The following is a 144,179-nucleotide window of genomic DNA, read 5'->3' as shown; positions in this document are numbered from 1 at the left end:
ACCTAATATTAACTAACCCGGTAAAGCCCAGTTCGTAACCATAGCCCGTTGGATTAATTTGATGCGTCAGTCTCACACTTTAGGGCCTAACAGAATGCTATCCCGATGTGAGGACACTAACCTCGCCCTTAACTGGGAAAAATGCCATTTCATGGTAACAGAGGGAATAGTACTCGGGTATAAAATCTCAAGCGAAGGAATGGAAGTTGATCGAGCAAAAATAGAGACTATTTCTCGATTACCTCCTCCATCCTCCGTGCGAGCCATCAGAAGTTTCCTAGGGCATGCCGGATTCTATAGAAGGTTTATCAAGGACTTTTCAAAAATTTCAAGACCTCTAACAAAATTGCTTGAAAAAGATGCACCCTTCATCTTTGACAAGGAATGCAATCAAGCATTTCTAACCCTCAAGGAAATGCTAGTCAATGCACCTATCATGATAGCGCCAGATTGGAAATTTCCTTTCGAAATCATGTGCGATGCAAGCGACTTTGCTGTTGGAGCAGTCTTGGGACAAAGAAAAGAAAAACATTTCCACCCAATTTATTATGCTAGTAAAACTCTAAATGATGCACAAGAAAATTATACAACTACTGAGAAAGAGTTACTAGCGGTGGTATTTGCTTTTGATAAATTTCGTTCTTATCTTGTTCTTTCTAAAACAATAGTTTATACAGACCATGCAGCCATCAGGTACCTCTTCAAGAAGCAAGACGCAAAACCCCGTTTGATAAGGTGGATTCTACTCCTCCAAGAATTCGACATTGAAATCAAGGACAAAAGAGGAGCAGAAAACACTGCTGCGGATCATCTCTCACGCTTAGAAGACCCAGCTTTGGAGACAACCAAGGACGAGCAAATCAACGAAAAATTTCCCACGGAGTCCCTGGAAATGATGGAAAGCAGACAAGAACCATGGTATGCCGACTACGCTAATTTCTTAGCCAGCGGTATAGTCACCAAAGGATGGCCACATCATCAAAGAAAAAAATTCTTTGCTGATGTAAAGCATTACTTTTGGGAAGACCCCTATCTTTTCAAAATGTGTGCCGACCAACTCATCCGAAGGTGTGTCCATGGTAACGAAGCACGAAGAATACTCCGTCATTGTCATGAAGGTCCATACGGAGGACATCATGGTGCCGCAAGTACCGCAAGAAAGGTATTTGATTCGGGATTTTACTGGCCAACCATTTACAAGGATGCACAAAACCTTGTAAAGACATGTGATGCCTGCCAAAGATCAGGTAATATTTCTTCCAAAAATGAAATGCCTCAAAATGGCATTCTCATTTGTGAAATCTTTGATGTGTGGGGACTCGATTTCATGGGACCCTTCCCACCTTCAAAGGGAAACAAATATATACTTGTGGCAGTCGATTACTTGTCTAAATGGGCAGAGGCCGAGGCTCTTCCAACAAATGATGGAAGAGTAGTGGTAAAATTCCTGAAAAAGTTGTTCTCTCGTTTCGGGACACCAAAAGCATTAATAAGTGATAGAGGTACCCATTTTTGCAATCATCAACTCGAAAAAATATTAACAAGGTATGGGGTCTATCACCGGGTCTCAACAGCATATCATCCTCAAACAAATGGGCAAGCCGAAGTGACTAATCGAGGTTTAAAACGAATACTTGAGAAAACCGTAGGAATAAATAAAAAAGAATGGGCCGACAAACTAGACGACGCTTTATGGGCTTTTCGAACCGCTTATAAAACCACTATAGGCACAACCCCATATAAACTCGTCTATGGAAAAAGTTGTCACTTGCCAGTAGAAATCGCTCACAAAGCCTACTGGGCAATAAAAAACGTAAACTTAGACTTAGAAGTTGCCGGTAAAAATCGATTTTGTCAAATAAACGAATTAGAAGAACTTAGGAATTATGCATATTCTAACTCCGAAATTTATAAAGAAAGAATGAAAAATTTGCATGATAAATATATTAAATCTAATGAATTTCGGGTTGGAGACCAAGTTCTATTGTTTAATTCGCGACTTCGATTGTTTCCTGGTAAGTTAAAGTCTAGGTGGTCGGGACCTTTTTCAGTCACCCATGTTTTTCCACACGGTGCAGTAGAAATTAAAACTCGAAATGGGACACCATTTAAAGTCAATGGCCAACGGCTGAAACTCTACAGAGGATCCATTGAGGATGAGGAAGAGGAAATCGCACTTCAAACGGTCAACGAATAAACTCATACCCGACATGTTACAGGTAAGTATACGTTCAAAACCGGTAAAATCATCTAACCATTTTTCGGAAATAAGGGGCATGCACACGAACACGAAAAAAAAAAAAAAAATTTCAAAAACTTCAACCGGCACGGGGCCGTGTCCGCTGGACACGGGGCCGTGTCGAGGCGACTGTCGGGATAAAACCCTCTTTTTCTATCAGTTACACCATTCCACACGCCCCGTTTCGCCGAAAACTCTCTGGTTAGAGGCGATTTTCTGCAGATTTCGAACGTTACCACCAAACCTAACAACGTCAAGGTATGATTCTATCCTTCTTAGTAGTTAGATTAGTTACTTGCATGTAGTTAAAACATCAAAAATTAGGGGAAATCTAGGGTTCTTCATGTTCATCCGGATCGAACTCAAAATTTTTGATGAAAATTGTTAGTAGTAGTTTAGAGTAGGGTAGTAGGAAGTAAATAGACATGTATTGTTGATAGATTTGTCCGATTTCCAACTAAAAACACAAACCCTTGTTCTTGAACCGAAAAACACAAAATTGAAAGGGTAAATGGTTTGATTTTGGAAAAACGACACTTAGGGTTTCATTTTCGGGGAAAACCGCTGCTACTAGGCTAAAAATTTTCAGGTTTTCGAAACCAGGACGAAAAAATGAAAATTAGGTGTTACAGACGCCTGGACACGGGGCCGTGTCCGCTGAACACGGGGCCGTGTCCAGCCCACTGTTTGCAGTTTTCAACCTGAATTTCCATGTTTCGCACTAACTTTTGCTGTATTCTTTTCAGATGTCTAAATTCACACGGTTCAATGCCAGCGAACTTGACGCCAGGGCTCGCTACGAGGTCCTACAAACAAGGCCCGAAGAGTATCCAAGGCGGGCATGTACTGATCTGCTGACAATGGTAAACCAACTGGACCGCTTCAACAACATAGTGACGGGTCCACTGCACGTCGCATTGACTGCCCGACTTCGGTCGGTCCATCAATGCACAATGGAGTTCTATAGTACGTTCGTCTTCAACTCGAGATGCGAACCGTTTGATCACGAGGCGGTCGAATTTCGATGTGGAGGAACGACCTATAGAACCTCCATGGCGCAGTTCGGATCAATCATTGGGCTGTACAAAGATGAAGAAGCGGGGAATGAAGAGAATACCGGGGGATTGCGAGACTTGGACGCAACTGAACGCCAAGCCGCATGGGCTCAAATCGGTGAAGGGATCTACAACCCAAGCAGCACAAAGAGCACCAAACTAAGGGACCCGTTATACCGCTACATCCACAGGCTCCTATCGTACTCGCTGAACCAATGCCACAACAGTAGTGGCGTTGTTGGGTTAAAAGATTTGGTTGTCCTTCACTGCATCCACAACCGGAAGCCTCTCGATGTTCCTTACCTCCTACTGCGGAACATGCACTTGAACCGCCTTGCCTCTGCTCCTACACCAATCTTCTTCGGAGGATGGGTGTACCGTCTCTTCAAGCACTTCACGAATATCCCAAGGTCCTTCGAAAGGAGTCCATGGTCGGGACGGGTCGATTATCACATTTGCCGATCCATGAACTTGCTTTATGAAGCGGAGGACGGGACGGTGAGCTTTCAGAGAACACAGGGCTACGCATGGAACCCGCAAGAGGCTCTAGTTCTTCATGCACCACCTCCACATTATCAATACCCTCCCCAAGGCGATCCGGGCCAATCCTCCTCTCAAGGAGGCAGTTTTCCTAATTTCCAAAGTTTACATGATCTTTTGCAGGAAAACCTCATGTGCACCAGGAACACCTACAACCTCGCCAACAACACACACGTCCGGGTTGGAGCTATCGAACGCAGCGTCAACGATATACAAGATGATATCGGTAGCATCCGGGAGTACATGGCGAGGCAGGGAGGCGGAGGTGGAGATAGTGATGAAGATATGGAGTAGGAGGCTGGGAGGAACAAGGGGCTAGCTGGTGATGAGCCCACAGGTTTGATTACCCTTCTTATCCATCGAACAATTCATGGCCTGCGTGCCATTTGTCAAACAATTTACTTTCCTTAACTACTTTTTATCTTTATTTTGTTTTTACTTTATGTTTGGATAATATTTGACAATGGTAAGATTAGGAATGGTTTGTGCTTGGTTGGATGGTATTGAATGATTGAACAGGTGCAATGCAAGGGTTAGAGTGCTAAACATTAGCACTTGCAGCCCTAGGATGAAGAAACCGGGGGAAAAACCCATTTTTGTGGCTAACAGACTGTCCACACGGGGACGTGTCCAGCCGACACGCCCCCGTGCCCATCTCCCAGTTCTGCTGTTTGGCTACTGACCTGCAGATTTTTGCCGGACACGTGGCCGTGTTCACCCAACACGCCCCCGTGTCCACCCTCTGTAAGTTTTTCGTTACTGGCAGTTCACCACGGGGCCGTGTCCAATGGACACGGGGCCGTGTCCAGAGCGCCAGTAACACAAATCTTTGTTTTTAAACACACTTTTACATATTCTAATCAACCAAAAACTTTATTTTTGGACACATTGAGGACAATGTGTAATTTAAGTGTGGGGGGGAATGCTAAAACCTTGAAATTTTGCAAAATCCTAAAACAAGCCTTACACAAAACTCTATTGGAACCGCTAAACACCCCAAATTTTTTCAAAAACTTTTTCGTTTTTTTTTATTTACTTGTCTTAGTTTAAGTTGGGAGTAACAAGTTATAAAAGGGTTATATTTTTTATTTTACAACCGATAGCGTCGTGATAAAAAGAACTAACATAAGAAAATTATGAAACGGTATAACAAGTCTAGTTAAAAATTCGATTATATATGCTTGGTCACATTAAAAACCCATTCCCACAAAAGTGAGTTTTGAGCCTCTATTGAGCATAAAAATATACATATTTAGATTAAATGCTCATTTTTCGTTTCTTGTGTGAATAGCCGCTCGGTCTTTACAAATCTAGAACTTGCCACGACGATACATTCCCGGTCCTTACCAACTTAAACCTAAGTAAGTAAATGATGGAGGCATTAGGACTAACTATTTTTCTTTCAAAACCATTATTTTTCATTTTTTTTACCTACCCAAAATCCCCCTAGAAAAACCCCTTTGAGCCTAAACCTTTCATTTCATTACCCTCAAAACAATTTTTTTTTACCCACCAAAAACCTTTTTCATTTTTTTCACCCTTATTTTAGTAACAAGCTCGGTTTTTCATAAGCATACCCTTTACGTGACGAAAAAAAAAAAATGATGATGAAGTCAAAAACAAACAAAAGCTACAAAAGCTTGTTTGGAGAAATACTTCAAAAAAATAAATGTCACTAAAAATAAGGTATTTTATGAAAACCGACACTTGTTACGATTTTCGCCCTTTTTACTAACCACTAACCAACTACCCACCTTTAAACCCAAGCCTTCACCCCAAAAGTCCTCTTGATATTTACAAAGGTAAAAAGTTAAAAAGGAGGAGGATTGATCGCTTGGCAAGCCTATGGAAAACGTAAGTCCGTGCCGCTCTCGAGCGATTCACTTAAATATACACCTTCGGCCGAGTGATTGAGTGATCTCCCGTGAGGTATGTGAACTTGTATATAAATGGAATTTTAAAAAAGGCATGTTATGCCCAAATAAGTAATTTATCTTATGAAAAGTTCAAAATAAATCATGACGAATAGGATTGTAAATAAAATAAAAATAAAACCTATACAAACCTTGGATTCCCGACACTCTAGGACAAGCTAAAAAGCTTCTCTTCTACCTATTCCATTTGGGAGTGTAAGCCACATTAAAAGAGTTTTGCTTGAGGACAAGCAAAAGTTCAAGTGTGGGGGTATTTGATGTGTGTAAAATGCAACATATAAAACACATCAATTAAGGCATAAAACTAACCCTTTTTAAGTACTAATGTTGGGAAAAGAGTGTTTTTGTCTTCCTTTTGTATTTTCAGGATGAAATGAGCTCAAAATCACAAAAGAAGCAAAAAGACCACTAATTCTACCATAAATACAAGAAAAGGAACAAAAGTGGACTGCCCGGACCCTCAACGGCACCTCCCAAGACAAAGAGAAGAAAACAGAGTCTGAACACGCCCCGTGTCCAGCGAACACGGGGGCGTGCCCAGGAAGCAGCAGATAAGACAAACCAGTAGAAGCTTCCATTGCTGGACACGGGGCCGTGTCCAGCAAGCACGGGGGCGTGTTGAAAGTACAGCAGGCGCATTAATTGTAATTCGCAATTACAATTAATGAAGAGAGAGAGTGTCAGACGGGCACGGGGCCGTATCCAGCGGACACGGGGCCGTGTCCAGCGTTCTGTCCAGCCTATAAATAGAGGAGCTTGGTTTCATTCTCCCTCATCCCTTGGCACACCACCTCTCTCACACTTCATCCACCACCCACCACCACCATAACACCATCATCCACCACCATCATCCATTGTCCATCGTAGAGTGTGTGAGTCGTCTCGGGATCCAAGATTGATCGTAAGAGTTCTTGACAATCAAGGCCATGTTTGCCTAAGTCTCTTACATCACTTGGTGAAGACAAGTGTTTAGTATAATACTTTTTATTTTTAATCTTTTGCACTTTTTATTTGGTTTTGTATTAATGACTTTAATAACTAGTTACTTATGTTGAAGGTGATCTTTCCTTATCGTTTGTCAGTGGTGTCTTGGCATTATTTTACTGTCTATATAAAATAAAAGATTTTCACCATTCATATCTCCACGGTCTATATGGAGGTATGTTGGCTACCTGGTCGGGGGTTAAGGGAACGGTTTGGTAAGGGTCTTGCCCTTGTTCAGCGTTTAGAGGTCCTGCTTGGGACCTGGGTCAAATTTAGTAGGATCTCCTTCAATGCCCATAGGTATTGGATGGCGGGGATCCAAACTCTTTGACCCCCTCATAAGTTAACTACTATTAATACTATAACCCGGCTATTTAGGACTGTATCCCTGCTGACTCAGACTACTTAGCCGAGGGTAACGTCACCGCCAAAAGCGGGGCCTACCATAATTTGCATTAATAACTTAATTCATTATCTTTCAATAATCCGACCCTTTAGGATTGTATCCTTGCTGACTCAAACTACTGGGTTGAGGGTAACGTCGCCTTCAAAAGAGGGGCCTACTACAATAACTAAGATAATCTCTTAAACAAGTGCAAAAGTGCGAAAATAATCAAAGGTTATACTAATACACGTGTCGGATCCAAGTGATTCATCTTGTCTATCTGTTTTTATTTTTATTTTATTTTTCAGCATTTAGTTAGTTTTTATTTTTCTTAGTTTAAAACATTTTTCTAACTTTTTGATTTGGTTAGACGTTGAGGATAAACCGGTATTAAAAGCTCTTGTGTCCTTGGACGACCTCGGTATCTTACCAACACTATACTACGTCCACGATGGGTGCACTTGCCCATATGTGTGTTTAGTGTTAGTGAATATCGTGTTTTATAAATTTAAAACTTGGTTAAAAGTGTAAAAAGGGCTTAATTATATATTAAAAACATATACACACTGACACGCATCAACCTCTTCGATCAATTGCAAGGCGCAACCTGCTTTTCAAAGATCGATCTTCGTTCTGGGTATCATCAACTTCGAGTACTCGAAGAAGATGTGCCTAAAACCGCCTTTCGTACGCGTTATGGTCATTATGAGTTCGTGGTCATGCCCTTTGGTTTGACCAACGCACCTGCTGTCTTCATGGACTTAATGAACCGCGTGTGCAAAGCATACTTGGACCGTTTTGTGATCGTCTTCATCGACGATATCCTCATCTATTCCAAGACGCAAGCAGAGCATGAGCGACACTTGCGCCTTATTCTTGAACTCCTTCGTACTGAACACTTATATGCCAAATTCTCCAAGTGTGAATTTTGGTTACAAGAGGTTCAATTCCTTGGTCACACTGTCAACAAACTTGGTATTCACGTTGATCCCGCAAAAATCGAAGCTGTGAAAAATTGGGTCGCACCTAAATCTCCGTCCGAAATCCGTTCGTTTCTTGGTCTTGCTGGTTACTATCGTCGTTTCATCTCCAACTTTTCAAAAATCGCTGTTCCTTTGACCTCCTTGATTCAAAAAGAGAAACCTTTTGTTTGGGGTCCCGAACAAGAGGAGTCTTTTCAAACGCTCAAGGACATGCTTTGCAATGCTCCTATCCTAACGCTTCCTGATGGTAACGATGATTTTGTTGTGTATTGCGACGCTTCAAACCTTGGTCTTGGTTGTGTCCTTATGCAACGTGACAAAGTTATCGCTTACGCATCGAGGCAACTCAAAATTCATGAGAAAAACTATACTACTCACGACCTTGAACTTGGTGCGGTCGTTTTTGCATTGAAGATTTGGCGACACTACCTTTATGGTACTAAATGTGTAGTCTTCACCGACCATAAGAGCCTTCAACACATCTTCAATCAAAAGGAACTAAACATGCGTCAACGTCGTTGGGTGGAATTGTTAAACGACTATGATTGCGAAATCAAATACCACCCGGGTAAGGCGAATGTAGTAGCCGACGCCCTTAGTCGTAAAACTCACGTCCAAAGTATCCGTTGTTTCCAACTCGTCCACGACCTTCAAAATCGCATACGTAACGCTCAGTACACATCCGTTAATGAGGGTAACCTCTACAACGAGATGCAATGTGGTGCTGAAAATAGCCTCGTGTCCAAATCTGATGGTATTTTATACTATCTCAATCGTATCTGGATTCCCGACCGTGATGATCTTCGCAAATTTCTGATGGAGGAGGCCCATAACACGAAGTATTCTATTCACCCTGGTGCCGACAAGATGTACCATGATATGCGTACATCCTATTGGTGGCCTGGAATGAAGAAGGATATAGCCACCTTCGTCTCAAAATGTCTCACATGTTCCAAAGTGAAAGCTGAACATCAACGTCCCTCTGGCTTACTCAAACAACCAAAGATTCCTACCTGGAAATGGGAGAGCATTGCCATGGATTTTATCACTAAACTTCCTCGCACTACAACTGGGCATGACAGCATTTGGGTAATCGTTGATCGATTGACCAAGTCAGCTCACTTCCTCCCTATTCGTGAAGATTTCAAAGTCGAGAAATTGGCTAAGGTCTACATGAAGGAGATAATCTGTCGTCATGGTATCCCCATCGACATCATTTCTGATCGTGATGCTCGCTTTACGTCTCGTCTCTGGCAAACTTTTCAATCTGCTATGGGTACTAAACTCAACCTTAGCACTGCCTTCCATCCTCAGACTGACGGTCAAACCGAGCGTACTATCCAAACCTTAGAGGATATGCTTCGTTCATGCGTAATAGATTTTGGTGGCAACTGGGATTCACACTTGCCCTTGGTCGAATTCTCGTACAATAACAGTTATCACGCGAGTATTCAAATGGCACCTTTCGAAGCATTGTATGGTCGCAAGTGCCGTTCGCCTATTTGTTGGCACGAGATTGGTCAAGCCCAAATCACCGGTCCCGAGCTTATACAAGAGACGACGGACAAGATTTTACAGGTTCGAGACAACTTATTGAAAGCCAGGAGCCGACAAAAGAGTTACGCTGACAAAGGACGCAAACCTATGGAATTCGAGACAGGTGACTTCGTGCTTCTCAAGGTATCCCCTTGGAAGGGCGTGATTCGATTCGGCAAGAAAGGGAAACTCGCACCTCGCTACGTCGGTCCTTTCAAAATCCTCGAGAGGATTGGCGAGGTTGCGTATAGACTAGACCTGCCCGAAGAACTCCGCAACGTACACCCCGTCTTCCACGTTTCCAACTTAAAGAAATGTCTAGCTGACGAAGGACTTCATGTTCCTCTCGAAGACTTGCAAGTCAACGAAACGCTCCACTTTGTGGAAAAACCGGTCGAAATCATGGACCAAGGAACCAAGCAATTGAGGCGCAGTCGAATTCCTATTGTCAAGGTTCGATGGGAAGGAAAGCGTGGCGCTGAATTTACTTGCGAACTTGAAAATGAAATGAAGTCGAAGTATCCTCATCTTTTCCCCGAGTCTTCCTAAATTTCGGGACGAAATTTCCTAAAGGAGGGGAGACTGTAACGCCCGGCTCTTTTGTACTTTCCACTTATGGAAAGCTTTGTTCGTATTTCTATTTTTGGAAACCTTGTATTCTTGTATTTGTTCTTTCTTTGTAATCATTATCAAACCGAGACTTGGATCATTAATGAAACTCGTATTATGTTACGAACATGTTATACACACTATATAAATGCTCATACATTCACTTTTATGGAACGATTGATACTTATTCGTGATTCTTGGAAACTATGTACTAAACTTGTAAATACATGAAACTGGTGCATTAAACGTATTTTGAACGTAAACAATACTTGATTATGAAACTTATACGCTTAATTATACTTCGGTTAGGATTATCGTGCTTGATTACATCTTATACTATGCTTTTATGTCAAAACAAGTCCCTAAACTCTCAAGTTTGCACCTAAAAGCATCAAACTCAAAACTTCAGGGGCTAAATTGTAACAAAACGAAAGTCTGGAGATCAAGGGCGCCGCGTGACGCGAGGCTCCTTGGCGTCACGCGAGCCCCCTGTTTCGGCAGACTTGTGCTTCTTGAGCTGTTGTGCACGAAATCCAATCTTCTAATCTCACCCAATCACCTTTAATCCACCTCTAATCACCTCCAATCACCTTCTAACTCCCTAATTATAAATACCCACCTTCTCCAACCCATTTGACACTTTCACAACTCTCTAATCTTCACTAAAACACTCTCAAATCTGCAGAAAATCTGAGTTTGGACAGCTTCTTGTATCTTTACTAAAGTGAGTGTAACTCACTCATTTCTTAACCAAATCACTTGGTTCTTCTTCCTAATGCTTCATTATGTCCTTAGGTTTGAATCCTTGGTTTTTCCTTGGAAGAATCATGCTTGGATTTGCCTTAAAATGGACCAAAACTTTCCGTTTTATATTTTATTTTTCAACAACTTGTTATTCCTTATCAAACTTGAGTTTACTCATCTCATTCCTATGTCCTAATGCTTACAACACTTTTGTGGTTGGTTAGGCTTAAAAACAAGGTTGAGACACTTAAAAATCAGAGGATTAAACCTCATAAACTTGGTGTTTTATTTAGGGTTTTAACCCACAAATCATGTCAAACTTAAGCTTTGATACATGAGTGATTATGGAACAACTTGGGTTGTTCCAAACATAAAATCCTCACATGGTTTGATGATTTCTAATAGTTAGTTTACTTAATGTACTTATTATAACCTTAGTTCATGACCCTCCTTGGTTGTTTTTACATCAAGTGTAGTGGTGAACATCAAAGGGGTACCTAAATGGGAGCTTGTCTTCCTACCCCATACGTGACATCTATGACCCATCTTGAGGTACCTAAATGAAGAATAAATCTTCTACCTCTTACTTGAATACTTAAAATATATATATCCTACAAGTTAAATAATATATACACATCTTTGATAATCATCTAAGGACCTAAAACCTTGTCATGATTCTTATGAGTGTTCAACTCATGAAATCACTAAGACCCTTGTGGTTACCAAGTGTCATGCAAGTGTTGAAGGGAAGATGAATACTTTGATATTATATTCTATTACATTTTCATGTTACTTAAATTCCGAATCTTCCGAATCCCCCAAACTCATACACTTTGTTTCTTGGTGTAGAGGAACAAGGTGCTCCAACTAGCTAAACCACCAACTTGCTCTCGGATTCTCAAGTTTAAAGACTTGCAAAACCGTGAGTATACTCGTATTCCCCCTTTTTACTTTTACCACTTTTGGGGTGTAACATGTTTATCTATCAAACTTACACATGAACATTTTGTTAAACATATGAACATTCCTACAACATGCTTGTATACGTGATGACTTGATGCTTTAAACTTGGATTTATCTTATGTGTTGAATTTATCATTAACTTCGTACGAGCCAAACCGTGACATATGTAGCGCTATAGGATTAACGACCCGCCCCTTTATCTCGGTAATGTCATGAGCATATTGCGTTTCCTTGGTTTGATATGTTAGACACATACCATGTTTAGATGTTTATCTTGAATCACATGCTTGCTATGAGGAATTGTTCACACTTTTATCTTATGCTAAGTATGTACCAAACTTGTATACTCGCCTTTGCTTTTGCATTGAATTGTATTTTAAACATGTTACAGGTTGATGATGATGAAATGAAAACGGATAGCAAAGATGCCTAGATACTCACTTAGACGTTTAGGTTTAAAGTGTTGTATCAATTTTGTTTATGTTATGTTGAACAATGTTGTTATTTGCGTTTCTTGTAATGTTTTGACAATTTATTTTGGAAATGAAATTTGGATTATTAAATTATTGTCACAAATAGCGTTATGATGTCTCGAGCAATCTTCACACTTCGTCTCATCCCGATGTTTCCGCCATTGGTTGGGGTGTGACAATTAGGACCTACATGAAACCTGAAGAATGTTAAGGTGATTCCGGGTCTGAAGAGGAAACTATTTTCTGTTAGTCAACGGGATGAACAAGGACAGGAAGTAAGGTTTAGTGGTAGTAAATGGAAGGTGATCAATGGAAATCTGGTGATTGCTCGTGGAATAAAGATTATGTCATTATACATGGTTGAGCTACCCGCTACGGGAGTGATCGTCCCGATTAAGCATAACAAAATCGGGTTTGCTAAATATGGTGCTAAGAGAGTTAATTTTGCAAACGTGAAGTATGGAACAGGGATGTTAGCTAAAGAAGTTTGAAAGTCTAAATCATTTAGAGGACTCATTGACAGTGGGAGCACAGGGCGTGTTTCGGGTACAGTTACGAATAACCGTTAGGTTTTGAAGACTAAGACTGAAAAATTCTCTCTTGTAGATTGTTGGCTAAGTTTGGAGAGTGTTGGTGATCCATGGTGTTTCTCTAGATCCAGTGGAGTATCCAAACCGGTTGAGATAGAGAATGGGTCGTTAGCGGGTTTAGCTATAACTAAGTTAGAGCTCGGGGGAGCTACAACTAGTCCTTCTGGTACTTGATGATGAGGGGAGACTGCAACTAGAGGATTTGAAGATTACTTGATGATTGGGTTGCTTGGTGCTTTGAAGGCGGGCTTGAGATTATCGCAACCCTTCAAGTGGGAGATTGTTGGGTTTGTGAAGGCTTGGACACTTTGGGCTCGTTTTAGCCCATGTTAGGTTTCTTAGGGGCTAGGGCCTGTGATGAAAACCCTTGTTACATCTCTATATATACCTGCCAAGTTGTAACGCCCTGGCAGCGTACTTATTCTGTACATGTTTCTTATTATTTCTTTCTTATAACATGTATAAAATGCATTTAGGGACTTGTTACATGTCAATTGTACACCAAGCTTTATGTGGCACCTTAATTACATAAAATATTCAACCAACAACCAATTTATATTATTAGACCAAAATAATAATAAAAAGATGAAGGCAGCAGCTTGCGACCGGACTCTTGTGGCTTAATGGGTTGGCTGTTTTTAATTAATTGGCACACTCTAAATTCACACATATATCAATGGTTTGTTGTTTTAATTAATTAATATCTCCTAGAGTCACAACTAACCTACAACAACTTACTTTATTTAATAAAAAAAAAAGATAAAAAAAATTGTCAACAGTCCCTGTGATCGGACCAGCCTTAAGGCTGCTTTAATTGTTTTCTTTCAATGTATAAACTATCTACACATTTGATATTTTAATAGTTAGTGTATGTTGACATAATATAGTATGTCATGATCCACTAATATGCATCAAGTAATTGTCACACATTAAATTGAAGATGTTGTTGGCTGGTAACAGCCTTGCGGCCGCCCTTGTGGGTGTGTTGTTTTGTTTTGTTTTTTTTTTTATATACAAATTCCCATCAACTACTTGTATTAAATGCCAACTCAACTTAACCCTAATCCTTCCCCCTATAAATACAACTTAATCTCAGCCTCCCTACCACTTTTGCAACACTCTAATCTCTCCCAAATCACTCTCAAAACTCTTGCAAATTAGAAATTCGGTCAGATTCATACACCTTTACAAAAGTGAGCATAACTTGCTCATTTCTTAACGAAATCATTTGATTCTTTTTCCTACTTGCTTGGATAATCACGGGGTTCGATTCCTAGACTTCTCCTTGGAGAAATCAGACCTGGAAATGCCCCGAAATAGTCCATAAACTTTCTGTTTGTTTTTATGTTCATCAAAAGCTTGTTTAAACCTATGCAACTTGTGTCTAACACATCTCATGCCTATGTCCTAATGCTTACAACTTATCCCATGGTTGGTTAAGCTTAAAAACAAGGTTGAGACACTTAAAATCAGAGGATTAAACCTCATAAACTTGGTGTTTTGTCTAGGGTTTCAACCCACAAATCATGTCAAACTTAGTCTTTGATACATTAGTGATTATGGAACAACTTGGGTTGTCCAAACATACAATCCTCACATGATTTGATGATCTCTATTAGTTAGTTTACCTTACATGCTTGTATTGACCTTAGTTCATGACCCTCCTTGGTTGTTTTTACATCAAGTGTAGTGGTGAACATCAAAGGGGTGCCTAAATGGAAGCCTTGTCTTCCTACCCCATCCATGACTCCTATGACTCATCTTGAGGTACCTAAATAAAGATGTAATCTTCTACCTCTTACTTGAATACTTGAACATTTGGACTTAATAATACATATATATATTATACAACCTAAATACTATTTATGTACACTCGAATCTTTGATGTTGAAATCATATTCATTTGTCAAAGTAGTAGGTTATCATCTAAGGACCTAAACCTTGTTATGATTATTATGGGTGTTCAACTCATGAAATCATTATAACCCTTGTGGTTACCAAGTGTCATACAAGTGTTATGTGTGAAGATGAATATTTTGATATAATATTTTCATGTCACTTTTATTCCGAATTTCGACTCTAAGAACTTCAACCCTTACGCATTCAACCTTCTAACCTCGTCAACTTCGTCACATTGGATAATCGGAAAGCATATGCAATTTTGTGAGTATACTCGTATTCCCCCTTTTCACTTTTACCACTTTTGGGGTGTAACATGTTTATCTATCAACAAATTTACACATGAACATTTTGCTTAAACACATGAACATTCCTATAACATGCTTGTATACGTGATGGCTTGATACTTTAAACTTGGGTGATTCTTATGTGTTGAACTTATCATTAACTTCGTACGAGCCTAACCGTGACATATGTAGCGCTATAGGATTGACGACCCGCCTGTAGACTTGAGGTTATGTCATGAGCATGTTGCGTCTCTTTTGGTTTGATATGTTAGACACATGCCATATTTAAATGTTTATCTTGAATCACATGCTTGCTATGAGGAATTGTTTAAAACTTATCTTTTGTTATGTACGTACCAAACTTGTATACTCGCCTTTGCTTTTGCATTGAATTGTATTTTAAACATGTTACAGGTTGATGATGACGATGCTATGAAAAGAAGTAGCATTGATGCCTAGATACACATATAGACGTTTAGGTTTAATATGTCGTATCAATTTTGCTTATGTTATCATGTATTTCTTTTGAAGTTGTTGTTACTTGAGTTTATGTAATGTTGACAATTGAAAGTTATGAAATGAAATGGGAATTATTTAATTATCGTCACAAATAGTGTTATGATGTCTCGAGCAATCTTCACACTTCGTCTCATCCCGATGTTTCCGCCATTGGTTGGGGTGTGACAGATTGGTATCAGAGCCATAACTATAGGGAATTAGGAAAAGTAGGAATGCTTTAACCTAGTCTATAGTTTTAGAGCTTTATTCTTATGTTTTACTTGAAACTACTTGCATGCTACCTTATTTGCTCTTAGTTATTCTCTTTTGATCTTTTAAGCATATATGTCGCTTATGTGTTAACATTGGACATGCTATACTTGCCTTATTATGTGCTAATACATGTTTTATTTTCCCACTCATTATGTGCTATTCTCGATATGCTTCATTGTGCGTTTATATTTGTTTGTTTATTCCTTTAACATACTCTTTCCCTCATGCATTTTACTCGATATTTCTAAATCTGAAAACACTCATAATACATAAACGAGACGGCTTCACCAAAATAGGCGTGAAACCCACAATTTGGTGAACAACTCTCAATCCATCTAATTTTCTTTTTTTTTTACATGAAATTCGCGATCAAGATAGGAGTGAAATCCTCACCTTGATGGAGAAGTTCAAATTCTAGTGGACCCTCGTCAAAGGGTTGAAATTAAATTTTGACCCGACGAGTACCAACCACACTTAGGATACGAAATCGTCAAGTTAGGGGTGAAACCCGCACCTTGTCGACTAGTTCCACTCCTTCGTATTTTTTTTTCATAAATCCCGCGAAGTCTCGAAATTTCGATTGATTTAGGACATGTAGTAACCGGAAGGGTAAATACCGTTAACCGACTTGTCGGCGAGAGTATTTTACCTATTAGACCAAAGCATGCTCCTTAAATTCAAAAGACTTTTCGACCACATTGGTTAGTCAAATTTCCGTTTTGGAACCATCCAAATTTTGATCAACATGTGTTTCTATTATTTGTTTTATACGATGCAATCCTTCAAACTCGAGTTTACTTTCGATATTCTCTTTTCACACACACAACATATTGAATCGTTTCCATACATTTATATATATGCATGATTTTCATATAATTTAAATTCATATTCCTTGTAACGACTAGTGGAGGCATATCATTGAGATTGGAGTGATTTCCTTACCTTGACGATTAACTCCACTCCCCTTTTACTTAAAACGACCTCACCAACGAGTTAGGGGTGATTCCCTTACCTAGGTGATCGTTACCAAAACGTCTCTTCAAAATAACTTATTATGCAAACTCGATCATATTTTATACCCAAATTGTTTAATGTTATTCAAAATACCCACTCATACCGATTTCAAAATACATTGTTTTATCAAACGTACTTCTTATTCTACAATCTATTTTCACTCAACTCATATACGTGAGATTCATAATCATGTCTTAAAACGTTTTATTGCTCGAACTTCAAAACCTTACGAAATGCTACCTATCAATTTAATCGGTTCAATGAAACTCTTGCCCATGAACTTCATATTCGACTTAATCACTAAAACATGCTCACCTTCTACTTTTAATCAAAATCCAACCAATCTTTCTCAAATACTTATAAGATCTTATAGAAGTTGTATGATTGTTTTACCAAATACCCTTTTCAACATCAACAAATCATTTGTTAATTTTTTTAATCACTAAGTCCTTTTGCTAAATTTCTCTTCTAAGGATCCTAGTTTTCACAAGAACCTCCTAAATTCATAATTTCTTCTTTGATGAAACGAACTTACTTTTAACGAAAACCTTTTTCCTACACCAATTTACAAACACGTAGGCAAGAAGACTTCATAGGGACCGACCATCTTCGGATTTCGTAAACTCTTTTAAAACAAAGGTAGCATTTCCATTCATTACAAAATACGATATGCATGACCAATAAGTACTTTATATCCTCTTACATATGCAAACTATATTCTACCTTTTAAACCAAGCTCAATCTAAATTTGATTCAATAAACTCAACATTTCGTTTAAGCAACTATACGTACATATCATCATACACGTTTTAGTCATTGCATCGCGGCAAATCCAACATGCTCAACCTTTTGAGCACTTTCACATGCTTAAATTTGTTATGATTTCAATTAATACGATATACGCAATCACTAGTATTCGTACTCGCACCCACACTCATATTCATAACAATATATTTTACGCTTATACTTATAATCATATTCATACTTATATTCGTACGTTTCATGTTTTACTTATACTCATACGTTTCATGCTTATCCATTATGCCTACGTTTCATGCTTACACATATACTCACACTACACGTACGTTTTATGTTGATACTCATACTTACGTGCCTATTCATACTTTAACTTATACTTATGCTTGTGCTTTCATTCATACACATGATTCATACATTTGTACCTATACGGGAGCGTAATCCGAGGGATTCGCTTGCGTGGGTCCCTTACCTACTTAAGCATGGACTTGCTCATACTTTATTCTTCTACACACACATTCTTATTCTTTTTTTTTTTTTTGTGCACCTACCCAAATTCATACACAACTAGTACAAGCTATGCGGATCATGCGACGATCAATATAATCACGGGTGCACACGAGATTATAGTGATAGGCGCATGAGAACCATAGAGTGTACTACTGTGCATGGTAAGAAACGGAACGTGACATGGCACCGAATACGGAACGGACGTAATGTGGTCAAAACATGGTGGATACGCCGCTGGTACTTCCTATATATAAGTGTTTCCACCGCGTTACCAAACTTTCGTAAAACGTGCCATGAGAAATTCAGTGTTTTGCAGACCTATTTAGACCTAATACAAACATTAAACAACTCACAAACGCATTATATCCGATTATCCGCAACGAGACCTCATTCTTACGCTATCCTTATACTTGCATTCATTAAGAGTCAATCATACGCCCGTACTCCTACATCCTTTCTTTCCTACGAACCTCGTTCACAATCAATCCCGTTTAAACATTCGAATCCTAACTTATCTTATTACCTTTAGGACCGATTTTCTATTCTTTATTCTTGTGTAAACGCATTTAGTAGGTCGTTAATACTTTATCTTACCAAACCTCCTCGTTCCACTCGAGAAGCAATTTTTATGAATGTGTGGTTCTATACTATCTTTAAAACTTCCTATGCAATATATGTTATTGATTCCAAACCGTTTTATAAAGACCTCCTTCGTAAATATAATACATTTGTAAAACAACGCCAAATTTAGCTATTCGAGATCGTTTTACCTATATGTGTTTCATCCATGCTTAAGCCTCAAAACCATTTTAGCCAAACAAATCCTCTTACAAAGCTATTTTGCTTTTCTCCCCTAAAATTCATAATTTTCAAAAACGTTTCAAAATTTCCAAGCCTCAAACTTTTACCAAAACCTTTCCAGTCTACCTCTTGAATAAATTTCGGGACGAAATTTCCTAAAGAAGGGGAGACTGTAACGCCCTGGCAGCGTACTTATTCTGTACATGTTTCTTATTATTTCTTTCTTATAACATGTATAAAATGCATTTAGGGACTTGTTACATGTCAATTGTACACCAAGCTTTATGTGGCACCTTAATTACATAAAATATTCAACCAACAACCAATTTATATTATTAGACCAAAATAATAATAAAAAGATGAAGGCAGCAGCTTGCGACCGGACTCTTGTGGCTTAATGGGTTGGCTTTTTTTAATTAATTGGCACACTCTAAATTCACACATATATCAATGGTTTGTTGTTTTAATTAATTAATATCTCCTAGTGTCACAACTAACCTACAACAACTTACTTTATTTAATAAAAAAAAGATAAAAAAATGTCAACAGTCCCTGTGATCGGACCAGCCTTAAGGCTGCTTTAATTGTTTTCTTTCAATGTATAAACTATCTACACATTTGATATTTTAATAGTTAGTGTATGTTGACATAATATAGTATGTCATGATCCACTAATATGCATCAAGTAATTGTCACACATTAAATTGAAGATGTTGTTGGCTGGTAACAGCCTTGCGGCCGCCCTTGTGGGTGTGTTGTTTTTTTTTTATATACAAATTCCCATCAACTACTTGTATTAAATGCCAACTCAACTTAACCCTAATCCTTCCCCCTATAAATACAACTTAATCTCAGCCTCCCTACCACTTTTGCAACACTCTAATCTCTCCCAAATCACTCTCAAAACTCTTGCAAATTAGAAATTCGGTCAGATTCATACACCTTTACAAAAGTGAGCATAACTTGCTCATTTCTTAACGAAATCACTTGATTCTTTTTCCTACTTGCTTGGATAATCATGGGGTTCGATTCCTAGACTTCTCCTTGGAGAAATCAGACCTGGAAATACCCCGAAATAGTCCATAAACTGTCTGTTTGTTTTTATGTTCATCAAAAGCTTGTTTAAACCTATGCAACTTGTGTCTAACACATCTCATGCCTATGTCCTAATGCTTACAACTTATCCCATGGTTGGTTAAGCTTAAAAACAAGGTTGAGACACTTAAAATCAGAGGATTAAACCTCATAAACTTGGTGTTTTGTCTAGGGTTTCAACCCACAAATCATGTCAAACTTAGTCTTTGATACATGAGTGATTATGGAACAACTTGGGTTGTCCAAACATACAATCCTCACATGATTTGATGATCTCTATTAGTTAGTTTACCTTACATGCTTGTATTGACCTTAGTTCATGACCCTCCTTGGTTGTTTTTACATCAAGTGTAGTGGTGAACATCAAAGGGGTGCCTAAATGGAAGCCTTGTCTTCCTACCCCATCCATGACTATGACTCATCTTGAGGTACCTAAATGAAGATGTAATCTTCTACCTCTTACTTGAATACTTGAACATTTGGACTTAATAATACATATATATTATACAACCTAAATACTATTTATGTACACTCGAATCTTTGATGTTGAAATCATACTCATTTGTCAAAGTAGTAGGTTATCATCTAAGGACCTAAACCTTGTTATGATTATTATGGGTGTTCAACTCATGAAATCATTATAACCCTTGTGGTTACCAAGTGTCATACAAGTGTTATGTGTGAAGATGAATATTTTGATATAATATTTTCATGTCACTTTTATTCCGAATTTCGACTCTAAACATACTTGAACTTCAACCCTTACGCATTCAACCTTCTAACCTCGTCAACTTCGTCACATTGGATAATCGAAAAGCATATGCAATTTTGTGAGTATACTCGTATTCCCCCTTTTCACTTTTACCACTTTTGGGGTGTAACATGTTTATCTATCAACAAATTTACACATGAACATTTTGCTTAAACACATGAACATTCCTATAACATGCTTGTATACGTGATGGCTTGATCCTTTAAACTTGGGTGATTCTTATGTGTTGAACTTATCATTAACTTCGTACGAGCCTAACCGTGACATATGTAGCGCTACAGGATTGACGACCCGCCCATAGACTTGAGGTTATGTCATGAGCATGTTGCGTCTCTTTTGGTTTGATATGTTAGACACATGCCATATTTAAATGTTTATCTTGAATCACATGCTTGCTATGAGGAAATTGTTTAAAACTTATCTTTTGTTATGTACGTACCAAACTTGTATACTCGCCTTTGCTTTTGCATCGAATTGTATTTTAAACATGTTACAGGTTGATGATGACGATGCTATGAAAAGAAGTAGCGTTGATGCCTAGATACACATATAGACGTTTAGGTTTAGTATGTCGTATCAATTTTGCTTATGTTATCATGTATTTCTTTTGAAGTTGTTGTTACTTGAGTTTATGTAATGTTGACAATTGAAAGTTATGAAATGAAATGGGAATTATTTAATTATCGTCACAAATAGTGTTATGATGTCTCGAGCAATCTTCACACTTCGTCTCATCCCGATGTTTCTGCCATTGGTTGGGGTGTGACACAAGTATTGTAATCTTTGTACAGTACCGATCATAATAAAAATATCTAGTTGTAGCCCGTAGACGTAGGGTTCACACCGAATCACGTAATTATCGTGTGTTGTTTTTTGCTTTCGTGTGCGTGTGTGATAGTGTGTTCAATTGCGTGTTGCTCTAATTGATACCTAACAATATAGTGATGTTACATATTTGCAAAATGATGTGGAGTGATGAAGCAAGGGCATAGGTGCGGATGTTGGGCGGTTGAAGGTGGAGCTAATTGTCTAACACTACACAAACGATGTATAGTGATGAAGCAATGGTTCTGGACACATTGTCCTCCATAATGTCGGACCTGAACACGTTGGCACTGAATGTGAGAGTTTGTTGTCTGTTTTGGATTGCTAGAGTATTGAGCTATTGTGGAGGTGTCGAGATAGAAAGATTTTGAAGAGTAAAATGAAGATGAGAATGAATGTAGTGTTTTGAAAATGCAAGAGTTGGATGAATCTGAAGTGCTAGGTGAGTTGTTATGATCGATAAGGAGGTAGAAAATGATCTCTTAATGGCTTGGATGACAATCTCATCCAGGTACTAGAGGAATTGAGAGAGTATGAGTGAACTATCCATACGCATGTGCCATACTAGACTTTCATTTTTGAACTTCTTGAGTTCTATTTCTCTTTTTTGTAACAAATAAACCAACCTGTTCAATTATATAGTGGTGTTCATTGAATCGAATAACGGTTTTTTGAATTATTCGAATCGAATTTTCAAATTTTTATTTTTTTACATGAATTCATATTCGATTCGATTAGTATTTGAAAATCAAATTCAAACCGAATTCGAATAAATTCGATTTAATTCAAATTCACCCTAAGCAATAAATTATTTTACTTTTTTTTTTAAAACTACTATAAATAATTATATTCAACATAAAATATAATAATCTGCAAAACTAATTAACTACCAATATGTTAAAACACCAAAATTTAGAGCGAGCAATTTAAGTTAGGTAAAAATTTGGAAATAAGTAATATGGGCTATTAAAAATATATATATAAACTAAATTCGAATTTCAAATCGAATCGAATTGAAAATCATAAATTCGTATTCGATTACTACACTCGAATACACATCAACTCGAATTCGAATATTTTTAGTCGAATTCGAATCGAGTTGAATTTCGAATTTTTCAAATCCGAATCAAATTTCGAACACTCCTACACTTATACGGTTTTAAAAACATCAAAACCAAACGATTGCATAGTTTGATATTGAGGGACTATTTCTGTAAATCATTGTTAGTTAACTTCTCATATATTCTGGCCCGTTCGTGTATAACCTTTCCCCGCAACCAGCAGCTCAGCCTACCACGGCGGCGCCACCACCGGAGAACCACCATGACCGCCCTAATCCGCCGAGCCCCATCAATTCTTCGCTCCAAGTTTAACATCCGATACTTCCTTTCACCCGCGGCGCGTCACATGGAGGAGACCGGTTTATACGGATGCCATCATTTAAAAACCCCTAAGGGTTTTCAACGCATCGTAGATGACGCCATTGAAAGGTAAAACTCAATTCAAATCAATAAACTGAATTACTCTGTATGCTTGTTTAATAATGTATTGCTTTTGGTTTTATTCACAGGTCTAATGAACTTGTTGGCTACATTTCCCGAATGCCGTCTGCTTCTGAAATTATTAACGCCATGGATGAAATATCAAACACAGTTAAGGATTTATTAATATCAGTATATTAGTTTTTTTCACCAATGTTTATATCAAATTGATAAGTTGATTTGCTTTGTGTTGTGTTGACTGGTGTTCTTCAGGTATGCCAAGTTGTGGACTCCGCAGAACTATGTAGAAATACACATCCAGACAGGTGCTTTCTCAAAAAAAAAAAAAAAATCATTAATGATATGCTGATGTCATCAGAATCTTGGGCTGTTTGTTTACCTCTTAACGAGAGGCTCTTAATGGTTCAGCACTTAATAGTTCAGAGACTGTTTGTTTCGCGAGCAAATGTCTGAATGGTTAAGCACTATACTGAGTCTGAATGGTTAAGACCTCTAATCTGAATTGGTCAGACATTTACTCTGAACGGTTAAGCATTATATTGGCTCTTAACGGTTCAGACCTCTTACTGGTTCAGCACTTAATGGTTCAGACCTCTTACTGGTTCAGCACTTAACCATTCAAATGTTGCCAAACAGCTCCTTAATGTTTTTTCTTAGTATTGATAAAGTTGGAATACAGGGAGTTTGTTGATGAGGCATTGAAGGCATCAATGCGGATTAATGAATATCTACATGTGAGGTGACAAATTACATAAGTGGTTTTCGTTTTAGCTATTGCGGCTTCGAATATCTGTATAATACCTTGAGTAATAACTTTTTAGTTTAGTTTTAGAAAAATTTCAAGATTACTCAATGCAATGTCTTGATTTTGTAATGATTAATGTGGCGTTCTTGATGGATGTTATGCAGTATCTCAATACAAATCTTACTCTATATGATGCGGTGGTGAAAGCTGAAAAAGATAAAACTTTGACAAGTGAAGAAGCTAAAAGAGTTGCCCGTGATCTCCGCGTTGATTTTGAGAAGGGTGGAATTCATCTGTGTGCAGGTTTTTCGGTTCACTCCGTTCTATAAGTACTATTTTTAGTTAGTATGCTTACTAACTACATATTATTACATGACTTAACAGAAAAGAAAGACCGAGTGAGTCAGTTAAATGTTGAAATTGCTAAATGCTGTGCACAGTAAGTAATTGGTATATATATTGCTTCATATTCTGGGATTTTATTAATGTATCCAACAACAAACCTTAGTTTATATTGATTAACCTTTTTTCATCAGGTACAATGAAAATATAGCTAAGGAGCCAGGTTATGTGGATGTATATCCCGCGTCACTTATTCCAAAGAACTTGCATAATCTAGTTAAGCCTGTTAATCGGTCAACTTCACGTGGTTCAAGATTCAATATTAGAGAAAAAGGGTTCAGAATAGTAACAGAACCTAGCACTGTGTCTGCTGTTTTGCAATGGACACCTGATGATGAGGTTCAATATGAGTTACTTTTTAATAGAAATATTATCACTTCATTGATTTTTTAATTGAGCATGCTTTGCAATACATGAACTGTTAAGTTGAATATGCTTTTTTTCCATCTATATATTTGTTTCACATCCAGGTTAGGAAAATGACGTATATTAAAAGCAATTCTGTTCCGCGTGCAAATCTTGGTGTTCTTGACAAGCTAATTGCTGCACGTCATGAAATTTCTCAGGTTCGTCCTTGTGTATTTTCGAGAGTTCTTCTACACATTTTATATGATGCATGATGCAGCATGTCATATGATATCAGTCTATCACATGGCTTGTAATTATTTTTTTCCTTCAAGTTAATCCCTGAAAATTTTTTTTTAAAGCATTCCACCAGACATAATAAGATAATGTCATTGGTGCTGTGCATATATTTTACATGTTTAGTAAACTGTAGTGGTTAGAACAAGCCAATCATGCCATTTTGTGCATCATAGACATGTATCCAAAAGTTTCATCTGTTTGTTCAGGAAGAGGGTATGTGCTTCAAGTGACGTAACTAACAACTGCATCTGATTTTTTTTTTTTGTTTTTTTATTGCAGATAATGGGGTATAAATCGTATGTTGAGTATGCTTTGCAGTCAAATATGGCTTCATCACCAGATGTTGTATCATCCTTTTTAGTTGAGCTGAGTAAAGCTGTACAGCCCAAGGCAGTTGAGGTACTATTTTCAAAAGGTTTTTTTAGCAATGGGTTACTCGAATGGGTCCCTTTGGGTTATGCTTTTTTCCTAACGAGTCAGATGGGCAAACTTACTGAAAGTGAAAATTGGTCAAGTGAGTCGAAAGTCACCCAAACTGTCTTCAAAATGTGTGTGTAGAACCTCAAATTGTTTTATTAAACAATTAGATATTATGTAATAATATTGTTATTGCCATTTGTAGGTCTAGTACTCCATTTATTCCATACTTATATTGGTTTAATATGTTAGGAGTTTGAGTCGATGCGGGATTTTAAAAGGAGAAAAACTAGCCAACACGATCTAGGATTAGAGCCATGGGACGAAGCATTTCTTGCAAGGTCAATGAAATCATCTGCTTACAACTTGGACTTCTCTGTATGTTATCTTGCGTTTTTTTTATTTCCTAACCGTTTTAATACCTTAATGATGTCTTTGTGTTATCATTCTCCCTTCAGAATTTAGTTATCAATTTTAATGATATCCTTTCTCAGGTTGTCTCTTCATATTTTTCTCTATCACAATGTATTGAGGGTTTTAAAGTTCTGGTTGAGTCTTTGTTTGGTATGAAGCTTATCAATATTCCTCTTGCACCCGGTGAATCATGGCACCCGAATGTGCTGAAGATGGCCCTACATCAACCCAATGAGGTGCGCATTCGTATAAAGATTTTTAACTAGTGCACTTAATATTTTGATGCTTATATTCTATTCTACGTTGTATCACATAGGGGTGGCAAAATGGACTCGTCAGGCAGGTTGGGTAGCAGTTCAAATCCGTGGTTTTAAGTACGGGTCAAAACGGGCCAGGTTGACCCGCAAACATTTTTTTTTTCAAAAAGACTAAGAATAATCAGCATGTAAAATATGATTGAAAAGGCTAAATTCTTACAATGATAACCTAAAAAACTTTAATAAAGCGGTTTTACATTGGTCGAATTTTGACCCATTCTGTTTTTGATTAAATTTTTGTGATTTGACCCATTTGAGATAAAACGTAACCCTAATCGACTCATTCATAAGTCTAGTTGACTTTGCCACCTCTAGTATCACGTAATATTTCACTTACATTTTAGACTTAATATGGGTCCCTAATCGAACTAAAACGTTTCTGTAACACAAATATGGTACTTTACCCAATTTGCAAGTATGTACAGTGGTCTTGGCTTGTTCTTTTTCTTTTCTCCCTTAATAAGTTATGGCATATTTTCAGGGAGATTTAGGGTACATATACCTTGATCTGAATTCTAGACCCGGAAAATATCCCGGCTGTGCTCATTTCGCCATCAGAGGAGGTCGCCGAATTTCCAAAACAGAATATCAAATTCCCGTATGTTGTTTCGTATTTTGCTCTTGAAACTTTTCATTAGTAAACACATGCAACATAAGCCACTGATGATGAAGGATAAACACAAGTGACCAAATGTTTTCTTGATTACCATGCAGGTCATAGCCCTTGTTTGCAATTTTTCTAAGTCAAAATATTCCACAAATGTGAGGCTTAATCACTCTGATGTGGATACGCTTTTTCATGAATTCGGGCATGCTCTTCATTCCTTGCTTTCAAGAACAGTATGCACACTTTAATCCTTCTAACATAACTAAAATTGTCGCTCTTTGGGTTTCCTATCGTAATTCTTATCTACAAAATTGCAGGATTATCAACATTTTTCAGGTACCCGAGTGGCTTTTGACATGGCTGAAACCCCTTCAAATCTTTTTGAGTGAGTACTAACTTACACTGCTTCAAATAACTACTTAGGGGCTGTTTGGTAGCCTCTGAATGGTCATTAAGAGGCTACCTCTTAATGGAACTATTAAGAATTTAACCAATGAGAAGGTAGAATGTGACATGTGATGATTTATTATTCAGAGGTTACCTCTTAACCATTCAGACTTGAGGTTACCTCTTATTCATTCAGAGGTTTTAAACCATTAAGAGGTAGCATCTGAATGGTCATTAAGAGGCTACCTTAGCTTTATAAATACTTTGTACTTGAGTTTTACATGCTTATTTTTATGTACGAGGCTCATATATAATACGTTTTCGTGATTATTTTTATGTATGTTTTTCGGTTGGTTTACATTTTGTCAATATGTTTCGTGCTTGTATTTATGTATGTTTTCAGTTGATCTACATTTTGTCATATATAATACGTTTTCACTAGGTGGTATATAAGTTCGAGTTACTTTACATTTCAATGCTGCCGCAACGCGCGGAACCATTCTTTAACTTAAAAAAACACTATTCTCTTACTTGCTTTATTTAAGTACGTTTCGGTATAAATCCAAGATGCTTTACACTTGGACTTAATTTTTTCTCGGTAACGAGTCAGGTCAAATATAATACGTTTTCGTTCTTGTTTTATGTATGTTTTCAGTTGGTCTACGTTTTGACGCAAGTTTTGTTCGGAAATGAGTCGGGTCAGATATTTGACGCTACAAATTCAAGTTACTTTAAGTTTCGACGCCGCTGCGATGCGCCGCGGGTTAAAATACTACTTTGTACCATTTAGGGACAATTCATGTGATAATAAAAAAGACAATTATTGTGCATATTAGGTTAAAAGAAGGGGTAAGTAGGTAAATTTATGTTAAAACTTTTGATAATTAATTTGTTGCAGCTAGTTAAAAGTTGATTGTCCAAAACCGCTTAATCATAAGGGAGATTTTAAAACCCATCATTTGATCATCAAACCGATATTAAATACTTCATTAATCTTCCTTGTAATTTTGCTAATAATTTTAGGTACTATGCATGGGATTATCGAGTCTTGAAGAAATTTGCGAGGCATTATTCAACTGGTGATATCATTCCCGAGAAACTTGTTACATCAATGCAGGGATCCAAAAAGATGTTTGCCGCAATGGAATTACAGCAGCAGGTCAAACCATTATTTAATATTTTATTTCTTTCCGTTTTAAAGTCTGAAATGAAATTTTATGTATTGTGACGTAAACCATGAATAATGATTAGATTCTTAATTCATGCTTTGATCTTCAGATATTTTATGCATCCGTCGATCAAACATTATATGGTGATCAAACACTATCACCAATCGATACCACTTCGGTTGTTGCAGATTTGAGAAAACAGTATACCAATTGGAAGCATGTTGAGGGTACACACTGGCAAACGCGATTCAGTCATTTACTGTATTACGGGGCAGGTACATTTCTTGTCAAGGCATAATTTATCTTAATAGTATCCACCTACAGAAAATGGTTTGAAACTGTCGTCGCTAATAAACATCTATTTTGTTATTTAATTAATGGTGCAGGTTATTATAGCTACTTGTATGCCAAGTGCTTTGCATCAACCATATGGGAAAGAGTATGCAAAGATGACCCGCTATCTTTAGAAACGGGTACTGCTATCAGAACGAAATTCCTGCAACACGGAGGTGCCAAAGATCCGGCACAATTACTTAATGATCTCGCTGGAGATGGTATTACAAAGTACCAAAACGGAGGTATAATTCCCGACGTTACAAGCCTTTGTCGCGAATTGAACTTAAGGAAGTGATTAATAAATTAAATGAGACAAAATGTAAGAAAAAGAGAACCGGAGGCAGTTATTGTCAAAGTCAAGGGATCTTATACAACAAATGGAACTGGGTGGGTGGAAGGAGTGATGTTAAATTACCTTTTTGCCCCCTTCTCCACTCATTTTTTTTTACAGAAGATAAAGAGAACTGAAACCAGTTATTTCTGGTTTGGTCAAGGAGGTTTACATTTGTTATTTTAACTGTATCAGTTGATGAGATAGTATTTGTTGTGCTACATGGCGATTTTGGTTAAAAACCGCAACTTTTGGAGATGGCCTGATTTCCATCAATAAATATTGATTATCGGACATGCGTTGTTAAAGGAATAAATGTTAGCTACTAGACCATTAAAAGTCCGAATCATACCGAACTTTAATGAGTCTGGTTTGAGGTTGTGCCACTTGAGCTCGCACTTCATGTACTAAGCTTGACTAGGCTCGCGAGTCCAAGGAAGTTTATTATTATATAAATACTAAATAGTATAAATTTATTTAATATGTGGTGCCGATTTTCTTCTTTGTTGATTCTTCCATGCGGTGCTGCCATCCTGATCCATCCCCACAAACCTCATTTTCTTTAGGCAAATTGGAAAATAATAATCCCACCATTGTGAAATTGGCCAATAATAATCCCAAGTCAGGAATTAGCCAATAATAATCCCACCTCGTCCATTTTTGGAAAATAATACTCCAAATGCTGACGTGGCACTTTTGTCGTTTAGTGACTGTGGATTATTATTTTCCAAAAATGGACGAGGTGGAATTATTATTGGCTAATTCCTGACTTGGGATTATTATTGGCCAATTTCACAATGGTGGGATTATTATTTTCCAATTTGCCTTTTCTTTATTGTCGATTTGAACTGTATGTGCTGCAACCATTGCCGCCTGGCCATTCCGCATGTTATGGGGGCCACAAACAAGCTCATGGATCTACATTACGGAGGCCACAAATGGGCTCATAGAACTCCATTTGTGGAAGCTCTAAGGACATTTCCATAAATTATTTCAAGCAAGAATGATATACGTTCATGCATTCCCTTAAAAGTATAACTGGATCTCTTTAGTTTACTTGGGTTGAGATGTTTTTATAGTGTTGTAACAAGCTAGTTTGTCACACCCCAACCGATGGCGGAATCATCGAGGCATGGCACTGAGCGAAACAGATTGTCCAGAAGTTTCCATAACAACCTTCATGTCCAATAATCAATATTTAGAGAATCCTTCGATAAATCGTCGGTAATAACCCGCTAATCCAAGAAATGATCGGACTTTAGACGGGTTCTTTGGCGTAATCCAGCTTTTAACTGCTTCAATCTTAGCGGGATCGACATGAATACCCTGACTATTCACGATGTGACCCAAAAACTGAACCTCCTCCAACCAGAACTCGCACTTGGAGAACTTGGCGTAGAGTTGGTTCCCCTGGAGTAACTCGAGAACCAAACGTAGATGTTGCGCGTGTTCGGCTTTCGACTTGGAATAAATCAGGACATCGTCAATGAATACGATGACGAAACGGTCAAGATAAGGCTTACACACGCGATTCATCAGGTCCATAAAAACCGCGGGTGCGTTGGTTAGACCAAAAGGCATAACAACGAACTCATAGTGGCCGTATCGAGTGCGGAAGGCTGTTTTGGGTATATCTTCCTCTTGTATGCGCAACTGATGATAGCCTGAACGTAGATCGATCTTCGAGAAACACTTGGCACCTTGCAGCTGATCAAATAGGTCGTCGATTCGAGGCAAAGGGTAACAGTTCTTAATGGTCAGCTTATTCAATTCCCGATAGTCGATGCACATCCTGAACGACCCATCTTTCTTTTTGACGAAAAGGACTGGCGCGCCCCAAGGAGAGGTGCTCAGGCGAATAAAGCCTTTTTCAAGTAACTCCTGGAGTTGGTTCGAGAGTTCCCTCATTTCGGATGGCGCGAGTCTATAAGGGGCTTTAGCAACAGGGTTAGCTCCAGGAATAAGGTCGATTCGAAAGTCGATATCACGACTTGGCGGTAATCCAGGAAGATCATCAGGGAACACCTGAGGAAATTCACGAACCACGGGGTCGTCTTTGACTTCAACCTTCTTTTTCTTTTCCTTCTCCGCTACTACAATGTTGGCCAAGAAAGCACTGTATTCCTTGCGGAGATACTTGCTAGCTTGGACGCATGACATAAGTTTAAGACCTTTCGAAGCTGTTTCACCGTATACACATAAGAGATCACCATTTGTGAGCGAGAATCGAATCATCTTTTCGAAACATACAACTTCAGCATGGTTTTCGCGAAGAAAGTCCATGCCTACTATGACATCAAAACTTCCGAGTTGCATGGGGATAAGGTCGATTGGAAAGATGTGATTGTTGAGTTCGAGGGTACAATCACGGAGAACAGAGTTATCAGCGACGGTTCTTCCAGTAGCAACTTCGACTTCGAATGACGAGGGGAGATAAGAACGCTTACGACTAAGGAGCTTCTCGAATTCAAACGACACAAAGCAGTTATCGGCTCCAGTATCAAACAAACATGATGCATAAATACCATTCACAAGAAACGTACCATTAACCATGTTGTTGTCAGCCTGGGCTTGACGAGCGTTGATGTTAAAGGTTCTGGCACGGGTTGCTTGCTGTTGCTGCTGAGGCTGCTGTTGTTGCTGCTGCTGCTGGGGTTCTTGTTTCACAACCCGGTTCGGGCACATGTTTGCAAAGTGGTTAGGATCACCACATGCAGAGCAGACTCGAGCATTGACCGCGGGTGCTTGAGCTGCTGGTTGGCCTTGAGGGGCTGGAAGTAGAGCTTGATGAGCGGCGGCTTGAGTTGGGGCTTGTCGGGGACCATAGCGACAATTCGTAGTGAAATGCCCGTAAAGATTGTAGTGGGCGCAGAAACGACAGGCGATTCCCACCGGATGATGGTATGAGCATGTCGGGCAGAGCGGGTGGGGACCTGTGTAAGCGCGCTTAGCTGGCGGCGCATTGATCACTGGAGCTTGTCGATGGTGCGACTGCTGTTGAGCCGGTACGGCTTGCAGAGGGGCAGCAGTCGTTGTCACAGCACAGTTCTTGTTGCTAGAGCTGTTGTTGTTGTGCTTCTTCTTTCTTCTTGACGACTTGGAGGGTTGAGCAGTGGTGGTGTCGACAGTTGACGTGGCGGTGGCTAGGTGCAGAGACTTGGTATGCTTATCTCAGAAACCAGACTTTACCCGCTAGTCATTTATCTCTGCGGCAAGCAGGTAGGTCTCTTCAACCGTTGATGGCTTGGCAGCATGAACGAAATCGACAACACAATCGGGTAGAGCTCGAATATACTTCTTGATGGCCATGTCTGACGTCTTGACCTGATCGGGACAAATGATGCTGAGCTGCTTAAAGCGTGAGGTCAAGGCAGCGTTATCTCCATCCTTCTGCTTAATGTTCCAAAACTCGTCCTCCAACTTTTGGCGTTCATGGGGAGGGCAGAATTCGTCCATCATGATGGCTTTTAGCTCCTTCCATGTCAGCTCATAAGCTGCATCATTTCCGCGCTTGTTTCGTTCGGCCGCCACCAGTCTAGAGCTCGAGACTGGAAGACGCCTGTAGCATTGAGGGTGCAGAGATTTTCTGGACAGCCGCTTTGGCGCAGAGTGACTTCGATAGAATCGAACCATTGAAACATAGCTGTTGGGCCATCTTCTCCGGTGAATTCCTTTGGTCCGCATGCCTTGAACTGTTTAAAGCTGAACCCAGTCTTGCTGGTATCCTTAGGAGCATCGATTCGCGACTCTTCAGACGACTTGCTGGCGTTTTCAAAGACATCACTCACAGCTTTTGCCACACTTTTGGCGATGATAGTAGCGAGACGCCTGTCTCTCTTCTCTTGGTGAGTGAGTGGGGTTCGATGTCCAGATGACGACATGGTCTGCAACAGACATCGTCGTATGTCTCAGACACAACAAATCGAATCTCACGTCACACGTCTACTACTTACTAAAGCTTAGAATCACGTCGAAACACGCATCACATAAACATGTAGGCACATAACCACAGATTCACGTAATCACAGAAGCACATAAGCATGTAGAGCACAGAGACACATAATCACAGAAGCACATAGGCACATAGGCACTTAATCACGGGTGCAGTCAGAATACAGAAACCTATTATTCACAGCTCGTGCCTCGTTCGTATATAGCGACTGCGTATAGTATATCGAATAGTATCACATAATCGTATAGCATGTCGAGTATAGCATAGTATAGCGTATATCCTAGCATACTGTCGTCTAGAATTGCAGCGACTTGTTACCGTTTTGAGATAGGATAGCAATGCGAGTCGTGTGCGTGTCGATCGAAGTGATAGCAAAAATCGAACGATTCATCAAAATAAAACACATAAACAGGTAATCCCACATAAAACACATAAAATCAACGAATCATCAGAGTCTGCGGTTGCGGGCTCGGAATCGAAACACATAAAATCGAGAAATAGATTGTCTGCGGCTACTAGACATTGACTACCCAAAGTGATTCGACTATTCATAATGGACTTGTCGTCACTTTCCAACTTTCGGGATCGCGTTTCTGCCTCGATTCTTGGGCATTCAACACGTATTCCCTAAGTCGTATTCGTGAGTTCAGGTCGTTGGAGTCCGTCGAGGCTTTGGTGAGATGAGTAAAAGTTGGAATAAGCTGCCAAGATTCGGGTTTCACCCCCGGCTTAGCAATTTCTTCCTTGTTTTAGTAAAACTTGAGGAGGTTATTCATCAAAATATGGATTTCACCCCTGTTTTGGTATAATTCTCCTCGTCCGTTATCGAAAATGATAAGGAAACCATTGATAAATTGACAAAATCAGCATTGATCGAACAATTTAGTCGAGAGTTTGCGGCTTTCACACCTAATCTCGGCTAGATCGCTTGACTTTATTTGAGAATTCAAGTACAGTGATAGCGTAGGATAGCAGGATATAGCACCTAAACTTGGTCTGTTGGTTCCTAAAATGATAAGACAACGGCCCGGACTAGGTCGTGTCCTGCCTAATTCCCTATAGTTATGGCTCTGATACCAATCTGTCACACCCCAACCGATGGCGGAATCATCGGGGCATGGCACTGAGCGAAACAGATTGTCCAGAAGTTTCCATAACAACCTTCATTACTATTCAGTTTAAATGATACGTCCCATACCGTATCCTAAACAATAAACAAGATATTACAGACAAGCATCTAGTCAAATATTCTGTTCCGACAATTCAGATTTTAAATAAAATAGAAATAATGTTCAAAATGCTTCTAGAGACTCGATCTGCAAGATCTACAGACAACTATGCTCTAGACGCTTATTCCTAGCTCGCCTTCCTAGCGGGTAAGCATCCTAATTGCCTGTCACATATGATGTGTGTAAAATGCAACATATAAATTACATCAAATAAGGCATAAAACTAACCCTTTTTAAGTACTAATGTTGGAAAAAGAGTGTTTTTGTCTTCCTTTTGTATTTTAGGATGAAATGAGCTCAAATTCACAAAAGAAGCAAAAAGACAGCTAATTCTAACATAAATACAAGAAAAGGGATAAAAGTAGACTGCCCGAACCCTCAACGGCATCCTCCCAAGCAAAGAAGAGAAAACAGAAGACTGAACACGCCCCGTGCTCAGCCAGCACGGGGCCGTGCCCAAGAAGCAGCAGAAAAGACAAACCTGTAGAAGCTTCTATTGCCCACCACGGGGCCGTGTCCAGTGAGCACGGGGGCGTGGCGAAAGTACAGCAGGCGCATTAATTGTAATTGCGAATTACAATTAATGAAGAGAAAGAGTGTCAGACGGGCACGGGGGCGTGTCCAGCGGACACGGGGCCGTGCCCAGCCTTCTGTTGAGCCTATAAATAGGAGTGCTTGGTTTCATTCCAACTCATCCCTTGGCACACCACCTCTCTCACACTTCATCCACCACCCACCACCACCATAACACCATCATCCACCACCATCATCCATTGTCCATCGTAGAGTGTGTGAGTCGTCTCGGGATCCAAGATTGATAGTAAAAGTTCTTGACAATCAAGGCCATGTTTGCCTAAGTCTCTTACATCACTTAGTGAAGACAAGTGTTTAGTCTAATACTTTTTATTTTTAATCTTTTGCACTTTTTATTTGGTTTTGTATTAATGACTTTAATAACTAGTTGCTTATGTTGAAGGTGATCTTTCCTTATCGTTTGTCCGTGGCGTCTTGGCATTATTTTACTACCTGGTCGGGGGTTAAGGGAACGGTTTGGTAAGGGTCTCGCCCTTGTTCAGCGTTTAGAGGTCCTGCAAGGGACCTGGGTCAAATTTAGTAGGATCTCCTTCAATACCCATAGGTATTGGATGGCGGGGATCCAAACTCTTTGACCCCCTCATAAGTTAACTACTATTAATACTATAATCCGGCTATTTAGGACTGTATCCCTGCTGACTCAGACTACTTAGCCGAGGGTAACGTCACCGCCAAAAGCGGGGCCTACCATAATTTGCATTAATAACTTAATTCATTATCTTCCAGTAATCCAACCCTTTAGGATTGTATCCTTGCTGACTCAAACTACTGGGTTGAGGGTAACGTCGCCTTCAAAAGAGGGGCCTACTACAATAACTAAGATAATCTCTTAAACAAGTGCAAAAGTGCGAAAATAATCAAAGGTTATACTAATACACGAGTCGGATCCAAGTGATTCATCTTGTCTATCTGTTTTATTTTATTTTTATTTTTCAGCATTTAGTTAGTTTTTATTTTTATTAGTTTAAAAACATTTTTCTTACTTTTTGATTTGATTAGACGTTGAGGATAAACCGGTATTAAAAGCTCTTGTGTCCTTGGACGACCTCGGTATCTTACCAACACTATACTACGTCCACGATGGGTGCACTTACCCATATGTGTGTTTAGTGTTAGTGAATATCGTGTTTTATAAATTTAAAACTTGGCTAAAGGTGTAAAAAGGGGCTTAATTATATAGTAAAAATATATTACACTACACACGCATCAAGTTTTTGGCGCCGTTGCCGGGGACACAAGGATTTTAAGAAAGCTTAAAATCAACGGCCTAATCAGTTTTTCAAAACCTTTTTAAAACGCGCGCACATTTTTCTGCATTTTAGTTTAGTTTGCATTTACAGTAGCCTGAACACGGGGTCGTGCTCGCTGAACACGCCCCCGTGCTGCATATTTTTAGTTAGATACCCAGATACAGAGTCTAAACACGGGGCCGTGCTCACTGAACACGCCCCCGTGCTCAACGTGACCAGTAACTTTAATTAAAACGCCCAGATACAGACCCTGAACACGGGGCCGTGTTCACCCAACACGGGGCCGTGTCCAGCTTCTGTTTCCATCTTTGTTTTTGTTTTCTGGTCCCGAGACTCAGTTATGGTCTGTTGAGTGATTCTTATGGATCAATACTCAAGAGGTTACAACTACACCTATAATGAGGATGATTATAGAGGTAATTATTGCGCTAATTGTCGTAACACACGCTCGGTTCAATATAATAACTCATATCAACCATCCAATTCATACAACCATTATGAGGAGCCCAGGTACGAGCCATCAACTTCATACACATCCTATGAAGACCAAAGGTATGAACCTCCTCCCTCATACTCATATTTTGATGAACCAAGGTATGAGCCTTCATACTCATACTTTGAAGATTCAAGATATGAGCCACCACCTTCATACACTTATTATGAGGAACCATGGCGTGAACAACCCACCTCGTATGAGTACTATGAAGAGCAAAGTTTCGACCCTTATCCATCATATACTTACAATGAGGAACAATGGTGTGAACCATCTACTTCATATGAGTACTATGAGGAGCCAAGGATCGAACAACCGGATTCAAGCTTTGAGGATCCAAATTCTTTTTCTCTCACCGAAGTGACAAATAGGATATTAGAACACATTAAAACTATCGAACGTTACATGAAAGAATCTCGCGCAAGGGAAGAGGAATCCCGCGCAAGAGAAGAATTAACTTGTAATAATAACGAAGAGATAGTTGAAAGTGTAAAAATGGAAGAACAAGAAAGTGAAAAACTAACACATGAGTTAAACAACGAAAAAGGTGAGTCCGATAACGTTAAATTACAAGAAGAGTCTAATTTTGAAGAAATTAACCTCTTGTCACCTACTTTCGAAAATCATTGTTTAGTAACCCCTCATGCCAAGTTTTTAAAAGAGTTAAACACTAGTACTAAAATCAAAGAAATAGCGAGTGTTAAGTTAACTAATGATCAAACTTCGCTAATAAAAGAAGATCCTTTTGAAATTAATGTTACACCAGTTCCATGTTTCTTTCAAAATTCATTTATTAGTAATATCACCATTGATAAAGATCTTTGTGTTAACATAATGCCTAACTACATTTTTGAAAAATTAAGTATTAGTGACTTTACTCCACTTCAAATACCCATTTTTCTATCCGATCGAAAAGTGATAAAATCAATCGGTGTAGTTGAAGATGTTTTGGTTCAAACAAATCAAATGGTAGTCCCAACCGACTTTGTCATCCTTGATGACGCTCCTCTAGTCTTGGGAAAACCTTTTGTACAAACTCATAAAGCTTTGAAAAACCGGAAATTCAACAATCTACCTCTTCAGTTAGGGGCATTCAAAAGGAGCATAGATCTTGAGCGTTCAATGAAATATCCTTTTGGCAATAATGACCCCCTAATTGAAGCTGAAGCTGAACCACCCGATACGACTAAAGAAGATGACCACTTTGTCGAAGAAGAGATCGCCATAGAACAAACCTTTAAGGTTCTTGATCTAGATGAGCCACAAAATAAGGTGTCTTCTAAAGACCCACCCATTGAGCTCAAAGAACTTCCTAAAGGTTTGGAATATGCTTTTCTAGACAAAGATGGTAGTTTACCTGTAATTATTTCTTCTAAATTAAGTAACATAGAAAAAGAGAAATTAGTTAATCTACTAAAAAAACACAAAAACGCAATCGCTTGGAAGCTTGTAGATATTAAAGGAATAAGTCCTTCCATGTGCACGCACAAAATTTTAATGAATGATGACTACAAAACAGTAATTCAACCACAACGAAGAGTGAATCCTAATGTGCAAGAAGTGGTTAAAAATGAAGTCATCAAGCTACTTGACGCCGGACTAATCTACCCTATCTCCGATAGTCCGTGGGTAAGTCCCGTCCAAGTAGTCCCAAAGAAAGGAGGTATGACGGTAATAACTAATGAGAAAAATGAATTAATACCAACAAGAACCGTCACAGGATGGAGAGTTTGTATAGATTATAGGAGATTAAATGAAGCGACAAGGAAAGACCACTTTCCTTTGCCTTTCATTGATCAAATGATAGAACGACTATCTGGTCATAAATTTTATTATTTCTTGGATGGTTTTTCAGGTTACTTTCAAATACCGATAGCACCAGAAGACCAAGAGAAAACAACTTTCACATGCCCCTACGGAACTTTCGCATATCGACGCATGCCATTCGGTCTATGTAATGCACCTGCAACATTCCAACGTTGTATGGTAGCCATTTTCCATTATATGATAGAAAAGACAATGGAAGTCTTCATGGACGACTTTTCCATCTTTGGAGACTCATATGACCAATGCCTCGATAATCTTGAACGAATGCTATCCCGATGTGAGGAAACTAACCTCGCCCTTAACTGGGAAAAATGCCATTTCATGGTAACAGAGGGGATAGTACTCGGTCACAAAATCTCAAGCGAAGGAATGGAAGTTGATCGAGCAAAAATAGAAACTATTTCTCGATTACCTCCACCATCCTCCGTAAGAGCAATCAGAAGTTTCTTAGGGCATGCCGGATTTTATAGAAGGTTTATCAAGGACTTTTCAAAAATTTCAAGACCTCTAACAAAATTACTTGAAAAAGATGCACCTTTCATCTTTGACAAGGAATGCAATCAAGCATTTCTAACCCTCAAAGAAATGCTAGTCAATGCACCTATCATGATAGCGCCCGATTGGAAATTTCCTTTCGAAATCATGTGTGATGCAAGTGACTTTGCCGTTGGAGCAGTCTTGGGACAAAGAAAAGAAAAGCATTTCCACCCAATCTATTATGCTAGTAAAACGCTTAATGATGCACAAGAAAATTATACAACTACAGAAAAAGAATTACTAGCAGTGGTGTTTGCTTTTGATAAATTCCGTTCTTATCTTGTTCTTTCTAAAACTGTAGTCTATACAGACCATGCAGCTATCAGGTACCTCTTCAAGAAACAAGACGCAAAACCCCGTTTGATCAGATGGATTCTACTCCTCCAAGAATTCGACATCGAAATCAAGGACAAGCGAGGAGCAGAAAACACTGCTGCAGATCATCTCTCACGCCTAGAAGACCCAGCTTTGGAAGCGACCAGGGACGAGCAAATCAACGAAAAATTTCCCACAGAGTCCTTAGAAATGATGGAGAGTAGACAAGAGCCATGGTATGCCGACTATGCTAATTATCTAGCTAGCGGTATAGTCACCAAAGGATGGCCGCATCATCAAAGAAAGAAATTCTTTGCTGATGTAAAGCATTACTTTTGGGAAGACCCTTATCTTTTCAAAATGTGTGCCGACCAGCTCATCCGAAGGTGTGTCCATGGTAATGAAGCACGAAGAATTCTCCATCACTGTCATGAAGGTCCATACGGAGGACATCATGGTGCCGCGAGTACCGCACGAAAGGTATTTGATTCAGGGTTTTATTGGCCAACCATTTACAAGGATGCACAAAACCTTGTAAAGACATGTGATGCTTGCCAAAGATCAGGTAATATTTCTTCCAAAAACGAAATGCCTCAAAATGGCATTCTCGTTTGTGAAATCTTTGATGTGTGGGGACTCGATTTCATGGGACCTTTCCCACCGTCAAAAGGAAACAAATATATACTTGTGGCAGTCGATTCTTTGTCTAAATGGGCGGAGGCCGAAGCTCTTCCAACAAATGATGGAAGAGTAGTGGTAAAATTTCTGAAAAAATTATTTTCTCGTTTCAGGACACCAAAAGCTTTGATAAGTGATAGAGGTACTCATTTTTGCAATCATCAACTCGAAAAAATATTAACAAGGTATGGGGTCTATCACCGGGTCTCAACAGCGTATCACCCTCAAACAAATGGGCAAGCCGAAGTGACTAATCGAGGTTTAAAACGAATACTTGAAAAAACCGTAGGACTAAATAAAAAGGAATGGGCCGACAAATTAGATGATGCTTTATGGGCCTTTCGAACTGCTTATAAAACCACTATAGGCACGACCCCATATAAGCTCGTCTATGGAAAAAGTTGTCACTTGCCAGTAGAAATAGCTCACAGAGCCTACTGGGCAATAAAAAATGTAAACCTAGACTTAGAAACTGCCGGTAAAAATCGATTTTGTCAAATGAATGAATTAGACGAACTAAGGAATTATGCATATTCTAACTCCGAAATTTATAAGGAAAGAATGAAAAATTTACATGATAAATATATTAAGTCTAATGAATTTCGGGTAGGAGATCAAGTTCTATTGTTTAATTCACGACTTCGATTATTTCCTGGTAAACTAAAATCTAGGTGGTCAGGACCTTTTTCCGTCACCCATGTTTTTCCTCACGGTGCAGTAGAAATTAAAGCTCGAAATGGGATACCATTTAAAGTCAATGGCCAACGGCTAAAACTCTACCGAGGATCCATTGAGGATGAGGAAGAGGAGATCTCGCTTCAAACGGTTAACGAATAAACTCAACATCATACCCGACATGTGTACGTAAAAAACCGGTAAGTCTTCTAACCATTTTCGGAAAAAGGGGCATGCACACGAGCACAAAAAAAAGAAAAAAAAATAATTTTTAAAACTTTGCTCGGCACGAGGCCGTGTCCGCTGGACACGGGGCTGTGTCGAGGCAACTGTCGGGATAAAACCCTCTTTTCATAACAGTTACCTCATTCCACACGCCCCGTTTTGCCGAAAACGCTCTGGTTCCAGGCGATTTTCTGCAGATTTCCGACGTCACTACCACGTTTAACAACATCAAGGTATGATTCTATCATCTTTAGTAGTTAGATTAGTTACTTGCATGTAGTTAAAACATCAAAAATTGGGGCAAAAATCTAGGGTTCTTCGTGTTCATCCGGATCGAACTTCAAATTTTTGATACAATCTGTTAGTAGTAGTTTAGATTAGTGTAGTAGAAAGTAAATAAACATGTATTGTTGATAGATTCGTTCGATTTCCTACTAAAACCTCAAACCCTTGTTTTTTGAACCGAAAAAGACGAAATTGGAAGGGTAAACGCGAAGTTTTGGGAAAACGACACTTAGGGTTTCATTTTCGGGGGAAACCGCAACTATTGGGCTAAAAATTTTCAGGTTTTCGGAACCGGGACGAAAAATGAAGTTTTTGGGTTACAGACGCCTGGACACGGGGCCGTGTCCAGCCCACTGTTTGCAGTTTCTTTAAAAATTTCTTTGTTTCGTACTAAGTTTTGGTATATTCTTTCAGATGTCAAAGTTCACGAGGTTCAATGCAAGCGAACTCGATGCTAGGGCGAGATATGAAATATTCCAAACAAGACCCGAGGAGTACCCTAGGCGAGCATGTACGGACTTGTTAACCATGGTGAACCAACTAGACCGATTCAACAACATCGTGACAGGGCCACTAGCAGTTGCATTGAACACTCGGCTTCGGTCAGTGCATCAATGCACAATGGAGTTTTACAGTACTTTCGCTTTCAATTCGAGGTGTGACCCGTTTGACAATGAAGGGGTCACATTTCGGTGTGGTGGGACACAGTACTCAATCTCCATGGCACAGTTTGGATCTATAATAGGACTATACGGTGAAGAGGAATCGGGAAATGAGGAAAACACTGGGGGATTACGAGACATGGATGAGACCGAACATCAAGCCGCATGGGCTCAAATCGGTGAAGGAATCTACAACCCTAGCAGCACTAAGAGCACCAAACTGAGGGACCCGCTATACCGCTACATTCACAGGCTCCTCACCTACTCGCTGAACCAGCGTCACGACAGTAGTGGCGTTGTGGGGTTGAAAGATTTGGTTGTCCTTCACTGCATCCACAACCGAAAGCCTCTTGATGTTCCATATCTCCTGTTGCGAAACATGCATCTCAATCGCCTTGCTCGCGCTCCAACACCTATCTTCTTTGGGGGATGGGTGTACCGTCTTTTCAAGCACTTCACGAACATTCCAAGGTCCTTTGAAAGAAGTCCGTGGTCGGGACGAGTTGACTACCACATTTGCCGAGTCATGAACTTTCTTTATGAGGCGGAAGACGGGACCGTGAGCTTCCAAAGAACACAAGGCTATGCATGGAACCCACAGGAGGCCCTAGTTCTTCATGCACCACCTCCCCAATACCAGTACCAACCCCATGGAGATCCGGGTCAATCCTCCTCACAAGGAGGCGGTTTTCCTAACTTTCAAAGTTTACATGATCTTTTGCAGGAAAACCTCATGTGTACCAGGAACACCTACAATCTCGCCAACAACACATACCACCGGGTCGGACCTATTGAGCGCAACATCAACGACATACAAGATGATATCGGTAGCATCCGGGAGTATATGGCGGGGCATGGGGGTGGAGGTGAAGATAGCGATGAAGACATGGAGTAGGAGGCTTGAAGGAACAAGGAGCAGGTTGGTGGTGAGCCCACAGGTTTAAGTACCCTTTTCTATCGAACAATTTATGGCTTGCGTGCCACTTGTTGAACAATTTACTTTCCTTGACTACTTTTTATTTCCGTTTTATTTTTCTTTTACTCTATGCTTGGAGACAATTAACTATGGTAATGTAGGATGTTTTATGTTTGCTTGGTGTGGTGATGAGTGATGAAACAGGTACAAATCAAGGGTTAGAGTGCTAAACCTTAGCACTTACAGGCCCAAAATGGAGAAACCGGGAGACGAAACCTGTTTTTCAGGCTCACAGACTGTCCACACGGGGACGTGTCCAGCCGACACGCCCCCGTGTTCATCTCCCAGACCTGCTGTTTGGTTACTGTCCTGCAATTATTTGCCAGACACGGGGCCGTGTCTAACCAACACGCCCCCGTGTTCACCTTCTGTAAGTTTACGATACTGGCAGTTCACCACGGGGTCGTGTCCAGCGAACACGGGGCCGTGTCAAGACTGCCAGGAACATAAATCTTTGCTTTTTAACACCACATTACACATCCAATCAACCTAAAAATTTATTTTTGGGACACATTGAGGACAATGTGTAATTTAAGTGTGGGGGGGAAGCTAACACTTTGAAATTTTGCAAGTCCTAACAACAAGCCTTACACAAAACTCTATTGGAACCGCTAAACACCCCAAATTATTTTTTTACAAAAATTTTTCATTTTTTTTACTTGTCTTAAGTTTAAGTTAGGAATTCCAAGATTAATAAGGTTATATTTTTATAAAATTTACAACCGAGAGCGTCGTGATAACAAGAACCAACATAAGAAAATTATGAAACGGCATAACAAGTCTAGTTAAAATTTGATTATATATAATTGGTCACATTAAAAACCCATTCCCACAAAAGTGAGCTTTGAGCCTTTATTGAGCATACAAATTTACATCTTTAGACTAAATGCTCATTTTTCGTTTCTTGTGTGAATAGCCGCTTGGTTCTTACAACTCTAGAACTTGCCACGACGATTCATTCCCGGTCCTTACCAACTTAAACCCAAGTAAGTAAATGATGGAGGCATTAGGACTAACCATTTTTCTTTCTACACCATTATTTTTCATTTTTTTTATACCACCTACCCAAAAATCCCCCTAGTTAACCCCTTTGAGCCTAAACCTTTCGTTTCTAAACCCTTTTTACCCACCAAAAACCCTTTTTATTTTTCACCCTTTATTTTAGTAAAAAGCTCGGTTTTTCGCAAGCTCATTCTTTTATGTGACTAATATATATATATATGATGAAGTTAAAAACAAACAAAGCTATGCAAACAAAAGCTTGTTTGGAGAAATACTTCAAAATAAAAAGTCACTAAAAACAAAGTATGTTACGAAAACCGACGCTTTTTACGCTTTTCGCCCTTTTACTAACCACTAACCCAACCACCCACCTTTAGCCCAAGCCTAACCCTTCACCCAAAAAGTCCTCTTGATATTTACAAAGGTATAAAGTTAAAAGGGAGGAGTATTGATTGCTTGGCAAGCCTATGGAAGGCGTAAGTTCAATGCCGCTCTCGAGTGATTCACTAAAAAAAATACACCTTCGACCGAGTATTGAGTGATTTCCCCCGTGAGGTATGTGAACTTATATATAAATGAAATTTTAAAAAGGCATGTTATGCCCAAATAAGTAATTTATCCTATGAAACGTTCTAAATAAATCATAACGAATAGGATTGTAAATAAATAAAAATAAAACCCAAAAAGATCTTGGATTCCCAACACTCTATGACAAGCCAAAAACCTTCTCTTCTAACCATTCCATTTGGGAGTGTAAGCCACATTTAAAGAGTTTTGCTTGAGGACAAGCAAAAATTCAAGTGTGGGGGTATTTGATGTGTGTAAAATGCAACATATAAATTACATCAAATAAGGCATAAAACTAACCCTTTTTAAGTACTAATGTTGGAAAAAGAGTGTTTTTGTCTTCCTTTTGTATTTTCAGGATGAAATGAGCTCAATTTCACAAAAGAAGCAAAAAGACAGCTAATTCTAACATAAATACAAGAAAAGGGATAAAAGTAGACTGCCCGAACCCTCAACGGCATCCTCCCAAGCAAAGAAGAGAAAACAGAAGACTGAACACGCCCCGTGCTCAGCCAGCACGGGGCCGTGCCCAAGAAGCAGCAGAAAAGACAAACCTGTAGAAGCTTCTATTGCCCACCACGGGGCCGTGTCCAGTGAGCACGTGGGCGTGGCGAAAGTACAGCTGGCGTATTAATTGTAATTGCGAATTACAATTAATGAAGAGAGAGAAAGTGTCAGACGGGCACGGGGGCGTGTCCAGCAGACACGGGGCCGTGCCCAGCCTTCTGTTCAGCCTATAAATAGGAGTGCTTGGTTTCATTCCAACTCATCCCTTGGCACACCACCTCTCTCACACTTCATCCACCACCCACCACCACCATAACACCATCATCCACCACCATCATCCATTGTCCATCGTAGAGTGTGTGAGTCGTCTCGGGATCCAAGATTGATAGTAAGAGTTCTTGACAATCAAGGCCATGTTTGCCTAAGTCTCTTACATCACTTGGTGAAGACAAGTGTTTAGTCTAATACTTTTTATTTTTAATCTTTTGCACTTTTTATTTGGTTTTGTATTAATGACTTTAATAACTAGTTGCTTATGTTGAAGGTGATCTTTCCTTATCGTTTGTCCGTGGTGTCTTGGCATTATTTTACTGTCTATATAAAATAAAAGATTTTCACCATTCATATCTCCACGGTCTATATGGAGGTATGTTGGCTACCTGGTCGGGGGTTAAGGGAACGGTTTGGTAAGGGTCTTGCCCTTGTTCAGCGTTTAGAGGTCCTGCAAGGGACCTGGGTCAAATTTAGTAGGATCTCCTTCAATACCCATAGGTATTAGATGGCGGGGATCCAAACTCTTTGACCCCCTCATAAGTTAACTACTATTAATACTATAATCCGGCTATTTAGGACTGTATCCCTGCTGACTCAGACTACTTAGCCGAGGGTAACGTCACCGCCAAAAGCGGGGCCTACCATAATTTGCATTAATAACTTAATTCATTATCTTCCAGTAATCCAACCCTTTAGGATTGTATCCTTGCTGACTCAAACTACTGGGTTGAGGGTAACGTCGCCTTCAAAAGAGGGGCCTACTACAATAACTAAGATAATCTCTTAAACAAGTGCAAAAGTGCGAAAATAATCAAAGGTTATACTAATACACGAGTCGGATCCAAGTGATTCATCTTGTCTATCTGTTTTATTTTATTTTTATTTTTCAGCATTTAGTTAGTTTTTATTTTTATTAGTTTAAAAACATTTTTCTAACTTTTTGATTTGATTAGACGTTGAGGATAAACCGGTATTAAAAGCTCTTGTGTCCTTGGACGACCTCGGTATCTTACCAACACTATACTACGTCCACGATGGGTGCACTTGCCCATATGTGTGTTTAGTGTTAGTGAATATCGTGTTTTATAAATTTAAAACTTGGCTAAAGGTGTAAAAAGGGCTTAATTATATAGTAAAAATATATTACACTACACACGCATCAACATACGTTAAAATAAAGTCAATACAAGTTTGATAATAGCATATAGAGTTTGAAATAGTTTACGCATAACCAGCACGTACATAGGGGAAAACGAAGCATGTTAATTATCGACATGGACCTATCGATACTAGTGACTGCGGGTTGACTGTCCGAGACAGTTCGCAATACATGATTACCACCGTAATCCATGCAAGTAATTGTCCTTAACAACCCGTGTGAACGGGTGCTGAGTCCAAACTATAGTACTACGTCGTTAAGGCAGGTAGACAGTATTACACGTGTAAACACAATCAACAAGCGTTCATTTAGTCACGTAATACATGCAGTTAGGTTAGCGTTCAAACAATTGAGTAGTGTGTTCGGTAGTGATTTTGATAAGTAACGTATGTGACACCCAAAAGTGCTAAAAGCAAAAAGGGATCGAGTATACTCACAGCGATTGATTGATGGATTGAAGGGAGCGCTTGTTAGCCTGAACAGTTCGATAGCATAACGATGAATAACACGTAAAGTGGAAACAAGTGTAAGTGGGTCGAACAGCCTGGTCGATCGAACAGTTGGTTCGATCGAGTGGGTTGTTCGTTTGGCTGGACAACTCGTTCGGACAACCTGTTCGATCGGCCGGTAGGCTCGATCAGCTGGACTGTTCGAGTGGATTGTTTCTTCCTTTGTGAAGGATGTGTTTGTGTATGATGGCTTGTCCTTTTGAAGTTTTCGTTGTAGCATTTGAGAACACTGAAGTGTTCTTACCTTTCGGGTGGGTCGATCGAACGATCCGTTCGATCGGCCGGCATATCCGATCGGTTAGGAACTTCAGTAGTAGTCCTCATCGGGATGTCACTCGATCGAATAGCCTACTCGACCGAATAGCATGCTCGATCGGGTGGCATTCCTGTACAACAAACGAATTGAAAATCGACTAAGTGTTGAAGCATAGTATCTCATGATCCGAGGAGTAATGTTGACGAACAGCTGTTCGATCGAACAGTACCTCGTTCAATACCATACTTCATGAAATTGTTAAGTTGCGGGGCCATATGCTAGTCGATCGGCTGGCCCGGTCGATCGGCTGGTATGCCCGATCGGTTGGGCTGTTCGTTCGAACAGCCTAACCGTTCGGCCATCATCCTGACCTGGTCGGCCTGTCCGTCTAACATTTGACTGTTCTGATTATTTGACGTTATATTGAGGTTGTTTGACAACGATCTTAGCCAGGGAACCTTCGTTCTTACTTGTTTCTCCTGCTCGGACATGAATCACCCAAATCCGGTCAGGGAATGGTTCGGAATGGTGGTTTGACGTTAAACTCGAAGTCGGTGAACCTCGTGGATAGAATCCGGATCTTGAATCACACAACCATTGGAATGATTGTGAGTTGGCTCAAGCTCTGTTTCTACCGGTTTGAAGGCATTGAGTGTAAAAAAGTTGAAAGAAAGTTGGAATTCCTTCTTTCCATCCTTCACATCATGTAATTGTTTAGATCTTCGGTAGATCTTAGCTTGTTTATGTGGAAATCGGTTAGATACGAGCTATTCATGGTGGATTGAAGCCCAATCATGGTGTTCCTGAAGAACACCATGATGACATCACCCAAGAATGCCTGGATCTTGGTGATTTCACGGTTAGAAATCAAAAATCGAAAGATAGAAAGGTGTAGGAGCGTGTTTTGATCAAGGAAGTACAAGATTTAGGATGGAAACTTACCGGAATCGGAAGAAATCTGAGAAAAGAAGAGGAGCACGGGCTGGTCGGTCAGAGCTTTCCAAAAGTGGTAAAGAGTGACAATGACAGCCCTATTTATAGGCTCCAAAAGAGGAAAGGGCTGGCCGATCGGCTGGGCTGTTCGATCGGCTGACAGCCTGATCGAATAGCAGCCTGGTTCGAGTGTTCGGTGCGACGATTTTCGATATTCCGGTTTCGATTGAAGACGTTACGAGTACGATAGGTTTCCTATTCAAATTACTTTCAGTCCCAACTACTATATCTAACATACAATCATCTATATTTCACCCTATCCTTACGCTACCACTTGTCGTAGTTCGATTTCGATTGTATTCGGTTCGAGTTTCGAGTTTCGATTGATCACCACACAAAGCACAAAACATAAAGCAAACACGCACAGGTAACACATAAGGCGCACACACACGTATAACAACAACCAAAGTTCGCGTAGTTCGAGATTCGAGTTCGATGATAGTTAGTTCGGTTTGATTACTGATTAGTTAACTTTATCGCATTGTTACTTCCTACTATTTACAGTCGTAAATCGGTTCGCGTCGATCAAACATTCGATTGCTTCGATTCTTTCTGATTACAACGCTTACTCCACATAATACAGATAAAATATATAAAAAAATAGGCTATTACAGTCAAAGAAAGTCAAAGTTGACTTGGACTTTGACTTTGACTTTGACATTCGAAAACACGGGGTGTTACATAGTTTACTTGGGTTGACATGTTTTATATTGTTGTAACAACTAACAAGCTAATTTAAGTACAACCAGCTTCCCACGCCGTCTCAAGGTTCTTGTGGGTCCAAAGCGGATAATGAATTCGGGGGACCTTTTCATCACCAAAAATCGATCTGATCCTATAATTCATGTATAATCCTTGTGTATACACATAAACTTTTTTTCTACAATTTGAGGCCCTAAATAAACAGAAGCCCAAAGCCTTTGCTTTATTTTACTCTCATTTGAACCACCCCTCTCATTAGTTTTTGACTTTTGGTGTAATATTTAGTATATTGCTTATTCTATATTGTATCATGTTGTAGAGATCACATTTACCCGTTTTAAGTTTTTTTAGTGGGTTTTTTAGAAGCCTTTGTACTCTTCTTATAATAGGATTTGTATTGGATCATAATCCCTGTAAGTAGAAGGGTTAAAAACACACATTACAAAACCACGAGGGGGAAAAACAAAAACTAAAAGACACCGTAAAATCACACAAAAAATAACGAATTAACGAACTAAACAGAAAATGGCGTTAAGTTTCCCCTCATCTTCAATCTTCATCACTTACAGCCACAAATCTCAGCATTATCTTCCATATCAGACCGCCATTAAAGCACAAAACTCCTCATCAACACCACCAGAACAACAACCTACAGAATCAACGAATGAAACCGCCGCAACTCCGGTAGGGTTCGGGTCCGTGTCGACGTCATCTCCGGCGAAGAAACAGAAAGGAAAAAAGGAAAGATCTAGAATTATTCGACGAGAACCGGTTGAAACACCTAAGTTTGTTACTCAACAGAAGGAACAAGGGGCGTCGGATGAGCAGCAGGGGAGCAACGAGCGTGCTTTTCTTCTTACGTGGTTAGGGTTAGGCTCGTTGATTATTGTTGAGGGGATTGCTCTGGCTGCTTCAGGTACAGTTGTTTGTTGTTTGGTTGATTACTGTTTTTGATTGATGAGGTGTGGTTTTGGTTCGAATTTGATGGTTGTGAATAGCAAATTAGGGTTATTTGGATTGAGAAATTAATTCAGTTGGAGGTTATGTTAAGAAGTAGATATAGGTCTGTTGAGAGGTTGAAAGTATATTTTAAGAGACTGTATTGGCGAGAGGCCTTGTAGCGTAGCGGTATTAATGTGTGTTTTTTAGTTTTGGTTGGATAACTCCACTAACATGAATGAACTTAGAAAATAAAAGTTTTAATCCTGATAGATTGCCAATAAGTTATTTTTTCAGAACTATTTACATAATTCATAAATAGTGGGAAACAAGGCGCGTCTAAACACACTGGCCGTTATGTGCATCACGCGTGTTGATGAAATGGATACAGGTAGTAGGTTTCAGTGCATGGCTAATACTTACCAAAATCACTTTACTAAGAAAAATAAGATTAGTATTCTAGCGACACAACAACCTATTCAGCTTAACGATACCAAATGTATCAAACTTAAAACCTATTTGTAATTTTGTGGAGCATGCTAAGATCCTTGAATTTAATATACCAAACTTGAAAAGTTTACTAATGTTATGGGTGGCCTGAAACTGAAACACTGGTTGCTTGTAATATTTTTATATGATACCTTACGAATGTCGTTTGCCAAGCATGTGATGACAGTCTGCCAACTTGTAGTTAAATAAATTTTACTTCAATAAAGTTATTTGTTGCCAACTTGACACCCATCTTCAACTTACTTCATTGACGACCATCATATTCCACGACCATCCCCACCTCCCAGTCCCAGCTTCACCCTCACCGATGCAAACTCTTTGTCGTTTCACCTCTATCTTCAACCACCACCGCCCTTCCCTGCAACCAACCCAAATTGAAGTGGCAAAAAACTGATCAAAACGCAATTACAGTTAGAAAACGATAATAAAAAAGGTAAACAAGGACAGAGACAAATTTGGGGAGGACGAGGACAGTTATATGTTTAAGTTCAAATGAGCAATCTATGTGCTATGTGATGAAAATAATTAGATGTGCAGAAGAAATTTATTGTTTATTTATGATGATGGTTAGGTTTTCATGTTCCTTTTTTTGTTAATATGTGATTGTTGTGTCAATTAGGGTGTCTGTGGACAGTGGTGTACCAATGAAGGGCATGAACAGCGGTGTGCCGATGTGTTTTAATGTGGGGCTAGCCCACTTGGTAGAGGCATATGCCTCTTAGAGGGGAGGTCTCAGGTTCAAACCTGGGCATGGAGAATAATTTAGGATTATTGGTGTAATAGAGTAGGAGCAAGCTTTGCCGTTCAAAAAAATAAAAATAAAAAGTGTAGGGTGAGGTTTAATTTGGAGTTTTGGATGTGGTGCGAGTAGTTTGCGATTTTAGTTTCTCTATTAAAATGTACACATAAGCTAAGCATGTGGCATCTGACAAGGATTAAAAAAGGTGACCAGTTCCACACAAGCATTACGTGGAACCATTTTCCTGGTTGTGGTCGAAGTGTTATACAAAACCATAAAAATTTCTAGGTTTGGTACATTTAAAGATAAGAATTTCAGTTCAGTACACACAATTACGATACATATTAAGTTCATTATATTTTGGTGCACTTAGCCCTAAAACTTACTTGTCATAACTCGAATCTTTTTCAACCAGTAACTCAAACCGTCCATTTTATCACCTCGATAAAACTCAATAACTCTCGTCTGTAACATATTGGTTGAGATCATATGTACAATTAATGCAATTTTATGACTTTAACTCATCCCAGGTTAAGAATTCATTTTCAAATGCTTTCTTTTTAGAAGTCATTTGACTAAAATATATTGTGTGTACATCTAACTATAATCATTATATTTCAAGATTTTCTTTTTCATAATTTTGTTTTGTCATTTGACTAAAATATATTGTGTGTACAGGTTTCCTTCCTGAAGAATGGGATGCTTTATTTGTGAAGTACCTGTACCCTTCATTTACCCCTACCGTGTTCTTGTTCGTTGCTGGAACAGTTGTCTATGGAGTTGTGAAATACCTGGAAAACGAGAAACCAAATAGCTCAAGTTAGATCTTTACACGTATGTAATCTTGTACTTATGAGCTCTAGACTTCTGTAACGCTTATAGACTTCACCTAAATATCTAATACATTTTCTCCTTAATTTTATTTCTTTTAAGAGTTAAATGCCATTTTAGTCCCTATGGTTTGGGCCATTTTGTCAGTTTAGTCCAAAGGTTTGAAACGTTGCCATTTTAGTCCAAATAGTTTCAAGCGTTGCCATTTTAGTCCATTGGGTTAACTCCGTCCATTTTTTATGTTAGCTAGAAGGGTAATTCGATCATTTTATATGGTCGAATTGCCCTTCTAGTTAACAGAATTACATTTAAAATGACCGAAATGCCCTTAATTAACAAAATAAAGGGATGGAGTTAACTCAGTGGACTAAAATGGCAACGTTTAAAACTATTTGGACTAAAATGGCAACGTTTCAAACCTTTGGAATAAACTGGCAAAATGGCCCAAACCACAGGGACTAAAATGGCATTTAACTCTTCTTTTAATATGGGTCGAAATTGATCTGATCAAGTTGGGTTGGCCCGTCAACATTTTTGTTTCTTTTTCCTTGAATTTCAGTAATAATTAAAGTATTAAATATGATTTGAATTTATTATATTATGATATTAATCTAATTCTTTTAACAAAGGACGCTGTTAGCATCTAGATACTCCTCAGGTCACTTTCGATCCGTTTCATTCTTAGCTAAGGCTTTAAAATTTTGCTGATTGGAAGCGTATACATAATACATATAACTAAAATCAATTTATTACCATGAATATGGATTGAAAATTGCCACCTCTACCCTAGGTAGCCTGAAGTTGAGATCATCAGTGGCCCTTATTGCAAGTATTGTAAGAAAACGAGTATGACATTTAGATTACAATTGTCTTGTCTTATTTGTTTCTATTCGTACAACTCGAATTATATAAAAAGTATGCTTTTAGCAATGATAACCAATATACACAAGCTACTGATTACTGAACAAGTAACCGCAATCGTTTATTCTATGGTTTCCTACAATTATGATGATGCAAGTGAGCTAACTGATCCCTAAAGTTTGGATTTCACAGCTGAATACAATTACATTTCAGGTGATTATAATAATAATAATAATTATTATTATTATTATTACGATTATTATTATTATTACTTTAATATTGTCCCCCCCAAAGTGTTTATTAAGTGGTTGTGACCTGTAAGATTGTTGGTGTGATTGAATGTTAGGGGTAAATGCCCTATGAAGACATGTGAGGGGTAAAAGCAAACAAGTCAGAAGGTGGATTGTAACTTATAAATGCCTTAAGTTTTTGGATACCCTCTTTCACCTAACTCATAGTAAGATCTGATCTGATCTGATCTGTATTAAACTCTTGTATCCATATATTTTAGTGTTTAGGGCATAGTTATTAAAGGCGCGAGGCGCACTCAGGGCGATTTGTTGGGACCGGGGCTTTATTTGTGCCTGGGCGCTCGCTTTAATAACTATGGTTAGGGTCAGGCACATCGTTTTCGACTTTTCGATACCATTCATACTGTTTTTTTTTTTTTTTTTTTTAAATAATTACTCTTTTACCGCTAGCCATTGCTCTTTTCAGAGGTAAACCAAACCACGTGATCATTCGTTTTTTTTGTTTGTTTATCTGTTTACTGCCCGCACGGACTTTTAAAATCTTTTCGACACTATCATAATGCCCCCTACCTCAACGCCATACTTGACGGTACTGACCCATCCTGTGTTACCACTACCTTTGTTCCTAAAATGAACAAGTCTTTTGCAACAATCTTTCGCTGTCAACACATTTATGGCTTTGGTATTTTATCATTATGCATGTGTTCATCAAGTGGTCCAGGAGAGGAGTGGTTTAACCACATGGACTGTTGGGACAGGTACCTACAAATAGACTGGTCACTTTGTGTACTACAACTATAAGCTTGATGAGGGGCCTGATTGGGTTGGTAAGTTATACCCATTCTCTGTTCATTGCTAGTTCATTCATACTTAGCTTAGACTATGGGGTGTGGTTTTACTTTCCACACCCCATGGAAACTGAAATGCACATATGGGGGCGTGGTTCCACTTTCCACATCCAAACTGCACAAAAGAATAATTCCTGGAATTCTTTCACGGCCAAACCTCATGGCCACATTCCACGAGCATCCGGCTTTGTTTCACTACGTTAAAAGTCAACCGCATCCACTGCCACACCGGACAGTAATAGGATTTGCTAGGTCTTTTAAAAAAGTGTGTGTGTGTGTGTAATGTATTCACATTCTGTAAAATACTGTAACACGTTTTATTGTTGTTGTAGTACTATAGTATTCTAATCATAACTATCACATTAATTAGTTTTCCAAAAATGAAAAGAACATAGAAGGTACTTGGTAAAAATGTAAACAAGCAGATATGATGACAGGATATGTGGCATCAAAAAGAGAACTCCCTAACAAAATATACATGAATATAAATATGTTTGGTGGTATGTTGAATTTGTACCCGTTAGAATAAAGATGGATAGAATTAGCATTCTCACAAACATGATTGTATATGAGAAAAGAGAACATTATAACTCGACGAGAAGAATGTGCTATCACATAAATTCAACAAGTGGTTTGACGACACACCTATGTTCCGCCTCACACTAGATGGTGATATAACGCGTTCATGTATAGAAGATTAAGTAACAAGGTTATCACCAAGGAAATGACAAAACTAGAATAGTAGAATTGGACAGACGAATTTCATGCAAAGGTGGCCAAACAACTTTAAATTAAGCGATTAATATATCAATAAAATAAGGATAGATATGAAGATCTTGATTAAGCCTTCACTGGAGATAATGAAGGAATTAGTGAACCTCATTAACATGGACATCATATTTTGAAGATCCCTTGCAAGACTTTGATAACAAGGATTGTATGATGCCTTTTTTTTTTAACTGGTATGATGCCATATATACTCGGACAAAGATGTACTTAGCAAAAGTGATTTGAAGAAAAAATAGACCAGATTGAAGTATGTGCCTAGGAAATAGGAAATGTATGGAAAACTTAAAAAGATGGTTAGGAAAATGTTGGTGTGGAAGGGGCTCCTAGGATATTAGCTAAGGCTCATCCAAACAGATGTTAGTCATGTCATTTTCAACCCCAAGTATCTTAGACTATGTGTAGTGGGGCTTGAACTTCAAGGCCCTTCCTTAGGCCACACGGGGCACATGCGTGATGACAATATATCACGCGTTATACATGTTCGTAACACCGCCGCCGGTGTTTTTTCCACGCGTTGTAACTTTAACGCGTTACACAGATCACGCGTTAAACTTTTGAGTTTTGATAGGTATGACTTGTACATTGTGCATTAATACTTGTACATTGGAATCCCCATCACTAGTGATACCACCCCCACTACATTTCTATCACTATCACTAGAATATTGGGTGCTGACATGGCATGATTTGATTGGGTGCTCCCATCACTAGAACCCATCACTAGTGAACCACCCCGTGTGGCCTTAGGCATTATCCAACGTATGACTCCTAGTCAGCAAAAGGTTTGAAGTTAAAAAGGGGTGTAATGGTATAATGTCATACCCTCTGCAATGATTATATGATTAAATAGAATTAAATAAAAAATAAAAATAAAAAACCATCAAAAACATTCCATTAGTCATTCTCTCTTCGAGCAGGTGTTTTCAAGCCCACGCCCAAGACAAATTTGACGAAAAAACGCCTCAGGGGGCGGAGGGAGGGGCGTTATGGACGAAAATAACTCAATTGAAGCCCACCTACAGGTGGTCTTAGATGGGGCAAAACAATAGTGGCACCTACCACAAGTACCCTAGAACTTTTTGTTTTTTAATTTAAATAAATTCAACAATTAAATGTAATTAAAAGTTAAATTTCATTAAATAACAATTAAAATTAAACTAACTAATAAGATTAAATAAAAAATTAATTTAATTAACAAATAAGTTTAACAAAGTAATAAAATCAAATAAAAAAACACAATTAAAAAACAGAAAAAAAAAACATTGATATAAAACGAAACTATTCCTCATCTTTCTCTTCGAGGTACGGTAGATCTTCAGCTGCAAGGTGAAGGCTTGGGTAAAATGGTAAAGATTTGAAAAAAAAAAGGTATAAGGTTTGTGTAAAATGGTGAATAGAGGTAGGTTATTTATAATGTTTAAAAAATAATTAATCTTTTTAAATAAACCAGATTGCAGGGGTGGCGGCAAACAACCCGCATGGCCTTACCCACATTACTATTAAGTTTCCTGGTGCTTGATGCCTTGACCAATGTCATTCAATGGAGAAAAAACTTTGAATGATAAGAATTTCATAAATAAGGTAGATAAAAAATATATGAAGCTTGGTACTAAACTAATAAGGTAGATGAAAAATATATGAAGCTTGGTACTAAATATTATTTTTTTTTTCAGCTTGACTAAGTTTGAACGATCATGAAACTTTTATATTTAGTGAATTATTTTTCTTTAACTATTACATCCTATTATTTCAAGTTAACTTGAAATAAATAATCACTAAATAGTAATCAAGATTTATACATATTTAATTTGTTTCACTTAATTTTTTAGAAAATTAACATTTATAAAAAATGATAAATTACACTTTTCGTCTTTTATGTTTATATTAAATTTCCGTGGATGTCATTTACCTTTTAAATTGACAATGATCACCTTTTATGTTTTAAAAACCTTGCATCATATGTCCTTTGGCATTAAACAACTTTATTTTTAACGTTAAATGGAGTCACGTGGACCCGACGTGAGGTCAAAACAGTCATTTTAACCTTTTATTTAATGTAGAATAAACTGCAATTTGCGTCCCTGTGCTATAGTCCAATTGCTCTCTAGATCCCTAAACCTAGCAATTTCATGTTTGAGTCCCTCACAATCACACTCTGATGTCAATCAGCCCCGGCCTAACCTCCGTTACTCCGTCGTTTGTAAAGAAGGGTAATTTAGTCATTATCCATCAATTCACTGGGGTTTATGTAACAACCCTCAAAAAGCCCCATAACAATTCCACAACCAATAACAAGAACATGTACGATGAGAACCAGGAAGAAAAAAAATTGAGAAAACCCAGTTTTGGGCATCGACGCGTGACGCGACGAGATCCATAAGAATGGTCGCGTGACGTGGCACTTCTTTTTCACCTGAAGACACGTGTTGCCACGTGGTAGCTACGTGGAAAGCCTACGTGGTGACTCATGCCACCTATGCCCTAGATCACCTCGCCGCGCGACACGACGGTGACGGTGAAGATGAAGATGGTTGCGTGACGCGGCGGCTATAAATAGAGCAGTTCATGTACATTTCAATCTGCCCAGTCTTAATCACTTGGTCTCGCTCTCTCGTTCTATCATTATAAATCTCAAAACCCTAAAACCTCGAAACTCTGCTCTGTAGAAAGTGTGCTAACTCTCATCACTGGTACGATACCCTGTCCGATCGATCTAAAACAAATCAACGGATGTCAATGTGCTGCCTGAATAAGGCTATACTTTGTTAACTACGTTAAGGTTTTGATCTTGTGATTATCGTTAAAGTTGAATTGGGTTAATACACTAATACGTGTTGCATTGTGTGTTTATTAGGAACCCAGGACTTAAACAAGGAGGCAATAAATAAAAACCCTAATTCTGCAATATGAGTCATTTTCCATTATCAAATGATTTTGCAAAACCCTAAATGTTTTCCAAGTTGTATTTACAGTGATTAAGTTTTTGTATTCTGAAATTACTGTCGGCATGTGGGGTTTTGTATACACTATTTGTCCAACGTTGTTATTGGATAAAGAGTTAGCCAATAGTAATATGACCACAGTCACAGGAACTACCACCGTGACAAATACTGATTTGAGTAATTGAAAGATATAAACAAATGTAAAAACCTTTGATGCTGTAAATTACAATACTGTGTCTTTTTGTACAACTGAATGACTCCACCAGTATTTTTCGCTGACAAAATGTTTTTAAAACACGTTTCAGGTAACTTACTGTGAAAGTAAAGGATTATGCTATGAAGCACTGAAGGCTTAAATAAAGTGGCTATGTTACCAGAATAAAGAAAATAAAATGTGTTTTTATACGTCTCTATGTAAGGGTATCTTCGGAAAATCTTATTTATTGACTTTCTCTCTCCACATGTAAGGCACATGCATATTCCACCCTCATTTTTTAAACGTTCATAACTTTTTATACGACATTATTTTTTAATAAAAAATTCACCAAAAACTCGAGCATTTTTTTATCTTTAATTTAAGTATCATATTGTCATATAAATTATGACGACTAAAAACTCACAAAAATGTGTTGTATTTCTATGTTGTACATCATTTTTGTGGTGGATTTTTGTACTAAATTTTTGTGCTGAATTTTTTTGTCTTATAATTTTTTTTCTTAATTTTTTTGTGCCGGATTTTTTGTATTAGATTTTTTTGTGTTAATTTTTTTGTACTAGATTTTTTTGTGCTATATTTTTTTACTGGAGTTTTATGCTATATTTTTTGTATTAGATTTTTTGTGCTAAATTTTTTGTACTAGATTTTTTTTTTTGTATTTTTTAGAAATCAAAAAGGGTGTCACATGTTATTTTCACACTCCTACTTATATGGACCAAAATATTTTAATACTAAAATGTCCTTCCTTCCTATTTAGAAGGAGTGTCACATGTTGTCATCACAATCCTTTTTAAACTAGTTAAGCAAAATCCACTTTTTAGTGAATCTTTCCCTATATTCTTAATTTATCATTTGTATTGATAATGATATTCATAGTGATAATGCCATTTTTGAATAAAATTATCAAAAAAATGCCTTACTTTAAATATGTAGCCAATTGATTTTGATGAAACTTATTTTATTAATTCATTGGCTAAGGATATTTAAATAGTTAAGAGGATTCCTAAAGAATTGATAATTGTAACAGAGTTGTTAAGGAATTTAGAAACAAATTGGATATTATTAATTAATTACTATGTAAAAGAGATCACTATTCATTATTCAATCTTTATAATACATGTGACTATTTTTTTTATGACTAGATCACCTGGTTAGGTCTTTGGCATTTGATCACCCAGGTTACAAGTAGGAATCCCGTTGTTGGCATATTATTGTCAGTTTGAACCGATGTCACAGTTCGCCCCTCGTAAGATACGATCCTAAGACCTCCAGGGCATGAACCCCACATAAGTAGGTAAAACTTCCCACCTCTCCCAAACCAATTTATCTGCAAATCATTGCCTAATACATGTGACTATTAACTACTGTATTACTGAAAAGACTAATAGGGTAATTTAATAAACAAAATGTTATTTTGAACTTAAGTTTTGTAATTATTTATATTGCGTGCTTTTCCCTTTCCCTTTAGTCAAATTAACACCCTAGATTCCTTAAACAAATTTGTCTCATTTTATTATGATTGATCATTATATTTACCCTAGATCAATAGATGGGTATCAAACCAATTTAATAATAATGATTTTGTTGATTTGACTAAACTGATTTTGTATCGAACGGGACCCTTATCCTAAACAAGTTTTTATAGCAAAAATTAATATGTTATTCATATACTTTTAACTTTCATGGGTAAAGTAATAAAATAATTTTTGTTTATTTGTACAGATTTGATTCTTGTCATGAACCCAAACTATTTTAAATGAACTATACAAATACGAAGAAAAATATGTTCTTTTAAATACTCAAATGCGACTTAATCGAATCAATCTTTACTTTTTCGAAGACGATTGATATGTTATTCATATACTTTTAACTTTCATGGTAACGATTGAGAAAATGGTTGGCCGACTTTTTAGCATCTACTAGTGACAAGTATAGAGATGATTATTAAAAGGATTTTATAACTTTTAAACCTTATATCAATCGATTTTTCTCAACTCTTAATTGTAAATCATAATCAATAGACCTTTACCCAATAGCATGAAAGTGTTTCTTCCTTTGTAACGTTGATGATATAAGTCTTATATCGGATAATACAAGACTTAGAATTAATGAGTACGTGTTAACCATCACACGAATTATAAAAATATCGTTAAGAACATGTGTAGTTGTAAAGGAAGACCTTGGGCATTATCCGTTATGTGGCGGTCCAATCAACAATGAGACATTATGGGGCGTTTTTCTAAAATGAGTGTAGTAGTATAAAGCCCCAACAATGATTACCTAATTATTAGCTTAAAAAAAACATATAATATAATCATAAATGAGCTGGAAATTTCTTATTGGTTTTTAAATTTTTCATCCGGCGTTTTAGTCTACACGTCCAACCAAAAAAATGCAAAAAATCGCCAAAGGGGCGGTGCACGGGCGTTTTTGAGGCAATTCACGCCTAAATACTGTCACAGTACGGGTGGTCTAATATATCAAAATCAATGTTTTTATTAAGTAAGAAATAGTTAAATTTAGTTTTGCTAATGTTATAAACAACGAGTTAAATACCATTTTAGTCTCCCTATGGTTTGGTTTATTTTGCCAGTTTAGTCCAAATGTTTGAAACGTTGTCATTTTAGTCCAAATAATTTCAAACGTTGCTATTTTAGTCCACTGTGTTAACTTCATCCCTTTATTCTGTTACCTATAATGACATTTCGGTCATTCTATATGTAATTTTGTCAACTAGAAGGGCAATTTAACCATATAAAATGATCGAATTACCCTTCTAGCTAATAGTAAAAATTGACAGAGTTAACCCAGTAAACAAAAATGACAACACTTAAAACTATTTGCACTAAAATGACAATGTTTCAAATATTTGACTAAACTGATAAAATTGATAAAATGACTTTAAAATGACATTAACCACGGTCTATGAAAATAAAAAAATGGGTCCACTACAAATGTACGTAACCGTGAAATAAAACAATATTAAAAAAGAAATAAAAAGAAGTAATTTGTAGTCAATCAAGCACAAAAGTTAAATTTGATTGAGAACCACCGAAATATTTGGGGGCCCGCGTCAACCGTCAAGTACGCTATTTCACGGGCCGATTTATTTATGGATAAAAGGTAGGTTGAAAGGAAATTTTAATCGGTTAATAGCATTTTTTTTAAATAGCCATTTATTCAACTGTTTCACGGGCCGATTTATTTATGGATAAAAGGTTGAAAGGAAATTTTAATCAGTTAATAGCATTTTTTTAAATAGTCATTTATTTTTATTTTATATACACGTTAATAGCATTTTTTTAATTAGTCATTTATTTTATTTTATATATATACAAAACATATATACAAAACGAAGATGGAGGAATAGTGTGAGACAGCTGTTTGGCACTTTTCCATTGGTCCAGGTATATTACGATTTTACCCCGATTTAAAATTACGGCTTCGCCCTCTATTTAAAATTATGTTTTTGCCCCCACTTTGAAATTAAATTTTGCTTTTGCCCCAAGCTCAAAATTACGATTTTGCACTCAGTTCAAAAATTACGATTTCGCCCTGAGTTCAGAATTACGTTTTTACCCAGTTCAAAATAAAATTATGCTTTTGTACCAGCTCAAAATTATGATTTTGCCATCTGTTTAAAAATTTTGATTTTGCCCCCAGTTTAAAATAAAATTATGGTTTTGCCCCTAGCTTAAAATTACGAATTTGCAATTAGTTTAAAATTATGATATTGTCTCCATTTCAAAAATTATGATTTTGCCCTCAGTTAAAAATTGTAGTCGTGCCGTCGTTTTTTTTTTTTTTTTTTTTTTTTGCAAAACTATAATAGTGTTTTATTTTACTTGGTTGACTCGATGTAACTTTTTGTGTCAAGCAGCTGTATAGCACTCGCTCATTGGTCTTGACAAATTACTATTTTGCCCCGATCACATTACATGCTTACCATCGTTTTAATTTTTTTAGCAAAACTATGGTAGTGTTTTGGTTTAATTAGTTGACTCCATATAATTTTATTGAGATCGTGTTATAAGTAGTATGTACAAGTAATCAAAATACATATGTATATGTTATCAAACTAAGAAATATTCGGCTTTACACACGCAACACGAGGGGGGCTAACACTAGTTAAAAAAACATTACATTTTAGTAAAAAAATCAAACAAGTATATCTCTATACCCACAAATCCTAGTATCCTACCCAAGAATCATGTCCTGGTCATCCACTTGTATATGGATTTCGCAAATGGAGGTATGAATGAAAATGACGCAACCACACAATTAAGCCACCAGAGTGTTTGATGCGTGACCGCACAATTAAGCCACTAGAGTGTTGACACCTCCCAACACAATTGAATTTTTTAAGCCTAAGACCCACCATGGGGTATGGTGGAGTTTGGGTTGGGGCTTGGGTTGGCCATTGAGAACCTGCCATGTCACTTACTAGCCCGCCCCATGCCCGGCTTCAAACCCACGCCAATGGGGCCACGCCCAAAACCCACGCCCCAACCCAAGCCCCTGGGGTGGTGGTTTGGACGTTTTCAGCCAACCCACGCCCCAACCCAAGCTTCATACCCCATGGCCTAAGACTGTACGGTGTGGGGACTGAAGGGGGGCATTGGTATAGAGAAGAATTGTGTTTTGTACATTTATTCACAGAACAATAGGCCTATAAATAGAGGCAATACAACAACAGAAAGAGAGGAATACAAGGAGGAGATGAATAAACTAAATACAACAAATATACAAATGTAAAGGCACAAGCAAAGATCATGGAGACTGATAAGAGAGAGGCTTGACTTTAGGCATATGATTAGCTATTCCTTATACGCCCCCGCAAGATGGAGGATCTGTCGGAGACTCCAATCTTGGAGCGGTTTCGGAGGAAAGGTGCCCGTGATAATGGTTTTGTAAGCATATCCGCCAGTTGGTCTTGTGAGCTGATGTGAAGAACCCGTAGACTGCCAGCTGAAACCTGTTCTCGAACAAAATGATAATCAAGTGCTACATGTTTCATTCGAGAGTGATAAACGGGGTTAGCACAGAGGTATGTTGCACCGGAGTTGTCACAAAATAGTAATGGCGGTTTGGTGATGGAAATGCCAAGTTCACGAAGTAAATTTTTCGTCCATGTAAGTTTAGCTGAGGCATTTGCTAAAGCTTTGTATTCTGCTTCTGTAGATCAGCGAGAGACCGAATTTTGGCGACCTGACTTCCACGAGATAATATTGTTGCCAAGATAAATTATGTATGCAGTGGTAGAGCGACCAGCATCATGCACACCACACCAATCCGAATCGGAGAAGGCTGAGAGATCAAGGGAGGAGTTTCGGTTGAGGAAAAGACCATGGTGAATGGTGCCCTTTAGGTAGCGAAGAACTCTCTTTAGAGATTGCCAGTGTGTTTGGCGTGGGTTGTGCATGAATTGAGATAGTTTGTTGATGGCAAAGAAGATATCCGGCCTAGTGAATGAGAGATATTGAAGTGACCCGACAAGTTTGCGATATAGGGTGGCATCAACTTCGGGTGAGGTGTCGGAAATGGAAAGGACCTCGGTGGTACCGAGAGGAGTAGAAACATCTTTTGCACCCTCCATGTTGAACTGTTGGAGAATATCCTGGATGTATCGGTGCTGAGATAGAAATAGACCGGTTGGTGTGGGAATAACTTCAACTCCAAGAAAGTGATGAAGCATACCAAGGTCTTTGATGGAGAATTTTTGGCTTAAGGCGTGAACGAAGCGATCAAGAAAGGATGTGTTGTTGCCGGTGAGAACAATGTCATCAACATAAACTAAGAAATAGCAAGTGACACATTGGTTTTGATAGATGAAGAGCGAGGCGTCGGCTAAAGATTTTCGAAAACCAAAGTCAAGGAGGAACTTGGTGAGCTCATTGTACCAAGCCCGAGGGGCTTGCTTTAAGCCATAGAGTGACTTTTTGAGCTTGCATATGTGATTGGGAAATTGAGTATTAATGTATCCTGGTGGTTGGGTCATGTAGACATCCTCTTGGAGAGTACCATGCAAGAATGCGTTGTTGACATCAAGTTGTCTTAGGGGCCAATTTTCTGAGAGAGCAATGGAAAGGATGGTACGAATGGTAATAGGTTTGGTAACGGGGCTGAAGGTGTCAAAGTAGTCCTTCCCGTGTTGTTGGTGAAAGCCTTTGGCGACGAGTCGGGCTTCGTATTTGTCAATAGAGCCATCGGCTTTTCGTTTGATACGAAAAACCCATTTACACCCAATCGGAGTGTGGGAGTTAGAGGGGACAAGTTCCCATGTTTGGTTTTGGAGAAGGGCATTAAATTCCAAATCCATAGCATGACGCCACTGTGGATCTTTAGAGGCTTGAGTATGAATGGTGGGTTCAAGTGTGGGTGGTAATGGATGAAGGGTAGTGTGATTCACAAGATTTTGGTTATAGTATTTTGGGTTGGGTTTACGAGGCCTGTGTGGGCGGGCGGAAGGTAGAGAGTTAGCGGGTGAAGGAGGTTGAGAGGGGGAAGGATCGGTTGAGTTGGGTGTGGGTTCGGATGTGGTATTAGATGGTGACGAGGTGGGAGAGGAAGAGAGAGAATTATCGGATGAAGGAGGTTGAGAGGGGTAAGGATTGGTTGAGTTAGGTGTGGGAGACGAGGTGGGGGTGGGTGGAGTGGAGTGAGTGGACGTGGAAGAGGAGTCCGTTTGGATGGGAGAAGATGGCGGGTGAGGTGTATGGGTCATAGGGTGAGAGGAGGGGGTCGTGTGAGGTGGATTGGTTGAATTAGGGTGTTGGGCAATGGGAGATGGATTGGGCTGAGGAGAGGGTTGTGGAATGGTGGAAGATGTAGATAGTCCAAAAAAGGTATTAGGTGTAGGTAGTGGGTCGAGTGAGGAACTGTGAAAGAAGAAGGGAAAAATATGGTCGATAAATTCACATGACGGGAGTGATAGATACGGTGGGTTAAAGGATCGTAGCATTTGTAGGCGGATTTAGACGAGGAGTATCCAAGAAAGCTGCACTTTGTTGAGCGAGGATGAATCTTGGATTTAGCATACGGACGAAGCCAAGGAAAGCATAGACACCCGAAGGATTTTAGTTTGGTGTATGTAGGCGGAGTGTTGTATAGTTTTCGAATGGTGATTTGAAGTCTAGAATTTTGGTTGGTAATCGGTTGATAAGGTGAACCGCCGTTTGGAAAGCATGAGACCAAAACGGGAGTGGTAAGTTGGCATGATGCAATAGTGATAACCCGGTTTCAACAATGTGTCGATGTCGTCGTTCCGCCACTCCATTTTGCTCCGGAGTATGTGGAGGAGTAGTGAAGTGAGAAATACCATTTTGTTGAAGGTAAGGGAGGAGACCGATGTATTCCCCCCATTGTCGAAAAAAGAGAAATGAGAGGAGTTTGAAAAAAAATTTCAACTAGTGTTTTGAAAATTGGAAATAGTGTGGAGACATCCGATTTTCTTTTAATGGGGTAAAACCATGTGTATTTGGAGTAAAAATCAACAAATATGACATAGTATTGATATCCATTGTTCGAAATTTTTACCGGTCCCCATACATCGGAGTAGACAAGTTCAAGTGGTTTACATACTTTAAAAGAATTTTCGCCAAACGGGAGTTTAAGACTTTTATTCAAGGAACAAGCATCACAATGAAAAGGATTAGTTGACACATTATTGTAATCAAGTCCTCGACGATTTAGTAAACGCCTTAGAACTTTGATAGATGGGTGTCCAAGTTTATGATGCCATGAGAGAAGAGAGCCGGAGTTCTTGGTGCTAGAATTGAGTTGCATGCGAGGAGGAGTGGGAGATGCATAGTAGACATCGTTAATGTTCACCCCGCGCATGAGAGGCGCCCCCATGTGAAGATCCTTAACAAAAAAATGAAAAGGAAAAAATTCAACGGAAACTTGGTTAGTCTTGCAAAGTTTAGCAACCGAAATAAGATGATTACGCAAACGCGGAACAAGACATTAGATAATTTTAAAGGGCGGGATGTAGCGGGAATCGATGCATGACCGATATGAGAAATGGAAAGGGTGTTACCATTGCCGAGGACGATCTCATCGGGTCCTCCATATGCGGATAGGTTATGCAAAAATGCTTGGTCGGGTGTGGCATGGTCAAAGGCGCCACTGTCAAACATTTTCAATGATGCATGTTGTGGAGAGTTTGCCATGGACACGTTGACAGTCGGGTTCGTGGATGCTTGAGCCAAAGCAAGATTATTTTGTTGTAAGAACCGTGCAAACTTTCGATAATCCTTGGTTTCATGACCTGGAATATTGCAATATTGACAAAAAAAATTGTTACAGTTAGTTCTAAAATTTGAAGATTGACCATTGTTCCCATTATATGTGTTTCGTGGGCCAAAGGTGTTGGGCCTGATTTGGTTTCTGGTAGTTGTATATGGCCTCTGTGAGTTTCGGCCTGTTGGAGGTTGTGTGTGGTTGCTCCTTTGGGTGAAATTAACAGTAGTGAGTTGCTCAATAGGTTTGGCTTCCAACAAGGACCTCTCATGATCAACTAACTTTTCATAGAGATCAAAGAAGGCAATGGTGGTGTCTCTAGTCTTTAGGGTAGCAGCAATCTCCTTATAGTCGTCACCAAGGTGGGCGAGAATCTGAACGGTGAGGTCGTCATCATCAATTGGTTTCTGCGCTAAGGCTAATTCATCCGCAATCGCCTTCATTTCGTGGAGATAATCAGCAATGGGTCGGCTTCCTTTGTTGGTTGTGGCGAGTTTGGTCCGCAGGGATATGATCCGGGACCTAGAGACACTCGCATAGCTTTCTGTTAGGCGAGTAAAGAGTTCACGGGATGTTTCGGCAGAGGAATCGAGTGGCTGGATAGTGTCGGAGCAGGTTCCAAGCAGCGCACCAAGGAGCACTTGATCCTGACGATACCAGGTACGGTATGCCGGATTGGGTTTACCTTCCAGAACCTTCGGTGGTGGTTCGGTTTTGCCGTCGACGAACTGTTCAAGTTCAAGTCCGGTGAGAGTGGAGAGGACTTGCTTTCGCTAGGATGCGAAGTTGTTTGCGGTTATCCGGATGGGGAAATTGGTGGTGGTGGAGAGTTGAATGACAGTGGTGGAGGTGGCCATGTGTGCGACAGTAAGGTTTGGAGGAGGAAAATTTGATTGGAAAATGTGTGGTGGTAGTGAATTGGGTGATCTGGGAAAAAAAAGAAGTGGGTGGCTAGGGTTTAGGATCAAAACTCGTTGGAGTTGTAAGATGCTCTAGATACCATATAGAGAAGAATTGTGTTTTGTACATTTATTCACAGAACAACAGGCCTATAAATAGAGGCAATACAACAATAGAAAGAGAGGAATACAAGGAGGAGATGAATAAACTAAATATAGCAAATATACAAATGTAAAGGCACAAGCAAAGATCATGGAGACTGGTGAGAGAGAGGCTTGACTTTAAGCATATGATTAGCTATTCCTTATAATTGGAAGCCCCTTCACGCCCCAAACACTGTCACCTATAGTGGCGTGTAAGTGGCATGGGGCATGGAGCTTGAAGAATTCCACCTATAGTGGCGTGGAAGTGGCATGGGGCATGTGGGGGCACAATTTTGGTGGATATGGTTGTTTTTTTATTGGTGGGGGAGTGGCTTGAAGGTTTCCACAACCACCCTATGGTTTTTGGGGCTCTAAGGCTAGAGGGTATGGTGATGGTCCTCCAAGGGAGAATGATCCGCCACGTCATAATCCTCCCAAGGATGGTCCATCCCACTAAACTAGAGGGTATGGGAGGATGGTCCTAGATGATCCTACCCCACAAAACTATGTACAAGTATTAAAGCCTAATGTACAAATCCCTTTCACAAACAAACAAAAGGGGGCCCACCATTTGGATCGTCCTGGACGTCGGTATGTCGACGGTGAAGACGGGACGGGATGAAGACGGAGGGGGCGACATGGAGGTTGGATTGGCGAAGGTAGAGGACGGTCCAAAGCCGATCCTCATACCGTATAGCCTAAGGGTAAAATCTCTTCTGCTAACGTGGTAGACAGGTGGGGCTCCACGCCCTTCTTCATCCCCCTGGCACACCTTGTAGTCTAAACCATGTCAATGAAGATATCAATGTGCATCCGTTATTTTTTTTATTTTGTTATACTTAATCATACGTAGTGATTATATTTTTATAGGTCTGATTAAATTACTATTTAGATCAAATATACACTCAAAATGATATTTTGTGAGTTTATCTTTTATTTATGTTATTTTGAATGGAAAGTATATATTCCTTTCAATCTTTCATTTTCGCTTTAGTTTTGAAGAGAAGTTTAATTGGTAGTCTTTCATTTACGAGTATAATGTATTGTAAATATGTGTGTTTTTAAATGCCGAGTTGTACACACTCAATCACTAATGATTGATTGTACGGTAATTCCAAATGTTGAAACATTAAGAAAAAACAAGAAGTTATTTAATTTTCAAAACTTTAAAACTTTTATTATTGAATTATTGTGGAAATTAAAAGGAAAACCACATAGAGAACATATAATCTGGATGAAGTTGGTTGGGTACAAGTAAGAATCCAGAAGAATAGTCCTTATCAAAAAGTCGCAATAGCAGCCCACATGGTTCACTAGACAATTCCAAATGCTTTCTAGAAGCCAAACTGCCAACTGTACAACTACCTATTTACCCAAATGACAACCTGATTCAGAATAGACAGGAGAGAGAGAAAGGCATACCCATTATTCTCAAGTTGTAGAAACTTAACAAGATTACATAAAACGCAAGGGTGGGTCGGATGAGTCGAGTTGAGCTCGAGTCTATTAAATTCGTGCTTTATATTGGCTTATTTTAGTTGCCTCATTTGAACTATGTAGATACATTTATTATGCTTTAGCTTATACATGATATACTTTTGCTTTCGAGAATAAGTGGTTTCGAGAAGAATATATATGTATTTTTCCTCTAAAAATAGGGGTGGAGATACAATAGGAAGTTTATTTGGCTAGGAAGGATAGGAAGTGATCTTGACCATCCATTAAGTTAATCAAGGGCTAAGATTAAATCAGGGAAATTAAAAGGAAGAAAAGAGGCGCGTGAGTTTGTTCAAGGGCATTCTAGTCAATCCAAGCCAATAGTTTCTCTCTCCTCCAATTCCCCCCCATTTTTTAAACGTTAATAACTCTTTCATACGGCATTATTTTTTTTATAAAAATTGCACCAAAAAAACGAGCGTTTTTTTATCTTTAAAACGAGTATACTATTGCTATATTTAAAAAAAAATTTAAAACCTAGTTGCGTAAAACGCAATAGAAAAACCACCAGTTACGTAAAACGCAATGAAAAAAAAACCTAAAAAATGACATTTTTCTAAAACGCAATGCACCAAAAACACAAAGAAATGACTTATTTGTAAAACGCAATGCACCAAAAACACATAGAAATGTCTTATTTGTAAAACGCAATGGCCAGAAAACACATAAAACTGTCTGTCACGTAAAACGCAATGCACCAAAAACACAAAAAAATGACTTATTTGTAAAACGCAATGGCCAGAAAACACAAAGAAATGTCTTATTTGTAAAACGCAATGCACCAAAAACACAAAGAAATGTCTTATTTGTAAAACGCAATGGCCAGAAAACACTTAAAATGTCCGTTTTCTAAAACACAATGGACTGAAAACACATAAAAAAGTGTTTTACCTAAAACGCAATGCACCAAAAACACAAAGAAATGTCTTATATGTAAAACGCAATGGTCAGAAAACACTTAAAAATGACTCATTTCTAAAACGCAATGGACACATAAAACTCTGCCCCTTGGACCCCGCCAGGGGCTGCCGCCCCCGGACCCCCGCAAAGATCGTAAAACGCAATGACTAAATCAAAAACCCAGATCGTGAAAATGAAATTAAAGATTTTCTTACATAGATCGAAGCCGATTTCTTCATCAATTGACGAAATTTGAATGATAGAAACACTTGTCAACGCTCGAATCAAACGAATCGAGTGATTATCTCCAAAATCACCGGAAAAAACGAGATTTTTTATGAAATTAAACTGGGTTTTCTTCAAAAAAAGCTGAAGAACACGTTGATCGGGTTCTGAATCATTGATTGGTGATGAAAATCGCACTATAATGTAGTGATTATTGAGATAGAAAGTGAAGAAATAGTTGAAGATGGTGGGTTTTGAAAATGGTGGGTTTTTGAATTTACTGGGTTTTGAAAAAGGAAGAAGAAGTTGGATTGACTAAAATATCCTTTCTCTTTATTTTAAAATTTGCCACATGTCATAATCCTATGGCTTTCTATCCTTCTAACGAAAATTAACTTCCTATTTGATCTTTTCCCCTAAAAATAGATCATGATACCACATGAATATAATATATGTCCAGAAAAATTGAAAAGATACAAAATTAAAACTTAGAAAAAAATATTATATTTTTTTAGAATGACAAAACATATACACCCGCTAACATACTCCTAAGTTCTAAACAAACAAATATACACATCAATGTTCATCATCAAACTATAATTTGGTCAAGTAAAAAGGTACTACACATTACTACACTCTTTGATATCAATAAACTATATAAGTCATTTAATTTGGTATATAACTTTATACATACATATACACACCACCCCTCAATTATGGTTCTCTTAGAGAACAAAGTTAAAGAAACATTTTTTCTTTTCTTTTGAATGGCTTAAATTACACCAAACCATCTTTGGCGGGGCTTAAACCCTTGACATTAAAAGGAGCAACGCTTTAACTCTAATGGTTTTGCCAATTAGATCCAACCCCACCAAGAAACTCTCTTGATAGAATATCTTTTGCAAATTAGAGTTTTAACATTACGAACAAAAGTTATAAATTTACCATGCGATATAATGGATTCGACAAATTAAGTATAAGCGGACTCTGACACTGGTTGGTGGTCGCGGTTTTCACCTAAGACTTGTCGGTTAAAATAAGCATTTGTAAAGAGGCAGGTTAATAGCATAAATGAAATTAAAACCATAAGGATATACATTTGAACAGATCGACAAAAGTAAAGTTTGTTTGATGAAAACAAACAAACCATCGAAACAACATATTGATCGATGAACACCATGAATGAATAGAAAACATACCTCATAACATAACATACTAACATACTGATACTTGATTTAAGAGTACCTACTCTTTTGATAATCTCTAGAATTAATACAACAGTAGAGCACTACCCCAAATCTCTATAAAGAATTTGTATTTATAGCGCTACTTGTAAAAAATTCTCAAGAAGTTATTGTCTATTTATCAGATTAGTCTTCTTGAAAATATGGACCAATGACTTTGCAACTTACCCAAATCTCTAAAGTTGTAGAACCTTATTCCAATATCTACGTGACTACGTATATTTGTGTCACATATGTAATCTGCACATTGCCATGTATGATCTTCAATTTATCATTGAATAGTCATTTGAGAGTTTGGTTTTGAACTAATCGGGAGAAGGTCGGTGAGTTGATAATATAAATGAGTATTCATATAGACTAAGGGTGTAGGGTATGGTTCAATCACTTTAGGGTGTGATGAAACAATGGTTAACCGGGCAGGGTTAACTCACTGGTCTCGTCAAGAAGGGTTAATCCCTTCCTCTCGAGGATCGCTGGCTGGATCGTCCGCCGGTTGATCTCTTGCACAAGGAAACAAGCCGTGACTCGTAACAAGGAGGATGGGGTGGGGGGTGCTCCTTGTTACCACTCTCCGGCGTGAGATCAGTAATTTGCTTGGGAAGCAAAGTGTGATAGTAGTAGTAGTGAGGGAGTTGTGAAGAGATACCTCAAACCTGGTTTGGGGTTGGTATTTATAGCCGAGGAGTGAAGGAGGAGTTGAAGGGACGGACTGACGACGTGCTGCCTCTTTGTAGGTGTGTCAGGCTTGTCGGTTGTGGAGGTGAAGCCACGTCCTACTGCAGTGTCAGTCCGTTGTTTACGTATGGCCTGACAGGCGACTGCCAGTGGTGCCACTTGTTCTGTGGTGTCAGTCCCACTTGCCTAGTGGGCAGGATGCGATGCAGGCCGCATCGCTGCCTGCGGTAACCTTTGAGTTTCTCGCGCTCTATGCTCTGACAAAGACATATGCGGGATGCGGTGCCAAGCCGCATCACCGTCTGTGGTGACTGTTGTTGTTGCCCAGATCCCTTGTCGTGACGAAAATGTCCATATGATGCGGTGCCAGCCGCATCGCTATGCACATCTGTTTTCCTACACAAGGTAAGGCTTCTTCTCATCATTGGACCAACTGGATTCGAAGGATGCGTTCGTGCATGGCCGCACGGACGCAGAGAAGTTCCTTGCTGGTGGGGGTGTTTTGATACGGGTAATGGTCACTCGCGGTCAGCTGGCGCGAGATTTAGGACCATACCCCTTCAAGTCCCTCCAGTCTAGTGTTGCTGCCTCGTGCAAGTTGCATGTGGGAGGAGCACTGGACTATAGTGTCTAGAAGGTAGTTTGCAGCCTGGAGAAGATTCTAGGCCATGTAGATGCGTTCGTTGTTCGTAAATCAAGCTGGGGATCTGGTAGAGTCATGTGACGTCTCTTCCGTACCGATGAGTAAGTTTCGTCTGATGCGAAATTCTCAGCCGATTCGGTAGTGGGCTACCTTTTTCTGATGTCATCGGGCTGGTTGCCACCTGTTGGTGTGTCGAACCAACCTTTGAGATCTCATCTCCGTCTTCGAACCAACCTTTGAGGTGGTGAATGAAGAAGAGAGTAGGCTTCGAACCAACCTTTGAGACGGTGACCGAAGATATCCATGTCTACAAATTTAGTTGTTACCTCTGCGGTAGCTGATGTAATGTTGCGAATGCTTTGCTCAAGCTCGATGTTCAGCAATTGGACATGTAATGATGATCCCTTTTTCATGGGATGTTCGTGTTCTTCAGTTTAACCGCACGTCCTTTGCGGTTACCTCGTTGCATCCTTGTTGGCCGTGTTTGGTCGAACAATTTGAATCTGTACTATGGGCCAATAAACATGGTTATGGGCAAGGTTGTGCCCACCATTGTTTATTCTATGCGGCGCATAGGTGGGCAAACAAAGTCATAAGCAGACTTGTTACCATTGTTCGGTCGCTTGTTGTAACATCCCGAAAATATAATACTTTATATTGAAATTATAAAGTATAAAATAAACAAATATAAACTAGCTAGGAATAAATAACCTAGTTAGTCATAAGTCTAGTTATAACAAGAAACTTGGTTGATAACATGGAAAATCTAACTTAATAATTGATGGGGGGGGGGCAAAGTTGTCAAGTTTGAAACTTGAATTACTAAAACAAAAAAAAAAAATAATACCAAACACGCACTTTGAGTGTGTGTCTGGTTCGTACAAAACACAGGGGGCGACCAAGAAACCCCCATCAAATCCTACTTCATGTAAATTGCTCAAATTGAAGACCAAATTCAGTTCCAAATCGATTTCCAAGCACGAAATTGTGATCTCCTCTAAAAAGGGATCATAAGGTATGTAATTTCAATGCAAAATCTTCACCCAAATTTTTGAGTGAATTCATGAAATTCAAGAATTGATGTTGCATGTTAGTTGTTTTGAAAGAAATAGTGACTAGGGACAAACCCTAGTTAATTACTTGTTGAAATTTTGCTTAATTCTAGTGAATACCATAATCACCATTGAAGGTGATAGGTGGGTTTTGTAGGAGCATGTAAAACACTAGAATTAGATTGTTTTTCTAGTATAATTCGAATTCTAGGAAGTGAATTCAGATATTGACAATGTGAAAATTGATATGAACATGCTTAGTAGATACTAATATTGGCTAATAACAAGCCATGAACATGATCATAAGCTTTGAGAAATTATGCCCTTAAGGTGTTTGTAAAAATGCCTCAAAGAAGGCTTAGAAACTTGAAATTTGAGTTAAAACGCATAATTGTAAGTTTCGGCAAATTATGTGATATATGCTCAGAAAAGAGTTCTAAACAGGTTGAATTGAACTCTTTAGGTAAGGAATCCGGATCGTCAAGTGGACAAGCCGGTGGAGATACGCGTTTGAAGAGGGTGCTTTAAAGGTACGTTACTTGTCGTCTCGTTACACTTACGTAGATAAACCTAGTCTTAGATATGTTTAATAATGATATAGTGAAAATGATTATGTTTGGTATGTCAATGAAGTGATGTAACTCACTCGACAACCAAACGGGTCAAAATAGTTAAATAAATATGTTGTTGATGATATTGTTTAAAATAGCCGTGTTGGAACGTCAATGAAGTGATGTAACTCACTCGACAAACCAAACGGGTTAAATAATGGTCGAATTATTAGTGTTTGAAATGACTTAAACATCACTAGTTAAATGGGGTCAAAAGTGTAAACCATGGAATGGTAGTGATACGCTAAGATTAACAAGCCCGGGAATGGGTAATTATGGCTAGAAACCAACGTTGATGAATTATGCAAGTGCGTGACTTTAGCCTCGTTACATTATGTAAAGATGTTTGGTTTTAGTGTATAAATGATGTCGTAGTGGAATGGATGCGTTTGATGCGTCGTTAAAGTGGCGAAGTTCACTAGACCATCAAACGGGTCAAAATAAAGAATTGAAATCAGGTTTGGCTTGTCAATAAAGTGATGGTCTTCACTAGATAGCCAAACGGGTCAAAATGAGGCTTGTAAAGGAATCAAGTGGGTAGAGACTTGAAAGTTTCATACCTCGCTAGGTAATGGATGGTACCACACCAATGAATTGGTTATGTTAATTTAAGTTATGAACCCGTGATATCGGGTTAAACACTAAAGATAAATAAAATGAGTCGTTTGAAACGGAATGATGAATTCCGAGAAAAACGAGCTTTCAGTTCCAAGGAAACATGAAACTATGAATAACGTAAACACACCAAGATGTACAAGCCCGGGAACTTGGGTAACGGCACCTAAAGGTTTGGAATAAGAAATTGGAAATAAACACTTATAGTTAGAATGGGTTGAATAATTGGTAGTATAGAAACTTTTAGCCGTATGATCGGTGAGTCGATTGTTGGTACGATAGTTGAAAAGAACATGTCCGTAAAGAATTTACAGACATACATGAAAAGAAATGGCCTAAAACGGTATTCGGATTTGAGAGAAATCCACAAAATAGTTGAATGGTAAATTCCCAGTGTCCACCGTAAATTACGGTATACACCGTAATTTACGGTGGAGATCAAAATATTACGGTGAGTCGCTCCTGTGTTACGGCAGAACCAGAGACACTTAAGGTCTACCGTAACTTACGGTAGTCACCGTAAGTTACGGTGGAACCCAGAAAATTTGTATTTTATTTGTTAATTTTCGATGTCGAAATTCGTTTATATGTAACATATTAATGTCAAACTAATGTTTTTAGTGTTTGACCCTAGGTATGGATGAGGACCTCTCGGATGATGATCAAGTACATTGTAAGGAACCGAACACGTATTTTGAAGCTTCCGCACTAAACTAAATCTTGTCTTGACTTTAATCATGTTGTAAATGTTTTGTTAATCGTGTTTTGAATCCTTCAAACTAGTTGTTAGCTGACTAGTAAGGATTAACTTTAAACTTGTTATGCATTAACTTATGTTTGTTTTGAGTACTACAACAAGTAGGTTTGGTCTTTAAACACGAAAGTTTTTTTGTAAACCGTGATTAGTATTTATTTAATATAAATACTTAGTGCGGAAGCTTCAAAATACGTGTTCGGTTCCTTACAATGTACTTGATCATCATCCGAGAGGTCCTCATCCATACCTAGGGTCAAACACTAAAAACATTAGTTTGACATTAATATGTTACATATAAACGAATTTCGACATCGAAAATTAACAAATAAAATACAAATTTTCTGGGTTCCACCGTAACTTACGGTGACTACCGTAAGTTACGGTAGACCTTAAGTGTCTCTGGTTCTGCCGTAACACAGGAGCGACTCACCGTAATATTTTGATCTCCACCGTAAATTACGGTGTATACCGTAATTTACGGTAGACACTGGGAATTTACCATTCAACTATTTTGTGGATTTCTCTCAAATCCAAATACCGTTTTTAGGCCATTTCTTTTCATGTATGTCTGTAAATTCTTTACGGACATGTTCTTTTCAACTATCGTACCAACAATCGACTCACCGATCATACGGCTAAAAGTTTCTATACTACCAATTATTCAACCCATTCTAACTATAAGTGTTTATTTCCAATTTCTTATTCCAAACCTTTAGGTGCCGTTACCCAAGTTCCCGGGCTTGTACATCTTGGTGTGTTTACGTTATTCATAGTTTCATGTTTCCTTGGAACTGAAAGCTCGTTTTTCTCGGAATTCATCATTCCGTTTCAAACGACTCATTTTATTTATCTTTAGTGTTTAACCCGATATCACGGGTTCATAACTTAAATTAACATAACCAATTCATTGGTGTGGTACCATCCATTACCTAGCGAGGTATGAAACTTTCAAGTCTCTACCCACTTGATTCCTTTACAAGCCTCATTTTGACCCGTTTGGCTATCTAGTGAAGACCATCACTTTATTGACAAGCCAAACCTGATTTCAATTCTTTATTTTGACCCGTTTGATGGTCTAGTGAACTTCGCCACTTTAACGACGCATCAAACGCATCCATTCCACTACGACATCATTTATACACTAAAACCAAACATCTTTACATAATGTAACGAGACTAAAGTCACGCACTTGCATAATTCATCAACGTTGGTTTCTAGCCATAATTACCCATTCCCGGGCTTGTTAATCTTAGCGTATCACTACCATTCCATGGTTTACGCTTTTGACCCCATTTAACTAGTGATGTTTAAGTCATTTCAAACACTAATAATTCGACCATTATTTAACCCGTTTGGTTTGTCGAGTGAGTTACATCACTTCATTGACGTTCCAACACGGCTATTTAAACAATATCATCAACAACATATTTATTTAACTATTTTGACCCGTTTGGTTGTCGAGTGAGTTACATCACTTCATTGACATACCAAACATAATCATTTTCACTATATCATTATTAAACATATCTAAGACTAGGTTTATCTACGTAAGTGTAACGAGACGACAAGTCATGTACCTTTAAAGCACCCTCTTCAAACGCGTATCTCCGCCGGCTTGTCCACTTGACGATCCGGATTCCTTACCTAAAGAGTTCAATTCGACCTGTTTAGAACTCTTTTCTTAGCATATATCGCATAATTTGCCGAAACTTACAATTATGCGTTTTAACTCAAATTCCAAGTTTCTAAGCCTTCTTTGAGGCATTTTTACAAACACCTTAAGGGCATAATTTCTCAAAGCTTATGATCATGTTCATGGCTTGTTATTAGCCAATATTAGCATCTACTAAGCATGTTCATATCAATTTTCACATTGTCAATATCTGAATTCACTTCCTAGAATTCGAATTATACTAGAAAAACAATCTAATTCTAGTGTTTTACATACAAAACCCACCTATCACCTTCAATGGTGATTATGGTATTCACTAGAATTAAGCAAAATTTCAACAAGTAATTAACTAGGGTTTGTCCCTAGTCACTATTTCTTTCAAAACAACTAACATGCAACATCAATTCTTGAATTTCATGAATTCACTCAAAAATTTGGGTGAAGATTTTGCATTGAAATTACATACCTTATGATCCCTTTTTAGAGGAGATCACAATTTCGTGCTTGGAAATCGATTTGGAACTGAATTTGGTCTTCAATTTGAGCAATTTACATGAAGTAGGGTTTGATGGGGGTTTCTTGGTCGCCCCCTGTGTTTTGTACGAACCAGACACACACTCAAAGTGTGTGTTTGGTATTTTTTTTTGTTTTAGTAATTCAAGTTTCAAACTTGACAACTTTGCCCCCCCCCCCCCACATCAATTATTAAGTTAGATTTTCCATGTTATCAACCAAGTTTCTTGTTATAACTAGACTTATGACTAACTAGGTTATTTATTCCTAGCTAGTTTATATTTGTTTATTTTATACTTTATAATTTCAATATAAAGTATTATATTTTCGGGATGTTACAAGTCCACCCCCCTTAAAAGGGTTTCGTCCCCGAAACCTTCTTTAAGTAGTCCTTTGGTTTGGACCTAACCGTCTTAGTTTCGTTTTTTTTTCAAGGCATTCCCTCTTGTCCGGCATAAGGTTTTTATTCGTATTTACATGTTTGTCTTTTAGGCATATGTCCTTTTGGACCGTAACCTTTTATCATCTATTTCCTATCCTTGTCGCCTATTTGACCGGGTTGTCTTTAGACCATCCAGTCACTGAGTCCGTCAGCATACTTACTTCACGCTAACCTTACATTGACAAGTGCTCTACATAAGTCACAACATCATTTTGACTATAACTTGCTTTATCGCCTTGACCAATTGGTCACATACCTCGTTATTTGGGTATACTATAATGCCGTCCTCTGCATTTTGCGTGTTTATATTTTCACATCTAATAACTCGTATTATTACGTGGCTGTATTTTGTATCCCTTTTGTGTCCGTGATCACATCACGTCATGTTTAGGTTTATGTCAGCTTTTCATTATTATGAATCTTCCTTTGAATACATCTTCTTACACCTATCGGCGTTAATACCTATATCCTTTAGTATTAACCCTTTTTCTAATTTCTCTCTCTCGGTATTTATAGGTGTTAGAACATCGTTTCTTTACTAAAACTGAATTTTAGTTTAATGCTTTTCCCTTTAACCATGTCGTTTAATCATATCAGAAATTGACAACAAGAATTATTCTTCTCCCTTATCATTTTACGCGGGAACTCATGACTGGCTCCCATGCTATACATTATCGACCTGCAGGTTCCTTTACTTAGCTTCGTAGGCTATTTTATTAGGTCTTCACCTTTTTTAGGGTGAGACCCTATAGTTTGTTCCGTTGTATTTGTGACCCGAAGGTCATTTTGGTCCCGTAGACCTTTACATTGTTTATAACCTGAAGGTTATGGTGATCTCATGGATCATCTTCTTTTCATATCTTTTTTTAATGATAATAGTATACATATGGCGTTAAGGCACCCCCTTTTTATGTTTAGAATAAATAAATTTTTGCTTTCAAAAATTTATTTGACCTTGACCGTAGTCTAAAGCTATACTCATTTTCTTTCGGATTATCTTTCCGACTCTATGACTTCTTATGTCACCTTCGCGTTGGTTTATTTTACTCATACCGTTATTTGGTTTATGGCCCTATTTCCTTTCAACCCATTACCGGGTTCGTTATCTTAATGTTTTTAACACCCCGATTTTATTGGTTTGCGTTTTCCTTTCCATATTCTTTTACGACCTATCACATCGGTTCAGTAATATTTCGCACTTTCATTATTCGGGTTGCGATTACTTGGAATATCAAGTATTATACTTTATTCGGCCCGTCCAATATTAAAATAGTTGGACATAACTATCAAAATTTCTGTTTTGCGAAATTTCATCGTCTCTTAGTTATAGCTCTTAATCCGAGTCTTTTGACTTTTAATCTGGGTACCGTCTCTTGATTTACGCATATATCCGTAGTCCTACCCATCTATCGGTTATTTTACCGAAGTCATTATTAGAGTCATCATTCTGACATGCATTAAAATTTCGTTTTGATTTATTCGGTGGTATTAGCGTAACCTGTCGCCTTTATTTCACCGATTCCTTAATTCTTCCATTTATTTTGTTTGACTTGTTCTGATGGACTTTATTACTTATAATAGTCAAACTTTCATCCTTGTGCCTTAGCATTCTTGTTTGTTAGTTTATAATTTTAATTACCTTGATTCTTATCCCTTCCCTTGGGCTTATTACCTTAATGTAATATGCTCCCATTATCCGGCTTCCGTTTACCTTTATTATCAAGCATTTTGCTTACTTGATTTCCGAACACCACCTTTCTGTTGTTAGCGACCCTTAGGTCTATTTCTTTTGCTAATGTTCCGAAGGCCCATTTCTCAAGTCTTATTTGGTAAAACCACTGTCATGGTTATACGGCTTTTGGGGTTTACCCGTTCTTATTCTAACACTTTCATAAAGTTTATTTTACTAGGCTTTTATATAATCACATCCATTACTGCGATCACTGTTCTTCCTCATGAGGGTTCGATTAATAATGTATTACTTGGATGGTTACCCCTACCCAAGTTCCTAAATTTGCATTTATTGATACTTTATTATTCATAATAGCGAATAATACGTATCATTCATTTAACTTCTTTTTCGCGGATATTCTCGGTCCGAGTCTTAATTTCTTATCTTTAACCTTAATCCTATTGCAATAATAACAAAATTAATTCATTTAATTTTATTATTGTTTATCATTGCATGAAATTTATCCACATCATTGGTTGATGTAAATGACGCTCCTACGCGTTTTATTTAGTTCAGCCAAGTCTATAACCTTGTCTTCGCCATTTATTATTATTGCAATTTCCGGGTTCGAGTGTAATTACACTCCTTCCCAACACAAGGTTTATTCTCTTCATTAATTTTCCGGGTTCGAGTGTACACGCACTCCTTCCCATTGCAATATCTATCGAGATTACTTTTACCTCGATGCTCAACGTACAGTTTCAGCACCTCTTATAAACAGTAGAACTTTTATTATTATCTATTTCTCTCTCTCTCTCTCTCTCTATATATATATATATATATTAGCCTTGGTAATTTCGTTAACACTAATGTAGGATGTTAATTAAATCGGTATAAAACAAACGATTTACTAGCACTCGCAATAATTAAAAATTCATACTGAAACTTAATCTACAAGAGTATACCTGAAACGACATCCGGTTCAGCTTTAGCCTTCGTGGCTGTTATATAAAACAACTTTGTCCTTGATTTCTGGGCATCAGACCTTGTGTCCGCTGTGTCCTTGGTTCTGAGCCTCTCTGGACAATTAGACTTTTTATGTCTTGGCTTACCGCATGTGCCCTTGTGAATTTTTCCACAAACTCTGTACTGATGTAACACACTTTTTGTAGCCCTCTTCTTGGGAGCTTTATTATACTTGGACTTCTTTACGGATCTTGGATTCATATCCAACACCCTCCTTTCTTCTATTTCTTGTAGTATGCTGTCTTTCAATTCAGCCATCATATCGTTCACCACCGGCACGATTGTGGTTTGTAATCTATCAATATACTGTGATAGACTATTTTCTAGAGCTTTTCCGACCGTCTCGGAAATCTTAGCTTTCATTTGTTCAGTCAATTGAGATGTCGAATCATCTCCAGTTACTCCAGACATTTCTTTAACTGAAACATCCATCACGATTTATCAATAATTATTTCATTCATTTCCATCTTATTATACAGAAATTTATATTATTCTCACTTAGTCATAAATAATGTGTTATTCTTTTTTTTTTGGTTTGGTCAAGTATATATCTTGCCTTACCTTTCTTACTTAGTGCATTTCCCGGGTTCGAGCGTATTTATACACTCCCCCCATCTTTACGCCATCTTGAAACTGAAATGTTTACACTAATTGTTAAACATTTCATCTATGGCATATGCGTCATTCATTTTGATCTAGCCAAGTTCACCACTTGCTTAAATCATTTATGTTTAATGCACTGTTCCGGGTTTGAGTGTGTAAACACGCACTTCCCGTGCATATCAAATCAAATTTCCTTTTTCTAGTATTCTAGTAAGTCTACTAAAGCAATTAATTCTTACCGGACGATCGATCAAGCTTGAACCGAACACTTTGTTGACAACCTTAAGCTCTGATTACCAACTTGTAACACCCTTAATATTTAGACGGAATTTAACTAAGTATTTATATTAAATAAATACTAATCAGGGTTTACAAAAAAACTTTCGTGTTTAAAGACCAAACCTACTTGTTGTAGTACTCAAAACAAACATAAGTTAATGCATAACAAGTTTAAAGTTAATCCTTACTAGTCAGCTAACAACCAGTTTGAAGGATTCAAAACACGATTAACAAAACATTTACAACATGATTAAAGTCAAGACAAGATTTAGTTTAGTGCGGAAGCTTCAAAATACGTGTTCGGTTCCTTACAAGTACTTGATCATCATCCGAGAGGTCCTCATCCATACCTAGGGTCAAACACTAAAAACATTAGTTTGACATTAATATGTTACATATAAACGAATTTCGACATCGAAAATTAACAAATAAAATACAAATTTTCTGGGTTCCACCGTAACTTACGGTGACTACCGTAAGTTACGGTAGACCATAAGTGTCTCTGGTTCTGCCATAACACAGGAGCGACTCACCGTAATATTTTGATCTCCACCGTAAATTACGGTGTATACCGTAATTTACGGTGGACACTGGGAATTTACCATTCAACTATTTTGTGGATTTCTCTCAAATCCGAATACCGTTTTAGGCCATTTCTTTTCATGCATGTCTGTAAATTCTTTACGGACATGTTCTTTTCAACTATCGTACCAACAATCGACTCACCGATCATATGGCTAAAAGTTTCTATACTACCAATTATTCAACCCATTCTAACTATAAGTGTTTATTTCCAATTTCTTATTCCAAACCTTTAGGTGCCGTTACCCAAGTTCCCGGGCTTGTACATCTTGGTGTGTTTACGTTATTCATAGTTTCATGTTTCCTTGGAACTAAAAGCTCGTTTTTCTCGGAATTCATCATTCCGTTTCAAACGACTCATTTTATTTATCTTTAGTGTTTAACCCGATATCACAGGTTCATAACTTAAATTAACATAAACAATTCATTGGTGTGGTACCATCCATTACCTAGCGAGGTATGAAACTTTCAAGTCTCTACCCACTTGATTCCTTTACAAGCCTCATTTTGACCCGTTTGGCTATCTAGTGAAGACCATCACTTTATTGACAAGCCAAACCTGATTTCAATTCTTTATTTTGACTCGTTTGATGGTCTAGTGAACTTCGCCACTTTAACGACGCATCAAACGCATCCATTCCACTACGACATCATTTATACACTAAAACCAAACATCTTTACATAATGTAACGAGACTAAAGTCACGCACTTGCATAATTCATCAACGTTGGTTTCTAGCCATAATTACCCATTCCCGGGCTTGTTAATCTTAGCGTATCACTACCATTCCATGGTTTACGCTTTTGACCCCATTTAACTAGTGATGTTTAAGTCATTTCAAACACTAATAATTCGACCATTATTTAACCCGTTTGGTTTGTCGAGTGAGTTACATCACTTCATTGACGTTCCAACACGGCTATTTTAAACAATATCATCAACAACATATTTATTTAACTATTTTGACCCGTTTGGTTGTCGAGTGAGTTACATCACTTCATTGACATACCAAACATAATCATTTTCACTATATCATTATTAAACATATCTAAGACTAGGTTTATCTACGTAAGTGTAACGAGACGACAAGTCACGTACCTTTAAAGCACCCTCTTCAAACGCGTATCTCCGCCGGCTTGTCCACTTGACGATCCGGATTCCTTACCTAAAGAGTTCAATTCGACCTGTTTAGAACTCTTTTCTTAGCATATATCGCATAATTTGCCGAAACTTACAATTATGCGTTTTAACTCAAATTTCAAGTTTCTAAGCCTTCTTTGAGGCATTTTTACAAACACCTTAAGGGCATAATTTCTCAAAGCTTATGATCATGTTCATGGCTTGTTATTAGCCAATATTAGCATCTACTAAGCATGTTCATATCAATTTTCACATTGTCAATATCTGAATTCACTTCCTAGAATTCGAATTATACTAGAAAAACAATCTAATTCTAGTGTTTTACATACAAAACCCACCTATCACCTTCAATGGTGATTATGGTATTCACTTGAATTAAGCAAAATTTCAACAAGTAATTAACTAGGGTTTGTCCCTAGTCACTATTTCTTTCAAAACAACTAACATGCAACATCAATTCTTGAATTTCATGAATTCACTCAAAAATTTGGGTGAAGATTTTGCATTGAAATTACATACCTTATGATCCCTTTTTAGAGGAGATCACAATTTCGTGCTTGGAAATCGATTTGGAACTGAATTTGGTCTTCAATTTGAGCAATTTACATGAAGTAGGGTTTGATGGGGGTTTCTTGGTCGCCCCCTGTGTTTTGTACGAACCAGACACACACTCAAAGTGTGTGTTTGGTATTTTTTTTTGTTTTAGTAATTCAAGTTTCAAACATGACAACTTTGCCCCCCATCAATTATTAAGTTAGATTTTCCATGTTATCAACCAAGTTTCTTGTTATAACTAGACTTATGACTAACTAGGTTATTTATTCCTAGCTAGTTTATATTTGTTTATTTTATACTTTATAATTTCAATATAAAGTATTATATTTTCGGGATGTTACATAATGAGAAGCTGTTTGCACACCCTCTGTGGTTGTGAACCGGACACGAGGGATTTGAAGCTTGAAGAGAATGAAGGCAATGCGGTTTACCTGTTCCTGAGATGCGGTTCAGTCCAAAGAATAACGCTGGTTCTGAGCATCTGACACACTTGTACGGGCTCGTGTGTGTCATCTCCGCATTTTCCATGTGTGCTCGTGGGTATATGCGGATATAAGTTATACCCCCTTATATAATGTAGAGATATATATTTTTTTGCCTTTTTTGAGGGGTATCTAAAAAAACGACATGCGGTATGGGTTATGGTGTAGTATACCAGAGAAACCGCATGCCGCTTATATTTGGATAATGTGGTCGCTTTTTTGCTGCATACGTGGCTGGACGCACGTATGAGTTGGTGGAAGTTGGTGAGATTTTCTGCATGTTGATGTGCACAAAATGCAACATATAAATTACATCAATTATGGCTTAAAACTAACCCTTTTTTAGTACTAATGTTGGAAAAAGTGTGCTTTTGTCTTCCTTATGTATTTTCAGGATTAAATGAGCTCAAAATAACAAAAGAAGCAAAAAAGACAGCAAAATCTAACATAAATACAAGAAAAGGAACAAAAGTGATATGCCCGACCCCCCGACAGCATCCTCCCAAGCAAAACAAAGAAAACAGAAGACTGAACACGCCCCGTGCTCAGCGAGCACGGGGCCGTGCCCAAGAAGCAGCAGAAAAGACAAACCTATAGAAGCTTCTACTGCCCACCATGGGACGGTGCCCAGCGGACACGGGGGCGCGGTCAACTTGCTGCAGGCGCATTTATTGTAATTGCGAATTACAATTAATGAAGAGAGAGAGTGTCAGATGGACACGGGGCCGTGCCCGAGCTTCTGTTCAGCCTATAAATAGGAGTGTTTGGAGCTCTTGCAACTCATCCCTTGGCACACCACCTCTCTCACACTTCACCCACCACCATCACAACACCATCATCCACCACCATCATCCATTGTCCATCATAGAGTGTGTGAGTCGTCTCGGGATCCAAGATTGATCGTAAGAGTTCTTGACAATCAAAGGCCATGTTTGCCTAAGTCTCTTACATCACGTGGTGAAGACAAGTGTTTAGTGTAATACTTTTTATTTTTAATCTTTTGCACTTTTTAATTGGTTTTGTATTAATGACTTTAATTACTAGTTTCTTATGTTGAAGGTGATTCTTCCTTATCGTTTGTCCGTGGTGTCATGGCATTATTTTACAGTCTATATAAAATAAAAGATTTTCACCATTCATATCTCCACGGTCTATATGGAGGTATGTTGGCTACCTGGTCGGGGGTTAAGGGAACGGTTTGGTAAGAGTCTTGCCATTGTTCAGTGTATAGATCCTGCAAAGGACCGGGGTCAAATTTAGTAGGACCTCCTTCAATACCCAAAGGTATTGGATGGCGGGGGTCCAAACTCTTTGATCCCCTCATAAGTTAAACTACTATTAAAACTTTAACCCAGCTACTTAGGACTGTATCCCTGCTGACTCAGACTACTTAGCTGAGGGTAACGTCGCCTTCAAAAGAGGGGCCTACCACATTATGCATTAATAACTTAATTAATTATCTTTCAATAATCCGACCCTTTAGGATTGTATCCTTGCTGACTCAAACTACTGGGTTGAGGGTAACGTCGCCTTCAAAAGAGGGGCCTACTACAATAACTAAGATAATCTCTTAAACAAGTGCAAAAGTGCGAAAATAATCAAAGGTTACACTACACACAAGTCGGATCCAAGTGATTCATCTTGTCTATCTATTTTATTTTTATTTTATTTTTCAGAATTTTAGTTAGTTTTATTTTCTTAGTTTAAAAATCTTTTTCTAACATTTTGATTTGATTAGACGTTGCGGATAAACCGGTACTAAAAGCTCTTGTGTCCTTGGATGACCTCGGTATCTTACCAACACTATACTACGTCCACGATGGGTGCACTTGCCCATATGTGTGTTTAGTGTTAGTAAATATCGTGTTTTATAAATTTAAAACTTGGCTAAAAAGTGTAAAAAGGGCTTAAAATATATACCTAAAATATATCGCACTACACACGCATCACATGTGCTAATAGGAAAGGACGTTTGCACTGCCCAAGGTCATTAATGCACTGTAATAGGAGTGTAAACGTCTCTTTTGTCAGGCGCGTGGGTGGCCACGCGCGCGTGGTAACCGTCAGCGGAACTGTCGCTGGACACGTGTCTCCGCGTAACTCGTTCTTTTTTATCGTGATGATTCAGTTACCCCTCCGCATTTATTGCGATGAGTATATAAGGGGAAACCGATCGTGGCTTCCCCTCACTTGTTCAAAATTTCAAAATTTCCCGGTAAGAGAAAGAAAGTTCCTTCGTCTTCTCCGATCAATTGTTTGAAGTTTCCGGTGAGGTTTCCAAGTTCTTCGAGAACTCGTTTTCTGTTTCCAACAGTATTATGGCTGAACCATCTAATCCTTACAATGTAGAAGGTGAAAACCCTGATCATTCGTCGCCGACGGCGGCGGAGGGAGATGAAGATGACGGTGGTGCACCCGGCGGTGGCCTACCGGTATTAAAGTGGTCAAAGGGTCAATTTGATACCCTGATGACCAGTATCCAAATGCCCAAAGAGTTTGGGGCTATATACCCACAGGAGAGTGACACTGGTGCTGATGCTCCGGCGGGATGTCTCACACTGTGGGCTGAGTTCTTCTTTGATGGCAACCTCCGACTGCCATTAACGGTTTTTGTTGCCGAAGTGTTGGAGTTCTACCAGATTCACATCTCCCAACTGAGTCTGTTTGGGATGTTTCGAATCAGGAATTTTGAGTACACTTTTCGTGCTCATGGTTTGGAGATTACTGTTGAGAATTTTCGGCGGTTCTTCCAGTTGACGGTGAACACCGGGTTTTTCTCTTTCAACCAACGGTATGGAAGTCCCAACTTGATGACCCCTCCCAAGGGTGTCACAAAGTGGAAGAGGAAGTTCTTCTACGTTAAGGCTGCCGCGGTGGCCGTGAAGATGACTTCTCGGAATGTGAATGAGACCATTCCTGCGGAGGATCTTGCCCCTCCCAATGCTAATACAGTGAGCTGGTTTCCAAGGCTGAAACCCATTGAGCTCAAAAGGCTGGACAATTCGCAGTTGTGGGTGCTGCGGATGATGTTGTCTAGGCCTGATAGGAAGGCAAGGCCCGTTGTGCGGGAAAAAAGTGGTGGTAAGCATTTTTACTCTTGTGCGGTTTCCTTGCGTCCTTATTTTGTTATTGATTTTGCATGTGTATTATCAGAGGACGCTCCCTTGTGGAGGATGTTTGAGCCAACCTTCGAGGGCAAGGTTGAGTTGCTTCTGTGCTCGGAACGTGAAGGTTTCAACCTGGAGATTGTTGGCAACTTCCGCGTTCCTGAACGCGGGGCGTTGAATGCGCCGCTGCCGCAAGGCAAAGGTATATTCTAAGACTTCCTTGTTATGTAAAGCTCACCCTTGTGATTTGCTTGCTTGATTGTTTAAACGCAGGTAATCTTGGGGCTCTGGGAAAGTTTGAAGTGAAACCTGTCCCCAAGAAGCATGCGGAGAAGAAGCATGCGGGAAAAACCATGCAGGCTCGCGGTCGGAAAAAACCTGAGGCTTCCGTTGTTCCTCCGTTGGTGCCGCGGGCAGCAGGTATCTCTCGTTCTTCTTTGCACAGATATACCGATTACGTGGTAGTATCTGACACCCTTGAGGGTTTGGGTGTTCCAGGTGGTGGTGCGGCTACAGGTGGGACCTCTGCGGGTTCCAAGCCTGACAGTGAGAAGAAGAGAAAGCCAGAGGAGAAAGCTGCTGATGCTGGCGAGAAAAAACGTCCGCGGATACAGACTAAACGGTCATCTAGTGTGACGCAAAAGAAACCTGCGGCTACTTCTGGTAAGTGGTTTATAGCTTTACAAGTGTTTGTCAACTGACTTGTAACTGATATTATTTTTCCTTTGTCATCAGAACCGCAAGCTGGAGGTTTCTCATTGTTTGACATTCCCTCGCCCGCGCATGACGCGGCAGTAGATGTGGGGGTTAATAAGGAATTTACTCGAAGTCCTTCCCTCGAAGCGGTGGAAAATCAACTGCGCGGGCAGAGGGTACTGGGGAAAAATCTGCCGCTCAGATTTTTGACATGGTAGATTCTCATAATAATCTGATCTCCCCGATGGATGGTGATGATCTGAACCTGAGGTTCGCGAGCCCTGAGAAGAATAAATCTCCTGCTGGTGAGAAGGCTTTCGGTTCCGCTTCTGCGGGTACGGGTTTTGAAGAGACTCCTATTCAGCCTGAAGAGTCTGAATTGGAGCACTATTACCGCACCTATACGGAGGACCGGGCATTTAAATATCATCGTCCCCCTTGGAGTATTATGCAAGGGGATGACATTTCAACCGATCCTTCTGCTTGCAAGGAGATTCTGGGTGGTCTGGGCACCCCATTTGAAGTTAATCGAGCCCGCGCCTTGCCCCATGAGCTGCGAATCAACCAACTCTCCTCGATGACATTTCAACCGATCCTTCTGCTTGCAAGGAGATTCTGATGAGCGCAAGAGTTGGAAAGAATCACTTTCTAATGAGCGCAAGAAATGGAACGAATCCTGGGCCAAACAGAATGAAACTCTATTTCGTATTCGTCCGGAGGTGGCCAATGTAAAGGCAGCGAATGCTGCTTTGGTTAAGAAGAAGGTCGCGGCTGAGGCGGCGGTTGGTAAGGCCAGGGAGGCGGAGGCCCAGGTTGCAAAGGCTCTTGAAGAGGCCAAGGAGGTGGGGGCCCGTGCTGTTAAGGCCCTTGAAGAAGCAAATGTTGATCGCTCCCTTTTAGTTTTAAACAAAACCGTTGGAAGCCTCCAGGTATGAGCTGTCTCTGCTTTCTAAATTTATAGATTGCTTTCATAAATGTTTATCTTTGCATGCCTGTGTTCTTTGTTTTCGAAAGGCTGAAGTGCAGAATCGCGAGGCCATACTTGCGGAGGTTACTGCCCGCACAACTGAAGCTGAAATGCGGGCTCGCGAGGCTGCTGAGGCTAAAGATAGCCTTGCTTCTTCATTTAATCAGCTTGAAGCTGACCGTGAGTGGATGCGGTGCCACGGTATTGGGCATGTAAGTATCTGGTGGCTTTGTTTTCGTTTGGATTTGCCTGTGATAACTTTATTGCTTGTGCTCTGCAGATTGTTAAGGCCATCTTGGATGCACCTGAGAACACAACTGCTATAGACCTGATTAAGCAGTGTGCCCGGGATGCTGGCTTTAAAGCTGGTTAGAACCGATGCATCAGTCATATGAACATTCTGGCTCAAGGCAAATACGCCGATGAACGGTCCGGGTTCCATGGTGTGGATACCGAAGCGCTTCTTGACGCGGCTTTTGCATCATACTATGACATATCTATTTCCGCCCTTAAGAAGCTTGACGAATGTTTGGATGCGGAAGACTATGTAGACCGTTTACGGATGTTGTATGCTGATGCTAAAGAGTCGGAAGAGGAAGAGACTGCTTGTGACGACAAAGGTGGCGCTGGTACCAGCGGTACAAAGAAGGATTAGGTTAGTCGGCGTGCCCTTTTTGTTTTCCTCTTATGTAAATGTTAGAACTTTATGTAAATCCTTTGTACACCGCATAGGTGTAAGAATTTTTTGAATATAAAGTTCAACTGTTTTTGCTCAATTTGTACAAGTGTTTTTACTTCTTACATGTTTGAACGTGTGTATGCAGAACTCTACCCGTTGTAAACGCGGTTGAGTATACTCTATACCTTTGTCGTATGAGTATTAGTCAATTCCTGTGTTTGTCCCGTTAGGGTTTAGGAATTGTGTAGGTTATGTAAAAACCGTATGTGTGTATCCGGCCGGATAGACACTTAATGTTTTGCCTTTGCTGGCCTATTACAATATTTGTGTGTTGTTACCACTTTGTGTGGGTATCGCGAATGAAGATTTTGCCAATCTGTTTTTGCAGATATCGCAACGTGGAACACGCATTTGTAAGAGTAGTAATAAACAATATTGAATTGAATTGCTCATTTATTTATTTGCAAATGGCCTGCGGTCCGATAGGTTACATGGAAAATGTAAAAACATGGCTTACATGTAACAGCATCGAAGCTGTTGTGCATTCCATGTGCGTGCGATAGGCTCGCCTTCTAATGTTTGCAACTTATATGCGCCTTTGCCCAGGACCTCCTGGATGAGGTAAGGTCCTTCCCACTTGGGGGCAAGTTTCCCTGGGCGTTCAGCGTTAGATGCTTCGTTATCGTGGAGGACGTAGTCTCCCGGGTTGAAAGTACAAACGTGGACGCGTGAATTGTAGTACTTCTCAAGCTTGGATTTGTACTTGGCCTCATTGATGGTAGCGTTCTCACGCCTTTCTTCCAAGAGGTCCAAGTCAACCCTGTGTTCCGCAATGTTGTCTATTTTTTCAATAGCCAACATTCTGCGTGAAGGGAGACCTACTTCCGCAGGGATCACCGCTTCTGAGCCATAGACCAGGCTAAAGGGTGTCTCACCATTGCTCGTCTTTGGGCTTGTCCCCTATGGGCCCATAAGATACTTGGGAGTTCATCGACCCAGCCACGTCTGGCTGTTTCCAACCGTGCTTTGATGCCTTCGACCAGACTTTTATTGATACTCTCCACTTGGCCAATTCCTTGCGGATGTGCCACTGAGGAGAAATGGTCCCACCACGTCAATTGCCACGGCCACTATGATAAATTTCACCGCACCTGGTGCATCTGGAAATGGTCCCACCACGTCAATTGCCCATTTTTGGAAAGGCCATGCGGTGGTGACAGGTATCAAGTTATTCTTGGGGCGCAAGGTCTTGGGAGCATGTCGCTGGCAATTGAAGCACTTGCGCAAGACTTTGACTGCATCCAGGTACATGCTGGGCCAGTAGTACCCAGCATTCATAATTTTGGCCACTACCATGCGTGGACCTGCGTGTATGCCACATATTCCCTCATGTATCTCTCTGATAAGGTATGTAGCATCTTGGGGATCGACGCGGCATAGGAGTGGGCCCAGGTATGATTTACGGTATAAGATACCGTCTCCCATTTGATAATGGAACGCTTCGTATTGCAACTTACGTGCCTCTGACTTGCTTTCGGGAGTAACACCTGAGTGCAAGTATGCAATGATTGGTGTCGTCCAAGATGTTGTACCGTAGTGGATGACGATGACTTGGCGCAGGGGTACTGAGGGATTTTGCAGAATCTCAATGCGTATCTCTTTTGCCAAGTGTTGGAAGCTGGTGGATGCGAGTTTTGACAGTGCATCCGCGGGTTTGTTTTCACTTCTGTTGATATGGCGGATATTGAAGGAAGTGAATTTTGATTTCAGTTGCAAGGCTTGTTCGAGGTAGAGGATCATGATATCCCCTTTTGCGGCATAATCACCGCGTACTTGCCCTGCAACAAACAATGAGTCGACGTGTGCTTCCAAATGTTGCACGCCGAGCTTGATTGCCAGTCGTAGCCCTGCCTATAGAACCTCATATTCCGTCTCGTTATTTGTGCTTTTGAAGTCAAGGCGAATTGCATAGGTAAGCTCTTGGCCATCGGGGCTGACGAGTCGCAGACCTGCGCCTGCACCGTCCTCATTGGATGCACCATCAGTATATAGTGCCCAGGTTTCTGAGGAGGATGGTGGTGGTGCAGGGTTTTGTTCTTGTTCGCATTCTTGAATGCGATTTTCCCGTACTTCAGCAACGAAATCAGCTAGGACTTGGCCCTTGATTGCGGGGCGCGGCTTGTAGTTAAGCGTGAGTGCACCCAGCTCAATTGCCTATTTTGCTAATCTCCCAGAGATGTCAGGTTTTGATAGGATAGGGCCGATCCTGTAGTTGGTTAACACTGTGATGACGTGGTTTGGAAAGTAACGTCGCAACCGTCGTGACGCGTGTACCAGTGCCAATACCAATTTCTCCATGATGGAGTATCTCGTCTCTGGGTCATTGAGCATTTTGCTGATATAGTAGATGGGTGTTTGAACTCCCTCTCGCTCCACTATGGGTACCGCACCTACCGCGTTATCTATGGAAGAAAGGTACAAGATAAGTGACTCATCTTTGCGTGGCGCGGTCAGAGTTGGGAGTTGAATCAAACACTCTTTCATCTCCCGGAAGGCGTTTTCGGCCTCTGCGGTTGTCACACCCCAATATTCCACGTATTACCGGTGGGCCCGGCGGGGAGTATCGTGACGTAGTTGATATCATCATAGTCAATACACACAATAATATAGCACAGCGGAAGGCTGGGTAAAATAAACTATTACAAACCATAACGTCTAAGCGTTCGAGTTTATGAATGTACAGACAGGAATGTAATAAGATCCACAGGCGGATCATAATGTACAAAGAAACAAAAAATAAAAAAAAACTACAGACTCCGGGTATCTATTGGATTTGCAAGATCCTCTATAACACCCTATAGCTCCAGCCTATTTCGGGAAGTACCTGTCAATCAATCTTTAGGAAAATACGTCAGTTTACACTGGTAAATACAATTTAACTGACTCATTTTGAAAACATTTACGAAAATTGATTTAGGTGCACAAGGCACAAATCATTTATAACTTGGGACAATTTTAATAAAATCTTGTATACAATTTTACATGCTTGTCATACATGTGAGGCCGGTTTGTAAGCCGGACATGATTAACTGACTCACCACTTATAGAACCCACAAAGGAGTTATCCCCAACTTGGGGGTAATTTAATATTTAGCATTTGCATATGTCGGGTGTATGCCTACACCCCGTGCATAGGTCGTGGCCATTAATAACTTAAATGAGCCGAGGATGTCCAGGTGACGGTCGTTAACCCCCAAATGTTTATGTTATCAAACAATACAGATTAAACAGGTTATGTGGATTTATTAAATCACAATCCGACAAAATAATCCCATACCCGACCAAGCGATATTATTATACCGTATCCCAAGCCCGTATAGGGAAAATAAGTTAAAAGTATTTACCTGGTGATAGCAGTAATATTCCTAAGGTTCTTGAAAGGCACTTTTTACCGGAAGCTATTAATCTGTATAGAAGGTTTAATTAGCCTATAAGGATGCTAACGAGCCTTTAATTAAGTCAAGGACTTAGACTGGCTAGCTAGAAGGAAACCTTATGATTCTAAAAACTAGATTAAGCGGAGACCGGGATAGAATGTGATTACCCGACAAGCTTGGATGCTTCTATAATATGGGTAAACTAAATACATTCTGGAAAATGAGAACCAAAAGATAAGGTTAAGCCCATTTCGGTTATTTTACGTAAACTAGTCACGTAGACCGATCCGAACGCATAAATGCGTAACGGGTAATCAAATAAATTATATACAGGTCTTAATCATTATTATGCTCAAAATATGTTAATATATCAGTAACATATTGACATGTATGCCCAAAAAGTAATTTACACCAAAATAAGTCCCATAAGGGCATTTTCGTAATTTTAATGCTCATAAAAGAGTTTATTTATAAAACTGAGTTACAGGTCTGATTAAATTAGTAAAAACATGTATTTTGACATGTTATATCAGTAGGATACTTTAATATATAAGAAACATTCCTTTTAGAACCATTTATGCACCGTAGGGGCATTTTGGTAATTTTACATAAGCTTTTAAAGGTCAAAATAGACTTCTGAGTTTAAAAACTTTAGCTTACTGTAATATTACATATATTAGCTTAAAACATCAGTAGGTAATGAGTTTTATATGTCAAATATAGTTTTGATCCATACTAGGTGCTAAAAACGCTTAAAAGTCGATTTAAAGGGGTATTCGGGTTAAAATAGGAAATCTGAGTTTTTGATCAGTTTATAAGGTTCAAAATATTCTATTTATCATATAGAATCAGTAGCAAAAAGTTTGGCACTGAAAAGTTATGTAAAACTCATTTTATGCTTGAAAAGGGTAAAACCGACAATAACCGAAATTAGGCTATAATCCTATGTTATGCTCAGCCTAAAAATAAATAAAAATCTTTAAAAATCCCAAAATATTATTTAACATCAGTAGGTAAAAAGTTTCGTATCAAAAATCGGGTTTAGGTAGGCCTTATGCTAATTACGCCTTTTAATTATTAAAAAGTTTCTTAATTACGCTATTGAGCATAACTCCTATTCTAGACCTCAAATTGATGTCAAATTTTCGGGACATGTCTAAATATCAGTAGCAAAGGTTTTAGTCCATTCACATTGCTAAAAATTTGGGTTTTATAAAAAAGGGCGTTTTAGGCATTCTTAAGCATAATCACGATCAAGTGCACATAATTCAAACTATTAGGCACCATGCAATATAACTCCAGAGGGTTATACTACTAAGTAATGTGGTCCTAATGGAAGCTTAAACATGGAAGAATTAAGCTTGAAGGGGTCAGAACTGAAAGTCAAAGCAAAAGTTAAGCTTTTGCGACTTTCGGTTATAAATTGCCCTTAGACTATTAATTGTCGGATTAGGACTGATAAAACATGATTAAATATTAGTTACCAAGTCATTAGAATGTTAAAATATAATTTAGAACCTTTGGTTTATTAATTTTAATGAAATTTACAATTTCAGCCCAGTTTGACTTTTTGTCAAACTACTTTGACCCGACAATTAACTGGTCAAACGAGATTATTAGGAGATGCCCTTTTAAGGGTTAATCACCTATACTAATGTGGTTCTATAACCACTTTCAATTTGATCAGTAGTTAACCTATGCACGATTAATTCTAAAGTCAAACTAAATTTACACTAAGTTTGACTCTAGAGTAATTAAGCTAATTATAACGACTAAACAAGAAATTAGAGGTTTACTTAAGGTCCAAGCAGTCTTTTCTACACTTGAGAGTCTTCTCCTTGTCCTTAGCAAGCTCCAGATGATAGTGATTAGTAATTGTTTGCAAGTGTGATTGTGAACACAAGAATAGGTTCACTTATATAGTAATTTCCATGATTCTTGATCACTTCCAGGTGTTAGGGGGGGGGGGGCTAGGATCACTCCAGGTGTCCTAGCAAGTGTTATAAACCGACATAGAGCTTCTGGGATCGTTACAACCTAGAATAAGGCGGTGGAACAGCTTAACCCGCACCTGGCAACACTTTTCTGTTACTGGCAGTCTCTCACGGCTCGCGTAAGGATCCCTTAGGGGCTTACACGGCCCGCCTGGACACTGGTAACTGGCAAAACAAGTTTCATTGTTGGCAGATTCAGTCCCTGAACGTTTGTAATCCTTTTTAGCCTTATTTTTGACATATAAAGCCCTTGTAGTTTATTTGGTGAAGCTCTAGGATGAATATCCAAACTTCGTTAGGCTCGGGTTCGTTAAATATCTTTATGAAAGCAAGTTTCACCAAGTTGACACTTTTAACCCAAAGTTTGGAAAATATGCTTAACGATCTCAAAATCACGTGAAATTTTTACCACTTATTCTCGGAAGTATATTTGAATATTTCGAAGCCTCGGTTTCGTTAAAAGGTCACTCAGAGGTCAGAATTGACATATTGACACTTTTAACCCTTGTAAGTTAAAATCTCCCGATTATTTTCACAAACGGCTTCTTATATCCAATTGATCACCCGTTTAGGAATATTTTCTTCACGTGTGGTCATTCAGAGGCTCAAGTTTGGCATGTTGACACTTTTAGTCCTTCTGTAAGCATAGTTTCACTGTTTGTCAACTTTAGTCCTACAACCTCAATCTTTCTCACAATTAAAGTTTAGGACACGTGTCTATACATAATTGGACACGTTTTTACGTGGTGTTACATCCTCACCCCCTTAAAAGAAATCTCAACAACAAGATTTACTGGAACAAGTGAGGGTACTTCTGTTTCATAGTGGATTCGACTTCCCACGTATATTCGGTACCTCTACGAGCGTCCCATTTGACCTTTACTATAGGTACATACTTTCTTCGGAGCTTTTTGACTTGCCGATCCTCGATCGATATAGGTTTCTCAATGAACCTCAAGCTTTTATCAACTTGTACATCTTTATGAGATATAGCTAGCGATTCATCGGCTAAGCATTTCTTGAGATTACAAACGTGAAACGCATCATGAATTCCACTCAGCTCCTCTGGCAGTCTTAGCTTATAAGCTACACTGCCGACACATTCGATGATCTCGAATGGTCCGAAATATCTAGGGCTCAGCTTGCCCTTTTTACCAAAGCGCATCACACCTTTCCAGGGTGACACTTTTAATAAAACTTTATCGAGTACTTCAAACTTTAGAGGTTTTCGCCTCCTGTCAGCATAGCTTTTCTGCCTATCTCTGGAAGCTTTTAGGCGATCACGAATCTGAACAATCTTGTCTGTTGTCTCAAGGACTATATCAGGTCCTGATATCTGAGTTTCTCCCACTTCTGCCCAACAGACAGGCGTTCTGCATTTCCTAGCATATAATGCCTCAAAAGGCGCAGCCTGAATGCTGGTATGATAACTATTGTTATAGGAGAACTCAATCAATGACAGGTGGTCATCCCAACTACCACCCAGATCAATAACACATGCACGAAGCATGTCTTCCAAGGTTTGAATGGTACGCTCACTCTGACCGTCAGTCTGAGGATGGTAAGCAGTACTAAAATTCAAACGAGTGCCCAAAGATTGTTGGAAACTTTTCCAAAAAATGAGAGGTGTATCTAGTATCTCTATCCGAGATAATAGCCACCGGTACACCATGAAGAGTTACAATCTTATCAACGTACAACTGGGCTAACTTATCGGAGCTATGAGTCTCCTTGATGGGCAAGAAATGTGCTGACTTGGTCAGTCTATCAACAATAACCCATATAGTGTCGTTTTCGTGCCTCGTTCTAGGTAACTTGGTTATAAAATCCATGGTTACCATTTCCCATTTCCATGTAGGGAGTTCTGGCTGTTGTAGAAGTCATGATGGCTTTTGATGTTCAGCTTTAATCTGAGCACATGTCAGGCACTTAGCTACATGGGTGGCAATAGATTTCTTCAAACCTATCCACCAATAATTAGCCTTCAAATCTTGATACATCTTGTCTCCTCCAGGGTGAACCGAATACCTAGAGTTGTGGGCTTCCTAAAGGATCACATCTCGAAGTCCTCCTTGAATAGGAACCCAAATTCTTCCATTCATTCTGAGGATTCCATCCTTCCCAGGTGTTAACTGTTCGGCAGTTACACCTAGCTTTTCATTTGGAAAATTAACTTCCAAAACAACATCTTTTTGAGCAGCTAATAGTCTTTCATTCAGACTATTCTTCAACTCAATACTCTTGGCGTTGATCCTAATTGGTTTAACTCTTTCCTTTCGGCTTAGAGCGTCAGCAACCACATTCGCCTTACCCGGATGGTAGCGAATTTCGCAATCATAATCATTCAGAGTTTCCATCCAACGGCGTTGTCTCATATTAAGCTCTTTTTGATTGAACAATTGTTGGAGACTTTTGTGATCCGAATAGATCACACATTTAGTTCCATATAAATAATGTCTCCACAACTTTAGTTCGAACACAACAGCGCCCAATTCTAAATCATGGGTGGTGTAATTCTTTTCATGCACTTTTAGTTGTCGCGATGCATAGGCGATTACATTGCCCCGCTGCATAAGTACACACCCCATGCCAGTGTGTGAAGCATCGCAATATACAACAAAATCTTCAACTCCTTCCGGTAAGGATAATACCGGAGCATTGCTCAACCTTTGTTTTAGAATCTCAAAGGATTCCTGCTTCTTTGGACCCCAATAAAACTTCACATTCTTATGGGTCAAGGAGGTTAATGGTGCAGCTATTCTTGAAAAGTTCTCAATGAACCTTCTATAATATCCTGCTAAACCCAGAAAGCTGCGAATTTCCGTAGGTGTCTTAGGTGCTTACCAATTCATAACAGCTTCTACCTTGGCAGGATCTACTTGAATACCTTGTTCACTGACAACATGTCCAAGGAACTGGACCTTACGAAGCCAAAATTCACACTTGGAGAATTTGGCATACAACTTCTCCTGTCGAAGCAGTCCTAAAATACACCGAAGGTGCTTTTCATGCTCCACTTGGCTACGTGAGTAAATAAGTATGTCGTCTATAAAGACAATGACAAACTTATCTAAATATGGCTTGCAGACTCTATTCATGAGGTCCATAAATGCCGTAGGCGCATTTGTGAGTCCGAAGGGCATTACTAAAAACTCAAAATGTCCATACCTCGTTCTAAATGCCGTCTTTGGAACATCTTCAGTTTGAAACTTGAGTTGATGATACCCAGATCTCAAATCAATCTTTGAGAAATAACTCGCTCCTTGGAGTTGATCAAACAAATCATCGATCCTGGGTAAAGGATAACGATTCTTGATCGTTACCTTATTCAGTTCACGGTAATCAATGCATAAGCGCATTGATCCGTCCTTCTTTTTCACGAATAAAATAGGAGCTCCCCAAGGTGAAGAGCTGGGCTGAATGAAACCTTTTTCCAATAAATCAACTAATTGAGTTCTGAGCTCTTTCATTTCGGTAGGCGCTAGACGATACGGAGCTCGTGCAATAGGCGCAGATCCAGGGAGGATGTCTATCCTGAATTCTACTTGCCTCTCAAGAGGTAATCCAGGTAATTCGTCAGGAAAGACATCAGGATACTCTGAAATGATTGGATTGTCTTCAATTTTCGGATTTGGATCATTCATTGTCACCTGTGCCATGTAAATGACACATCCATTTTTCAAGCACTGAGATACTTTGAGAATAGACATATTGCTGGGTAATCCGTATTGTGTATCTCCTTGAATAGTGACTAATTCACCAGAAGGGGTTTTGATAATGGCAATCTTTTTATCGCAGGCAATTTGGGCTTGGTTATGCGATAACCAATCCATGCCTAAAACTATATCAAAACCAGCCAATTTCATTGGAAGAAGGGATAGCAGAATAGAATGATTTTTAATGGATATGGAACACCCATTCAGAAGAGTTGAGGCTGATTCTAAGGTACCATCAGCAAGTTCTACCTCATACTTTATGTCTAGAGTCTTAATAGGCAAATTCAACAACTTACAGAACTTATGGTCTACAAAGGACTTATCAGCACCGGAATCAAATAAGACTCTAGCATAAATATTATTGATGAGGAAGGTACCTGTTATGACGTTCTCGTCATTCACCGCTTCCCTTGCGTGCATCTGGAATACTCTGGCGTTGTTCTTCTTAGCTTCCTCAGGCTTCTTTGCATTCTTGGGGCAGTTGGTTTTGATGTGCCCCTTTTCATTGCAACCGTAACAGGTTGCATCCTTAATATTCCGGCACTCGACAGACTTGTGCCCCATCTTCTTACAGATTCCACATGGTTTGGCCTGTGGATCCCGGTTGCACTTTCCAAAGTGCCTTTTGTGGCAAGTCTTGCCTGGGCTTATCACTAGATGGCCCTTTCTTGGAACCAGAGTTCCCTTTACCTTTCTTGTTTGGCTGATAGGACTGATCATCCTCTCTCTTCCTCTTCCCTTCTTCGGAATTCGTCCTCGCCCGACTCCTCACAACATCCAATGTGAGGGACAATGATAGATCCACAGCGGATCTATAAGTGGTTGGCTTAGAAGCCTTTACATTCCCCTTCACTTCAGGGGCCATACCACCAATAAAACGTGCAATGCGTTTGGGCTCAGGAGAGACTAAGTACGGTACAAGTCTCGACATAGAATTGAAACTAGTCACATAGGATCTACAGTCTAGATCCTTCATCACAAAGGTGAGGAAATCAGTCTCTATACGCTCAACTTCATGCTGCGGACAATAAGTGTCCTTAACCAACTCAACAAACTTCTCCCATGAGAGATTATACAAATGCACCTCCCTGGTGGACTGTACCAACGCTTTCCACCATGTAAGGGCATCGCCCTTAAAAGATTGGGATACAAACATGACCACATCCTCCTTAGCGCAACCGCTAATATCTATCACAGTTTCCATCTCATCTAACCACTTCATGCAGTCTATCGCCCCTTTTTTTTCCTGTAAAGTCTCTTGGCTTACAGGATACAAAGTACTTGTAGGTACAACCCTTGGCGTGCCTAAGGGTAGTGATGTGCACAAAATGCAACATATAAATTACATCAATTGTGGCTTAAAACTAACCCTTTTTTAGTACTAATGTTGGAAAAAGTATGCTTTTGTCTTCCTTTTGTGTTTTCAGGATTAAAGAGCTCAAAATAACAAAAGAAGCAAAAAGACAGCAAAATCTAACAAAAATACAAGAAAAGGAACAAAAGTGATATTCCCGACCCCTCAACAGCATCTCCCCAAGCAAAACAGAGAAGCCAGAAGACTGAACACGCCCCGTGCTCAGCGAGCACGGGGCCGTGCCCAAGAAGCAGCAGAAAAGACAAACCTATAGAAGCTTCTATTGCCCACCACAGGGCCGTGCCCAGCGGACACGGGGGCATGGTCAGGTTGCTGCAGGCGCATTTATTGTAATTGCGAATTACAATTAATGAAGAGAGAGAGTGTCAGATGGACACGGGGCCGTGCCCAGCGGGCACGGGGCCGTGCCCAGGCTTCTGTTCAGCATATAAATAGGAGTGCTTGGAGCCATTTCAACTCATCCCTTGGCACACCACCTCTCTCACACTTCACCCACCACCCACCACCACCATAACACCATCATCCACCACCATCATCCATTGTCCATCATAGAGTGTGTGAGTCATCTCGGATCCAAGATTGATCATAAGAGTTCTTGACAATCAAAGGCCATGTTTGCCTAAGTCTCTTACATCACTTGGTGAAGACAAGTGTTTAGTGTAATACTTTTTAGTTTTAATCTTTTGCACTTTTTAATTGGTTTTGTATTAATGACTTGAATTACTAGTTTCTTATGTTGAAGGTGATTCTTCCTTATCGATTGTCCGTGGTGTCTTGGCATTATTTTACTGTCTATATAAAATAAAAGATTTTCACCATTCATATCTCCACGGTCTATATGGAGGTATGTTGGCTACCTGGTCGGGGGTTAAGGGAACGGTTTGGTAAGAGTCTTGCCATTGTTCAGTGTATAGATCCTGCAAAGGACCTGGGACAAATTTAGTAGGACCTCCTTCAATACCCAAAGGTATTGGATGGCGGGGGTCCAAACTCTTTGATCCCCTCATAAGTTAAACTACTATTAAAACTTTAACCCGGCTACTTAGGACTGTATCCCTGCTGACTCAGACTACTTAGCCGAGGGTAACGTCGCCTTCAAAAGAGGGGCCTACCACATTATGCATTAATAACTTAATTAATTATCTTTCAATAATCCGACCCTTTAGGATTGTATCCTTGCTGACTCAAACTACTGGGTTGAGGGTAACGTCACCTTCAAAAGAGGGGCCTACTACAATAACTAAGATAATCTCTTAAACAAGTGCAAAAGTGCGAAAATAATCAAAGGTTACACTAACACACGAGTTGGATCCAAGTGATTCATCATGTCTATCTGTTTTTACTTTTATTTTTATTTTCAGCATTTTAGTTAGTTTTATTTTCTTAGTTTAAAAATCTTTTTCTAACATTTTGATTTGATTAGACGTTGAGGATAAACCGGTACTAAAAGCTCTTGTGTCCTTGGACGACCTCGGTATCTTACCAACACTATACTACGCCCACGATGGGTGCACTTGCCCATATGTGTGTTGAGTGTTAGTAAATATCGTGTTTTATAAATTTAAAACTTGGCTAAAAAGTGTAAAAGGGCTTAAAATATACACCTAAAACATATATACACTAACACGCATCAAGTTTTTGGTGCCGTTGTCGGGGACACAAGGATTTTAATAAAGTTAGGAATCAACGGCCTAATCGCTTTTTCTATTTTCTTTTTATTTTTTAGATTCTGTAAAGCTCAGCACGGGCCGTGCCTGGTCGGACACGGGCCGTGCCCAGCAGTGTTACTGGCAGTTTTTAATTTTCCGAGTTACAGAAGGCTGACCACGGGGCCGTGTCGGTGCAACACGGGGCCGTGTCCAACTTTCCAGTAATAGGGATCCGGAAAACAATCACTGTAACTCCGAACACGGGCCGTGTTCACTGAGCACGGGGCCGTGGTGAACTTTCTGACCAACATTCTTTTTTTTTTTGTTTTTGTTGCAGGACTTGGAACCAGACGCCACCTCTACGTAGTGTATGAGCTCCAGTTCTAACAAAGACATAAAAGAACCTCTAGAAGAACCCGAACGCTTTCTCAGAAAAAGACTTAAAGCTAAAAACCAAGAGAAAGTTTCGGGGGAACCACTTCCAATGGCGGACCAACGTACCCTCATGGATTATCTACGACCCACCGTAGGTAATCTCGGCGCCGCTATCAATGCACCGAATGTCGAAGCCAATAACTTTGAACTTTGGCCACATTTGATACAAATGCTTCAAAACTCCGCAACCTTCCATGGGCTTGCGGACGAGGATCCCCATCTACATATTACTAATTTCTTAGAAATATGTGATACCTTTCGGATCAATGGAGCTTCAAATAACGCCATCCGCCTCCGAATGTTTCCTTTTTCACTAAAAGACCGAGCAAAAGCTTGGCTCAACGCCCTCCCAATTGGATCGGTAAACACCTGTGATGAACTAGCCCAAAAATTTCTATATAAGTATTTCCCTCCGGCTAAAACGGCTAAATTAATGACTGAAATTAATACATATTCACAAGAGGACGGGGAATCCTTATATGAAACTTGGGAAAGGTTCAAGGAGCTATTGCGAAAGTGTCCTCATCACGGTCTTGCGATATGGCAGCAAGTATCCACTTTCTATAATGGGTTGTTGCCACACACAAGACAAACACTTGACTCTAGCTCCGGGGGACTTTTAGGTAACCGCCGCCCACATGAAATATACAATCAAATTGAGGAAATTGCTCAAAACAATTTTCAATGGCACACTCCCCGAGGTAATAAATCTATTGCCCCGGGCGCCCATAAGGTTGATGAAAGCACTTCTTTACAAGCCCAAATCGAGGCCCTTTCCTCAAAAATTAAAAAGTTAGAAATGGCAAAAACGGTCTCGGTTATGGCTTGTGAAGGGTGTGGTGGGCCACATGAAAATTGGAGTTGTATGAAAGAAACAGACGATCAACCAGAATCGGTAAACTACATTGATAATAGACCTAGGCCGCCGGGTCCTCCGCCGGGCACCTACAACCAAGGATGGCGTAACCACCCTAACCTTGGTTGGAGAGAACCCGACAATTGTAGTAACCAACAAAGCCTAAATCAACGAACAAACTTTCAACAACCAAGAAATGAGTCACAAAATTTCCCTCAACAACAAGGTGGGCGAGAAAGGCTTGAAGATACTGTATCTCGCCTCATCTCCGACACTGAAAAGAAAAACTCGGATAGGTTTCTACAATTAGAATCAAATTTTAGAAATCAACAAGCTAGTATACAAAACATCGAAAAACAAATAAATCAACTAGCCCAAAATTTCTCCGAGAGACCGCAAGGCGTGTTACCAAGTAATACCGAAACAAACCCAAAGGCGCAAGTAATACCGTGGGTCCCGCGGAAGGACCACCGCATACTGAGGAGATCGCAACACCGCCCAACAAGATAAGGTTTCTCCTCCATCACTAGAGCCCACCAAGGCTCCTCTGGTTCCATTCCCCGTGTTGGAACCTGAAGGTTTATTCATGTAGGTTAACAACGTTTGGGGGTTGATCTTGTAATTAGTTTATTTATGTTTTGGGTTAAACAGTGTGGGTTGGGCTATAATAGGTGTCGCATGGGCTTGAGTAGGTTATCGGCCCTAATGTGTTTAATATATAAACACCCCTAATCACTTGATTAGGGGTTGTTGGTTACGAGTGGAAGATAGGCAACACAAGCAAGGAACCGAGTTCCATCCGAGACATTGTATCAGTCATCGTTCATCGTGAATGCAAGTTTCGGTTTGATTTTGTTTATTGCTTGTTATTTGATCTTATATATTAATTCTTGAATCACTTTGTGATTGATTTCCGCACTCTCACAAGGTTAGATTGATATCATTGAGATCCTCACGGGTTTTACAATTGGTATCAGAGCCATTGAAGCCATTCAAGGGCTCGGTTTTGATATCAATCGGATTCAAGAAGTTTCATATATTACTGATCCGGTTTGTTGAAGTGTATTTGCAGATTTGTTCATCGACTATTCTTAAAAAAATTCATTGAAAAATCACTGATTTTGGTTCTGTTGATTTCAGCATTGGTGTTTGCTGATTTTTCGGGATTTCGGTGCAACAGATTCAAAGATTACAATATCTTTGAATTTTGGAAATTGCTGAAAAGTCGGGATTGCGAGTAAACAGTTCTTATCACTTTTGTTTTGCAGGTTACGACTCGCAATCTCTTAGTTGCGGTTCATCACGTTTCAGTTACGACTCGCAACAGTTGCTGGTTTCGGTTCATCCTGCCCAGTTACGACTCGCAACCAGCTGTTTGATCTTCACTCGCAACCGTGGTTTCGGCTCATCCTGCCTTGTTACGACTCGCAACCACTTTGGTTACGACTCGTATTCACAGTTGACTTGACTCGCAACCATCTTCATTACGACTCGCAATCAACATCAATTTGACTCGCAACCTCGTTTCGACTCGCAACGACAGTGTGTTACGGACAACTTGGACTGTTGACTTTGGACTTAATTAAATTAATCAATTAATTAACCAATTAATTAATTAACCATGTCGTCAAACAACAGTGAATTGTCTACCCTAACTCAGCAACAAGAACTTGATTCAAAGCTTGGAACCATATCACGCATTCCTAGGCTAACTGATGCCAATGACTTTCCCGAGTGGAAGTGGCGCTTTGAACAGCATCTTAAGGTTAGATTGATATCATTGAGATCCTCATGGGTTTTACAATCTACTTTAAGGTTAAAGATTACAAGCTATGGCACAGCATCTTGAGGGGACCTAGGGAAATTATGATGGAAAGTCCTACAGAACCTGATGTTAAAATAAAGAAGCCTCGAGAACTATACACTGAAGATGATGTGCTTATTATTGAAGAAGATGATCGAGCTTTCTCTTACTTGACCATGGGTTTGGGTCCTAATATTGCCATGGGTTTTCGCACCTGCAAATCTGCCAAGGAATTGTGGGATTCTCTGGTCGAAGTGTATGAAGGGAATGAAGACATGAAAGAAAGTCGAAGGAACTTGCTGCAACAAAACTTCAACAACTTCAACCATATTTATGGTGAGACGGTGGATAATCAGATTCAAAGATTTGTTAAACTGGTGACTCAAATGCAGATGGAAGAAATTCACACCTCAAACGCATCCACCAACAGACAACTCCTAAATGCACTGCCCAAGAGTTGGGATCATCATGTGGCCATGATCAAGAAAACCAAAGATCTTGCAAGATGTACATTGTCAGAAATGATCTCACACATCAAAGCTTGTGAATTGGATGATAAGCAGAGAGAGACTAACTACAAGAATAGCATGCTAGCTGCTGGTTTCTCAATTGCCCCCACCACATCTAGCGACAGCAACACAGCTCTTCTATCACAAGGAGGTTTTCAGATGTTTCGCAATACTTCCTCTGTCTCTCAATCTGGATCCTCAAATCAAATCGTCTCTCCAGCTTCTCCAGCTTCAGTTCAAAATGCTGGAAAGGCATCTGCTGCTGCCCCTGTTTCCGCTCACTCTACGAACAATGAGATGATGGCATTCTTCGCAAGTCAGTCAAAGGAAAAGCTAGACATAGCAGCTTCTGTAATCAATTGTTTGAATGCTTTTCTTGTAGGGAAGCTTGATCCACCAAAGTGGAGTCAAGATGATTTGTCGCAGATTCATCCAGATGATGTTGAAGAAATGGACATCACCTGGCAAATGGCAATGGCGGCATTCAGAGCTCAAAAGTTTGTGAAGAGAACGGGTAAAAACAGGTGGGGTAACGCTTGGAATGGAGCTTCTAAAGTGCCCTTCAATCTTCGCTGTTTCAACTGTCATGAGGAAGGACACTATGCTCGGAACTGCCCGAAGCCACCCATGAACAGAGATCAGAATCCTACAACTCCTGCACAACCAGCTACTCCTAATCGAGAAAGGGCTCTTGTGTCCACTACAAGTGTAGCAGATGCAGCTGCCTCTGGAAGTCCACAGCCGCAGGGATTAGCACAAGCGCTGGTGGTGCAGCCAAATGTCAACTTTGACTGGTCTTCTGAGATTGAGCGTCTGAACATATCAGCTCCAGATAATCAAGCTGCAACTTCTAACATTGCTTTCATGACCTCAAACGAGCATGACCCTGAGCCACAGGAAGAGACTGCTGCTGACGATTTCGCTTTCATGACTCAAATCCTGTCAGCACCTGTCAAAGGTCTCACCAAAGAAGAGGTAATTTCAGTTTTCTGCACTCCTGAATGTAGGGAACGTGTTGAGGCTTATAGAATACACAACGCTGAGCTAATCGAAGATTACAATGAAATTAAAAGGAAAAATTTCACTTTAACGAAAAATGAAAAACTTTTCAAAGAGAAAGTCGAAGCTCAGCGTAAGGACATCGTTCAACTAAAGGACGATGTCAGTGTAGCTAAAGCCCAACTCATGATAGTCAAAGAAAAATTATGTGAAGTAACTAAGGAACTGGAGAATGTAAGAGACAAATACCAAATCAATCAATTAAACATCAAGAAATTTGATTCCTCCAGTAAGTTAGTAAAAAATCTGTGTGATGAACAATTGGCTTACTCTAAAAAGAAAGGGTCGGGTTTGGGTTACAATCAGACTCCTCCTCCATACAATAACAATTATACTTATTTGCCAATGTCTGAGGAGGAGATCTTGAATGAAAGCAAAATGACTTATGGCTCATCTAGCAAATCGTCTGTTCACAACAAACCTGTTGAGCCACAAAAGTCCTCGCCTTTAAAGTTTGTTCCTAAAGGCACAATTGATCCTAACATCTCGTTGTCATGTGCAGATGATAGCTCTGAAGTAAGATGTGATGATGTTCATGGGAGTGAACCAGTTATTATTTCAAACGTTTCTGAACCTTATTTTGAACATTATTCTGAACCAACTGAGTCTGACATTGCTTTTACTAATTCTTTGTTTGCGTCGTTTTCTGCGTTTGTTTCGTCTTGTGAGCCTGCTGTTTTGGGCAAAACTGATAATGTTTGTGTGGATGATTTGAACAATATGTGTGGTGATGATTGTTTTTCAGCTAATGCTTGTGATGCTAACATATCAAATGTTTCAGCTTGTGATAATGTTACAGGTGCGGTCCCTAAGGATGCATTCAGTGAAACCACTGAAACTATTTCTCAAGAAAATCAAGTGTATCCTGATTCTTCTTCTGAATCTGTCTCAGTGGGTGTCCCTAATGTTGAATCTAGTGGGACCCCATTGGAAACCGAATTAACAAATGAATCAGAATTGGTGTCACAAAGTAAATGCTCTGAGGAAATGCATGTTGATGAAACTTCTTCAGGATCAGAAAGTGAACCTGAATCAGTTTCACTCGAGAAATGCATTAAGAAAGAGCATATTGTTGAAACTTCTTCTTGCTCGGAAAGTGAACCTGAATCAGTTTCAGATGATAAATGTGTTGATAAAACGCATTTGGATGAAGCTCATACATGTTCAAATTCGGAATCAAGAGTAAGTGAAAAGGAAAAGGGGGTTGATAAAAAGGTGAAATCATCAGAAGAAAATTTGATTAAAGAAAAACCACAAGTCAAACATGGTCAGAAAACTAAAACGTTAAATCACACGAAATCGAACAAGCAGAGTCCTAATGTCAAAAATGTTCAAAATGTGAAACGTCAAACATGTTTTAACTGTGGCATTGCCGGCCACATTGCCAGAAATTGTGGTAAACTCCCAAGGACACCAGACAAGAAACCATCAGGGCGAAATCAGAAAGTTACGTCTAATCGATCTAAATGTTCGGAGTCTATGAAGTCTGCTCGGACTAAGGCGATGAAGAGCAACGATCATCATAGGACTAGACCTTCTGATCAGGATTGGAATGCAGCCAAACGCCATAATCATAACCGACAAACAAATTGTCAGCGTAATCGGAGAAATTATTTTGGTAACGCATTTGAAAGTTTAAATTCTAACTGGTCAAGACAGTTTTGGAAACCTAAGGTCAATGGCATGCAATCCAATCCAATGAAGTCATATCATCAAAGGGCCGCAAACAGAAATGTTTCAAAATTTCTAAACAAAGAGAATTTAGTGTGGCAGAGAGTAACGTATTTCGATGCTCAAGGAAAACCCAGATCCACTATGGGCTGGGTTCCTAAATCTAACTAATCCCGCTACTCGTGCAGGAACAGCTGTGGAGGACTACCGTGCGCCTCTGGTACATGGATAGTGGCTGTTCCAGGCACATGACAGGAGACTTATCCCAACTTGTGAATGTCAAAGAATTTAATGGTGGATATGTCTCATTTGCGGGAGGTGAATCTGGCAGAATCACTTTAAAAGGAACTGTTCAAAACGGTGTTCTCAGCTTTGAAAATGTCAATTATGTTCCAGAACTGAAACACAATCTGTTGAGCATTTCGCAGATTTGTGATAGAGGGAATTCAGTTCATTTTACGAAGAAGGGATGTCATGTTCTGAAGCCTGGGATTGTTATTCCAGAAGACTGGTTCTTGATGACAGCTGAAAGAAAAGGAAACGCTTACGTCATTGATATGAACAAGAAGCCGTGTGAAGAGATCACCTGCTTATTCTCGAAGATTTCAGAGCATGATGGTCTATTGTGGCACCGTCGACTTGGGCACGTGAATATGAAAAATCTGAATCGTCTAGCTAAAGGTCAATTGGTACGAGATCTTCCGATCAAGGATTTCATGTTAGTGGAAAGGTGTGTTGCTTGTGCGAAAGGGAAGGCTCATCGAAAACCTCACAAGTCTAAACCAGTACCCTCGACAAAAGCTATACTCGAACTACTTCACATGGATCTTTTTGGTCCAGTGAATGTGCTGAGTATCGGGAAGAAAGCCTACTGTCTAGTAATCGTCGATGATTACTCTCGCTACACTTGGGTGTATTTTCTCAGTCACAAAAACGAAACTGCTGCACTGGTGAAACAGTTCATTACATTGGCTGAAAATCAAGCGAGTACTAAGGTGAAGGTTATTCGATCAGATAATGGGACAGAATTCAAGAATGTTACTTTGGATACGTTTTGCAGTGAAAAGGGAATTGATCGACAGTTCAGTGCGCCTCGCACTCCACAACAGAATGGAGTGGCTGAAAGAAGGAATCGTACTCTTATTGAGGCAGCACGTACCATGCTGGCTGATTCAAAGCTTCCTAGCTTCTTTTGGGCCGAAGCTGTTAGCACGGCTTGTTATATCCAGAATCATGCTTTAGTTAATAAACGTCACATGAAAACCCCGTATGAGATTCTGGAAGGACATAAACCTTCGGTTTCACACTTTCGTATTTTTGGTTGTCCATGTGTATTATTACTAATGGACTCAAATGGAAAGTTTGAAGTCAAAGGTGACGAATGCTACTTTGTTGGATATGCTAAAGGCTCTGCTTATAGGGTATACAACAAAGTAACTAGGAAAGTCGTTGAGTCGTGCAACATCGAATGGCTTGAAGAGAATGCTACGGACGCTAGAGTCGGTCCAGATTGGTTATATGATTATTCTGCTCTGTTTAAATCATTTAACATTTTGTCAAGTGATGTTTCAGTTGCAGGTGAATCAGTTCCTAAACAACCATTGTCATTTGAAGATACAGAGGACGAAGCACAGATGGAAGAAAATGTGAAGCATCATACTGTTGATCCACCGGGAATGGTGTTTACGCAACATCCTACACCGACACCGATGGTCAATCAATCCCCTGAAGGTGCATCAACCAGTGACACTGCAATGTTTCCTGATCCAATTCCTGAGGATTGTACTGTCACTTCACCTGTAGTTCACATTACAAGTGTACCTGATGAGGGGGAGAGTAGCAACACCACCACTGAAGAGGAGATTGTACCTGATTTGGCTATACCAACAGGCGTTCAACGCAATCACCCAATCGAAAATGTGATTGGTCCTGTAAATGCAGGAGTTTTGACCAGGAGTCAATCGGGAGTCATTAATACTTGTTTATATTCCTGTTATCTGTCTCAAATCGAACCTAAAACCATTGATATAGCTTTGCAGGAACCTGGCTGGGTAGATGCTATGCATGAAGAGCTGAACCAGTTTGAAAAACTTGGAGTATGGAAGCTTGTCAAGTTGCCAAAAGGAAAACGTAAGCTTGGAACTAGATGGGTATTCCGAAACAAGCAGGATTCTGCAGGTGTCATCGTTCGAAACAAAGCAAGACTGGTGGTTCAGGGATTTAGGCAAATCGAAGGACTGGATTATGATGAAGTATATGCTCCGGTTGCACGACTTGAAGCCATCCGGATCTTTTTGGCGTACGCGTCATACATGGGATTCACTGTTTATCAGATGGATGTCAAGACCGCGTTTCTCTATGGAGATGTGAAGGAGGAAATTTTTGTCGAGCAACCGCCAGGATTCGTGCATCCAGATCATCCTGATTATGCCTACAAGTTAGACAAGGCACTGTATGGGTTACACCAGGCTCCTCGAGCTTGGTATGCCACCCTAACAGAACATCTGTTGGCTCATGGATATACACGTGGCACCATCGACCAGACTCTGTTCATCAAGAGAGTAGGAAGTGATCAAATCTTGGTTCAAATCTACGTTGATGATATTATTTTCGGATCAACAAGCGAGGATCTATGCAAGGAATTCGAGAGAGTTATGAAGAAAAAGTTTGAAATGAGTGCTCTGGGGGAGATGACTCTGTTTTTGGGCCTTCAAGTCAAGCAGAGTTCGCAAGGAATTCTGATTCATCAAGGGAAGTATGTGGATGATGTGCTGGCAAAGTTCAAGTTCACGGATGCAAAGCCTGCTGAGACACCTATGGCTGAGAGACCTTTGTTGACTGAAGATGAAGAAGGAGCGTCTGTAAATCAACGTCAATATAGGTCAATGATTGGGTCATTGATGTATCTCACAGCTAGCCGTCCGGACATCATGTTCGCTGTTTGCAACTGTGCACGCTATCAGGCTAATCCTAAAACTTCTCATCTTATTGCTGTTAAACGGATCTTTCGGTATCTAAAAGGCCGACCTCGGTTTGGTCTGTGGTATCCGAGAGATTCCAATTTTGACTTGTTTGCTTTCTCTGACAGCAATTTTGGAGGTACTGACAGTGACAGGAAATCCACTTCTGCGGGATGTCAATTTTTGGGTGATCGGCTCATTTCTTGGCAGTGCAAGAAACAACAAACGGTGGCGATATCCACAGCTGAAGCTGAGTATGTTGCTGCTTCTGCTTCTTGCTCTCAAGTGGTGTGGATGCAACATCAATTGCAGGATTATGGTTTGACATATCTTAACACTACTATTTACTGCGATAATGATGCTGCAATACAAATTGTTAGAAATCCTGTTTTTCACTCCAAAACCAAGCACATTGATATTAAAGTTCATTTCATTCGAGACTGTTTTGACAGAGGTCTGATTACGCTTGAACAAATCGACACAGATGCAAATGCTGCCGATTTGTTCACTAAACCTGTCAGCAGCTCGAAATTCAGAGTGCTTGTGGATTTTCTAAAAATGATCCGTTTCACTGATTAAGCGTATTTTGTTTTGTTTTGTTTTTCGTAGGTAAATTTGTTCATAAAGTTTTCTATTCTTAGGTAGTTTTTGTTTATGCACAAATTTAGGGGGAGAAAAATCGAAAAATACAAAAACATTAAAAAAAAATCGAAAAATACAAAAAGAGTTTCAAAAGGAAGTATGGCTGGACTGGGAAATGAAATGAATTTTCACTTTATGGTCAAGGGCTGACTCATGTAAGACCAGTATCGAAATTGTTTGACTCTAGTATGATGTGTTGGTAGGCTCTATCCTTAAGATTGGAAACAATAGCTGTTTCTGTTCAGAACTAAACCAGTACATGACCTCAGAAAAGAAAATCACTTGGAATTAGCTCATGTCTATTTGAATGTTTGTATGCTTTTCCCGATACACACAATTTCGGTCTGATTCTGAAATCTTATCTGAAAAAGTCGTGTACCTCCTCTGCTGCATCCAGATACATGCTGACCTGGAGGTGCTAGGCAACGTCAGCTTCTGCTGCATCCAGATACATGCTGACCTAGCTGTACGTTGTCGATCTGTAGATCAATTAACACCCGAAAGAGGCCCTCTAGTGCCCAAAAGAAACCCAATAAACCTATATCAAATTGAGAAAACTCATTTGATCTGTATATTATATCATCGCCATCTAAGATCTATTCTGTTCTTTTCTCAACCTATTCCCAGTTAAGATTTCAGAAATTTGGATTGGGCTTGTGAAATATGTGGTAGGGAAACTGCTTGCATGATAGAGTGAGCTGTGCATAATTCCGGGATTTGATTAGTATTTGTTTGGGTGCTCATTATTAAAAATATCAAAACATGATAAAAGGAGATACAGGCAGTTATATGGAAAAGATCTAGGGAGATGAGTTTAAGAGGATAAATATACTGGCAATCGTCTAGATCATCCTCTAGTAGATCAGTGTTGATAAGTGAAGTCATGCCCGAAACCTTGTGATTTGATCCCTGAATATCTTTGCAAATTTCCTGATTTTATTTTTGTAAATAATATTTTATTATTTATTTTTGTTTTAGGTTTTTGTTTTGCAAAATAATGCTCAATGGGTCTGATGGGTTATTATTTGAAAATCAGTTTCTTTTTAATTGGGTTTGTTCAAATCATTTTTGAAAAACATTTTATTAAGCCCAAGTGCTGAAAACATTTATTGAGCCCAAGTCCATAAGGCCCAAGCCCAACAGACTTGGGCCCATGTGAAACTGTGCACATATAAAAGGAGATTACGAGTCATTTTTAATTATTCACTCGCAATCTTCTCTGAATTCTCTCTCAACATTCCGGCCGCAATCAAGATTCCGACTCAAATCCGGTTGCGACTCGCAATCAAGTTAGATCATCAACAGGTATTGTGACGTCACTGTTCAAGTTTTTGCAGGATTCCGGCGAAAATATGAAGTTTCCGATGAAGATTTGATGTTTCCGATGAATTTTCCGACGAATTTTTGAAGTTTCCGATGAAGATTCAAGCCGAAATCAAGAACAACAGGACTCGAAACCAATGGTTACGACTCGCAACCTCGAGATTGCGACTCATGGTTGCGACTCAATTTAGCTTGTTGCGACTCATGATTGCGACTCGCAATCTCATGGTTGCGACTCAGTTATCCTGGTTGCGACTCATGGTTTCAACTCGAAACCTTAGGTTGCGACTCATGGTTACGAGTGAACAGTAACAGTGTTGTTTTATTTTAATTTTTATCACTGTTGAGGTTGGAAACTTATGAAATTTGTGCTATTTGCAGAAAAATGGACTTAAAATTTATCGCGTCTCACAATCAAGTAGCATATCTGGCACCTCCACCTGTAAAGCATAAGCAGCTGTTCACGTCTTTGATCAAAGGGCTAAATACATGCCGTATTGTTCACGCTCTTCGAGACAATCCGGTTGTGTATGAAAGTCTTATACGAGATTTCTGGAAGACTGCAAAGGTGGAAATTATTGAAGGAAAGGGAGCAATAGCTGCTGAGATCGACGGGACGAAGATCATTGTGACGGAGCAGGTTATCAGGGATGTATTGCAGTTCAATGATCAGGAAACAGATCCAATCGAGCTTGCTGCTGGAGCAATTGAAGCTATTTTGCCACGACTAAGCTATGAAGGAAGATTTCCTCCCCTGGTTAAGAAGTTTGTTCATCCGTACTGGCGTCTATTATTGCACATGTTCCTGTTGTGCATGACAGAGAACCGAGGGGGAATTGATCAACTAAACACAACGCAGACGGCTGCATTGATTTGCGTGATTACAAATGAGCCGTTCAACTATTCACGATACGTTCTAGAAGCAATGAAAAGGAATGCTATTGGGTTACGAAAGGATAAGTTTTTGATGTATCCTAGATTTGTGCAGATGATTCTAAATACTCGTTATCCTGAATTGAAGAGATCGGGTAACACGCTGGAGTTAAAGCCCATGGGTCCTTCCTGCTTTGGTACCCAAAGAAAGGAACAGAGAAGAAGTTTGAGGGTTTGATTGAGTTAGAGAAGTTCGGTCAGTTTGCAGAGACCGAAGATGTTGTTGAGAATCCAGTCAGGGCACTAGCCGTACCTGCACGTGCCATAGTTGCTGAAGAACATGACATTCAAAGAAGAACTGAAAATGAGCCAGAGCCAGAGCGTATCACTATTAACTCTGACGATGAAGGTGTTGAGATTGCATGTGATTCTGATGATGATGACTTTGAACTTCCTCCTGAAGTCAATGCTGATGCTGTTTCTACAGTTAATCCGATGATTTCTGCTGAGAATTTGGCTATGTTGTTAAAGAAAGTGGCTGACACGATGGGTAATCCTCCTACCAATCTGTCAGTATCTACTGAAGAGCCAGAAGAAAGCTCACGGGATTCTGATGCTATTCCGTTAAAAAGGAAAAGACGGGATCCGAGACCCGGAATGTTTATCGAACAAAGCAAAGATCAATCCGTAACTGTTGCTGATGATGCTGAAGGTTTATATGATTTTGATTTCGAAACAAATGTTGATGACACCACCACCACTACAGATAATTTCTTTGAGTCCGATACTGGAATTCAAGGTGATGATACAGTTATGGCAAATGTTGAAGCTCAAAATGAAGCAGTGCCTAATGTTGAAGTTCAAACTGAAGCTGTATCCAATGTTGAAGCTCACACTGAAGCTGGGCCCTCTGAAACTGTTAGTGCTGGACCTTCTGGTACTATTCATGAAGAACCGGGCAGTTCAAGTGGTAAACGGCCTATTGAACCGCTCAGAATGCCTTTCGACAGTGATTCCAGTGATGATGATGATTTTATAAGTATGAGAGAAATGAAGAAACGTCTGGTTGTGCTCGAACAAGATTCTATTCATAAAGATGCGAAGATCATACAACTTGAAGACACCATTGTGAAGAAAGATCAACAGATTGAGCAACTGCAGGGAGATGTTGGTCTATTGTTCAATATTGTTTATGATCTGCGAGGCAAGCTTGAAAAGAAATTTGGTCAAGAGTTTTCTGATCCCACTGATGTAGAGAACAGAAAGAAAGCTTTTGAAAAGGATAATGCTGAAAAGGCTGCTGCTATGGAAAGGTACTTTGAAAGGGTTACTGATCCAGAAGCAGAGAAAGCGAAAGCAGAGAGGTTGAAGAAGAAGAGAGAGTTTGTAATTCTGAAGAACAAAAATGCAAATCCTGATGATGAAGATGCACATGCTACACATCATTTGATGGATGTTGGTGAAACTCTCTACGACAAGAAAGGGAATCGATCTGGTGTTGTTAGCTGGGGTTATGATCATGATCGTAACAGATGGTGGATTAAGAGAAAAGTTGGACCGGTCGAATGGTACAAGCGTTCAGGGCAATTTCAGTCATTCACTAAGGTAGATTTAACAGATTTGGTAAATAAACCTTATGTGGATGATAAGCTTAATGGACCTGGTCACATGTTCTTCGAGAGATTGAAAAGAGAAGTTGCCAAAGGTTTTCCTTCGATGCGTACAGCAGATACCACTGTTAAACCAGCGAAAGGAATCAGGGATCCATATACGAACAAGCGGATGAAGATAGTGCACTGGCCCGCTACTGACAAAGAAAAGACAATTCCTTTGGTAAGAAAGATTCCGAAAGGGGCGCTGAAGACAATGCACTTTTGGGCGTATAATGAACGTCTTGGTCAAGCTGTGATTGTTTGTGATGGAGATGAAAGCTACTGTTTGGTCGATCAGATTGATTTGTTGAATCTTGCAGTTGAAGATATTGAAGTACTGGCGAGCAACCAAATCAGGGCCACTGAAAAGTATGAAGAAATTGCTAAGGGGTGGACGTCTGCAGTAGCCTCTGTTATGCATATTCATAAGCGGGGATTTGGTGGATACAAGGATAATATGAGTGGTGGTCATCAAAGCAGCTGAAGACAGAAGAACCTGCATGCATAAACCTAGGGGGAGATTGTTGGAACCTGAAGGTTTATTCATGTAGGTTAACAACGTTTGGGGGTTGATCTTGTAATTAGTTTATTTATGTTTTGGGTTAAACAGTGTGGGTTGGGCTATAATAGGTGTCGCATGGGCTTGAGTAGGTTATCGGCCCTAATGTGTTTAATATATAAACACCCCTAATCACTTGATTAGGGGTTGTTGGTTACGAGTGGAAGATAGGCAACACAAGCAAGGAACCGAGTTCCATCCGAGACATTGTATCAGTCATCGTTCATCGTGAATGCAAGTTTCGGTTTGATTTTGTTTATTGCTTGTTATTTGATCTTATATATTAATTCTTGAATCACTTTGTGATTGATTTCCGCACTCTCACAAGGTTAGATTGATATCATTGAGATCCTCACGGGTTTTACACCCCGTGTCACACCCCGATATTCACACGTTTCACCGGTGGGGGACTATCGTGACGTAGTTGGTAACATTACAGTCAAACAACACAATATTTAAATGCACAGCGGAAACAAAAGATAGATATATTTCAACCGAATGTTATTGTAATATCATGTATTACAAACAGCTGAAAATAATCCACAGGGGGATCAAAAATAAATAGAAAATATTGTTCAACAGTTGACATCCAAGCTTGCGAGACTTATTGTAGATGCTAGGAGAAAGCCAGCCTAGTTCGCATAGTACCTGCACTTAACCTTTTTGGGAAAATACGTCAGTTTACACTGGTAAATACATTCAACCGACACTTTTGAAAAATGTTTAATAAAATTGATTTGAATGCACGTGGCACAAACTTTTTATAACTTGGGATAATTATTTTAATATAATACTTGTAAACGAATTACATGTTTCTTATGCGTTCAGTAGCCCGACCCGTAGACCGGGTTAAAGATTAATAGACACACCACATTATTTATTCATTTATGCACTGACGGGTGTATGCCTACACCCCGTGCTCAGGTCGTGGCCATCTCGTAAGATGATGCCAAGGATATCCGGGACATGGTCATTAATCCCCCAAAGGCTTTAAGCAAACAAAACATTTCAAAACAGAGCATATCAATAATTTAACCTCTATTCGATTAAAGATTCAATGATGGACCAAGCGGTATTTTATATACCGTACCCCAAGCCCGTATAAGGGAAATTAAGTTAAAAGTATTTACCTTTGCAAAGTATAATTCACAAATAACAATTGCAAGTAGCTTTTACCAGGTCTCCTATTCTGGAACGAAGGTTTATAATAACCTATTAGAATCCTAATAGGTCTTTAATTAAGCCTAAACTTAGACCGGTTAGTTTTAACGAAAGATACGGTTCGAACGCACGATTAAGCGAAGACCGGAATAGAATGTGATTTAGGCCCAACAAGTTTGAAGACTTGTATAATATGGGTAATCCAACCACATTCTGGATTTTGAGATAAAAACGACAAGGTTTTGACCCGTTTCGGCTAATTTATGTAAACAAGTTACATAAACCGAACCGAACGCGTAAATGGCGTAACGGGTAACCGTAAGAGTCTTATGCAGGTTTCCTAAGTCAATATGCTCTAAATATGTTGTGATATCAGTGGGATACCTTCCATTATGCCCATAACGAGTTTAATCCCAATATACGCCCCGTAGGGGTATTTTGGTCATTTTAAAGATTATAAAAGTGATTAATTTCAATCCTGTGATTCGGGTCTGAATAAATCAGTAAAATAACTTACTTTAACAATTTATACCAGTAGGTAATGAGCCTTATGTGAAAAAATGGTTTTAAACCCAAACTATGCTTTTAATACGCGTATAAAGTCGTTTTAAGCGATTTCCGGGTTATACAGGAAATCTGAGTTTTCTGATCAGGTTATAAAGTTCAAAATACTTTATTTATTATTTAAAATCAGTAGCAATTGGATTGGCATCAAAATACTATGTAGAACTCATTTTACGTCCGAAAAGGGTATAATCGGTATTTACCGAATCATGGTCATAACCTTAGGTTATGAGCAGGTTAAAAATAATTAAAAATCTATAAAATCTCAAAATATTATATTACATCAGTGTGTAAAAGGTTTGGTGTCGAAATTTGGGTTTAGATAGACTTTATGCTAAGTGCGCCGTTTAATTAACAAAAGTTTTCTTAATTGCGCTATTTAGCATAACTCCTATTCTAGACCTCGAATTGACATGAAATTTTAGGGATATGTTTAGAAATCAGTAACTAAGGTTATTGTTCTTTCACATATCCAAAATTCTCGTTTTAAGGTCAAAAGGGCATTATGGTCAATTTTTAAGCATTTAACGGAAAGGTGCAAATGACTCGGACAACAACGAACCAGCCACAGAGGGTTATACCATCATGTAACCTGGTCCTAAGGGAGTCCTAAGGTATATCCAAGTCATACTAAAACGGGTCAGAACTGAAGTCAAAGCAAAAGTCAAAGTTTTGCGACTTTCGGTTCCGAACCGGGTCTAAATAGGTTACATGCTTTCTATATTGTTAATTATGCGTTAATCCGAAAATTAAGGTTCTGTTGACTTTTTCTAAGCAACTTTGACCCGACATTTGGTCTAGTTAGAGCGGGAATCAGGGGGGTGCCCTTTTAAGGGTTCAATGCCCACATAATTACCAACATATAACTACCTTTGATTCGACAAATAACTGGACTAATAATGATTAATCGTTAAGTCAACCGTTAATTACGACGGTTTGACTTTTAAGCTAAAACTAAGCAAAAACTTAACTAAGAAAGGTTAAGTGATGTGCGTGAAGTGTAATATTATTTTGATGAGTATTTAAGCCCTTTTTACACTTTTAGCCAAGTTTTAAATTTATAAAACACGATATTCACTAACACTAAACACACATATGGGCAAGTGCACCCATCGTGGACGTAGTATAGTGTTGGTAAGATACCGAGGTCGTCCAAGGACACAAGAGCTTTTAATACCGGTTTATCCTCAACGTCTAACCAAATCAAAAAGTTAGAAAAATGTTTTAAACTAAGAAAAATAAAAACTAACTAAATGCTGAAAAATAAAAATAAAATAAAAACAGATAGACAAGATGAATCACTTGGATCCAACACGTGTATTAGTATAACCTTTGATTATTTTCGCACTTTTGCACTTGTTTAAGAGATTATCTTAGTTATTGTAGTAGGCCCCTCTTTTGAAGGCGACGTTACCCTCAACCCAGTAGTTTGAGTCAGCAAGGATACAATCCTAAAGGGTCGGATTATTGAAAGATAATGAATTAAGTTATTAATGCAAATTGTGGTAGGCCCCGCTTTTGGCGGTGACGTTACCCTCGGCTAAGTAGTCTGAGTCAGCAGGGATACAGTCCTAAATAGCCGGGTTATAGTATTAATAGTAGTTAACTTATGAGGGGGTCAAAGAGTTTGGATCCCCGCCATCCAATACCTATGGGCATTGAAGGAGATCCTAGTAAATTTGACCCAGGTCCCAAGCAGGACCTCTAAACGCTGAACAAAGGCAAGACCCTTACCAAACCGTTCCCTTAACCCCCGACCAGGTAGCCAACATACCTCCATATAGACCGTGGAGATATGAATGGTGAAAATCTTTTATTTTATATAGACAGTAAAATAATGTCAAGACACCACGGACAAACGATAAGGAAAGATCACCTTCAACATAAGTAACTAGTTATTAAAGTCATTAATACAAAACCAAATAAAAAGTGCAAAAGATTAAAAATAAAAAGTATTATACTAAACACTTGTCTTCACCAAGTGATATAAGAGACTTAGGCAAACATGGCCTTGATTGTCAAGAACTCTTACGATCAATCTTGGATCCCGAGACGACTCACACACTCTACGATGGACAATGGATGATGGTGGTGGATGATGGTGTTATGGTGGTGGTGGGTGGTGGATGAGGTGTGAGAGAGGTGGTGTGCCAAGGGATGAGAGAGAATGAAGCCAAGCTCCTCTATTTATAGGCTGAACAGAAGGCTGGACACGGCCCCGTGTCCGCTGGACACGGCCCCGTGCCCGTCTGACACTCTCTCTCTTCATTAATTGTAATTGTGAATTACAATTAATGCGCCTGCTGTACTTTCACCACGCCCCCGTGCCCGCTGGACACGGCCCCGTGGTGGGCAATGGAAGTTTCTACTGGTTTGTCTTTTCTGCTGCTTCCTGGGCACGCCCCCATGTTCGCTGGACACGGGGCGTGTTCAGACTCTGTTTCTTCTCCTTTGCTTTGGGAGGTGCCGTTGAGGGTCCGGGCAGTCTACTTTTGTTCCTTTTCTTGTATTTATGGTAGAATTAGTTGTCTTTTTGCTTCTTTTGTGATTTTGAGCTCATTTAATCCTGAAAATGCAAAAGGAAGACAAAAACACTATTTTTCCAACATTAGTACTCAAAAAGGGTTAGTTTTATGCCTTAATTGATGTGATTTATATGTTGCATTTTACACACATCATTAAGCATACTTACTGAAGTCCTATGCACGATTAGGAAGGCTTAGAGAAGGCACTTGTGCTCCAGAAAAGCTCCATAATGCAGAAATGAGATGTGAACTAAATGTTGCAACTCTAAGGCTTTATATAGTGATCTTTGGTGCATAAGATCATGACAACTAAGTCTACTATGGATCCCAGATCATTTACAAGTGCCCCTAAGGCCTATGAACAGTTTAGGGGTCGCTCATGCTGAGAATAATGGTTCTAAGTTGGTTAAAACACCAAACAGTGCTGCTGCCAACGTTTTCTGCATCTGGGAGGCTGACGCGGCTCGCGTAAGATCTTAACAAGGCTTAGGCGGCCCGCCTGAATCTCTCTGACAGAAATAAATCATTCTACTACTGACGCGGCCCGCGTAAGCCCTTGCTAAATCTTACGCGGCCCGCCTGAGACGTGCTGTAAGATTTTTCAAATCTTTTACATTATTGCAGTTGGCTCTTGGCTCTTTGGATGGGTAACTTTGCATTATGAACCCTTCTTATTTACGTACCAGGTCCTCGAGACTTTTACCCATCTTGTTAAGTCCTCGGTTGCTTTGTTACTACCCGAAAAGTCATAACTTTCAATGTTGACGCTTTCAACCCCTCATGTACGAATTCGATCATAACTTTCTCATTTGATAACGAAACTTTATGAAATTTATATCGTGCATTCTAGTGAGCATAATTTACCATTACAAAGCCTCGGGTTTGCTAAAGGGTCACTCAGAGGTATAACTTCAACATGTTGACACATTTAACCCCTGTAGTTTGTAATTCCTCACTTTCTTCCACATCTAGTTCCGTATGATCCATGATTCATTCGTTTGAAGGTACGAGCATCATTTAGGGTTACTGTAAAGTATATTTATCCCTCGTTGACATTTTTAACTCTTGAATTCACATACTTTCTATGTTTGTCAACTTTAGTCCCTCTATAGTATTCTTTAACACGTTCAAGCTTATGACACGTGTCAATACATTATAGGACGTGAATTTTCGAGGTGTTACAACCCGGTAGGTTAATCCGTTAAAAGACCAATGAGCAATTCGCAAAATTTGAAAGTCTACTAAAACAATTGCATGTCAACATTCCTTTCATTGACGTCCTGACCCAAATGCCTAAATACTCAAAATTCATGAGGGACTTCCTCACTCACAAAAGGAAAATTGAATCATTGCAATTAGTTAACTTAGGCGAAGATTGCTCCGCCCTCGTACTCAACAGACTCCCCCAAAAGAAGATTGATCCCGGAAGCTTCACAATTCCCTGCTCGATTGGGGACTCCCCCATACGTAATGCACTAGCAGACCTTGGGGCTAGCATTAACCTCATGCCTGCATCAATGTTCAAAGGACTCGGCTTAGGAAAAACGAGTCCTACAAAGATGAGTATACAACTTGCTGATCGATCCGTCAAATTCCCGCAAGGTGTCGCTGAAAATCTACTAGTCAAAGTCGATAATTTCGTCTACCCGGCCGAATTTGTCATACTTGATATGGAAGAAGACACCGAAGTTCCCCTCATACTAGAGAGGCCATTTCTAGCCACTGCACAAGCAGTGGTAGACATGAATGACGGAACGCTCACTTTAAAATATGGGGATAAGGAAACAAAGTTCGGGGTTGGGAAGAGAATAGAGGACGATGACCCGGTCAATTACATGAAGATTATTGATTCGAGTTTAGATGATGCTCTCCAACGGTGCAACATGGGATGCAAAACATCCCGCTCGGAAAACATATAACCTCACCTTGGGTCTAGCCAAGGACCCTTATAAACGTGGCGCACCACGGAGGCATTCCGCGGAACTATCCTTAGTTTAGTTTAATCTTTTAGTTTAAATTTGCAGAAATAAAACACACTCATGGTGGTCAAGGATAACAAGGGAAACGAGAAACATAGCCCCATGCATGAAAACAGGGCCGCCCGACAACAATTCCTTCATTACAGCAAGTTCAGCACGGGACGTGTCCACCCAACACGGCCCCGTGCTGCACACCCTGCAGAAAATTTCCCAGTTCAGGTAACTGGACACGGGTCGTGTTCGCTGAACACGCCCCCGCGCCCAGGCTTCTGTTTCTTTTCTTTAATTTTTGTCACTGGCACCTGAACACGGGGCTGTGCCCGGTCCCCATGGGGCCGTGTCCATATTGCCAGTAACATAAAATCAACCTAAAAACTTATTTTTGGGACACATTGAGGACAATGTGTAATTTAAGTGTGGGGGGGGGGGGGTGCTAAAACCTTGAATTTTGCAAGCCCTAATAACAATCCTTACACAAAACTCTATTGGAACCGCTAATCACCCCAAATTTTTTCCAAAAACAATTTTCATTTTTTTTTACTTGTCTAAGTTTAAGTTGGGAATTCAAGTCTTAACAAGGTTATATTTTTACAAGTTTACAACCGATAGCGTCGTAATAAAAAGAACCAACATAAGAAAATTATGAAAAGGCATGACAAACTCGATTAATGGCTGGTGGTTATCCCAACTACCACCTAAGTCAATCACACATGCACGAAGCATGTCTTCCAAGGTTTGGATTGTACGCTCACTCTGTCCGTCCATCTGAGGATGGTAAGCCGTACTGAAATTTAAGCGCGTGCCCAAAGATAGTTGGAAACTTTTCCAAAAATGTGACGTGTATCTGGTATCTCTATCAAAGATAATAGACACAGGCACGCCATGTAGAGATACAATCTTATCTACGTACAATTGGGCTAACATATCGGAGCCATAAGTCTCCTTAATGGGTAGGAAATGTGCTGACTTAGTCAACCTATCAACTATTACCCATATCGTATCATTTCCTTTCCTAGTCTTCGGCAACTTGGTGATGAAATCCATCGTTACCATTTCCCACTTCCACTCGGGGAGTTCAGGCTGTTGCAGCAAACCTGACGGCTTCTGATGTTCAGCTTTGACTTGCGCACAAGTCAAACATTTTGCTACATAGGTAGCTATAGACTTCTTCAAGCCTATCCACCAAAGTTTGCCTTCAAATCCTGGTACATCTTGTCTGCTCCAGGATGAACATAGTATTTGGAACTGTGGGCTTCCTGGAGGATAACATCTCAAAGTCCTCCATAAATTGGAACCCATATTCGTCCATTTAACCTTAAAATTCCGTCCTTGCCACAGGATAACTGTTCTTCAGTTACTCCTAGCTTTTCATTAGGGTAGTTAGCTTCCAGCACAGCTTCCTTCTGTGCAGCTAACAACCTTTCATTCAAACTATTCTTTATCTCAATGCTCTTGGCATTGATTCTTATAGGCTTCACCCTTTCCTTTTGACTCAAGGCATCAGCGACTACATTCGCCTTGCCAAGATGGTATCTTATCTCACAATCATAATCGTTCAAAGTCTCCATCCATCGTCGCTGCCTCATGTTCAAATCCTTTTGGTTGAACAGGTGCTGGAGGCTCTTGTGATCAGAGTAGATCACACACTTGATGCCATATAAATAGTGCCTCCATAGCTTCAGTGCGAATACAACGACACCCAACTCCAAGTCATGGGTGGTGTAATTCTTTTCATGCCCCTTTAACTGACGTGAAGCATAGGCAATAACCTTGTCTTTCTGCATAAGCACACATCCCATCCCGGTGTGTGATGCATCACAATATACCACAAACTCTTCTGTTCCATCAGGCAATGTCAACACAGGTGCATTTCTTAGCTTCTGCTTAAGGATATCAAAAGCTTCTTGCTGCTTAGGGCCCCAGTTAAACTTAATATTCTTTCTAGTTAAAGAAGTTAGGGGTGCAGCAATCCTTGAAAAATTTCCAATAAAGCGTCTGTAATATCCTGCTAATCCCAAGAAGCTGCGAATTTCTGTGGGCGTCTTCGGATCTTGCCAATTCATGACAGCTTCCACCTTAGCGGGATCCACTTGGATACCACGCTCACTAACCATATGTCCAAGGAATTGGACTTCTCGAAGCCAAAATTCACATTTCGAAAATTTGGCGTAAAGCTTCTCCTGTTGAAGTAGTGAAAGAATACAGCGAAGATGCTTCTCATGATCAGCTTGGTTCTTTGAATAAATCAGAATGTCATCAATGAAGACGATAACAAATTTGTCCAAGTATGGCTTGCAGACACGGTTCATGAGATCCATGAATGCCGCTGGTGCATTAGTGAGCCCCAAAGGCATCACTAGGAATTCGTAGTGACCATAACGAGTCCTAAATGCAGTCTTGTGCACGTCTTCATCACTAACCTTCAGTTGGTGATAGCCTGACCTCAGATCGATCTTAGAGAAGTAACTTGCCCCTTGAAGTTGGTCGAACAAATCGTCGATCCTGGGCAATGGATACCTATTCTTGATAGTGACCTTGTTAAGCTCATGGTAATCGATGCACAGACGCATCGATCCATCCTTCTTCTTGACAAATAAGATTGGTGCTCCCCAAGGAGACGAACTAGGTCTAATGAAACCTTTGGCTAGCAATTCATCCAGTTGTGTTCTCAATTCCTTCATCTCTGTTGGCGCCAATCTGTAGGGTGCTCTTGCAACAGGTGCTGCCCCTGGAATAATGTCAATCCTGAACTCCACTTGCCTATTTGGGGGTAATCCAGGCAGTTCTTCGGGGAATACTTCAGGGTATTCAGAAATGATAGGGATATCTTCAATCTTGGGTTTCGGCTCATCAATACTTACTTGTGCCATGTAGATGGCACATCCCTTCACCAAACATTTAGAGGCCTTGAGCATAGATACATGCTCTGACACTCCACACGGGTATCTCCCTGAATGGTAAGTGACTCTCCAGACGGAGTCTTGATCACCACTTGCTTCTTATTACAGACAATCTGGGCCTGGTTATGAGATAACCAGTCCATACCCAAAACTATGTCGAAACCGGCTAACTTCAAATGAAGTAGGGACAACGGAAAAGAATGGTTCTTAATGGATATGAAACATCCCTCTAATATGGTTGAGGCAGTTTCTAAGGTGCCATCTGCTAATTCCACCTCGTACTTCACACTTAAGGTTTTAACAGGTATATTCAACAATTTGCATAACTTATTGTCTACAAAAGATTTATCAGCTCCTGAATCAGATAGTACTCTTGCATAGACATCATTTATAAGGAAGGTACCTGTGATCACATTGTCGTCCTGCACAACTTCCTTTGCATCCATTCTGAAGACTCTAGCATTGGTCTTCTTTCCTTCTTCAGCTTTCTTTGCATACTTTGGGCAATTTGTCTTAATGTGCCCCTTCTCGTTGCAACTGTAGCATGTCGCGTCTTTCAGTTTCTTGCACTCGAGGGTTTTATGTTCCGTGGATTTGCAAATCCCACAAGGCCTTGTCTGAGATTGGGATTTTGTGTCAAATTTGCACTTCCCAAAATGATATTTCTGACAAGTCTTACACTTGGGCTTATCTCCAGACTGATGCCTATCTTTCCTTGAACCAGATCCTTTCCTGTGGTCATTGTTTCCTCGGTGCTTTTTATTTGATCGACGCGAGTTGTCATCATCATCATGCTTCCTCTTCTCGGCATCCTTGTTCCTCAACGATCCCTGCCTGACCGCGTCCAACATGAGGGATAAGGATATATCAGCTACTGACCTGAATGTAGCTGGCCGAGAGGCTTTCACACTGGCCTTAATCTCCGGGGCTAAGCCCCCTATGAAACGAGCTATTCTTTTGGGTTCCGGGGTCACCAGATAAGGAATCAACCTTGACATCGTGTTAAAGCTCGTAAGGTAAGCTTGGCAATCCAGATTCTTCATCACTAACGACAGAAAATCCGACTCAATCTTTTCCACCTCATGCTGAGGGCAGTAGTTCTCTTGGATGAGGGCAACAAATTGTTCCCATGACATATCGTATAGTGGAATCTTTCCAGTAGCTTGAGTCAACGATCTCCACCAGGCTAAGGCCTCACCCTTGAATGATTGAGACACAAACTTTACCACATCCTTCTCAGCGCACCCGCTGATATCAACCACCGTGTCCATCTCATCTAACTATGTCATGCAGTCTATTGCTCCTTTCTCGCCCGTAAAATCCCAGGGCTTGCATGAAACAAAGTATTTGTAGGAGCAACCCTTATCACGGGGTCCTTGATTCAGCACGACTCTTTGAGACGGAACACTATGATGGGTTGAAGAGTGACGATCGTCATTATCTTTCATTGGTTCTTCTTTCTTGGAGAGAGGCTTGCTGGGTGCCTCGGGATGAGTCTTGGGCTTAGAATGCGGTGCGGATCGGGTCCTACTCCGAGTCCCGCTCGACTCACAATACTGCCTATCCAAGGCTTTTGTAACAGCATTGTTAATTAATGCTTGGAGTTCCGCCCCTGCTATATTAATCCGGGCATCATTCTGATTCTCCTTTGGGTGACTATTTATTTCATCCAATTCAGCCATTTTATCTTGAACTGCTACATAAGATAATGACAAAAGTTTATTTGGGAGTTTATTATGGAATTGCCTTTTTGGGCAATTCATTAACCATGGTAAACATAGACCATATTTGGTTAATTTGTTACTCACATTTATTTAGGATTTTAATACAACTTATCCTAATTATAGACAATATTGTTAGTGGCACAAAAGCCTCATCACAGGGACGTTTTTAAATTATAAGCCATGATTTCAGAGAATCAAGGGACGAAGGTTTGAACATAGTTCTCTTACCTTTTCTTGACAGGGAGTCATAGACTACTACTGTCTTTTGTCTTATATGACAATGAATATGGCCCTTAGGCACTACATCACTAATGGATGCTTGATATGTGATTATTTTACTTGATGATTTAAACCTATGATTTATAGATCATTAAGTTGGGGTTTAGGAATCCCTTGAAGGACCCTCATATAAGAATGACACGTGTGATTTTTAACGAATCACGTCTGCCAGGAGTGTTAACATGTTTACAGAGGTTAACAGGAATTTGAATCTTTTAACCACGTCTTACCATCTTGGCCAGGTCTTATAATGACACGAAGGCTAGGTTATACCATTAAGATTCTTATTTTAATATATGGTAGGCAGATTAATTTTAAAAGGAATGATTTTTGATTTATTTATTTCATACATTATGCATATAATGACAAAAATGAAATTTATAAACTTAGCATTCCAATACATATAAAAAGGATTACACACTGCCCTAAACGGGACTTTTAAGTAGACAAATTACCTACGCAGAGGTTAAACATAAAACAAGTCCTCGCAGGGACTAAATACTAGGACAGATGTCCTCGCAGGGACTGAAAAGGCAAGTCCACGCAGGGACTGAAAGACAAGTCCACGCAAGGACTAAATACATAAATAAATGTCCACGCAGGGACTTGATTGAAATAGGAAATACAATAGTACATATAGAGACTAATGATCTCACTTCTTTTTTCCTTTTAACAGGCTTGCCAGGCCTTTGAGGAATCCACGGTTGTTCTTACGCTCTTGTTCAAAATCCCGTTCCACCCTGTTTAGACGGTGGAGGATTTCTTCCTGTTCCGGTGGGGAAAAACGTGGCTGCTGCGATAGGTGCTGAGCCGGAGGTCTAGCAGGTACTGGACACCCATGAGTTGAGTATCCCATTCCCCAAGGTGTTTCATAAGGTACCTCAGGATGAAGGGCGTGGTAGTTTGCCGCCGCTTCTATGTATGGGTCGACACCAATATAGTTGTAGTGAGTGTGAGCTGGCTGTTCAAACGGGTTGTACGCTGTGGAACCGACGTATGTAGGTATCGGGTTATCATAACCAAATGGTGGCGGAGGTGGTGCAACTGGTGCAGAATTCACCTCTGCAGGTGGGTTAGAAGGTCCACCCATTTGTGGGTCTTCAGGCAGTGGCGGATAATGACTTCCACTTGAGTGGCGAGGAGTGCTAAAGTGAAAATCCCCTCCTCGTGTGGACATCCGCGCGCCTGTTCTCCTACGCCTTGGTGGATCCGGAGGTGCTTGATGAACTGGTGGCGGTGGAGGCGGTGGCGTGACTGCCACGAAACGCGAATCCTAGGAGGGATCCTGCTGCTGTTGCTGCTGCTCATGAGGCGATAAATGGTGAGAGGGTGTAAAGTACCACTCATACTGGTTGAACCTTGCTTGATAACTGTCTGGACCCTGATAGGGTGTTCCATGGAAGGATGAGCCATCAGAGATCTCGATTGGATGGTTGGGGGTGCCTCTTGCAGGTTCGACGGGATCCGTGTCCTCGTCCATGTCCATTACATTGTCTTCTGAGAAATAGTCCTCCGGTCCCAATGGGCTAAAACCCACTGGTTCTTGAACGTAGTTTGCCGGGTTGAACCGGCCCTGAAAGACAGGAGTAGGGTCGCCAAAAGAACGGTGCGAAACGGAACGCTGGAGAGGTATGAATGAAGGTTGAGGGTTATCGGGCTCGTTTTCCGAGTTCGGCCCAAAAGAGTGATGGTAAGAAGGTGTTGAACTGTGCGAGATAGACCGTCTAGCGGGCTCAAAAAGGTTCCTTCTGTTTCTCTGAGGATCGTCACTCATTGTGCTGGCAGGAGCTCGCATGTGTGAAGGTCCGGCCTCGTGATCGTTGTGGGTAATGATTGGCCCTTTGCCTCTTCCTCCTCTTCTGATTGCCGGTGGCATATTTCCTGCATAAACAAATGAAATAAAATAACAGGCAAATAAGGACAAACTAGAACAACAATTCGAATTCGTCCTAAGTTCTTGTCTAGACTCGAGTATGTGTAATTGTGTCATTGAGATTAAACACATAAGGATAGTGTTTAATTCACCCAATGTTGGCTCTGATACCAACCTGTCACACCCCGATATTCACACGTTTCACCGGTGGGCCCGGTGGGGGACTATCGTGATGTAGTTGGTAACATTACAGTCAAACAGCACAATATTTAAATGCACAGCGGAAGCATAAGATAGATATATTTCAACCGAATGTTATTGTAATATCATGTATCACAAACAGTTGAAAATAATCCACAGAGGGATCAAAAATAAATAGGAAATATTGTTCAACAGTTGACATCCAAGTTTGCGAGACTTATTGTGGATGCTAGGAGAAAGGCAGCCTAGTTCGCATAGTACCTGCACTTAACCTTTTTGGGAAAATACGTCAGTTTACACTGGTAAATACATTCAACCGACACTTTTGAAAAAAGGTTTATTAAAATTGATTTGAATGCACGTGGCACAAACTTTTTATAACTTGGGATAATTATTTTAATATAATACTTGTAAACGAATTACATGTTTCTTATGCATTCAGTAGCCCGATCCAAAGACCGGGTTAAAGATCAATAGACACACCACATTATTTATTCATTTATGCACTGACGGGTGTACGCCTACACCCCGTGCTCAGGTCGTGGCCATCTCGTAAGATGATGCCAAGGATATCCGGGACATGGTCATTAATCCCCCAAAGGCTTTAAGCAAACAAAACATTTCAAAACAGAGCATATCAATAATTTAACCTCTATTCGATTAAAGATTCAATGCTGGACCAAGCGGTATTTTATATACCATACCCCAAGCCCGTATAAGGGAAATTAAGTTAAAAGTATTTACCTTTGCAAAGTATAATTCACAAACAGCAATTGCAAGTAGCTTTTACCGGGTCTCCTATTCTGGAACGAAGGTTTATAATAACCTATTAGAATCCTAATGGGTCTTTAATTAAGCCTAAACTTAGACCGGTTAGTTTAAACGAAAGATACGGTTCGAACGCACGATTAAGCGAAGACCGGAATAGAATGTGATTTAGGCCCGACAAGTTTGAAGACTTGTATAATATGGGTAATCCAACCACATTCTGGATTTTGAGATAAAAACGACAAGGTTTTGACCCGTTTCGGCTAATTTATGTAAACTAGTTACATAAATCGAACCGAACGCGTAAATAGCGTAACGGGTAACCGTAAGAGTCTTATGTAGGTTTCCTAAGTTAATATACTCTAAATATGTTGTGATATCAGTGGGATACCTTCCATTATGCCCATAACGAGTTTAATCCCAATATACGCCCCGTAGGGGTATTTTGGTCATTTTACAGATTATAAAAGTGATTAATTTCACTCCTGTGATTCGGGTCTGAATAAATCAGTAAAATAACTTACTTTAACAAGTTATACCAGTAGGTAATAAGCCTTATGTGAAAAAAGGTTTTAAACCCAAACTATGCGTTTAATACACGTATAAAGTCGTTTTAAGCGATTTCCGGGTTATACAGGAAATCTGAGTTTTCTGATTAGGTTATAAAGTTCAAAATACTTTATTTATTATTTAAAATCAGTAGCAATTGGATTGGCGTCAAAATACTATGTAGAACTCATTTTACGTCCGAAAAGGGTATAATCGGTATTTACCGAATCAAGGTCATAACCTTAGGTTATGAGCAGGTTAAAAATAATAAAAAATCTTTAAAATCTCAAAATATTATATTACATCAGTGTGTAAATGGTTTGGTGTCGAAATTTGGGTTTAGATAGGCTTTATGCTAAGTGCGCCGTTTAATTAACAAAAGTTTTCTTAATTGCGCTATTTAGCATAACTCCTATTCTAGACCTCGAATTGACATGAAATTTTAGGGACATGTTTAGAAATCAGTAACTAAGGTTATTGTTCTTTCACATATCCAAAATTCTCGTTTTAAGGTCAAAAGGGCATTATGGTCAACTTTTAAGCATTTAACGGAAAGGTGCAAATGACTCGGACAACAACGAACCAGCCACAGAGGGTTATACCATCATGTAACCTGGTCCTAAGGGAGTCCTAAGGCATATCCAAGTCATACTAAAACGGGTCAGAACTGAAGTCAAAGCAAAAGTCAAAGTTTTGGGACTTTCGGTTCCGAACCGGGTCTAAATAGGAAATTGTCGGATCGAACAAGCTTAGACCAGTTATTAAACTTATTATCAAGTTATATGAGTGATAAAATAGGTTACATGCCTTCTACATTGTTAATAATGCGTTAATCCAAAAATTAAGGTTCTGTTGACTTTTTCTAAGCAACTTTGACCCGACATTTGGTCTAGTTAGAGCGGGAATCAGGGGGTGCCCTTTTAAGGGTTTAATGCCCACATAATTACCAACATATAACTACCTTTGATTCGACAAATCACTGGACTAATAATGATTAATCGTTAAGTCAACCGTTAATTACGATGGTTTGACTTTTAAGCTAAAACTAAGCAAAAACTTAACTAAGAAAGGTTAAGCATACTTACTGAAGTCCTATGCACGATTAGGAAGGCTTAGAGAAGGCACTTGTGCTCTAGAAAAGCTCCACAATGCAGAAATGAGATGTGAACTAAATGTTGCAACTCTAAGGCATTATATAGTGATCTTTGGTGCATAAGATCATGACAACTAAGTCTACTATGGATCCCAGATCATTTACAAGTGCCCCTAAGTCCTATGAACAGTTTAGGGGTCGCCCATGCTGAGAATAATGGTTCTAAGTCGGTTAAAACACCAAATAGTGCTGCTGCCAACGTTTTCTGCATCTGGGAGGCTGACGCGGCCCGCGTAAGATCTTAACAAGGCTTACGTGGCCCGCCTGAATCTCTCTGACAGAAATAAATCATTCTACTACTGACGCGGCCCGCGTAAGCCCTTGCTAAATCTTACGCGGCCCGCCTGAGACCTGCTGTAAGATTTTTCAAATCTTTTACATTATTGTAGTTGGCTCTTGGCTCTTCGGAGGGGTAACTTTGCATTATTAACCCTTCTTATTTACGTGCAAGGGTCTCGAGACTTTTACCCATCTTGTTAAGTCCTCGGTTACTTTGTTACTACCCGAAAAGTCATAACTTTCAATGTTGTCGCTTTCAACCCCTCATGTACGAATTCGATCATAACTTTCTCATTTGATAACGAAACTTTATGAAATTTATATCGTGCATTCTAGTGAGCATAATTTACCATTACAAAGCCTCGGGTTTGGTAAAGGGTCACTCAGAGGTATAACTTAAACATGTTGACACATTTAACCCCTGTAGTTTGTAATTCCTCACTTTCTTTCACATTTAGTTCCGTATGATCCATGATTCATTCGTTTGAAGGTACGAGCATCATGTAGGGTTACTGTAAAGTATATTTATCCCCTGTTGACATTTTTAACCCTTGAATTCACATACTTTCTATGTTTGTCAACTTTAGTCCCTCTATAGTATTCTTTAACACGTTCAAGCTTATGACACGTGTCAATACATTATAGGACGTGAATTTTCAAGGTGTTACACCCCGGTAGGTTAATCCGTCAAAAGACCAATGAGCAATTCGCAAAATTTGCAAGTCTACTAAAACAATTGCATGTCAACATTCCTTTCATTGACGTCCTGACCCAAATGCCTAAATACTCAAAATTCATGAGGGACTTCCTCACTCACAAAAGGAAAATTGAATCATTGCAATTAGTTAACTTAGGCAAAGAGTGCTCCGCCCTCGTACTCAACAGACTCCCCCAAAAGAAGATTGATCCCGGAAGCTTCAAAATTCCCTGCTCGATTGGGGACTCCCCCATATGTAACGCACTAGCTGACCTTGGGGCTAGCATTAACCTCATGCCCGCATCAATGTTCAAAAGACTCGGCTTAGGAAAAACGAGTCCTACAAAGATGAGTATACAACTTGCTTATCGATCCGTCAAATTCCCGCAAGGTGTCGCTGAAAATCTACTAGTCAAAGTCGACAATTTCGTCTACCCGGCCGACTTTGTCATACTTGATATGGAAGAAGACACCGAAGTCCCCCTCATACTAGGGAGGCCACTTCTAGCCACTGCACAAGCAGTGGTAGACATGAATGACGGAACGCTCACTTTAAAATATGGGGATAAGGAAGCAAAGTTCGGGGTTGGGAAGAGAATAGAGGACGATGACCCGGTCAATTACATGAAGGTTATTGATTCAAGTTTGGATGATGCTCTCCGACGGTGCAACATGGGATGCAAAACATCCCGCTCGGAAAACAAATAACCTCACCTTGGGTCTAGCCAAGGACCCTTATAAACGTGGCGCACCACGGAGGCATTCCGCGGAACTATCCTTAGTTTAGTTTAATCTTTTAGTTTAAATTTGCAGAAATAAAACACACTCATGGTGGTCAAGGATAACAAGGGAAACGAGAAACATAGCCCCATGCATGAAAACAGGGCCGCCCGACAACAATTCCTTCATTACAGCACGTTCAGCACGGGCCGTGTCCACCCAACACGGCCCCGTGCTGCACACCCTGCAGAAAATTGCCCAGTTCAGGTAACTGGACACGGGCCGTGTTCGCTGAACACGCCCCCGTGCCCAGGCTTCTGTTTCTTTTCTTTAATTTTTGTCACTGGCACCTGAACACGGGGCCGTGTCCAGACTGCCAGTAACATAAAATTTTGCTTTTAACACCATTTTACACATTCAATCAACCTAAAAACTTATTTTTGGGACACATTGAGGACAATGTGTAATTTAAGTGTGGGGGGATGCTAAAACCTTGAACTTTGCAAGCCCTAATAACAATCCTTACACAAAACTCTATTGGAACCGCTAATCACCCCAAATTTTTTCCAAAAAAAATTTTCATTTTTTTTACTTGTCTAAGTTTAAGTTGGGAATTCAAGTCTTAACAAGGTTATATTTTTACAAGTTTACAACCGATAGTGTCGTAATAAAAAGAACCAACATAAGAAAATTATGAAAAGGCATGACAAACTTAGTTAAAATTTGATTATATATACTTGATCACATAAAAACCATTTCCCACAAAAGTGAGTTTTGAGCCTTTAACGAGCATACAAATATATATCTTTACACTAAATGCTCATTTTTCGTTTCTTGTGTGAATAGCCGTTTGGTTCGTACGACTCTAGAACTTGCCACAACAATACATTCCCGGTCCTTACCAACTTAAACCCAAGTAAGTAAATGATGGAGGCATTAGGACTAACCTTTTTTCTTTCTACACCATTATTTTTCATTTTTTTTACCACCTACCCAAAATCCCCCTAGTTAACCCATTTGAGCCTAAACCTTTTCATTTCTTAACCCAAAAACCATCACCCTTTTTACCCACCTAAACCTTTTTATTTTTAACCCTTTTTTTAGTAACAACGGTTGGTTTTCTAATGACTCTATTAAAAAAAAGTTGTATATTTTGATGAAACCAAATAAACAAACAAGTTCATCAAAAATAACCTTGTTTGAAACAAGTGGTTCATCAAAATAAAATAAAATGTGAGAAATAAAAAGTCTTTCAAAAACCGACGTTTGTTATGCCTTTCGCCCTTTTTACTAACCACTAACCACCCACCTTTAGCCCAAGCCTGACCCTTCACCCAAAAAGTCCTCTTGATATTTACAAAGGTATATAGTTAAAAAGGAGGAGGATTGATTAGCAAGCTTATGGTAGGAGTAAGTTCCATGCTGCTCTCGAGTGATTCACTAACAATACACCTTCGGCCGAGTGTTGAGTGACTCCCCCGTGAGGTATGTGAACTTGTATATAAATGGAATTTTAAAAAGGTATGTTATGCCCTAATAAATCATTTATCTCATGAAATGTTTTTAATAAATCATGATGAATAGGATTGTAAATAAATAAAAATAAAACCTAAATAATCTTGGAATTCCCGACACTCTATGACAAGCCAAAAACCTTCTCTTCTACCCATTCCATTTGGGAGTGAATAAAGCCACATTATAAAGAGTTTTGCTTGAGGACAAGCAAAGATTCAAGTGTGGGGGTATTTGATGTGCACAAAATTCAACATATAAATTACATCAATTGTGGCTTAAAAGTAACCCTTTTTAGTACTAATGTTGGAAAAAGTATGCTTTTCTCTTCCTTTTGTGTTTTCAGGATTAAAAGAGCTCAAAATAACAAAAGAAGCAAAAAGACAGCAAAATCTAACAAAAATACAAGAAAAGGAACAAAAGTGATATGCCCGACATCTCAACAGCATCTCCCCAAGCAAAACAAAGAAGCCAGAAGACTTAACACGCCCCGTGCTCAGCGAGCACGGGGCCGTGCCCAAGAAGCAGCAGAAAAGACAAACCTATAGAAGCTACTATTGCCCACCACGGGGCCGTGCCTAGCGGACACGGGGGCGTGGTCAGGTTGCTGCAGTCGCATTTATTGTAATTGCGAATTACAATTAATGAAGAGAGAGTGTCAGATGGACACGGGGCCGTGCCCAGTGGGCACGGGGCCGTGCCCAGGCTTCTGTTCAGCCTATAAATAGGAGTGCTTGGAGCCATTTCAACTCATCCCTTGGCATACCACCTCTCTCACACTTCACCCACCACCCACCACCACCATAACACCATCATCCACCACCATCATCCATTGTCCATCATAGAGTGTGTGAGTCATCTCGGGATCCAAGATTGATCGTAAGAGTTCTTGACAATCAAAGGTCATGTTTGCCTAAGTCTCTTACATCACTTGGTGAAGACAAGTGTTTAATATAATACTTTTTATTTTTAATCTTTTGCACTTTTTAATTGGTTTTGTATTAATGACTTTAATTACTAGTTTCTTATGTTGAAGGTGATTCTTCCTTATCGTTTGTCCGTGGTGTCTTAGCATTATTTTACTGTCTATATAAAATAAAAGATTTTCACCATTCATATCTCCACGGTCTATATTGAGGTATGTTGGCTACCTGGTCGGGGGTTAAGGGAACGGTTTGGTAAGAGTCTTGCCATTGTTCAGTGTATAGATCCTGCAAAGGACCTGGGTCAAATTTAGTAGGACCTCCTTCAATACCCAAAGGTATTGGATGGCGGGGGTTCAAACTCTTTGATCCCCTCATAAGTTAAACTACTATTAAAACTTTAACCCGGCTAGTTAGGACTGTATCCCTGCTGACTCAGACTACATAGCCGAGGGTAACGTCGCCTTCAAAAGAGGGGCCTACCACATTATACATTAATAACTTAATTAATTATCTTTCAATAATCCGACCCTTTAGGATTGTATCCTTGCTGACTCAAACTACTGGGTTGAGGGTAACGTCACCTTCAAAAGAGGGACCTACTACAATAACTAAGATAATCTCTTAAACAAGTGCAAAAGTGCGAAAATAATCAAAGGTTACACTAACACACGAGTCGGATCCAAGTGATTCATCTTGTCTATCTGTTTTTACTTTTATTTTTATTTTTAGCATTTTAGTTAGTTTTATTTTCTTAGTTTAAAAATCTTTTTCTAACATTTTGATTTGATTAGACGTTGAGGATAAACCGGTACTAAAAGCTCTTGTGTCCTTGGACGACCTCGGTATCTTACCAACACTATACTACGCCCACGATGGGTGCACTTGCCCATATGTGTGTTGAGTGTTAGTAAATATCGTGTTTTATAAATTTAAAACTTGGCTAAAAAGTGTAAAAGGGCTTAAAATATACACCTAAAACATATATACACTAACACGCATCAGTAGGCTCAAGAACTACCTGCTTTTTGGGTTCACTACCCTTGTTAGACGAGCGCAGGGACTCAGTCTTCTTATGAGTGTGAGGTTGAGAATGGGTTTTAGAATGAGTTTGAGACCGGACAACACTTAGCTCTTTAAACTTAGCATCTACCGATTGAGAAACTGCCGCGGTGATTAATGCTTGCAATTCGGCACCAGTAATATTGATTCTGGTGTTGCCCTCTGCTGGATGACTGTTTGCTTCATCTGAGCCAGCCATTTCTGAATGCTATAATAAACAATAATAATATTTAAATTACATATAGATTCATCGCATTGATGATCAGATGATCATGGTATTTTAAACCACTTAGACCATTTTAAATAGAAATTTAAAATCAAATAGAATACACTATTCTTTATGCTATTAAGCAGGGGAAAATAAAACTTCCACAACTGCAAATGTCGCGAAAGACTTTTTATTTATCATTAAGCTCGTCTCAAAGGACATTTAAATAGCTTAGGAAGCTTGTCACAGGGACGACTTAAGATCTAACCACCGATCTCTTGGATCAATGATCTTTTAGGGGTCGAACAAGGTTCATTGCCCCTTTTTGACAAGAAGTCTTTAATTTAACTTTCGTTGTCATTATTACACCCTTGCTTATAAGCATACATCTCCTAAGGATTTCTTGGTGTACACATCATATTGATATTTATTAGCCATGATTCGCATTGATCATTTTAGGCTATATGTGACTTGAAAAGATCCAAGTACCTTTTGGAAGCTTGTGTGGTTTCTCGCACCACACAGCTAGGAATGCCAACATGATTTCAGATGTTAACAGAGATTTGTTATCTTAAAAAGGTTGTACCATCATAGCCAATTGATACTTTGGTTAGGTTATACCTCTAAGAGTTTCCTTTGGCGGATCAATTATAAATTGAAAAGATACGACATGGTGTAATAAAATACACAATTAAAAACCAAAGTTAAAAACTTTATTAAACTGAAAACAAATACAACTGCCCTAAACGGGACTTAGAAAAAGACAAACTGCCCACGCAGGGGCCTAAAGAAAGGAAATTAAGTCCACGTAGGGACTTGATACAGAAATTAAACAAATGTCCTCACAGGGACATGATTACAACAACCAAGAAAATAAAACAATCCTCTACTTCTTCTTCCCTTTGATAAGGTTTGCAAGGCCTTTCATGAAGCTATCATTGTCACACCCCCAAAATCCACATGCGGAGTACCACCGCTTGGAGGCGTGACGACCAGATCTTAGCCACTAATTATTTTGAACGGATTAGTTATTGTCACAAATAAGGGTATAATTAGCGACCAATTTAAATTTTTCAAAACATAGTTAAGTTTGCAGCGGAAAGGAAAGGAGAGCACGTCGTAATTTAAAACCACAAGTTTATTAATTGAGCAACTTACAAACCACGCACTCCAGCCGATTGCAATGTCTGTCCTAAACTGTTTCGAGCAACCTGCAAAGCATGCAGTAGGGTGTCAACATAAAGTTGGCGAGTTCACGGGTTGTCCAGTTTTAGTTTTTTTTTTCGAAAACGTAAGTTGTTTAGATATACCATTTATAATCACGTTATGGGGAGCTACCCCATCTGTAAGCTTACTAAACTGTAGATACCGAAACTGTTGACGGAGAGTTGTTGTGCCCCGAGTCAATGTCTATCATCATTGACCAAGTTGCAAGGTCTACTAGTTCACGCCCGATCCCCCCGGTCACGGTGTGAGGTTGTCAAACCTAATAGCGCTATCAACTAATAACCCGTTCGCCCCCGGCGATTAATCGGTATTGTAAGCAGGGACTTAGTGTGATAGAGTTTCGTTTAGTTTTGCTAGTTGTGATTTATAAATAATATCCAAACGTATCTCCCCCGGAGATAGTAATTTAAAGTACCCATTCGTATTTCCCCCAGAAATAACAGTTCGAAAGTGTTTTTCCCAAAGTTGGCAGTTTATCCGAGTAAATGATATCCAAACGTATCTCCCCCGGAGATAGTAGCTTAAAAAGTGCCCATTTGTTTTTCCCCCGGAAATAATAGTTTCGAAAGTAAGTTTTCCAAATATGGCAGTTTGTCCGTGTCCCTCCCTGGGACGCATGCTTTTAGTGTGTGAACTCACCTTGGTTTGCTCGGCAGACAATTTACTTGTGTAAGGTTGGTCAACCATACCCAACTGACCGAAAGATTTCACGAGACCAAAGAGGTGAGTTGTGTTGCCATCGCTTCCTGTTCTGAACCGATATCCGCACCACTACCTCCACCGCTAGCCGGAGCCACCATCATTAACACCACTGTCGCCGCCGCAGTTCATCAGGGAACACAGGGGTCACCGGAGATGGCCGACCCATCATCTCTGTCGCCTCTCCCTTTTACTTGTTGCCGCCTCTGGAGTGGTGGTGGTCGGCTGTCCAGTTTCGGAAGAGAAGATGGGGCTGTGAGGTGAGGACGAGGAATTGTAAGGAGGAGGGGAATGGAGTGTACGCGTGTGGATGTTCTCGTCGGAGGGGTTGTCACCGGAGACGGGCGGAATAACTTCGGTCATCAGAATTTTGATCGGACAAGAGAGGGGGAAGGAAAAGGGGTCATGATGTGCGGCTGCCCAAATCTTTAGGGTTTTTGAGGTTTTTGAAGTGAGGGGGGTGAGGGATTAGTAAGGTTATATAGGCTAGGGATTTAGGTGGGGCTATGGTGAGTTGGGTTGGGCCTAGCCCAAGTGCGCGACCCGTTAAATGTTTGCGCGTCTCGTTCAATTACACTGGCCCGGTTATTTTAAAACATAACCGTGGTGCGTAATTAAATGTCTAATCGCGTGTGCTATTATTTTGTAAATACTTAATAAATAATACTAGTAATAATAATAAGAATAATAATAATAATAATGAACGTGCGTATTACTAAAATGCCCTTCTCTCGACAACGAGAGTACGGGTTGTCACATTCTCACCATGTTACTGGAATTTCGTCCTCGAAATTTAGACAAAAGTCAAACGATACGCTTTATGTGTACACACACACTCCATTACCGTACGTAGATACAAGCAGTTTCACGAAAGTCCACCAAAACGAACATGTAAATCACATAGCACATAAGGTCACATAGCACGAAAAATCACATCGCATTAGATTCACAAAGTCGTATGTATCTCACACAGTATGAATTTTCACAAAATTAATCATAGCATCTAAGAAACGTACAGGAGAACCCGAAGTGTCACATTATCCCCAAGTTCAAGAAATTTCGTCCCGAAATTTAGCACGCAGCCACTGACAAGCTAGTGTGTTTAAACGTTTTCGTGGGGTGTCACATCATCCCCTTGTTGGCTTGAAATTTCTTCCCGAGATTTCAGTTGTAGCTTCAGTGCTGGAAGTAATGTTTGTAGATAACCGGGGATACGTGCGCATCAGCTGGTTTTCCCATTCCCAGGTATACACTGGGCCATGGCGTGAGTTCCAACGAACTCGGTCGATTGACATCTTGTTACACTCGAGGGTCGTGGTTTCAACCGGTTCCTCAATAAGGCGGTAGAGTCGAGTCTATTAACCAACATCGAATATTAAACCAAAATATGGATAGGTATTCCTCGCGGGAATAACAGCCTTAAAGGCATTCCTCCCAGGAACAGTAGTTCGAAAAGTATTTCCCCCGGGAATAATAGTTCGGTTGTCCATCCGTGTTCGGGTGATAAGCAGTGCTTATGTTTAACTGAGAGCCAAAGGAATTATGCATAGCCTGTCACAACTCGGAGGTAAAACGTGGGTCTTGATCAAAGACAATAGAGGTTGGCACCCCGTGCCTAGCAATTGCTTCCTACAAGTAGACAGTTGCAAGTTTCGAAAACCTGCCATTCCCTTTCTTCATAAGGAAGTGGTCAGTCTTAGTCAAACGATTTATGATCCCCCAATTGGGCCTTGAGGTCGTGATGCATCTTGTCCGCGTCAGGATGTATCATGTGGACTTGTGTGCTTCGCCCATCACCAGCTCTCAGAGATTCCCGTAAGATGGAACCCAGATACATTCCATAAAGTAGTGAGCGCAATTGCCTTTGAGTTCGAGCGGCTTTTCCATGCCCCGCATGGGCTCAGCCAAAGAATTTTCCGCTTGCCGAGTTTCTACTAGAGCGTTTCAGGTTTGATCAGGAGGTTCAAAAGAATGGTAAACTGTAACACACTTTCATGCTTAGGTTTAGTCTCTTGTTAGCCCAGTCCGGAGGATGCCTGATCGCGCATCTGTGATCGTTTAGGAGTTCGACCCCGTCGGTGCTGTCGCGCGTTCAAAGACTGTGCTGGAGACTCTCGTGATCAGTGTAAATCGTGCAGTTGGTACCGTACGAGCAATGTCTCCTCATTTTGAGCGCAAGGACTACGGCTCCTGACGGGTGGTCCATGGGACAACCCTTAAGTGTGTTAAAAGACGAGTGAATCCCTCATTTGATCATGTAATTGTCTTGAATTAGATAACTACGGTTGCTTGTGTTTCAGGTACATTTAGAGCTTAAAAGTATGGAAATAAAGCTTCGAATAGACACGACTGGATTGTAGATTGAAAAACGGAGAATAAATGAAAAAAAATAAAAAATTTTGGAATTGAAGAATTAAGAAGATAACATGATAGAGGATGAAATTACGAGAACGTAGGCGAAAACGGTGAAGAAAACGGAGTTGAAACGAGAAAGTTATGAAGAAAACGAAAATTGATTGCTGAAGCCTACCGTAACTTACGGTGGTACCGTAATTTACGGTAGACTCTGACAAAAATTGATGCCGTAACTCAGTTTAACTCCACCGTAAACCATTTTAAGCCACCGTAACTTACGGTGGTACCGTAATTTACGGTGGAGGCCAGCGTGAAACTTGTAACTCCCTCATTTAAGGTTGTTTATGGTGCCTTTTCATCATCTAATCATTCCCATTCGTTTTGTAACTCCTAAGGGGCGAATTTGGGGTGTTCTAAGGTGTTCTTGAGTGATCTAAACATGAAGACTTTGTTTTTGATTCCAATGGACAAAGGTTCGATTGTGATGATGGTTCATAACACTATGAACGGCTAGGTTTGCTTGGTGATCGTCTCGGATGTAAGGTTTTATTTGTGACAATTATGTTTGTTCTTTAATTTCTGGAATATTAGACTGTGCATGTGTTGTTAGTTTATTATGGTGTTTGATTGGTTGTTTGTAAATTTTTGATGTATGTTTGATCATAGTTCTAAACCATACGTTCTTGGTGCCGTTGGCAATCGAGATATCATGGGAGGGATTAGGGTTGGATATGTGTTGATTGGTCATCGGGTAACAACCTCGCGTTCTAGGAATCCGAGTACTTAGTTCCCTTTCATCACAACAATTGATCTTAATGAGCCATGTCTATGTGGTTCTTTCCAGTTGAACATGAACGTTAGTTGTCCCTTAAAACCTGAAACTCGGGATGATCACTATCCTCTTATCTTGTTACAAAACTTAACCTTGATTTGTAATCTAATTTAGTTTAATTTAGTTAATTAAAACCAATCAACCCAAACATTGAAATTTATTTTTCTTTCAATTTAGTTTACTTTAGTGAAGTTAGACATACATCGAGATAGCACATATTCCACAAACTCCCTGTGTTCGATACCCACTCACCGCTAGCTAATTAGTTGTAATTGGATTAAATTTGATTGTGACCGCGACATCACGTCAAATTTTGGCGCCGTTGCCGGGGAGTAGTGCGCAACGTGTGTTATCTTTTGTGTTAGTTTGAAAAAAAAATAAAAAAAAAAACAAAAAGATTTCTTTTATGTTCATGATTTACACTTGGTAGTTGAGTTGTGTTGTGCAGGATGACAGGGCATTACACAAATTTCAGCTTATTTACGTGTAGATTGTGCGGGGGTCCATGACATCCATGTATTGGTTGCCACGAGGCTCACTACAGGAGGGCACATGGAAAACCGGTGTCTTATGTTTCACAGCTTCCACCTCCATCATACGTTGACGATTATGAATCAGAAATGGAGGATGACTATTATTCATATGGATACGAGCGGGACGAGGAAGTTTATTATACGGCAAGGATGGATGGTCTATGTTTTTGTTGCGGTCGCGATCACACTTATGATTATGATGTGTGCCCGGTGTATTCGGAAAACCCGAAGTATTGGAATAAAAAGATGATGGAAGCGCGCATCTATAGACCGTATCAGGGATATCGACAATATCATCCCGAAGAATATTCTGAGCCCGAGGGTGTTTATGTTTATGAGACCGAGGAGGAAAAAGAGCTTGCTGTATTGGAAGTAACTTTGTCCAAACTCGAGCAATATTTAGCAACACCCAACCTGTCCGATGTAGACCGAATCAGCTGCTTGGTTTCTAAGTGTCATACTTTAAAAATTGAAGATAGAGATAGAAGAACGCCTCTCACCATTACCTGACGATATTAGAGATTATTCTCACATGAAGGAGGAGGTTGTGGAGGATAATACCACACCAATGAGTCCTTTATCTGATGAAGAGTCACTTGTAGATCAGATGATGTGTGCAGATTATGAGGTAGAGCAGGCTGATGGGATGGATATGTGCACCGAACCTCTTCCCATATCAATGATTCAAATTAACAAGTGTGGGGAAGAGGGTTCGAGGAACAAGATGAGAAGGGTGAAACTACTAGACATTAAGGTATATGTCATGAAGTGGACTAGCAAAGCCCGTAGGAGCAGCTTTAACATGCCAAATATACTGACAAATCTATGGAGATGGCATGTAAATTTCCAGGCATTTGTTGGAAATGTTGCGGGTATGTGTGCATTAAGACCACCATAATGCATATCAGGTATGGTCTGGCTGAAGACCTTTAAACTTAGCGCTCTCGGGAGGCAGCCTGAGGTTGTAGAGTATTGTATTTGTGTTTTGTTTAGTTTTGTTTTGCTTTGTTTGGTTTTGTTGTGGTGTTGTGTTTGTGTTTTGGCAGGTTATTACGTTTCAATCCTCGTGGATGCAATGATTCAAGTGTGGGGATGTTTGGCAACATCCCCATTGAGATATCGGCGAATCCAAGAGATTTTTATGAACCGGTCTGATTACCGCAGCTGCATCACTACCAACACTGCTGATTTACTAATCAGGTTGTGTCTTGTTCTCATTTTGTGCACCTTTGTATATATTCATGTTTAAGTTTACGGTTGGGCGGATGGGTGGTGTTTAATGTGTTTGATGTGTTTATGGATTGTGAAAGTTGGTGGTGTTTTTAGTTATATATATAAAAAAAAACCAAAAAGAAATTTGTGGTTTGAGTTGAACAGCTTTTGGGTGATGTTAAA

At 39.6% G+C, this 144,179-nt stretch overlaps 2 protein-coding genes, 2 long non-coding RNA genes and 1 other non-coding gene across 5 annotated transcripts; 2 read left to right on the top strand and 3 right to left on the bottom strand.

The window, feature by feature from the left end:
* The first annotated feature begins 23,007 nt into the window (after positions 1-23,007).
* On the top strand, positions 23,008-29,353 carry LOC110872840 (mitochondrial intermediate peptidase, mitochondrial). Its single transcript, XM_022121718.2, has 17 exons — positions 23,008-23,255; positions 23,336-23,417; positions 23,520-23,572; positions 23,947-24,001; positions 24,177-24,315; positions 24,397-24,451; positions 24,549-24,753; positions 24,885-24,980; positions 25,339-25,458; positions 25,729-25,854; positions 25,971-26,126; positions 26,689-26,805; positions 26,922-27,047; positions 27,132-27,199; positions 28,225-28,360; positions 28,480-28,645; positions 28,757-29,353. The coding sequence occupies exons 1-17, from the start codon at positions 23,089-23,091 to the stop codon at positions 28,999-29,001; spliced, it is 2,112 nt and encodes a 703-aa protein (XP_021977410.1). The 5' UTR covers positions 23,008-23,088; the 3' UTR covers positions 29,002-29,353.
* Positions 29,354-49,196: 19,843 nt separating this feature from the next.
* On the top strand, positions 49,197-51,811 carry LOC110872839 (protein LOW PSII ACCUMULATION 2, chloroplastic). Its single transcript, XM_022121717.2, has 2 exons — positions 49,197-49,619; positions 51,570-51,811. The coding sequence occupies exons 1-2, from the start codon at positions 49,229-49,231 to the stop codon at positions 51,713-51,715; spliced, it is 537 nt and encodes a 178-aa protein (XP_021977409.1). The 5' UTR covers positions 49,197-49,228; the 3' UTR covers positions 51,716-51,811.
* Positions 51,812-75,306: 23,495 nt separating this feature from the next.
* On the bottom strand, positions 75,307-77,412 carry LOC110871096. Its single transcript, XR_002553477.2, has 3 exons — positions 77,271-77,412; positions 76,710-76,776; positions 75,307-75,379 (listed from the first exon to the last, which is right to left on the bottom strand). It is a non-coding gene; the product is annotated as an uncharacterized LOC110871096 (long non-coding RNA).
* Positions 77,413-81,653: 4,241 nt separating this feature from the next.
* Positions 81,654-83,722, bottom strand: LOC110871095. Its single transcript, XR_002553476.2, has 3 exons — positions 83,581-83,722; positions 83,020-83,086; positions 81,654-81,689 (listed from the first exon to the last, which is right to left on the bottom strand). It is a non-coding gene; the product is annotated as an uncharacterized LOC110871095 (long non-coding RNA).
* An 18,858-nt stretch (positions 83,723-102,580) lies between these two features.
* LOC118481445 lies at positions 102,581-102,687 on the bottom strand. The gene has a single exon (XR_004865654.1). It is a non-coding gene; the product is annotated as a small nucleolar RNA R71 (small nucleolar RNA).
* Between the last annotated feature and the right edge of the window lie 41,492 nt (positions 102,688-144,179).

Source organism: Helianthus annuus, chromosome 8 (genome assembly GCF_002127325.2).
Source record: "Helianthus annuus cultivar XRQ/B chromosome 8, HanXRQr2.0-SUNRISE, whole genome shotgun sequence".
Lineage (NCBI taxonomy): Eukaryota > Viridiplantae > Streptophyta > Magnoliopsida > Asterales > Asteraceae > Helianthus > Helianthus annuus.
Note: the sequence above shows the minus strand (reverse complement) of the source record. Positions and strands in the feature narration are given on the sequence as shown.

Bases quoted from the DNA above. Each gene is read 5' to 3' on its own strand.
- LOC110872839 (XM_022121717.2), top strand. From the start codon at position 49,229: ATGGCGTTAAGTTTCCCCTCATCTTCAATCTTCATCACTTACAGCCAC. The intron at 49,620-51,569 runs GTACAGTTGTTT...TTGTGTGTACAG, and splicing joins GATTGCTCTGGCTGCTTCAG to GTTTCCTTCCTGAAGAATGG.
- LOC110872840 (XM_022121718.2), top strand. From the start codon at position 23,089: ATGACCGCCCTAATCCGCCGAGCCCCATCAATTCTTCGCTCCAAGTTT. The intron at 23,256-23,335 runs GTAAAACTCAAT...TTTTATTCACAG, and splicing joins GTAGATGACGCCATTGAAAG to GTCTAATGAACTTGTTGGCT. The intron at 23,573-23,946 runs GTGCTTTCTCAA...GTTGGAATACAG, and splicing joins AGAAATACACATCCAGACAG to GGAGTTTGTTGATGAGGCAT.